Raw genomic sequence first — 101,307 nt, 5'->3', positions numbered from 1 at the left:
CTGCCCAAATGTCCCCAAGCTCACTTCCAAGGTCTACACAGGCCTCTTCCCAGGTTGATCCTCCCAACACGAGCCATGCCACGAGCCTGGGGGTGGTAACCGAAGAACAGCAGTTGGGGGGTGCAGGCAGAGGTCAGATGTGGGCTGGGGTTTCCACCTGCATACACACTGTGTGGGGGCGGAGCTGGAGCGCGAGGAGACAAGGATGGGCCAAGAGCCTGCGGTTCCATCTGTGCTTTTGCTTCAGGCCCTACAAATATGTGGGGTGAGCCTGTCCGGGGTTAAAGGTCACGGTCAGCATCCTCTTTGCCCTCCAAAGCTGCTCTCAAACTCTATCACCCCTCCGCCTTCATGTAAAATTCCCCATATTTTTGTGGCTCACTTCACCCATCTCTGCCACCGGGGCCAGCTACATAATTTTCAGGGCCCAATGCGAAATGAAAATGCAAAACCTCTTGTTCAAAAAGCAAGAAAAATGCGCCACTGAAAGTACTAAAACATAAAACTTTTTCCTTTCTTCCACAGTCCCTCTCTCTTTCCAGGGCTGTGATGGTGTTTTTATTTGCTATTTAGTGTCACAATCCTTCAGGCACAGGGACTCTCACTAAGTGAGTGCAGACCCTCAAGCACACATGCACAACCCACCAACTGCCAGGATCCCCATCCTGCCAGCTGCTGGGCCCGCGCACCATGCACCATGCCTGGGGATGTGGGGGTCGATCTCCCCTTCCCACAGGCCTGCTGCCTGAACCCACATGCAGGCAACATACGGGAAATACAAAGCACTCAAAAACCGTTAGCAGATATTATTATGGTTGTTGTCATTTGCTGTTTACTATAGCTCAGTGGTTTCCAACCAGCGGCGATACAGTCCCTGGAGGAGCATTTGGCAAAGTCTGGAGACATTTTTCATTGTCACACTTGCAGAGAGCAGTGCTACCTGGTGGGTCTGTGGAAGCCATGGGTGCTGCTAAGCATCGTACCTTGCAAAAGATAACCGCTCCCCACGCCCACAACCAAAATTATCCGGCCCAAAATGTCAGTAGTGCAAAGGCTGAGAAAAGCTGCAGGAGTGAATTCGTTCTATTTAAGATCATCCATTTATTCATTGATCATGGTGGGGGTGGGGGGTGCGGGCGGGGGAAGCGTCCTGTTCCTGCAACTCAGGTTTCTACCACAAGGTGGCACTAGCGAGTCTCTTGCATATGCCGGTGGCTACTTCAGAGCCCGGATTAACAAATTACTCTCTTCCATTATGCTTTTCGCTCAAAAGCCACGCCCTGCAAAAGAGCAAACCAGGCTCAAAGAGCTAGATAGTGCTCCCTCTAATTACAGTATATTACAGATCACCGCCACCCACATCTCTCCTTAGTGACTGAAAACATTTCTGGTATCATTCCCACTTTACAGAGAAGGAAACTGAGGCTGACAGAAGCGGTTCTCCTCTCACACCAGGTGCCTCCCTAATGGCGGTACCACCTCGTTGCTGGCCGGGGCCTTCCTGGCCTTGAAGGTCTGGTTCCGCTTGATTTGAAGCCCTGATTTCACAAACTCTGAGAGTCCAGACCCCTCCCTGTGTTTGGGGAACCCCCCTAGAGCTGACTCCCTCTGGCCTCTCTCTGTCTTTGTACCCTGTGTGCATCTATCTGGGCGCTGGAGGCTCATCACCTGAACCAGGTGGTTCCCACGTTGGGATCCCCTGGGGAACTCCAGAAAGTTCTGCTGCCTGTGTTTCACCCCAAGGTTGTAAGTTAATCGGGAATGTTTTAAAGATTCTCAGTGTGCAAATAAGCCTGGCAGCCACTGCCTTCACTGGCATCCTTTAAAATAAATTTCATTCTTTTCAAGCATTTCACTACTTTATAAATTTTTCTGAACACGTGAGGGAAAAAGTGAGGGATAATCTTCCATCTCTGGGAACCACACCTGCTCACGCCTGCTTCCATACCCCCTCTTCTCCCTCAGGCAGGCAGAGTCCCATCTCTACCTTATCCTGGCAAAGCATTCACCCCACTTTCAGGCCCTGTCATGGCTTAGGATCTGTCGCAGACAGGCTTGTCAAGGAAGTTTTTTTTTCCCCCCATAAAAGTGCAGTGCTCTTTCTGAAAAGAATTCAGACAAAACAAATTTTGTCACAATTATTTATAAAGTAAAATGCCATCCAGAACGGAGGTTCTCAAACGTGGCGGCATGTGAGCAATACCTGGTTTTCTGAAACCCCGATGCCCAAGCCATGCCCCAGACCAATTTATCAGACGGACTCGATTTCATAGTGTAGCGGTTAGCACGTCTGCTTTACACGCAGAAGGTCCTGGGTTCGTGCCCCAGTGGAGCCACAGTCCCTGGTCTATGGCCATGCCGCCCTGAACAAGCCCGATGTCTGATCTTGGAAGCTAAGCAGCGTGGGGCCTGGTTAGTACTTGGATGGGAGACCACCACCTAGGAAGAACAGGTGCTGTAGGCACAAAAAATAATAATAATTTAAACAAAAAAAAAAATCCTTAGGTACAATATTACTAAAGCCACCAGGTGCTTCAATGTGCGGCCAAGTTTGAGAACCGCTGGTCCAGACCCTGCTGCTTTATGTGTGGTTCCTGGGCCAACAGCGTCAGCATCACAGACTGCATCAGAATCCGCACTTTCACAAGATGATGCCTGTGCACATTCCATGTCCACAAACACACTCTAGAACCAAAAGCAAGTTGATGCACACACCTGGGTACAACCTGTCCCCTCTCTGCAGACCTTCAGCCACTACCTGTTCCCTCTCTGCAGATGTTCAGCCACTAACGATCTCGGCCAGCTCAAGTTCACTGCCTGCGGTCCTCGCTTCCAGACCCCCTCCTGGAAATGGTGCTGTCTGAAGATTGCTTGGTCATGGGAGCTGAGGAAGGGGAGATGGGCTTTTCATAAGCCACAGCATTTTCCAATCATCTTCCCTCATTCATTTATTCTTGGTCACTCAGTTCATCAGTGAATTTATATCGAGTGTCTCTTATGTTCCAAGCATGGTGCTCAGTGCTGGGTGTGCCACAATGAAAAGGACGGATACTCCTGTCCTCGTGGATCTTACTTTCTAATGGACATTCAGGCAAAACACATATAAACAGGCAAAGCAACTCTAAAAATCGCAGGTTGTGCTGAGTGCTGAGGAGGAAACCAACAAAAGATTGAGATAAAGAATAAAGAGGGCACTCACAGACCCTTAGACGGCGTCCAGGAAGCCGTCTGACAAGGGCAGGGTAATCTGGAACCTGCCATGAGAGGTCACTGGCCCTATGAAGCGCAGGGAGGATGAGCTTTGGAGGCAGAAGGCATGGCTCAGGCAGAGGTCCCTCCACGGGCAAGCGTCGGGTGCTCCAGAAACATGAAAGAGACCAAGGTGGCTGAACCAGAGTGATCCAGGGGCGGGCAAGACAGAAGGATTGGAGCGATGGGCAAGGAACAAGGCCTGGGACGAGTATGAATTTTATCATATGTGCAAATGTGGGGGAGTGATGGGATTTTAGTAATGTCTTAGAAAGCTCCTTCTGGCTGCTGGGTAGAGAAAGAGCTAGAAACAACCAGTGTCCTGGGAAGAAATGACAAACTTTGCAGCCAGGCTACCTGGGTTCACCTGTCAGGGCCTGCCCCCTTCCCACATGCTCGATGCCGTGATGTGGGCATCAGCAAAGGCAGGTGGGTAGTAGAGGAGAACTAGACATTCTCAAAGGGTTAACTGAATATCTGCTGTATTTTTTAAAATGCCAAATTAGACAAAGAAAAATGAAAAGGCTTACTCTCTGGAACCTGTGTTTCTTACCTGAGACAGACAGCCAGAAAAGCCTTTTAGAAGACATGCACCCATTTACCTGCAAACAGTGAGAAGAAATGCTGGTTAAAAACCAGCTTGAAGGGTCTTCATCTCAGGACCTCTTCTCTCTGTGGAGCCTCCCCTCCACCCTGCCTCCAGGCAAACAAGCCTGAAAACAATTACAAGGAGAGAACCGCAAGGTTCAGTGGATTCCTAGCAGGGCGGCTGTTATTACACAGCAGGGCACAATTCACATAGAAGTCCATGTGGATGGCGCCCCCTGGAGCTTTGCAGCCGTACACAGAGATGCTGATTAGGACATGAGGTCTAGCAGAAGAAGGTGGCAGAGAAGCCAGGTTGACGTGCTTAACAGTTGGATGGCAAAGGAAGGGAAAGCACATCTGGAGGATAGTCTAAAGAAATGACCGAGAGTGACAAGAGATGGTTTGAGAGGGCTGTGGGACTAGAGAGAGACTTTCTTCAAGTTGGGAGAGTCTTGAGAATGTCTAGATGCTGATGGGGAGGACTCGAGAGAACCTTCGATAAATCAAGAGACGTGAGAAAAACTGGCATATCGTTGGGAGTCCAGTTGGTATTTCTTTGATGACAAGTTTATCAGTCAAGATTCTCCAGAGAAACAGAACAGTGCAATTGAGACCAGGAGAAACCGTAATGGGTGCAGTTCAATCTGAAAGCCAACAGGCTCCATGACCCAAGAGGGGTAAATATTTCAGTTCAGTCAAAGATGAAGAAAAAGAGAGAGAGAGAGAGAGAGAGAGAAGAAGAAAAGAAAGAAAAAAAGAAAAGAAAGAAGAAAAGAAAGAAGAAGAAAGAAAAGAAAAGAAAAGAAAGAAGAAAGAAGAAAAGAAAGAAAGAAAGAAAGAAAGAAAGAAAAGAAAAGAAAGAAAACATCAGTCTCAGTTCAAAGGCAGGTAAGCATGGAGAGTTCCCCTTGCTGGTTCCAGGATGCCTCTGGTGCCCTCAGTCCTGCCCACACTTCTGAGCACAGTCTCCTCGTCATGTCTTCTCAGAATCCCAGTGGAGTGTGCGGACAGCAGGCTTCCCGTGGGAGCCGACTCGGGGAAGCAGATGGGAAGCCCAGCCTGAGAGTCTGCAGCAGACTTTTCCCCCCCGACAAGTGTGTCTAAGGCTCTGTGTTCCGAGAAGGCTCGGATCAGCCCACAAAGGTCACCCTAAGCCAACCCCGGCCCCCTTCACTGAGATGTTGAATTTGGGTCCGGAGCTAAGCCTGGGTCACCTTCTTTCGATGACTCTTTTTTGATGTCACCAGTGGCCAGTCAAGTCGGGTGACATTTCTGAGCCTCAATTGCCTCATCTGTAAAGTGGGGTATAAGACCACTCTCCACAGCTTACTTCATCCTAAACAGTGCACTCCGTCTTTGAGAAGAGTTCGGTTTGGCCCCTCATTCATTCATTTGTTCATTCATTCATTCACTCCGCTCCACCAGACTGTGTGTTTGACCATTATCCATCAGGTTAAAAGCAACTTCCTTCCCTTTTCTCCTGCCCTTCAGTCTAAATATTTTTTAAATCAACTTTATTAAGGTATAATTTCCATAAAATTAAATTTATACATTTTAGATTTATATACCTGTATATAAAAATGTATATACCTGTGTAACCCCTGCCCTAGTTAAGGCAGAGAACATCTCCATGACTCTGGAAGGTTCCCTCTCCTCACAGTCAATCTCCTACCCACACCCTCACGATCGAACAATTATCGATCTGATTTCTATCTTTCCCTCAGCTTAAGTTTTCATTTACTTTTATTTTTGCTGGTATGTTTCTTTTTCCTTTTTTTTTTTTCTTTAGAACATGCGTCTCCTTGGTAAAAAAAAAATATATTCATTTTTCTAGCAATACTTTCTTCAATTATTAGCCCGATACAACACAAGTACACAAATACACACACACCTATACTACATACATATTTATACACACAACATACTCACACACACAGATTTACACTCACAAGCATACATGCAACACACAAACTCACACACATATTTTAGGTTAAGGAAACTTTTGCAAGACTCAAAAAGACACAGGTCAAGGTGAGGCAAAACAGTTTTGTTGTTATCAAAACCCTTGATGTTGGTACAAACACTCACACACGCACACGCGCGCGCACACACACACACACGCGCGCACACACACACACACACACGCAGAGTCCCCAAAGCAGAGAACCATTTGCAACCACCTTCTGCTCCCCTGTCGGAGTAAGAGAAAGAGGAGAAAAATCGGGATTCCTGCCCTGTCTCAAAAGGAAAAGGGACAAATTAGTTTCTTGTCAGCGCACTGCCATAAATACATTGTCATTTTTATCCCCCAGTGAATCATAGTCTCCATTTCTCCCGTAACTATTATACAGTCTGCTGGCACTATATCATTTTTTGGTAATTTTATTTTCACCAATTGTTTTATGAAATTTTTGAGTTTTATGGACACTAAAACAAATCTAGCCTGCGAGTGTTATAGCCCTTTAAATCATCGGCAGGAAATCTCAAGGTTCCTCCAGATCGTGGTAGAAGGAGGCTTTAGGGAAGAAAGATTGCCCCTAGCTTATAAACTGAGCAAAAACCCAGAGATAAGTTTGTAAAAGGGACATAGATCACAGCGGGTGAGAACTGGGGTGTAAAACATCGCCCTGCTCAGCTCCTATAAGAATAAAAATGGACTTTTATTTAGCAGAAACACTAAAGTGGTTGGGCAGGAACACACAGTCTACCCAAGCTTTCTTAACTATAACCTCCCGTGTTTTCTCCGAGTCTCTATGAGCTACATGCCAGCTGCTCACAACCAGGGAGAAGAGCCAAGTTAGGGACACCTCAGGGGAGCTGGGCATGTCCATGATGTCCTCACAAAACAGTTCCCCTGCAAATGTCAAAGTCACATCCCTGTGGTGACAGGTAAAAAGCGTAAAAACATTCTAAAGCACACGTGACAAAATAAAAACCCAATAAGATGAAAATAGCTAAATGGATTTGGAAAAAGCCTAGCCTTACCAAATATTAAAATGCATTATAAAGCTACAATAATAAAACCAGTCTGTTAGTGGCATCAGACTAGACAGGCAAATAGATGAAATGAAATAGATAGTCCTGAGTAAGAACTTGGTCTGTGAAAGATGAAGGATCACATATCAATAGACCAAGGATGGATTATTCAGTAAATGCTATCTGTAAATTGGGTTATTTGGAAAACAGTCCATTTAGATCTTTATCTCATTCTAGAGGCCAAAAAATAAAAACTAGATGGGTGAAACAGTTGAAAGTAAATAATAAAACCATAAAAGGCTAGAAGAAAGTATAAAAAGAAAATGATCCGATGCCTGGATGAGTAGGGTTTTATCCATGACCTTGGATAGAACTGCCAAGGAAAAAGACAGACAGATTTAGCTTCCAAAACATTCGCATGCCTGTATTTCAAGACATACCCCACCCCAAGTAAAGGTCAAGAGTCAAACTGACAAAACCTTTTCGGTATATATGACAGAAAAAGGTTAATGTTTGTAAATTGATAAAGAAAATCACTGGCACGTAAAAGAATGGGCAGAAGATAAAACCCTATAATTCATCAAAGAATAAATATAAATATCTCCTCAGCATAGGGAGACATTACTAACCACACTAGTCGTCGTGGTTAATTTTATGTGTCAACTTGACTGGGCCAACGGGTGCCCAGACATTTAGTCAAACATTATTCTGGTTGTGTCTGTGAGGTGTTTCTGGATGAGATTAACATTCGAATGGGTAGACTGAGTAAAGCAGACTGCCCTCCCAAGGGTGGGTGGGCCTCATCCAATCAGTTGAAGGCCTGAGAAGAACAAAGAGGTTGATCCCCACTCTAAGTAACAGAGAATTCTTCATGCCTGGTGGTCTCTGGACTGGAACATCGGGGTTTTTCCTCGCTTTAGATTTGAACTGAAATATTGTCTCTTCCTGGGTCTCGAACCTGCTGATCTTCATATTGGAACTACACCATTGGCTCTCTTGGGTCCTCAGCTTACAGACTCATCCTGCAGATCCTGGGACTTGTCATCCTCCTTAAAACAAACAAACCATATGAGCCAATTCCTTAAAACAAACAAACCGACAAGCATCCAATTGGTTCTGCTTCTCTGAAGAACTCATCCTTGGTGATCAGAATGGGAACAGGGTTTGATGAAATTAGGGCAAATTTTTTCACTCCAGGCAACCAGAGAAGGGTGTCAGGACCAAACCTGAGGACACTTAAGTGGGCGAGGTCCCAATACTGGAAGTCAAGGAGGCAGGGACAAGCTGGGGTCTGCGGTTGATACCTGTAGGTCCTGCTTGCCCAACTTCCATTCCTCCTTGTGCTGCTTCTGGCACTCTGATTTTATTCTGAGCACCAGCCTTCTCTCACTTTCAGGCCACGTGGTCTGAGCTGGACTGATCCAACTTCAGTGTGAGCACCAATACATGCCTGGCTGAGAAAAAATGCTACATTCTGCCAGGCCAGCGACTGGTTCGCACCAACGAGAGCCAATCCTGGGTGGTTGCTGAAACTATCATGAAAATAAGAAGGCTTCTTATCTCTGGGCTTGCTAAGCAGTGATGATGGAAGCCAAGGGCTACAGTAGCCGTTTGACTGAGAATTAAGAACACAGAACGGAAAGGAGCACTAAAAGTAAAAACAAAGCAGATTCCTAATGCTGCTCGTTGATCCCCTGGATCCTGCTCTTCCTGAAGGCAGACATAGCTCTGGTGTCTTGATTATACAAGCCAGTAGAGTCCTGACAAATAGAGCTCAGAGCTTGAGGAGAAAACAGGAACAGGACTGAAACAAAGGGTATAGGGGAGGGGCAAAGAAGAGGGGGCCAATCAGTCCTAGAGACATCTCGAATGGGTAGGGGCTTAGAGGAAAGGGGTGGAACCTGGGCTGTCATCCCAGAGTCTAAAGTACCCAACATCCACCTTCTTAGAGAAAGAGAGCGTGAAGGGGACACCCTCTGCCACCCTTCCTGAAAGTGCCTCTCTGTAGCTAAGGGTCTGCCTGCCCTTTTGGAAGTCCAGTGTGCAGATATCATTGGCGCCTCTGAGCCAGCCTCCCAATCCCAGACAGGGAATTAAAGCCACTACATTCATTAGTCAAATGCCAGCAGTGCTCGTTATCTTCAGTGAACTTTGCAGAAATAAACCTGTCTCGTTCTCCCTCATTCACATCCCTCCTCTTTCCTCCTGCACCAGCTTTTCCCCTAGCCCTAGCCCCCAGATCTACCTCCTCCAAGCTTAGTCAACTCAACTTCCTAAATGTCCCTCACCCACTTGGCTCCATCCCCACTGCCTCCTGTGAACCCAAGCCTCCCTCTTCTGTCCCTGAATCGTATCAAGAGCCTCCTCACCTGTCTCCCAACTTCCTCTCTTCCCCTGGCATCCTTCCTCAGCCCCAGAAGAGCAAGCTTTCCAAAATGAAAGTTTAAATATGGCATTGACCTGTGCAGGGCCTCTCCATGCCTCTCCACTGTTCATAGTCTCTTTAATACAGCTTGTCATTCTCAACGTGATCTAGTCCCCTCTGAAGCACCAGCTCTATCTGTCACCTTCCTCTTCTCTCCCTACAAGCCTCAGGGCCCCCTATGCTTTATTTTCTCTAGCATGAATTTTTGTTCAGTATACTTTTTGTTCTAGTATAGTGTACATACAGAAAAGGGCAAAAGTTTTGTGTGTAGTTTCACAAAGCGGGCACATCCATGAAACCAGTACCCAGATTTTAAAAACAGAGCATCACCCGACAGCAAACCCCTCAGATCCTCTCCTACAAAAGTAAACACTTTTCTACTTTCTGGCCATAGATCACCTTGCCCATTTTTGGAGCTGACATAAACAAACTCACAAGGTCGCATCTTTTGTTTCTGGCATGTTTGACACAGTATGATGTCCATAAGATTCATCGTGTAGAAAGACTTCATTTTCGTTGCTGCGTAGTATTCCAGTGAATGAATATACCACAGTTTATTTATCCATCCTACTGTTGATAGACATTTGGATTTTTTTCCAGTTTGGGTTATTATGAATAAAACTGCTATAGACATCTACATGTATTTGTATGTTTTTTGATAGACATGAGCATTCGTTTCCTCTTGAGTCCTGGTCCTGGCTTTGGAGCTGAGGCCATTTTGCCTAGAAAGGAAGCTGTCCCTATGGCCTTCCGACTAGGGTTCCAGACAGCGTACCCTGAAGCTGGAGGAGGGACAGTACAAAGGGTGCATGCACGCACAGATGCACACAGGTGTGCACACATAACCACACGACCCACAGGTTTCATGGCTCTGAGAGGTCTGCTAGCCCGGCACGCACTGCGCTCACACTCCCACCCCAGGAGTCCACACGCACACCCATTCCAAGTGCATAACTCCCGCCTCGTGTGCGCACACACCAACACACAAACCGATCACACGGGAACTGTTGAATTTGTCTCCGCTGAGCTGTTTTCTGCTTCCAGAAAGATAAATGTCCTCCTCTCAAAGATGAGCTGCCGACCCCACAAATCACTGCTCCTCGGCTCCTCTGCCCTCCCACCCCCGACCCTCCCCCATTACTCATCCAAAGGGGACATGCAAAGAGTAATAATAATTAGACAAGGACAAATCACTGGGCTGTGTGGGGAATGGCTTCACTCAATAAAGGACCGTTTCCTTGGCAACAAGGGCAGGTGCTGGGAGGAGGGGGTGCCCAGGAGATCCACGACGAGTGGGCACGGGGAGCCTGCAGGCCAGGGCTCAGCCCTTGGGCCATGTCCAGCAGACATTTAGGGAACCCAGGATCTGGGGAAGCTGGCAATCCAACCTCAACTTAGGCACACTCATAAATTTTGCTTTCCAGGCACACACGCAGTGAAAGGGAGATTGATGACAATCTGTCATGTCTTGTATTCTACATTAAGTGGTGCAAATCTTAGCATTTTTTTTTTCAGAAGCTCATCTTTTGCTTCAAAAGAGTTGAAATTTCTACAAAAACTATTGAGGTTTTAAATATTATTACATGTGCTAGATACTTGTTTTTAAAAATCTAAATAATACAAAAGTATATAAAGTAAAAAGTGGAAGTTCCTCTTTTTTGAGCCCAGCTCTACTCCCCTGAGATAGGATCTTTCCCCATTTCTAGAACTTTCTACAGGCACATACAAATAAAGCTAACCCCGGCAGGATAATAATAGGTCTAGTTCTTACATAGCACTTACTATGTGCCATACACTGTTCTAAGAACTCTATGTCCGTTTGCTCATTTAATACTCTTACTAACTCTATAAGGTAGATACTATCATATCCTACTTTTCAGATAAGAAAGATGAGGCATAGAGTCCAGTGAGTAGCAAAACCAGGATCCAAACCCAGGCAGTGTGGACCAGAATTTATCTGCTACCCTCTGCTGCCTCCTGTAATCCTCAACGTGCTCATTTCTATCCTGTTTTCTGCTTTTCTGTGTAGAATCCTTGAGATGGTAGAACAGAGGGTCTGGAGGTTGGAGCAGAGGGAGGCAAGGGAAGAGGGACAGGGAGCTACAATCTGGGGGTGTCGGCTACCCTCCTCTGCAGCTCCCAGAGGGGAGGGCTGGGGGTGCCCAGGGATGCCGGTGTTGACTGCCACAAGTTCCGAGCCTCATGAAGAGACCAACATCCTGGCTTGGCACAGAGGGGGCGAAGATGTGCATCTTCAGAGGATGATACAGTTCAGGAACACTGGAACAGACCAGCTAGATGGAAAACCAGCCTCTCTTCCCATTTCGCTGGCACACATCAGCATATATTCTCAGAGTTGGAGAAGACCTCACAAGCTGTCAAGTTCAACTACATAACAGAAGCTTCAACTCTCCTATGGCTACGCCAGTGATGCAGTGCTCCTTCCTTCCCAACACGACCCATTCCAACCTGAACCCCAAACTGTGGAAACTCTCGTCATTAGGAACTAGAAGCTGAGTGCCTCTGAGTCTCGCATTCCCCCAGGGACACAGAGAGAGTGGAACCCCTTTCACATGTCAACCCTCATTTCTTTGAGAACAGCATTTTACCCCCCATGCATTAGTTTCCTAGGGCTAACATAACTAGTTACCACAAACTTGATGGTTTAAAACCACAAGAAAGTATTCTCTCACAGTCCTGAAGGCCAGCCCCAAATCAAGGTGGTAGCGAGTCTGAGAGAGAGTTTATTCCACACTCACCCTCAGCTGGTGGCTGCCAGCAATTTTAAGCATTCCTTAGCTTGTGGATGCATCACTCCAAACCCTGCCCCTGTAATCACATCCACTTTTCCTCCATCCGTGTCTTCTCTTCTTCTTATAAGGACACGGGTCACTGGAATTAGGTCACCCAGATAATCCAGAATGGTCTCATCTTGAGATCCTTTCCTTAACTACATCTGTCAGACCTTTTTTCCTAATTAAACCTAATTTATTATATATTATATAATTACATAAGATATTAGTCTGTTTGGGCTGCTATAACAAAATATCACAGACTGAGGAGCTTATGAGCCACAGAAATTTCTTTCTCACAGTTCTAGAGGCTGGAAGTCTGAGCTCAGGGGGCCAGCAGAGTCATGTGTGGGTCCTCTTCCAGGTTCACGACCATCACCTTCTCACTATGTCCTCACATGGCGGAAGCGGTGAGGGAGCTCCATGGCATCTCTTAGTAAGAGCACGAACCCTATTCATAAGGGCTCTAGCCTCATTACCTAATCACCTCCACCATCACCTTTGGGGCTTAGGATTTCAACATATGAGTTTGGGGCAGGGTTGAGGAGTGGGGACACAAACATTCAGACCATAGCAGTTTACATTCACATATCCTTTGGGGTTCCATTATTCAACTCAATACACCCCTTAAGTTCTTTATTCTGCCAACAGAACAGCCTGTCTTCCTGCCAATCTTCAGCAGGTAAATGTCAAGGCCATTCTATTCCCATTGGTACTGATATAGTCTACCAAATTGCCACCCAAACTAGTAGAAATTTTTCCAACTTCTCCATCAAGATGTGGAAGACTTGGCACTTTGGTCAAGTTCAAAGTCTTAAAGTACTCTTTATCAAATTTCCTCAAGCTACAAGGAGCAGTGTTGATAAGGGAAAGCACTAGGCTTGGAGCTTGTCACATTTAGCTCTGGCATTGACTGGAGTGAGATTTTGAGCCACTCTGAGCCTCAAGTCCCTTGCCTGCAAAATGGGGATAATAACAGTCAACTTGTATGTCAATGCTGTGATCTCTCTAATAATCTTTTCTCTCATCTTGGGCTTCAGATTCTTCTTAGCAATGTCCTTCCCAACTCACAGACACCCTATTTCCTCCCTCCACTCCACTGTCTCTGCTCTTGTAAGGCCCTCAGCTCCTTCCTGGGCTACAATTACTATCATGTTCTGGTTAAGTTGCTACTGATTACAGGAAATAGAGTCCTGGGCAATCTTATATTCACAGACAGAGGCTGATCCAAGACCAGTGAACAAAGCACAGTGGCCATCATGGCCCAATATAGCTGCCTCTACCCCTGCCCCCACACCATTGCTTCCCAACCGTCTTCACATCATGACACACGCAGATGTGAAAATATTCCTAAGGCTTGCTGGGTGGACAAATGAGGCTGTTCTGGCCAAAAGCTCTGGCCTGGGGGCTCCACAATGCTAGGCCCACCTGGCCCCTCCAAGGGCAGAGGGGATCTGCAGCCCAGCGTCTTTGGAACCCATTTAGGATCCACCTTTGGAGGCAAACACCTTCTACCTGCTGTCCCTATGTCTGTGTCACCTTGTTGCATTGGACATTGGCCAGTCAATGGGTTGACCGACCTTGGACCAGATTGCCCAACAACCAGACAGGCTGCTTTCAAAACTGATTGACAGCAAGAGCTACAGAAGGAGTTTAAGGAGGCGTCCACTCAAGATGTGGGATTTGAACCCTTAAGAGGAGTTGGGGAGGATTCCTTGCTATTGGTCTACGGTTGAGATTCAGAGAAGTTGCTGATCCTCCAAATCTGAGTGTGGTGCCTGGCACCTGAAAAACAAAACTGCTTACCATTGCCTAGAGTTGCTGAGATTATAAATGCTGATATTTCCTAAGGAAGAAAGCAATCAGCATAAATGGGGAGACCCCGAAAATGGTCTGCTTGATATGAGATTAAAGCAATGAAGAGAAGGGAAACAAACATTTCTTCTCCATCACCCTTGTAACAGTTTCATTGGTTCTCAGGGTGGGGGGATGGGGAATTCCTACCAGAACCACAAGGCCTCTGGCTTTTTGTTTTTATATTACACACTTATGCTCAGGCTACTGTCATTGTGTCTAGGGATCCGGGCTTGACCGCCCACTAAGCACTGGGCACCTTGCTTGCATTATCCCTCCCCCATACTAACCTCTCCTGGCCCAGTGCTGGCCCAGTGTCGAACAAGGTGGGCAAGTCCTGCTTTCAGAGGGATCCTCTTCCAGGAGAGCAGCCCAAATGGAGCAAATAAGCACCTTGATGTACAATATGTAGTTTATAGTGTGCATCATGCATTACGTTTTATGTATTATATACTGTATTTTATAGACATATATAATTTCAGCTAGTGGTCTGTGCAGTGAAAACAAATAACAAAGCAGAGTAAGGGGGTTGAGAACGAAAGGGGAGTTGTTGTAGGCAAGGTGGGCAAGAAAGGCGTTTGAGAAGGTAACATTTGGACTGAGACCGAATTGAGTCCAAGTGTGAGCCAAGAAAGATGTGTGGGGAGAGCATGCCACACAGAGGGGCCAGCGCGTGAAAGAATCAGATCAGAAGATGCAGAGGAATTACTCAAGACATTTTCAAAAAGCAGGTCTCTTGGTCCCAGCCTCAGATTCCAATTTAGTAGGTCTGGGAGGGACTCATAGACTTCTATTTTCATGTTTCTCAAGAAAATCCAATACAGGTGGTTCAGGGACCACCTTTGGGGAAAATATAGTTTTACATTTCCCCCGTGGGTTAGGTCCTTGGTTATTCTCAATGAATCTGTTGTATACTTTTGTAAAACCCCGAAGGCTTTCAGGCTTAATACCTACACACACTGCTTAGAGTCAACCACTAGAGCATGGCAGATCCTCCCAACACGTTCCTACACGTCCGTGTAGCCTTCACCAATAAAGAGAAAAGATGGTGCCCCACTGGGGGGTCTGGGGTGAGGGGGCTGAGTGTTGGTCAGGCTTTAACTGCTTGTGGGTGGAGGCTTTGAATGGTATACAAGCCAGATACTCAGCCGCTCACACCAGGGCCCTGCCCTCCTAATTTAGGGCAAGGTATGATGATGAGAAATGTTCCCCTCCAGATGCAGGCTTGATCTACCTACCTCAATCCCTCAGCACCCACACTGCACCCCTCAAAGACTCTGAAATCATGACCAAGGCAGCAGAGGGCTCTGGAGTGAGAAGGCTGGGCTCAAATCCCAGGTCCACCCCTTACTGCCCACATGATTTAAACAAGCGATTAAACCTCTGAGCTCCAATGAACCCATCTAGAAAACGTCAATAAATGTAGTACCTATCACTTAGGGCTAGTAGGAGATGACACGAGGAAAGCTCTTGGAACAGCCTCTGGTCCACAAAGGCATGTCATGAAATGTTTCCCTTAACACGCATGATGTTATCATTTACCCCGGAAAAATCTGGGGTACCCACAAGCCCAGTGTCAATATGGTCGCACTTTTAACAAAAAGTCCAGCAATCAGAAAGTTTCTGGAATCCCTCAAAGAATGTCATAGGATGATGAATTCATCACCCATCACACCGCTTCTTAAGATCCCATGTACACCTTCTTTTATCCTTCAGTTTTCTCACTTGTAGCTACTCTGGTACTTCTCCCCAACCCCCAGTTCCTCCTGGCCAATACCCACTCTAGCTCCGACCCACACAGGCCCTCGCTTTTTCTCCCTCTCCTTTTCCACATCCATACTTCTCTCTATTGTACGTCCTAGCCTTTTAGACACAATTTCCCAATCTCTACTTCTCTGTCCGCGCCCCCCATGGTAATCAGGACTGTCACTACACATGTTACAACTTTGGAGCTTTAAGCAGAAAAAGTGGTGACATTTAACTTACAAGCACACGTGATCATCCCTCGGAGGCAAATGGTGTGTGCTGTAGCGGTGCACATAAATGCACACATGTGGCAGGCACATCTGCGCACACATATGTATTGTAACATGTGCGTGTGCGCACACGGGTCGTGTGAACATGGTACATGCCTAGCATTGCATATTCATGCATAAGCACACACATGTATACAAATATGCTATATTTGCATGAATAGCATGCAAAATGTCATGCTATGCCATGCATGTCTGTGCACACATATCATGTGGATATTATATTCTTCTGCATGTGCATATACATGTGCAAACATGCGAGGCACATTTGTACACATAGGTGCTATATATAGCATGTGCATGTGAGTGCACACACATGCCATATGTAAATGATGTGTACTATGGCGAGCACACATGCCCGCACACACATATGCCAGGTGCTCCAGGGTTCTGTGGCCCAGGCCTGTCCCAAGCCAAGAGATACAGACCATACAGAGGCGAAGCCAGCCTCCCCCCAGCCAGTCCTCCCTCCTACTGGCCTCAAGAAACAAAGACAGTTTAGCAAGAAGTCCCCAGCTAAGCGGTTTTTTTAAGACCTTCAGCCAGCAGCCGCCTGGCTGAGCTGAACGTCTCACTTTATTAGTGAGTTTGGCCTTGGGTGTCTGGCTGTTTGATCAATCCTGCCGGGGGTCAGTGATATTTCCTCCCAGCCCCCCGGCCCCCACCCCTGCTCTCCACGCACCTGATGAACAGTGGTGCCCCTGGACCGCTGATCACCTATTGATTTTCCCGCCAGAGGTTGCATCCTCCGCCAGCTGCCGTCTCCAGTCCTGTCACCAGGACCATTTGGTGACTAACCGATCCCCAAGCCCCTCCAACCCCCCTCACCTTCAGACCCAGCTCCCCTCCCCTGCAGCACAGTCTTAACATGCTGTCTATATCCAGCCCCTGCCCGGTCTTTCGAGGCTGAGTGCTGAAACCTGAACACCCAAGTCAAGGTCTTTTCAGTGACCTACTTGACTGCCCAGGTGGCCTAGCTTTAAATCCCAACTTCTGTGAGCCTTGGGTAGTCACTTCAACCCCCACCCCACACCCCGTGCCTCAGTTTCCTCATTTGTAAAACTGGGGTATATTAGAACCTACCCAGCCTGTATATACAGCAGCAGTTTCCAAAGTATGTTCTGAAGACCTCTGTGGCAGGGGAGTCACAGACCGGTACAGATCTGTGGCCTGTTAGGTACCTAGCTGCACACAGCCGGAGGTGAGCGGTGGGCAAGCGAATGAAGCTTCATCTGTGTTTGCAGCCGCTCCCCAGCACTAGCATCACCGCCTCAGCTCCACCTCAGATCATCAGGCATTAGATTCTCAGAGAAGTGCCAGTTGGAGACCAAAAAGGTTGGGGACCGCTGCTCTGGGGGACTCTGAGATCTTTCTGGAGTGTCCCTAATAGTTAAAACCATGTTCAAAAAATGCTAAGATGTTATTTGTCTTTTTCACTCCTAATTAAAGATTTTTTTTTATTCTCAGTGGAGTGTTCCAGAGACTACATAACATGTGATATCTCAAAAACTTGGATGCAGAAGCAGATATAAAAACCCAGCTGTTTTCTATTAAGCCTGACATTATAGAGATTTGCAAAAATGTAAAACAATGCCACGCTTCCTTCTCCCTAAATGTTTTGTGTTAGGAAATATAGTTATATCTCATAAAATAATTATGTCAGCATTACTGTGTTTATTACTGTGACTTTAAAATAAATTATAAACAAATATCATTACAATTTCTCAGTTCTAACTCCTCAAATGGTCATCAGTGACAGATGTGACCTGCCTGAACAAGAGTGAGAGCTTCAGCAAATTTTAAGAGCATAAAGAGTTCGTGAAACCCAAAAGTTTGAGAACTGTTGATACAAGATGCTAGCACAGCCCTTGATCACTGTAAGCACTCAGTAAATTATTGTTATTATTATTAGGAGCAATTATCGCTAGGAGTAATTATCAATTGGCAATTTCCTGACTTGAGCTGGGGGTTCTTAGAGGTGTGGGCTGGGGAGGAGGAGTCGCTGAAGACCCTGATTAGGGATTTAGGTCCCGCTGCCAAATGACAAAGGTGGAGTAGAGTAGAGGGCCTGTTCCTAGTTGTCTGGTCCCTGTGCTTGGCCCTGGGGTAATGTAGGGCAGGGGAGATATTGGCTTGGAGTGTGAGTTAGATAAGGAGGAGCCAGTTGGGGGAAGGGCTTTAGATTGGGCAGTTTACATATGAAAGGTATACTCCAGGCAAGTTGTTTACCTAGTTGTGGGAGGGACAGTCCCTCCCTAGGTGTGCAAAGCCACAGATGTCAAAGCGTCATAAAACACACACACACACACACACACACACAGAATGATTAAAATGAGATGTATACTATTAAAGATGAGGAAACTGAGGCAAAGGCTTAAGCGTCATGTTCAAGGTCTACAGCTGGTAGGTGGTGACCGAAGGACCTGAACTCAGGCACTGTGGCTCCCAAGGCCAATCCCTGAACCACACTATACCACACTGCCTCACGCCAGGGCTGTTTCTAGGGGGATGGGGCCAGGCCCCAGGAGCTCTTGTCTGTGCCCATGGCCTTAACCTCATGGCCCTGGCACAAATGGGCACAGCTCTGGGATGGGGCTGTAGCTCTGCACGTTATGACCTTGGGCAATGCTCCCTCGGCAGGTGTCGGTTCTGTTCCTGGACCACTACCCAGGCACTCCAGCCACTCAGGGCTGCAGAAGGGATGGCTGCGATGGAAGAAATGCAGATATGGGTGACCTGGGATGGTTTGGACATCTCACTGGCCCCTCAGATTTACTATGGCCCACATGGTCCTCCTACCAGATTCTCAGGTCTGCAAGGACCCTTCCCGGGGACCAGGGCGCTGTGAGGGTGGCCTTACACACCCTCCCCTGCTTCCCCGGACTCCACTCCGAAAGACCCTGACAACCCAAGCCAGGCCAACTCCATAAAAGTCAGCTAGTATTATCTGATTTCTGTGGTTGATTATCATTATCATGAACTGAATCTGTAAACTGAGGAGATTCATGTCTTCCTCTGGAAGGTGGTTGAGACATAAGGACCTGCTGGGTTAAGTCCAGCTCTGAGGAGCAGGGAACTCAGTCGTGGGCGGTAGCAGGGGCGGGGGAGCTCTTTCCCTTCCGAAGGCGCTTAGCTAGGAGTTTGCCTGGTGGGCAGGTGGCAAGAGTGCACCAGTAGCGACAAAGGTCTGGCCGGAGAGGGACAAGGTTTTTTCCTGGCGGCGCAAATGCGGGGCGCCAGCGCCCCCTCCCGGCCGTCGCGCGCATCACCGGCCAGAGCGTCCCGCCGCCTCCGCCTGCGCTCAAGGCGCTGGCGACGCCGGCTCCTGCAGCCCAGACCCGGATTGGGGTGGGGTCGGGGGGGTTGGTCCTTGTCCCGCACAGGGAGCACAGCTCCTCAGCCAGGTTCGCCACTGAGAGCACCGACAGGCCCGGGGGTGGGATCCACCCCGAGTTGCATCCCTCGTCGGCAAGGCTCGTAGCCATTTGAGCCTCGGTTCCTCCTTGCAGGGGACAAAGGGGTGTGGAGAGGGAGGGGGGCTCGTCTTTCCTCACCGCCAGTGTCCCTGAAACCTCGTCCTCACCGGTGTCCCTGCCTTTACTCTGGTCCAGTTCCAGCTCCACCACTCTTCCCACCCCACAGGCATGACACTCCGCTATTCCAAATCGCAGGCTGCCGCTTCTCCACTTAAAACCTTTCAGGCGAAATGACTGCTACATAAAATATTGTTTTCCTATTAAACATGGGTCAGAGGGGGAATGGGGCTGACCAGGTCACCAATCCCAGAGAGATCACAGGGGATGGAGACTCCCAGATCTTCGGACTAAGCACTCAGAAGGGGGGTAGGGGGCGAGGTTCTCCCAAGGAGACAGAATCACCAGATGGGTGCTATTTCCAGTCCGGGTTTCAGAGACCATTAGCCCGTTACGGCCTGCGTCTGGGGCAGTAAACTAGCATGTTGTGCCAAGGGCTGCATAGCAATCTACCCCCAAACCTGGTGGCACGGAAACTACCATTTTATTACGCCCACAGATTCTGTGGCTCAGGAATTTTGACGAGGCGCGGTGGGGATGGCTTTTCTCTGCTCGCTGGATGTCTGGGGTCTCGGCTGAGGGTAATTTTAAAAGGCTGGGGTCTGGAGGAGCCCCTTCTGAAATGGCATCTTCATGTGCATCCTGGCCCCACTAGGCTGGGCTCCACTGAGACACTGGCTGGAGTCTGTGCCTAGCACCCAGGTGTCAAGTAGTTGGCCTCCTTAGGTGTCAGGTGGGATTCCAGTGGGTCACTCCATTCCTGCCAGGTGGAAGATGGCTGAGAAGAGACCCTCTGAACCAGTGTCAGCAGCTGGGGATCACGAGGAGGGTGCCAAGGGAAGGGGGTGCTACAGGAGACAGCTCAAAAGAAAATATGATTTGGTTCAATTCTCACATTTCAAATCCAGGTACTTATAGGAAAGGGGAGTGGGGCATACAGAGAATAACATTAGGGCTTAAGGGAAGAGTTACTCACACTGCCTCTGCCCCTGCATGCTTTCTCTGCCAGGTTGCCCGAAGGAAGGAACTAGAAGCACTTAGCTCTTCCCTTCAGCCCACTGCCCGGGGGGCTTCCCCCACTCGGCCCCCCACCCCACCCCGCCCCGCCCCCAACCCCGCTCCCTCCCCATCCACCCGCAACAACGAGTCTGGGGAGGCACTGCCTCCATATGGCCAGCAGAGGGCAGCACAGCCCTACTCTGTGGCAGGAGACACTGAGCGGATTGGCAGGGCCAACTCTGTAGGATGGAATGCCTGCCTCATCCAGGACCCTCCATATACCTGGCTAAGGTTATAGGGTGCAGCCTGAATGTGAGATCGTCTTCTAGCATGTGAGCTTCAGGGGAGCAGAGACTTGGTCGTGTATCTCCCAGTGCCTGATATACAGAAGATGATCAATACATATTTGAATGTTGGGGAGAACATGATTGCGTGTGTGCCGTCCTCAGATCTGAAAATGCTTCTAGGTGTGTCAGATGTCAGTAGTCTGTGTCTGAGCATGCAGGGTCTAGGAGTGTCCATCAGGTTTGTTCCTAGGTGGGTCTGAGTGAGTGCATGTCCAAGTGTGGGTCTGTCCCTGATGCCACCTCTCACCTGGAGTGTCCAGCAGCCAGGCATGCTTTCTGCTCACCTTCGCTCCCCCTGGGAAGCCCGTGTCCTCAGTCCCAAGGCAGGGAGGCCTCAGTCCAGGCTTCCGTGGACGTCTCCCTCTTCTCTGCTCAGGCCCTGGTCACCTCTGCCCACATGGGGGCCCCTCATCACTGCATCCTGTCCTTTCCTAGGGTGTCCTCATATTTCTCATTTTAATAAGACAGGTCCTCCTTGGAGGGGGTCAGTCATGGCCCCCACGCGGCTAGGAGAGGTGTGGAGGGAGGAGCAGAAGGGGGCCTTCTGAGACACAGTGGGGTGAACTTCAGCACCAGCGCAGACTCGAAAGGATGAATGTCGTTATTATTATCCTCATTTTACAGGTAAGGAAATTGAGGTGAATACAAAAATTGTATCTTGCCAAAGGTTACAAATTTATCTAACGATGGGATGGGGGCTCGACCCCAGGTTTTCTCCAGACATGGAAAGAGGATATTCTGAATGATGATTCCATTTATGTGAAATTCTAGAAAAGGCAAAACCACTTTATAGGGACAGAAATCAGAATAGTGATGTCTGAGGCTGGGGGTGGAGGGTGCCTAGAGAAGATGATGAAAGAAGTTTTTGGATGGAAATGTTTCATACTTGATTTTGGTGGTCCTTTGCGGTGTATATACTTGTCAAAACTCATTGAACTATCCAGTTAAAATGTATGCATTTCTTACATGTAAATTATACTTCAATAAAAGCTTTTTGGTTTTTGTTTTTAAATCTGGGTCTTCTCAGATTTCGGTGCTCTTGTCCCCATCACTCAGGAGACACCCAGGCGTGTTGCCACTGATGTGCATCCGTGTGGCCTGCAAGAGTTATTCTTGGCACCCGATGGGCATCAAAATCCCATCTGGGCACAAACCAGAACAGTCAGGAGAGCTGTGGGAATGCAGGGAACTTTAATCCTAATTCTAGCTGGACCAATGGGTGAATCAATAGGCAAAATTCAAATGTAAAAATTTTCCTCCATCAGGCCCACTCATAACTGGGCCAGGCATCGTCACAGTCTGGGAGAGCTGACTTTGGTGTATAAACCTAAGAACAGGAAATCTGTCCTGTTTCCCCAGAAGCTGGGTGTTCATGACCCCATCCACTACTGGGACAGGAAACTGTTCCAGAATCTGCCCTCCTTCTAAGGCTGCAGCCCAAGCCAGGGTGATTTGTAATACTCTTTATCCAAGCAACAAAAAGTTTAGAGTAAGACTTAAATTTACTAAGTTCCCTGGTGGCCTCTTCCAATTTGCATGGTGCCTCACTAACCTGGCCCAGATTTCTCCCCGCTACGAGGCACTTCTCGGAAAACCAGACACCAGTGCCAATTAAACAGGTTCTCAATGACCAGCCAGCCAACAATAGGGAGAGCAGGATTCGTAGGGCGAGGCCGCAAACACAGTTGAGATTACAGGCTCCTTGGCTGATAAAAGATCAAAGATTTTCAAAGCCATGACATAACCTGTTCTTTTTAGCCTCATAATGATCCAGGCCAGTACTGATGGCAAGAAGGTTCTGGAAGCACAGTGCTATGAGCTCAAGTAAAAGAACAATGGTCCCTACGGGTTGAGAAAGAACATAAATTCCATGTTAAGGATGATCAGCAGGAAGGACTCACAATGACGTAATCTGTCCTATGAGTTCCTGTCTTGGAAATATGGATGAGCTATGCCCCGATAAATCCCCCAAACCACTGTCCATTCCGACAGTCTATCTCGTCATATATTTGGGGAAGACTTGTGACTTTTTTTGCCTCTGCTGAAAGGGACCACAGGGCTGCATGCCTATCACTCCATGTTGGTCACACAAGGCTGGCTGCTGTTGCACGCTTTCCGATTGCTGGTGAAAATAACTCCACCGTGGGGTTTGTAGATTAAATGTTAGTAAAAAGGGCATCACGACAAGAATACATATCTATGTGTGAACACGCTGTGATGGGGAAGGCAAGCATTAAGACATTTCACATCCAGGATAAAAGTGGTTCCTGCAAGGAGATGAGCTGGGAGGCCAGCAGCAGGCCCACGGAGATCAGGACACGTAAGTGTGGCCAATCTCACATACCCCCCTGGGGCCACAGGTAAACCTGTCTGAAATCTTGAATAAGAAAGAATAAATGTCCTAAAATCCAGGTGACTTACAGATGAACACCCAAGGCTCCTCCATCCATTCCATTTTGTTATTAATTTTCTCTTATCCTCAGTCCTCACTCCCATCCTCCCTCTACCCGCTCCAGGCAACCCTTATTTTGTGCATCTTTTGGTTTGTACATGTTTTTGCAAATGTATTGCTTCTTCTGTGCACATATTTTTAATGTTTATAAATGATACTGTTGCATCTCACTGCTTCTTACTTTTCTCACTCAGCTATTTTTAAGGTCCAGGTTGGATATTGTCTGTAGTTTGAAACTGCTGTCATACTCCATGGCGGCATCCAAAGAATTTTCCCTGTACATTTTCCCGGTGACAGATATTACTCCACCCCTCCCATCACAACCGCACTGGGTGAGCATCCTCATACACATCCCCTTATGGACTCAGGTGAGAATTTTGTTGGGAACATTTACCTAGACATGGAATTTCTGGGTAGTGAGGCATGCACATACTTCATCTGATGAGTTGTGCCAGGTTGCTCTCCAGGATGGCCACACCAGCAGAGCACTGAGGTCCCCAAATCCCTGCCAACATTTGGCATCACTCACCTTTGCAATTTTTGCTAATCTGATGGGTGCAGAGTGATATCTTATTGTGGCTTTAGTTCGCGTTTCTCTAAAACATCTCTTCACAGGCGTGGTAGACTTTGGGGTCTGCTTCTCTAAAGTGTTTGTTCCCTTTGCTCATTTTTTTTTTTCTATTGGGATTGTCTTTTTGTTGTTGATTTGTGGGAGCTCATTGTACATTCTCGACAATTAATCCTTTGTCGGTTTCGACCATTGCAAATACCTTCTCTCAGCTCCCACACCCACAGTTAGGCCTTTTGCCAACTCCAAAAACAAATCAAGCATATTAAAATACAGAAGAAGGGGAGTAATGGAAGTAAAATGAAATGGGAGGTAAATTGTTAAGGTGAGTTTAAAACGAACAGATGAAAATGAGAAATTGAAAATGATGAGACAAAATATTTATAGAACAAAAAAAACTGAGATTTTTTTTTGTATCTAAAAGTACAAAATAAAAGTAGAAACAGATAAGCAGAGTGTAAGAAAGACCAAGAAGTTAAAATAAATGTTAAGGTAAAAATACTTTTAAAAAGTGTATGAAAAGGAAGCAACTTCATGGTAAAAAGGGGAAATAATGCAGAAGTCAGAGAGGTAAAAATTAAAGGAATAAATTACACTCACAAGTTAGAAACAAAAAAGCAAAGAGGTAAAAGTAAACATGGTAACAGCAGATACTAAGTCAATCCAACTGTACTTCAAGACAGTAAACAAAGCAAGTGGGAATGGAGAGGAAAAGGCTAGAATAATCCAGGTGTAGGCAGACCTGTAAGTCCTCATCAGCCCAGTCCTGCCTTCACGGCCACCTGGAGTGCAGATGCAGCAGGCCAGAGGCAGGAAGGAGCCTTGGCTACCTCTAGATCATGTCAGGGTTTATCCCATCAGCCTGGGGCCACTGAAGAGCCTGACCAGCATCTTTGTATTCAGAGCCACTGCCCGGGCAGTGAGCAGTGGGCAAGTCTGTGCTTGACCTTCACCTGGCTATGGAAACTCTGGGTATCATCTCTGAGCCCCTCGTCCCCACACCCACTCCCTGATGAAACTCCTAGCCTCCTTGGCTTGCTCACTGCAAGGAGAAGCCATAAGTAGGGGTTGAAGGCCACAGGGTCAGGGAAAAATGATGCATTGGGAATCTCTTTGGCAGACAAGGAGACAGCTTGTTCGAGCAAGTTCAATACCACCCAAGAGTGCACCTGGTAACACATCCGTGATTCGCCAGAGATGGCAGAACATGATATTGCCAGAGGGAACAATAACTGTGAGGACTCAGGGACAAGCCCTCTCCAGGAGACCTGCCATACAGACTCAAGCTACTCACCCAGTGGCCACCTGTATCCGAAATGATTTGACTATTTCTGGTGTCAATTACAGGAAAAAAAAAAATTAAACTGACAGGAAATGCAGAGTTCCATCATCCTGTTACAGCACAAGTTAGAAGGCTGAGAAGAAATCCAGATGAGTCATTGGAGAGTGAGAAATATCTGATATCATCTAAAGGCGAAAGTAAGGGATATGAGGGCTGAGTCCTGCCAATTGGAACCCTTCCAATTATATAAAGACAGGTAGTCCCCCAGCTGCTCCCGAAGTTCACTTGAAATTCGGCTTCTTGGCAAGGCAGACCCCTTTTTCCAGAGCAATGGTGCTTCGTGCTGATGTGGCCAGCCAGCCTACACAGTCCGCTTAGCCCATGACCTAGTGGTCCCCAGACTTTGGAATTTCATCTACTAGTTTTTTTTGTTATTGTTTTCAGTTGGTTTTGGAGACTGATGTAAGATTATTGGTATTTTATTTTTCTAAGGAAAACCTTTTCCTAAAACGCCCATCATTTTTTAGAAGAACATTTTCGTACGCCCCAAAAAGAAAGGATGGTCTTTATATAGAATAACTTTGAGTTTCATGAAATGCTCATTATTACACGTTCCTCATTTTGACAGGGTAGTCGGGGAGACTCACTGTGGGCTGACATTAGTGCCCTCTGGGACCTGCCTCGAGTTGAAGTACAATCCCACTGATCACAGTGCTTTGGGAGAACAGGAGAGTGGGCTTGGGGTGGCATCTAGACATGTGCTAGGGTATGATCTGTGCAAAAACAAATTTATCAACTGTCACTCAAACCTGATGCTCCTCCTGAACTCCCAGCTGGTGGCTCACCTTCCTCTCTGGTCCTGATGTCCTGTCTCCTTTACCAGTGATTCCCAAGTCACCACATTAGCATCCTATGGTCCAGAGCTTTTCAAACTGTAGACCCCCAGGTCCTGCTACCACAGGTCTGGTGCAATAGCTCCAAGATGGGGTCTTGGGGTCGTCCAGATTTAGATGCCTCGGCCTTGTGCCCTCCACTGCTTGGCCCTATGAAATGACTGACAGAAGCCATCCGCACTGAATCGTGCAAAGCAGAGCTGAGAACAGGGACAGAACGCCAGGGAACCGAGAACGAACGGCAGCACCTAGGCCACTAAGTGAAAGCACTGCTGGCTGCAGGCTGTGCCTAAGCCAGGACAACAGTGGCCAGGAGTGTGGAGGTGGGTGACTGTGCAAGTCTCCCAAGTTCACAGCCAAAGTGAAATGCTGGGCTGGGAGGGGACACTCAGGGCAGGAGAACATGAGCACCATCTATACATTCATAACAGTCACGTCGTGAGAAAGCCCCTTTTGGATACTGCTCGGGCCTTTCACCACTGCTCTGGCCTCTGCAACCTCTCGCCACTCTGTCACGCTCGTCACCCTACCTCTGTGCGGGTCCACTTATCCAGGCGCCCATCGTCAAACTTCTCCACACCTATCCCTGTGCCACGCATACAGCCCAGGTGCTTGACTACCAATTGCTGAGTGGCCAACAAGACCACTGGCTGGCCCAGGAGACTCCTTGTGATGGCGCTGTCCAACCCTCAGGAAGACAAGCTGCAGGGAAGAACCAGCAGGGCATGAATCGCCAGCACAGAGAGCTGCCATCTCGGGGTCCATGGGACCCACCACCTCCACTAAATCCTCCAGCACAAACCCCACCTCTCACCAGACATCTGGCTTCAGAAAGAAGACTCTGCAATGTTGGAAGATCTCACTAATAATATTTGAAAAACTGTGTGGAGACTTAGGGGACTAATTCTGGTGGAACTACTTGAGGTTGAGGTCCTGCGAACTGCTAGGCAGTCAGGCCCTGCTGGCCATGGGCCCTCTCAGCCAGGCAGAGATGTCAGTCCTGACGAGGTGGTGTGGTTCTTCAGACACACGTAAAGGCGGTGACTTCGCAGCGGCAGGCCTGACAGTAAAGGGCCCTCTCCGCTCACTATGGGATGCAAACTAACCTAGTACAAAGCCAAAGCTCAACCTGAGTGGGGCAGGGGGCCTGCGAGAGGTGAGTGCAGGGGCAGATGTGCTCAGGATCAGGCACGCACAGGTAGAGGTGGCCAGCGACACCGTGTTCCCTGCAGTCTGCACGCCAGACCATTAGTTTGGTCTCTCATTTTGGATCTGCAGTCTCACGCAGAGGGATGGATCCTACACCCTGTCCTCCTTCCACCCCAAGAGAAGCTTATGAAGACCAGCCCTGGCCCTCAATTTGACTTCTTCTGACTTCGCTACAAGAAGATCCCACCAGAAGCTGGCAAGAATCAGCAAGTCTTTGGGACCGCATTTAAACAACGTCCTATGGTTGCTCTGGTAAGGTCTTGCGGGCATCTGGTCACATCACCTTGCTTGATGGGGCTTCCCTTGTCTGTGTGACCCCAGAAGGTGCTGTATGCCACAGCTGTCAGACTCTCACTCGGAAGAATTAAGTGGACCATCTTAAAATACAGACCACGAGAACCAGGATGGGAGGGAATACATTTACTTTTAGGTATAAAGGTTTACTATCAACAAGTTATCACTATTATTTACATGTTTACAAAATGGAAATAAAAATGACAAACGTTTGGTGCCAAAAGTGGTACATCCAAACTAAGATCAGTACAAAAATAAATTTTCAAGCTATGTGTTTTTAAAATAAATGACATTGAAACAGGAAGGGGAAAGAAACTGGGGACGGTCATGAGCTGAAACGCAAACACCACAGCAAAGAAGCCTGGGGCAGCAATGAAACCAGTGCCGGCTGGAAGCGCTGCCCCGCAGGTCGTCACAAGAACCCAGCAAACAAAAACAAACACACGAGCTATGTTCCTGAGCTACAGAAGTGGAGAACCTCTCAACTGTTGTGAATTCCCACTACAGAGGGTCCCCGATGGGGCTGAACTTCCACTAGTGCTCAGCTGGTGGCCTCAGGATACGGCATCGTCCGGGGAGAAAGCTAAGCCCACTTGTGAAATAAGAAACCCTTTGCGAATGAAGAACAGTGTGCATGAGTCCTCTCTGCTGATCATCAAGCAAGTCTTCTGGCCACAGATAAACAGGGACGTGGGCAGAGGGAAAACAGAAACTGCTTGGTTTGGGAGCCCCTGTGCCCACCACGCACACCCCTCAGTGATTTTGGCAGAAATCACAGTGTTGCCGGGGTCTCATCCCTTCATAGATAGATGCACGCTTACGCACACCTGGAAGCGGACTTCACTGATCGACTCAGCCGAGGCCCTGCCAGGGAAAGCAAAGCCAGCCCGCAATCGCTCTGCCCACCCCACATGGTGCTTCATCCTCAGTGGATGACTCTCCTCCTCGTTCCCCATAAAGCTGGGCCGGGCCTGTGTGCCTGCCGGAAGTGGCGTGCTAGGTCGGTGAGGGTGCCGAGTGAGCAAAGAGCAAGGACCAGCCAACTTCCGCTCTGCCCGGGGGCAGAGCAGCAGGATGCCTGCCCACGCACAAACGCCTCTGGGATCCCAGCAAGGAATGCAAACGCTGAGGGGAGTGGGAAGAAGGGGCTAAGGAACGGGCTGCGGCCCATGTCAGAGCAGCTGAAGGTTCCACACGAGCCAGTGCCAGCTCGCGCTCCCACCAGGGCTGGGGGGCAGCAGCATGGAGCACAGGGCACCAAGCAGCCCCTGCAGCTGCAGCCCAGCTCCGCTCACTGGTCTTGGACTTTGGCCCTTTTGGCTTTTAGGGACAGGTGCTGCAAGAGAAGAGAAAACATCATAACTGGAGTTGGTTAGACAAAGAAACCAGACTTGAACGCAATTCCCATATGAATGACCAAATCAAAGCTTCCATCCGGTCTACAGCGTCTCTGTAAATGCTGTGCCCCTCAGGTAATGGTCTACAGGGAAAAAGCCCAGGTGACCAACCAAGGAAATGGGCCCGCGGTAAGCCATAAGCCACAGTAGCCCGAGGCCCAGCCCGTCAAGACCCAACCCCGTCACATGGGGCTCTGTGAGAAGCTGTCAACAAGACACTGCTCTCCCTCTGCCCCAGCCCACGGACAGCACTGCAGCCAAACACCTGTGCTCAGGGGGCTGGGCTCAGCCGGGCTGGACATCACCTCAAGTTTCTATGCGTTTCTTGAGGATGGTCAAGCAAAAGTAGCCACCCCTTAGGAACGAGGAGATTCATCATTTCACCGAGCGTCTCAGCATGCAGGTGCCTTTGCTCATGGCCCCGGCCCTCACGGAATCCCTTGCGAGTGCCAGTTGGGGGAAAGAATACCTCCTAGTGACACATTTTTCTTTCAGAAATGTCACTCTCTGCCAGTATAAATAACATTATAATCACGGGCATCAGATAACAGGACTGTGGGAGACAACCATTCTTTAAAGTAAGGCCGAAGTGCTAGAAATACTAAAAGGTGCATGAATGGCAGAGTATGTGAATATAAGCTTTTCATACAGGACTTCTGTTCATCAACTGCGGTGCTCCCTTAATAATCATAGACAACCAAGAAACACCTAAGGCTCGCTGCCCTAACACGTGCTGGAACGCTTGCATGAGGAATTCCGGCCCTGACTGCCCGTGGAGCAGGCCTGCCGATCCCCACTTCTTAGCACGCCCACAGGCCTCGAGACAGCAACCTCCGTGGCTGACAGAGAACTGCAGGCCCTCAAAGAACACAGGGTGCAGAAGAAGACACAATATACCACCAAGCATGACATAAGAGATGACAGAGTGGACAGGACATGAGTCTAAACGAGCTGTAAGAGGTCACTTTCTAAGTGCTGACGCCTGAGAAAGGACAGTACAGGTTCTTGCAAAGGCCCTGGTTAGGAGGGGTTTCCCCACATTCCGAAGATATCTCTGAGAAACAGGAAGAAAAGTTTAAGAACTGAAAGGCAAATCTCTGAAAAGGTCACCTTGTTCTCCTCCACAGCTGTGAGTCTTGCTGAATTTCCCTAAATTCTTTCCTCGCTGTACTTCACCTGATGTGACCCCTACAACTGATGTTAGACACCCACAGCCTAAGCTTGGGAATGGGTGAGGAAGGCATCATAACCATTTTTGGTGTTCATTTCTGGGAAGAATGTTGAGTATAAACAAAGCCAACTATGGACCATTTCAGGCCTCTTTATAGGATGAGAGCGACACTGAAAAACAACAGTAATGGAAAGTCATCAAAGGCGCCAGAAATAGACCCGGGGATGATCTGTGGGCCCTGAACAGTCATGAGGTGCTACACTGTGTTCAACAAAAAACCAGCTAGTATACATGGGCAGTCACTGGAGATCTGCGGGGCTCTTGGCGAAATCAGTTCATTTTGGACCGGTTAATAGAAGTACCTTTGGACTGTTTAGCCAAGTAGGGGCTAAGGTTCTTGGGGAATTCCAGGGCCCCCGCCTGCATAATGAAGGTGTTCTACCAGGTGATTTCTAAAGTCCTCTAAAAAACATCCTGATCACAGGCAGTGATCAGACTGGAGCTGATGAGCTGAAAACTAGGTATTTGGAAAGAAGAAGCAAATGCAGAAATTTGGAGCTGTCATTTTCTTCAAACTTCTGGGGCTATTTGCTGTTTAACTTTGTGAGTTTGACCTAAAGAAACTGTCATTTTGAGCTGAGAAAGGTAAATGACTCAGATTCTAGGTTAATTCTATTCCCCGAGAGTCTAAATGAACCCAAGACAACTCTGGGCTTCTCCTTCTCTAACTGCTTGCATCTGATTACTTTAACAACCACTTTTACAATAGCACCGGTCTTCTCAACACCTAGTTTGCTTCTCTCGGACTTGGGAAGTCTGCAGATTTCCACCTGAGAGGTTTTGAAGGAAAAGATTTTCTTTCACTTTAGGTTTATTCTTATCGGCCCAACACAGCAGAGACAACACACTCTGCATTTTTATCGGTCCTTGCAGCTGATTTCATTTCCAGCTGAAATATCTGTATGAGGATATGTGAAGAACTATATAGGTGTGAAATGTTTTTTGTTTGATTAGATAAGATTTAAATATTATAAGATTTAAAAAGGGCAATTGCCCTTGACATTGCTGAGGCGGGGAGGGATGAGAAGATTGTCCTACTTATAAGGTCACAACTCAGATGTTTCCAGGAGCTGAATGAGTGAAAGAAAAAGGTGAAGTAGGTCCACAGCGCATGGAGAATGTCAATCCTCCCTCAGTCCCTACTGATTGCTGCCAAGCAGAAACTTAGGCCCAGTGTCAGCAGATTCAAGAGAAACCTGAAGCCTATATTTAATGTGAAATCTCTCAATTTTTAAATGCACCAATCAATCTTAATTTTGGTTTGAAAATATTTCAGTCTGGTTATGACCCTGATGATGTTACAGGTTTTGGACTTTCCCTTCTGTGGTAAGTAATGGTAAAACTAGATAAAATATCTGAAGCAACTGTTTTCAGGCATTGGGCAATATATAGCAGAGGGCTGCAATCCTTGAGAGAAAGGAAATACTCAAGGTGAGCTCTATATTCATCCCAGATCTCTGCCTGGCTCTCCAAAGAGAGCTTGGAAGTAAATCCTAAACAGAGAACAACAGTATTGCTAGGCAGAGGAAACAGATCAGCATTCCGGGTGCCTGAGACAGCTGGAATTCTCAGGAAAGGTCATAAGAAAGAAGCAGTTCCAGAAATCCACAGAGGGCTACCCTTAAGTCTCTGGCTGAATACTAAGCTGCACACGTGTAGGCCAAGACTCCATAAGGCCGGCAGAGAAAAGTGACTGGCGGTTGTGAGCCGATATGTAGATTCTGAAGGTCTGCACAGTACTGGAGACACCAGAACTCTAGCCAGCTAGAGAGCAAAGACCTCATTGAACACCCTACGCATTCATATGAGAGATCAAAAAGGTCATGATGTCTTAGGCGTATGGCTACTCTAGCTCTGCCCTATTAAAAACTAAAATCAAACTTCAGTGAAATTAAACTAATCCGCCATTATTAACTGTCTAGGAGAAAAAATCTCAACGTTCTCTAAAGAAAAAGACAATAAAATCCATACTCTCCACAACACAGCATTTATACTATCCAACATAAACAACAAATTACTAGACAAGAGAAGCAGAAACATGAGACCCATAAAGAGGAAAAAACAAAAGATAAAGTAGACTAAAAAATGCCTGAGATGTGCAATTAGTAGACAAGCCCTTTAAAACAGCTAATATAAAACAAGTTCAAAGATTTAAAGAAAAAGATGGACACGACGAGTAAATACAAGGAGACTAAACAGAGAAATAATAAATTAAAGAAGAACCGAAGGAAAGTACAACAATGGAAAACACAAATAAAATATTCTCTGGATGGGCTTAATATCAAATTGGACACTGCGGAAGAATTAACCAGTGAACTCAAAGACAGGTATGAGAAACTATCTAAATTGAAGCACAGGAAAAAAAGACCAGAGCCTCAGTGACATGTAGGACAATATCAAATGCTTGAACATGTAAGTAACTAGAGTTCCAGAAAGAGAACAGAAATACTTAAGCAGAAAATTTTTTTTTTTCAAATAATGATCCTAAATTCACCAAATGTGATAAAAAGAAACATCAGCCCACAGATCCAATAAGCTCAAAGAACCCCAAACAGGAAAAACACAAAGAAAAGCACATAATACAGGTTAATCTGCTGAAAAAAAAAAATAAAGACAAAAATCTTAAAAGCAGCCACAAAAGAAAAAAGACACATTACATACAGAGGAGCAACAATAAAAATTACCGCTGGCTTCTCACAGACACAATTCCAACCAGATGGCGATGGAATAAACTCTTTAAAGTGCTAAAATGCAAAAACCAACCAAACAAAGACCTTTCAACCTAGAATTTCGTGTACAGAAAATATACTTTTCAAAAACGAAGATGAAATAAAGATTTTCAGATAAATGAATGCTGAGAGGATAGAGACTGGGATCTACACAGAGGGATGAAGATGACAGAAATGACAGACAGTGGGAAATAGAAATTATTTTTTTGTTGCTTCTCAGTTTCTTTAAAAGACGACTGTTTAAAACAAAAACAATTATTGTGGAAATAAAATATATGTAGAAATAAAATGTAGAAGTAAAATATGATATATGTAGAAATAAAATATGTAGAAAGAGTAATACATACAACATACATAGAAATAAGCCATATGTAGAAATAACATATTAACAAACATATACATAATAACATATGTAGAAATAAAATAAATGACAGCAAAAAAACAAAGAATGGGATGGGGGAAATGAAATATACTGTTGTACGTTTCTTACATTATAAGCTAAGTAGTGTGACACCAATTCAAGGTTGATTGTCATGAGTTAAGGATGCATATATCATCCCTAGAGCAGCCACAAAAAATAAACCAAGACGTATAAAAAGCCACCAGAAGAGACACTATGGAGTACTAAACAATACGTGATTAATTCAAAAGCAGACAGTAAAAAGGGGGAAAAAAGGAGCAAAGACTAAATTGGACAAACAGGTAGCAAAGAGCAAGATGATAGACTTAAATCTAACCATATCAATAATTCATGAAATGTAACTGGACTAAACACTCCAATGAAAAACACACTGCAGACCAAACAGAATGAGGCTTTGGGCTCTATTTAGCCAAGAAGTTTGTGAACTCTGATTTACTTGCCAGCCTTCCAAATATTATAACCACCGTTCAGTTAAAAACCTTGCTAGAAGAATGTATGTCCTTTTCTTTTTTTGAAACAAATGGACCACTCTTTTGTAAAAATGAAGAACATAAAACTATGGCTGTCCTACCAGGGTCACCGCCCTTACGGCCCTTCAGCTGGGCCTGCTGTGGAAGGTGAGAGTGTACACAGGGCGATGCTGGTGCTCAGCATCACCTGCCACTGGGTTTAAAGCACCCTGGGTTCAAGCTTGCACACCTGTTCATGGCCTTCCAAGGCCAGCCCATCAGAGAATATGTGTGCCACTCCTTGTGACCATGGTCCAAAATGTGACATAATTTCTTTGGAAGTGGTTTAAAAGAGCAGAGAAAGAAAGAGCTGAAGATAGTCTCTTTTTTGTCTTATGGGTTGGAGGGATTTATTTTTCAATGTACTCCACTGTGAGCAAATGGTATAGTGCTTTTACCCAGAACGGTCTGGGGGTATGGTAATGGCGATGCACTGCTGAGAGGCACAAATTTCAGCACTGAACTGGAGAATAAATGCACATTTTAGATTACAAAGAAGCAGGCTAACAGGCAGTTTTGGGAAATGGGCTCTGTTCATTCCTACCGTTCCTTGTTGATAAAAGTGTGGAGCCAGCTCCAGTAGCCAAGCAGATTCAATAGCTGTCACATCTCTCATATAATACTTGGAGGTTTGTATAACTTCATTGTAGATAACCCTGAAACAAGAAACATGAGCTAGTTTCCTGTATCTTATGAGTCAAGAACCGCAACAAGTAGAGATGATGTTTTTTCCCTTTCCCTTTAATAGGTGTCTATTCTGTGTGCCAGGTACTATAATAAATACACTGATGTTGCCCACTTAAGCCTCATGACCTGAGTGGTGGATGAGTGTGTCCGCTTCACAGGGGCGACACTAAGTCCTATGTGACTTCCAGAACACCTCACTTCTCAGCACAGGACCTTTCTGGATCCTTAGTCTGCATTTACAGAACTCTAAACAGAGCCCGATGACTTTATTATAAAATGCAGAAACAGAAGCAAAGGTTTGCCTGATTCTAAAAGCAGCTGGGAATTAACTGTAAAGAGACACAAGGAAACTTTCTAGAGTGATGAAAATATTCTGTATCTTATTTGGAGTTTGGGTTACATGGGTGTGTACACAATTGTCACAATATTCTTTCACCACATATAAATTATACCTCCATTTATGAGGGAAAGAAAAAGGTTTGACTAAGGCTGAGGTAACAGACATGAAAAAGCCAAGAAGATAATTTCAAATCCCCAGATATTAGATATGCAGCGATACTATAGATATTAGTTCCTGAGATATCTGAAGTGCTGATTCACAGCTTCCCCCACAACTATACGCACACAAGCTACACCATCGCTCTCCTCCCCTCAAAAACCAGTAAATGAGTCAGTTGATGAAGGTCAGACCCAGTGAAAGTGGGGCCTTCTGCAGAGAGGCAGGCTGTGTGTGTGTGCGCACGTGTGTGAGCACTTGTGTGTGTGTGCATGTGGTGGAGGTTCTTCACCGCCTTAGTATAAACCTGCTTCAGGACTGGCTCTATTTCCACCATCTTTTCTTTGCCTGTCAGGGCTTCCTGGGAATGAAATAGGAAAAAAAAAAAAGCCTTTTCTTTTAAGCAACTCTCACATTTAATCACCCAAAAGTCAGCAAACCCTTTAAAAAGGATCCAGAACCAATGCATGGCTTCCCTTTTCAACTTGCCCTGAACACTAATGGCCATCAGGTAACATTTCTAAACGCAGAAATGTCCAAGTCTCCTTCCAGCTAAGAAGCTTCTAGATCTGGATTGGTTACAGGATAAAGTCTAATTCCTTGGATAGGGGAAGAAATCTCAAACTCTATTATACCTGAAAGGCTTGTTAAAAAAACAGCTGGCTAGGTCCCAACCCCAGGTTCTGATTCAGTAGGGCAGGGCCCAAGGATCTGCATTTCTAACAAGCTTCCAGGGAATGCAGATGCTAGTCTGGGACCACGCTTTGAAAACCATTCATCTCAAGTACCAGGTATGTTACAGTGGACCTTTCTGCCTCTAATTCTATCTATCATTATCTCCCCACCCCCTCTCCACATATGCCCCACTCTCTTTCCAAGGGCTTCTCCATCTATCTGTGCTTAAGAACAAGTTGTTTTTAAAACTTCTGGTCCTCCATAGGTCAATATTTTTGTAAAATACAATATAAATGAATTACCAAAAGAATGAAATTTTTTAAAAAGGCACACAAAATATGAGCCCAAATATTTTATTATCGAATTGGGCGGACATAAACTTAACCTATGAAAAGGTATAACTGCCCACTCTCCACTTCTGTGCTTATGCCTTCCTTCCCAGGCAGTTACGACTGGCGCCGTTTCGCACCTCGCCCTCTGGGTAGCCCCGGGCTCACCACACCATGAGTCCCCGTTTCCCAAAGACATGAGGTTCTTTTACCTTCCCGCGGCTTTGCCCCTGCCACTTTCTCAGTCTCTATACCTTTTATGTACTTTTCTGCCTGAAAACTCCTGTTTCCACGTCTAGATGTCATCTTCTCCAAGAAGCCAGCCCTGACTCACTTTGGCACACAAGGTGCCAACTTCAGCCCGTTAGACACCCATCGATCAAAAAGCCCCTCTTCCCAGGTACCGGAATCTGTTTGCGTCTGCTGTCCATCAGGACTATGGGCTGGGATCTCCATTCATCACAAAGCCATGCCCAGCACAAGCTTTAGTATCTATATCATGGGTAAAACTGAATGTTTGCTGAATGGATGAGTGGACAGAGGAACGTCACCATTTGCTTAAGGAGAGCTTAGATAGAGCAGAAATTCTATAAACGACTCACTACAACAAAGTCAACGAAAGTGTACCGGACGCCTGTATTCCAGCTCTTGTGCCAGGCAAATAGGGACCCAGAGATGAACAAGAACTAAGGCTTTTCCTTCGACACAGGTACTAAGCTAAGGAGCCGAAGGGTGGCTTACCAGCGAGGCGGCTTCTCTGCATAGAGGACTGACGCAGGGTGGATGTGGAGTTCATGATCATCACGGATGGTCCTTGTAAAACAGAAGAATTTTATCTGAAGTTCATTTTAAATACTTCATTTTAAATAGTTCATTTTAAAGACTTTCCCACAGACGTGTTTAATATTATTAAAAATACATGCAGATTGTACTTTGCACGAACAAAACTATTTTCTCCATCTTCTCTTGTGCCTTTTATGAACCCCTCCCCCGCTATCACCTCAGAAGTCAAGAATAAATCATGCAAACAAGGAAAGAAAAGAAACAGGTGGACATTGAGAAAAAAAAATTTAGAAATATGTTGCTCTGCCAGTGTTTATGTTTATCTTCTGTTAGGTTTTCTTTCAAAATAACTTCCTTGGGAACAGAAATAATACAAACGATTATTTCTATACTTTCCCATTAAACGAAGTTAAATACTAAAGAAAAAGACTATGGAAGAGATAATAGAGGAAAAAAAGAAAGCTCAGTACTGGACTATTCATTTCTCTGAGATAATATTTCAAATTCCAACTCAGATTTGATTCAATTTAATTCAAAAAATATTTACTGAGCACGCAACTATCAGTAAGATCAAATCACAAAAGAACATTCATAGATTAGGATGTCACTGCCTAAATCATGATTACGGTATCTTTGCAGGTGCCTGGGATCTGTATGTCAGGGATGTGCTTCGAGCGCTGTGACCAACCTCATCTCTGGCACTGTGATAAAGCCAGCGCCCTGGGGTCTGGGATGTCCTACCAGGTGGTCTGAGCTGATGGACGATGAACTTTGTCTGAAAGAGACTCACTGACTCTGAAGCCTGTTATGTAGCCCATATTTTTCTTGAAGACACTGGAGAAAGAATTTTTTAAACGCTAGTAGAAATTGCTAATTAACACTGTTGAGGAGAGTAGGGCAATCAAAGTGACAACAAAATAACAGTCCTCACTGGAGAAGATCACAGGCCTCTCCAGAGCGGCCTCAAAAATGGACAACGCAGTGTTGGGAAGGGGGAGCGCATGTAACAGGCAACAGAATCATGATAGTGATAGGACAGAATATACTTAGCCTGGAGTAACAAATAGAACGTACTAGAGATAAATGTAAAGTACTATACTTAGGTTCAAATAGTCACCTACTAGGATACCAGATGGAGGATGCCAAGAAAACAAACAAAAAAGCTCAGTGCTTTTTAGCAAAGCCCAGTGTCTGGGGCAGGGGACATCACTTGTTAGCAAAGCCCAGTGTCTGGGGCAGGGGACATCACTTGTTAGCAAAGCCCAGTGTCTGGGGCAGGGGACATCACAGTTGATCTCAAGGTAATAGGGCTATCCCGTTTTCTGAGAGGAAAAAGCTAATGACAAAATAATATGTGAAGGAAATCCAAAGAAAAGCTGGGGAGAAAGCCTTCTGATTGCTCCCTTATTAAAGAACAGATCATATGATCACTGCACTACAGTGAAGTTATGAGACTAAAATGAGTTGAGAGAAAAGACAGACTAAAAGTAACAATTCAAAGAATGATTTAGTTTGGAGAAAAGAAACCTGCATTAGCTTTTACTGTATTTTAAAATACTAAAGGCTGTTAGGAGGGCACCAGTCAGCAGTGATTTTTCTATGCCTAGGAAATGGAACAGGAAGAAAACAGCTGTGGTCTGCAGTGGGAGGCAGATCCAGCAAGTTAAGAAACACTTGTCAACATCTGAACATACCAAATGGTGGCCACGATGTATCAGGGTAGGTGGTGGCTTCAACCCTGCAGATCTCTATAAGCATAATGAACTATCCAACAGCAAAATTAACTTCTCTAGGAAAGATCATCTTTAATGGTTCCTTCCAGTCCTATTAGTCTATTATTAGAATGGAAATATTACCAGCTTCCAGACTCGTAATTGCCATCCTTCTACAACATGTGGATGGGCTGAATATTTGAGAATCATTTCCATAAAGCTAAGATACTCTGCTTAAAGCTATACAGTTCAACTCAACTCATCTTTGAATGGAGGCACAATATAAATAAGGGAAAATTATTTAATTTTTCTCCTTTCCCTGCACATCAGCTTTCTATGGGGTTTGTATCATTTTTAAGATTTCTCCTTTAATAAGTGACTTCACAAAGTATTCTGTTTACCTATAAGCTCCAGTAGAATGAAACCTCGCTGCATTTGCAAAGAATCCCGAAATGATGCACCTCAGAACCGGATCTGGATCACCTACACGAGACAGAACAGAGTGACAAATGAGATCCTCGCCTGCCGTATGCTCTGTGTGCTCAGGCCTGTGCTGAGAGGCCCTAGCCCAGGCTTTTTCGAGCTGTTTGGGCCCCAGCCCCATGCTTCCCAGTGCTGGGTGCCTGCCCTGGTACCATCTGTGGATGTCTCCACCCTCCCACAATGGCTGCTGAGAGTAACAAGCTGGACTGTTTCTTTAACTTAGGAGCCCCAACATCCCTCCAGCCACAGATGCCTAGACCAGGGCCAGGCACCAGAATCTGAGAGCACTCCACTGGCTGGCTGGTGACCTCAGGAACTCCTTTTTAGGTGAGCATATTGTGGGAATGATGTTCCTTCCATAGACACAAACTGGACACCACGAAGTTATTCCTGTGTTTATAAGCTGCTGTATAATTCTTCAACATTTTCAAATATTCCATTTTAATTGGTGTCTGTATTGCTACAGCAAACATCTTCCAAGGATAAAGACTCCCCACGTATTACATGATTTCCACAAAATAGATTCCAAATTACTGCGCAAAGGATAGGGTCATTTATATGGTTTATGACATCCCACGTTCCATTTCTATGATTTACTCTTTTTTACACTTTAACTCACTGAAATCAGGATAGCATTTTATAATCATAATTGGCAGCATTTTCTTCTTTCTTAGTGGTACACAGAATAATGGTGCGTCTTACACGTGATGGCATTTTAGACTTAATGAAATATAATTTGTTGGTAATTAAGTTCCCAAAAAGTGGTATAATTTACAAAGCCATCAAAAATGTATGAGAATGTCAGTTGTACTGCATTCTCATCAGCAATGTTTTGGCAAAAAGATACCTTTCTTTCATTGAACATTTATTAATTCCTCTTGTATTTCTTCTTTTGTGAATTCTCTGTTCTATTCTTTTCCCATTTATCAATTTGGAAACTCGTCATTTTTCTTAATATGTTAAATGAACTCATTCTATAATAAAGTTTTTAATTCTTTATCTTGTCGGACAAAAATATTTTTCACTATTTGCTTTTTTTTAATCATTTGCTTGACGTTTTGTGCTAGATATTTTAAGTTTACAAGTAATTTACTGAGTCTCCATGATTTTCTCTATTGTTCTTACCACAGAATTGACAAATCTCAAATCTACACTTCTAACCACGATCTGACCCAAGATTCAGTCCCTTCTTTCTAACTGATGAGAAATTTCCATGTAGAACAAAAGGGATGAAAATTAATTCTTGGAGAGCAGGGTTGGAGGAAATCTTATATATTACAGTGGTTGTGGCTCTCCAAAGTTCATCCTTACCTTACAAAATCTTATGTCTTAGTATTTAACGTCTCTCGTTAGGAAGAATTTAAATTTAATGTAACTCTTCTCCTGGGCGAGGGGATGATAATGAAAAACAGGTTAAGTAACACAGATGTTTTAAGGTTGTCATCTATCTGCTAGATGACAGGCACTAAGTCAGCTTCCCCCAAATAGCTTCCCTGTAAGTTTCCTGTTTCTATCAATGACACCAACTTCACCTAATCACCCAGGTTTCAACTCTTCCCTCTCTTGTGAGCTTATTCATTCGCCAGTATCCTCCGAGCATCTAACAGGCTCCCACTCCAAGTACTTGTCTCCACAGTCGTCCCTGCCTAGGATGCTCTTTGCCACTGTTTTCTAATTCAACAGATTCGCTCCACTGGACTTTCGCCACCACTCAAGACCGACTGTGAGACCTCCCAGGCCAGCCCCGACTGGACTCCTTCCCTGCATTCCTACATCTGCCATTGTTGTTTGCCATGATCACTGAGGTGTCTACTCTCGTAACTTCTAAGAGAACTGATAATCTTACTGCAGTGGTTTGTCTATCTGTGTGAATCTCCCCGTTCACTGCACTGTTTCCTGAGAGTAAGAACCATGTCTTTGTCATTTTGTAATCACTTGCTCTTACTATAAAGGCAAAACAAGGCTCTAGAATAAAACTGACTAGGTTCAAGTTCTACCATACACTCACTGTGTGACCTCCAGCAAGTTACTCTTTATCTCTTAGTCTCATCTATAAAATGGGAATAACAACAGTACATATTTCACTGGCTTGTGTGTACATTAAATTAATTAATAAATGAAAACACTCAGAACACTGCCTGGCCGATTATCAGCACTTAAAAAATGTTAGCAAGTACTAGTGGTGCTGAGAGTGCCAGAGTGCCTGGTACCCAGCAGGTATCCAAAAGACAAATGAATGAATGACCAGCTGTGTCACCGCCTCACAAGTGTAGGCTCTGAGCTACACAGATCTGGCTTTGCTGATAGCCAGCTGTGCTGTCCTGAACTCTCTCTAGGACTTGACAACTCATCTGTAAAATAAGGATAATATCACCTACACCGCATAGAATGGGAGATTAGGTGAGAGAAGATTTGTGGACCCCCTGTCATGGTATAACCTAGTGTGTCCTCAATAGTGGTCACTGCTATAAGCCAGAGACCAGGCCTTATACAGCACTTCTGTCTTATACAGATAACAGCCTAAGCTAAATATACAGCACTTGCTTCAATAATACCTGTATTTGAAAGTAAAATGTAATTTATATGCAATAGCTATAAATATTGTCCACTTAAATGTCATTTTTCTTGCAAAGCCTACATGGAAAATTAACTATATAATGCCCAATGATCTGAATGGTAATCATTCTTATGTGTTGATAGGAAAATTTTTTTAGTAAGAACAGCCCTGAGAAATAAAAATGGACCTCCATGGAAAAAATAGGCTACTTTTATACGTAGCTTTTTGTAGACAGACAGGTACAGAGCATACTGATACCAGCCCAGCATGGGAACTCTAAGAATGCAATTAAACAAAGCAAACAACAGGACGTCACCAGTTGTAGCAGTTTATTCTTACCTTCGCTAGATTTCTTGGGCACTTGAAACTTGACAAGAAGCTTTTTCAATTGTTCTCTTACTGTTGCAGCTCTGACGAGACCCTTGTAATTCAGGAAATGTTCCTGACACCATCGAGAGTTCTTATTATGCTACAGAACAATCCAGACACAGGAAGAGTGAGAGAAACACAGAAATGATCTTGCCTGTGGTGACACTGTGAAGATCATTACTTTCTGTCCCTCCATTTGCTTACTCAATGGGACCAAGATCTTCAAATCATAACTGGTCCTTTTTTGTCCCATCTCTCTCAACAGATGTTGAGAAAGAGATGCTGGCATGCTCTCCATCTGACTGCTCTTTGATGTCACTCTCTGCCTAAAGAGCAAATGAGAACTTAATGACAAGCGGAGCTGTTTTCAACCTTAAATAGCTACAGGAGTGGCAAACCACCAGCCAGCGCTACTTCCCTGCGGTTCTTTGTAAATTGACCCTCCTTCCAGGGCGGGCTTGAGTTTACCACTCTATTCGACTATAGGCAAGCAATATGACACTTGCCGATTTAGAAATAATTTGCAAATTACTATTATTTATCCCCAAAGTATGATTTTTCTGTCCACAGTGCTTAATTTTGTTCTATATCCTTAAGTATGATCATTATGCCTTAGATTAATTATTGCTAAGGGAATAATTGTACTTCTGAATTGATATTCTAAGCCAGGGTGGAAAGTGTTTTGAAGAGAAAATGTAAATCACAGGGGACTTTCCCAGAAGGCAACCACAGAATAATGCAGCGTGGACCTGTACCTGCATTCACTAGTAGAGGAAGCTCAGTCTGGAGATGTTATACTGTGCTTATATAAACGAATTTCAACTGATTTAATCCATAATTAGTAATCTCAATAAGAGATGAGGTTTTTCTGAAAACTGTTCATTAACTGTATAATCGCCCTTCAAATCTCTGGAAAAACAAAAATTTAGTATTTCTCCTCTTCTAAGAAAATACTTAAGAAATGAATAATGAAAATCTGAAATATCTCCTTTCCCCTTATATCCTTTCCTTTACATGAGGAGTTTGTTTTCATTGTCTGTAAATTCTTCAGATCTTTCCTTTTAGCAATTTTTAGTGGTAACTTTAAGCTGTATTATTTGCTCTTGTTTTACAGAATATTAAAAAAAGTAAAAATTAATGTTACCTATGGCTAAATATGGCTAGCGTATGTGAATATATATATGGATCCTTACCTAAATGTCTTCTCACAGCTTGTCTGGCAGCTAGTCTGGTGGCTATGTGCAGTCTCAAACTCATATAGACAGCTTTGAAGAGTCTACCAAACACTACAAGTTACTCTCGGCCTCATTTATTTGCAGGAAATAGAACAGAACTTCCTATTTGAATGTCAGACAGTGTCGTCCGGCAACACTTCATGGATGTGAGACGCAGTGATGAGAGAAGGGGCTGAGGAAGGCCGAGCCACTGGCTGCTGCTAGTGGACCACATCGCTAAGCAAAGAAAAGCGACAAACGAATCCTATGTTCTTCTAGGCAAAACTGCACCACAAACTCAGGCAGGAGGCCAAATGCATGGATTAGAAGTACTGAGAATAATCTAATAGAAAAATAAATAAGTCTCTTGGCCATTCCTTTATAAATTGAATTTCTGGAATCCTCGCACCTAGAGTGAATGGGTGTGTGGGTGGGGACCTTTTGAGTAGCAGCTGTGCTTACTTTGATAAATGCTTCATACACATTGAGCATAGTGAGATGATCACCCTCTTCCACAGCAAATTTTCGGTGCGCTCGAATCTGGAAAGAATAAGCAATGTTTACAAGCTGACTCCTGTGAGCCTCTTGTAATGAGAAGTAACATTACACAATGAATAGCTCATGGCTGGCAGAGCCAGAAAGACCTGGTTTGCACCATTCTAGCTCTGCCATTTCCTGAAAGACCTCGAATTGGTTACTTAACCTTTCTTAGCCTCAATTTCCTTAATATTCCTTGTCAGGATATTAAGCCTACTTATTGAGATTGCTGTGGGATTAAGATAATTCACTATAAAGTACCTGGCACAGTCCTTGGATAAATGTTAGTGTTCTTGTCTCTCTCCTCCTCTATCCCGTAAGCTCTAGGAGGGCAGGGGAACAACTGCCTGGCACATGGCAGACACTCCATGTTCCTGGGCTACCGCTCGGACCCCATCCCTAAAGATCTTGGCCAATGCCATCTGCTCCTATGGAGTCAAGGAGCAGCATGTACAACATAAATACAAGCATACAAATATACTTATTAACTTCAGAATTTTCTTCTTGCATCTAATACCACAATTAATCTCCTGTCCTTCCTTCCATTCACTGAATAACAGATATTTACTGATCATCTACCACTGTTCTATGCACTTAGGATATAAGAGTGAATAAAACAGTGGTGGGAGAAACACAACAAACAAGATAAATAAGCAAAATATTTAGTATATTAGGTGGTAAGATGTGCTAGAGAAGAATGATAAAGCAGGGGATGGGGACAGAAAGGGGAGAAGGGTATGTTGCAATTTTAGACAGAGTGCTCAGAACTTCAGTTTCTTCATCTTAAAAACAAGTTTGCCCATCCTGAGGTAGGACTGTTAAAAAGGCTAATAGAAAAGCAAACCAACTAACAAAAAAATGAAGGAAAGAGACATAACCACCTGGGCACAGAGGCAAGAAAACATCATAATCTGTACTTGTACAACTGTCAGGGAAGATAACAACCCATTAAAAGTCTCCCTCCCCCCGTTACTCATGCAAACTCAGTGCTCCCGTCACCCCCAGGCAAAGCTGCCTCTTCTATGACTTTGACTTTGAACTCATCTATGACCTTCCTCCATCAGAATGCCTCACCTCCGCGGTGCTCTTCAACATCGTAACTTTTCCTTCACAGTCCTTCCAACATTCACTCGTCAGTCATCACTGATGCCTAGGCCTCAGGCGGGCCTTGTCGTCATCTTGGCTCGATTATGACGCTACCAGAACCAGCCTGCTGTGCCCAGGCACTGACTGCTTACATCACTAATGTACCCACCCAGCTGCTGCCAGAGCAGCTTAGAGGACAATTTCTAGAGGAAAGTCAGCAAGACAATGATTAAGATTTGGGGCTCTGGACTGTGAAAGGCAGCTCCACCATGGCTGTGCAACTATAAATGAGTTATCTAACCTTCCTGTGCCACCATCTCTAAAAATGATTATAATGGTATCAACCTCCCTGATTAATGGTGAAGATAAAATGAAACGATGAAAACGAAACGATGGACATAAAATGTTTGGTGCACGGTCAGGCACACATCAAACATTCAAATGCGAGCTGGTATCATCTGCACAGCTCCGCTGTCAGCAGTTCCTAGTAGTTTGAAAAAGGCAGGCCCAAAGTGAAAGAGAACGGTATGAACAGCTTGGAGAGAAAGTCGGACTTACTGCCTGAGACTTCTGGTTTGAGGGAAACACAAAGATATTCTGGATCTGCATCATAGCTGCGATGCTTAGAATTTCCTGAGAACAGCCGAAATTTCCTATAAAACAAAAAGCATGTTTGATTTCAATCATACAATGTGTCAATGAGAAGTGAAAGGCATTTTCCTTGTACCATACTGTAAACTCGGATCATATATTTACATATAGTTTGATTTTTTAAGGTAATATATAAACGCTTCAGTCTGCCAAACAGAATGTCCTATACATGGCCCAGATGAATGGAAGCCTGGAAGGACTCTGAGAAAGGAGCTATGAGTCCACTCTGCTGCTGTAACACTGAGCGGCCCTCACTGGGAGCCACGGTGGGGTCCAGACTGTCCCCATCACTATGGGCAGTTTAGTGCCACAGAGGCTTCCTACTCCCTTATGTGGACACCTAGAATCCTGGCAGAAAGCCTGAGAAGGAAAGGGGGTGAGGAATATGTGGGCTGTGTCACTTCTGCTGTTTCTCTGCCTCTGGGCCCTTCTCTGAGGTGGCCTCCTTCTCAGTAGGGCTTATCTCACCTGGCATGTCCAAGACAAAGCTAGGCCAGGGAAGCACTTCGTGGGCTGCTGCTGCTGCTGCTAGCACCTGGCCAGGGTCTGCAGCAATCAGCCCTCCAGGGCATCAGACAGTGAGAGCAAACTGCACTTCCAGACCCAATTTCCCACAGCTTCCTGCCTCATGAGTGATACACTTCCTAACCCCAAACTTAGAACCTGTTTCTCAATATAAGCCTAAGGTTATTCGGTTGTTCCAAAACATAATTATACCTAACTTTCTTTCACCGTGCTTAGTTTGACGTACAGCTTTGTAGATTGCCAGTTAATATAACGGTTGGATAAAAGCAAGAAAAACATCATTATTTACTTTCCCGGGGTAGAAGGTTGGAAGTGGGGGGCACGAACAACATTCTCTAGATATTTTGTCTTCTGAATATGAGAAGATCTCCAGGTTATATACTTTTATCCCTTAACTAATTTCTTCACAAAAATCTGATGGTGTCAGTGAAATTGGGGCCCTTGTGCATTGGTGATAGGAATATAAAATCTTTCAGCCACTGTGGACAACAGTATGATGATTCATCAAAAAATTACAGCATTATCAGAAGACCCAGTAATTCCACTCTAAGTATATATCCAAAAGAAGTGAAATCTGGGACTTGAACAGATATTTGTATACCCATATTCACAGCAACATTATTCAGAGATGGAACCTCCCTAAGTGTCCATCAACAGATGAATAAAAAAATAAAATGTGGTTTATACATACAATGGAATATTATCCTCCCTTAAAAAGGAGGGACACTGACAAATATTACAATGTGGATGAACTGTGAAGACATTACACTAAGTGAACCAAGTCAGCCACAAAAGGACTAATACATGATTTCACTTATATGAAGTTCCTAGAATAATCAAATTCATAGATACAGAAAGTAGAATGGTGATTGCGGGGGTGGGCGGGAGGAGAGAATGGGGAGTTAGTGTTTAATGGGTACAGAGTTTCAGTCTGGAAAGATAAAAAGGTTTTGGAGATGATGGTGGTGAGGGTTTAACAACAATGTGAATGTACTTAATGCCCCACAGAACTGTATGTTTAAAAGTAGTTAAAATGGTAGATTTTGTTACTTATTTTTCATGATAACAAAAAAACTTCCCTGTTTAAAAAAAAAAAATCTAGGCCCATAAGAAACAAACAAAAGTGTTTACTGAGTTAATGATGACTGACATTAAATCACAAGTTAACGATATGCCCCAAACCAGGCAGCTTTAGGCGATAGCTCCTTTAGTACTCTAAACAGACTGAACCCTCTTCCCCAAGGTGCACAGAATTCAGGGAATAACTCCTCTGACAGTCAAAATAAAATCAATGAGAACTGTCGGTCTCCACCCACCTGATTCAAGCAGCATTTTTGCAAACATGGGATTCAAAGGAAACTCTGCTATTCTCATGCCAAGTGGTTCCGTTAGGCGACAGTCTTTGTCCAGACCTGCCACAGGAACAACAACAATCAGAAGGTATGCACCCTTATGCGGGAAGATGTACAGTTGCTGCGAGAATAAAAATGATGTATGTTTGTTGAAAAAAGGTATCCAAAAGATGAATCATGCACCATCAAACTCAATCGGACGTCAGAGTGCCATTATATTGAAAGAAGAAAAGATCTCCACCGAGCTCTTGAACACTCAATTTTAAAAATTGGTATTTCCAGTGGCTTCTATTTAAAGACTTAATTATAAAGAAATGGCCCTGCAGTCCCCTCTTGTTCCCACACTCTAACTCACAGCAGCCCCACTCTGTCCCACTACTTTCCACAAACTGCTCTTCCCAGAGGCCCAACATCTAGATAGTGTGAAATAAAAAGGCATTTTCCCGAGTTTCCAGCAGCCTTTGACGCTGCTGGCCACGGCTGGCCACAGCTCCCTGGAAACACTCTTCCCCAGCTTCCAGGACCCCCAATCCCCCGATTCCCTGCCACCTCTCCTGCTGTTTCCTTCTTGTCACCTCTGGATCTTCTTCCATGTCCAATCTCTTGCATGCCATAGAGGTTCCAGGATGGCATCCCGTGCCCTCTTCTTCTCTTACCATGTTAGCAATTACGAGGCCATGACTATGAATCTAAATACATGCTCAGATCTCTCTTTGGTGCCAACCACAGTTGTTTATCCAGCTGCCTCCTGGGAAGTTTACTAAACTGGGCAGACTCCTTCCATTGCCCACATCCCTCCTTGCTTCTTTGCCACTGGCCAATATCCAGGAATTGAATTCCCATGATGCAGACTATTGTTTTACTATTATTTAGACTATTTCCAAAAGGTAGTATTAAAACAAATTCTTCTGCAGAGCTCAGTGTAAGACAGAAAAGGTTATTTCTTTTCTGTTCCTATATAACCATCTCTTTAAAGATAATAGATAATTCAGCTTGAAACTAAATTAAGTTGGGTGTTTCACTCTACCTTTTCCAGCTAATTTAGGGCAGTGAAGAAATGAAAATATTTTAAATGACATTCTGACTGAAGAAAAACCAATGCAACTGAAAATTTTCTACGTGGTCAACGTTCTCCCAAACTCATTACAGATTATCCCAGGAAACCTTGCCTTCAAGTTCCTATCACGTTCTTGAGAACAGGAGATGGATCTCTATTCCAGCACACACTCACTCTGGGCTGACGATACAGACCCACTCACAGGCCTTTTAAATCACTAAAGATCTTTTAAATGAGTAACCAGCTATTCCTGCACAGGGAAGTCTCATAAATATAATGAATGAAGATGGACTCTTACCTCACCCCATGCAAAAAATTAATTCCAAATGGATCACAGACCTACTAAATGTAAGAGCTAAACTATAAAAACTCTTCGAAGAAAACCTGTGAGAAAAATCTTCGTGCCTGTGGGTTAGGAAATGGTTTCTTAGATATGACACCATAAGTGACAAAAGAAAAAATAAATTGAATTACTCGGAACTTAAAACTTTTGTACTACAAATAATGCCATCAAAAAAATGAAAAGCCAAAAAAAAGAAAAGTGAAAAGCCAACCCACAGAATGAGAATATTTACGAATCACAGATCTAAGAAGAAAATTTATACCCACAATATTGAAAGAACTCTAACCCAATAATAAAAAGACAATACCCCGAAAGTAAAAATGGGCAAAAGAGTGAAACAGACATTTCTCCAAAGATATATCAACAGCCAATAAGAATATGAATAGGTGCTCAACATCATTAGTCATTAGGAAAACACAAATCAAAACCACGAGAAACCACATCACATCCACTAGGATGACTATAATACAAAAGACAGATGATAACAAGTATTGGCAACTTATTATGTAGAAAATTGGAGCCTTCATACACTGCTGGTAGGAATGTCCACCAAAAACTGTACATCAAGGTTTATTTCAGCATTACGTATATTAGCCAAAATGAGGAAACAACCCAAATGTCCATCAACCGATGAATGGATAAAAATGTGATATAGCCATACAATAAAATATTATTCAGTAATAAAAGGAAATGAAATATTACTATGTCCTACAACACAGATGAATCTTGAAAACATCGTGCTGAATGAAAGAAGCCAATCGTAAAGACCACATATTGTATGATTCCATTTATACAAAATGTCCATAAGAGGCAAATATATAGAGACATGCCCGGGGCTGGGGGAGGAGGGGAGGGGGAATGAGGAGTGAGTGCTAATGCATATAGGTTTCTTTCGGGGGTGAAGAAAATGTTCTAAATATTCTAAATTTGTGGTGATGGTTGCACAAATCTGTGAATATACTAAAAACCACTGAATTGTACTTTTTAAATGGATGAATCATATCTCAATAAAAGTTTTAAAAGCAAAAAGAGAATCTCAAAGGACAAAAGTTCCACTAAAACTTCATACCAAAATGAGTATTAATTCATTTGGGGCAACATTCACAGAAAAGATACATACTTTCTGAAGAGGTGAATTCAGTCAACAATTTTCTCTATTTTTAGGTAAATACTACATTTTCAAACAACGAGAGAATACAGGTTCCACCATCACATGGTGTTTCCTTTCCCGAACAAGACCACAGGCTAGCATTCTACCCAGTTCTCCACAGGAAACTCCAGGAATAGAATGAAGGGGAGTCAAGGAGAGAATGCCGATTTCAGGATGGCGCGTGGAAGGACAAAGAAAAAGGTCTGGAGAGGTAACATCTGAAATATTGGATACTGGGAGGGAATCTTCTGGATGTCTTTAGGAGGGTGGCTCTGGTGATGGTTATTAAAAGCTTTTGATGTACTGACATGCTTTATTAATTCATGGTCATGACTGGACTTCATGTACTATTATCTCATTATGGTCCCACCTTCTTTTTTCCATAAAGCTTGTGTCAATAAGAGGATTATATATGGAGAGAACCAATCCTGTTCCCAAAGATACTAAGAGCTCTAAAGTGAATACAACCTTACTAATAGTGCCTATTAAAACAGATCAGAGAAACATAATAATGATAGGCGTACCTCCCAGAGCATAGAGTAACTCCAATGCTTGAACCATCGACTGTGCTGGAGGGGGCTGTAAAAAAAAAAACATTAAAATACTTCTAAGTTAATTTCTTCAGGTAACAGACATAAAAATGTCACCATTTCTTGCTCAAATCCATGCTTCTCTCTACGTGCTCCACACTTCCCAACCTCCATGCATCTATTCACGATGTTAGTGCCCCTCAAAATGTCCCTCTTCTCCTTCTCGGCATACTTAGTAATGCTTGGTCATCAATCTCAGCTTGAGTAAACATTTTCCTCTGAAGCTCTCCCTCGTGTTTCCCTCCATCAGAAATGATGGGTCCCTACCTTGAACTACCTCCTTGTTTTTCCTAAACTCTCATCAGACAGTTCTAATTTTTACTGCATAATCTCAGGCTTCAACGGACTAGAAGCCCCATACTGATTGGTTTACTGATTGCAATACTGACTGGTAATTGATCTTTGTATCACCCAGAGCCCAGCTCCAGGTTTTGCCTATAGGGCGTAGCTGACATATGGTTGGTTGAATCTGAATTTCTGGAAAATAACAGAAAATGCTAGATAATCTGAAGTTAAGCAAAGCTGATATTATGACCTTCAGTCTGATTCTCCAGATCTTACCTCCTTTCCTTCCACAAATTTTTACTGAGCATCTACTAAGTGCCAGGCATCATGACTATTTTCTGCTAAATTACCTTGTTTATAATAAACCAAAATTATTTTATTATAATTAAATAATAGTACTTTTTCAAATTGTGTAGCATTTTTTTTCCTAAATGCATTCCCATAACAAATGTATTTTAAGTATCACACTGTTGTAGTTCCGTTTCACAGATGAGCAAAGTGCATAACAAGTAGAAGACATGTGAACAAGGTCATACAGGTAGTCAGTGGCAAAGCCAGAAACTGAACTCAGGTCTCACTGTTTTCACTCTGCTCCACCCACTGACGGCCAAGGAACAAAAATTGCTTTTAAAAGTTGTGACAGCATGCACACACTCACGAGGGTAGGAACTAGACCTGATTCGTGACGCAGAGGGTATTCAATGAATCACTACTGGCTAAACCATGATATCCCACTTTACAAAGAGGCAAAATATACAGCGCCTAAATGGAGGGGCTTATCCCTCTGGGGATCTTTTACACTGGGATTACATGAGCTATGATCATAGGAAGAGCAAAGCACGGAACTGGCTTTTGAATATTTAATAAAGAAAACTAACGAGGTCCTCTCTGATTCCTTTCTGTCCCTGGCCCTATTTCTAGTCAATCACTAAGTCCCCTATGATTTCCATTCTTTGAATTTATCATCAATCAAAAAACGAAACAAAATGAAACGAAATCTTCCCCCACTCCAAGTTATATCCATAGTATCTTCACCTAATCACATATTTACTACATTTACTAGCATTTCTCTATGGCCTCATCTGATTTGGAATTATACGCAAACACTATTTTAATATAGTTGGAAGGATGGTATATATACTTTTAGCTTGTTCTTCTCACTGTGTAGCTTTCTGTTTTCAATGTTTCTTGTACCTACAGAAACTACACAGTGATTACTTGGGCCAGCTGCATAATATTCTAACAAGGTTATACTCTGTCAAATTAGCCATTTTCTTACTACTAGGCAATTGAGTTGTTTTCAGTTTTTTGCTACTGTAATTAACACTGCTAAATACATAAAATTATATGTACCCAGTGATTGTGATTATAAAAAAAAACACCATTTCAGGGAGAAATAACCAGAAGGGTCTACATGAAGATGAATTTGTATGTATTTTCCTCATCTTTCAGTTGTCCAAAGTTTATGGTTTTTATTATTTGTATTTTTTAATTTAATATAAAATGATGCTATAAACATCATACATATACATTCTTTGTCTTCTTTTGAATTATTTTTTCAGGAGAAATTTCCCTGAGAAGAAATACTAGACATTTCTATAGCTCATAAAATACCAGGAAGTCCTCCATGAGAGTTGAAACAGAGTATGAAACCACTTTCCCAAATTGGGTCAGCTTTAGATTTTATCATTTCTCTTTATGTTCGATAACTTAATTAGTATAAAACAGTACTCTACAGCTATTTCAAGTTGCATTTCTCTCTCTTCTAGAAAAGTCAAACATGTTCTAACACTAGCTTATTATTTCCTCTAGCTTTATCTTCAGTGGATATTTAGTTTATTATAAATGATGTTTGAAAACTCTCTGTAGTTTTTAAAATGTTGATCCATCATTTTTGCCATTATATGTTTTCCTTTAACCTTTGATGTGAGGCTTTTCATAAGCTTTTAATTCACATTAACTGTTTATCTTTTCTTTATAATTTCTTGTACTATACGCCAATAAAAAAGGAAATATTTCCTCCATACTTACGATAAACACACAAATGTTTTCTTTGGGAGAAAGACTGGTATTTTTCTATTCCTTCATTTGCCTAGTTTATCATGACATATGTGCCATCAGGGACTTTATTATCTAAGAATCCAGACCTGCCACATCATTTACCAATACAGCTGGGATAAAACACAGTTAAAATGCAAGTCTTCAAAGTCATAAAAATTCAAGAAAATATCAATGAATATTTATTAACTAACTGACCTAGTTATAGGGAAGTGTTTCGTAAGCACAAGAATAACAGAAGTCACAGAGGCAAAGATAGAAAGATTTTACTATGGATATGTTTAGAATACCTGCGCTTTAAAAAAAATTAAAAAGTATAATACAAACAAGTAGAAAAACTATTTGCAAGAAATACTAAAGACAACCGTTAATGTCTTTAATAGTTAAAAGACTTGAAAATCACTAATAAACATTAATTCTAACAGAAAAATGGCTTAACAATGCAGAAGTAGAAAGTAGACAATAAATGTTTTTCTACATTTAAAAAAAAAAAACTATCTTATGAGAAATCAAAACAAGATACAGATAATATTTTTCCTCCCTTTCTCCCTCTCCGCCATCAATCAAATTAGCAACACTCTAAAAGAAATAACGTGGCATGATAGGGGCCCAATGAGTCAGGCATTCATGCCCAGCTGGAGTTTATACCTATAAAGCAATGTGAGCATGTGTCAAGGGTCTACCAAACAACTAAGGCCCTCTAACCCAACAATCCCACACCTGGAAACCTGCCTTAGAAAATAAAGAGAAACGCAATCAGCCTCTGGACAGCTCTGCCAAAGCCCTCTTGGCTTCCCCAATTGCGATACTCTTTTATGCAGGCCTATATCCATGCTCACTGTCTTGGCTCTCTCCACCTCTACTGACCTAGTGAAATCCCACCTGGGTTTCAGGTCTCACCTCAGACATGACTAACTGGGCTGGAGGCCCTTCCTTTGTCTCTCTTGGCACTGGGAACATGCATTGTCATAACCCATTACTTGTCTTTTTTCTCCAGCAGATAAGAACAGAGATTGTGTCTGCCTGGTCTGGCTGTATTCCCCCATACCCTGCACAGGGCCTGGTGCAAAGTAGGCACACGACATATAAGCTAAGTGGAAAAAAAAGAAAAGAAAAGAAAGGTGACATGGTCTAAAACAGTGTCCTGACATTCCCTTGCGAGCACTCCAGCCTCCCCACAGCCCCAGACGGCAGGCAGGACTTACCGACATGAAGTGGAACCTGAGGACATTGTCAATTCCTAGCGCTTTCAGCTGCAGGATGACAGGTGCCAAATTGCTCCGCTGCATCTCAGGAATGGTGGACTGAGGCAGCTTGTCAAAGGCTTCTTCTGGGGACAGGAAATCAGAACTGTTTGAGGTCAAATGTCACAATCAAATGCAATCATTATGCCAAAGAGATACTTTTCCTTCTCTAACAAGAGGCTCTAGGATTCCAAGATCAGATGCATATGATATCATGATATAAAGTTATTTCATATTTAGGAAAGACCATTCTATTTAAAAAATTTTTTAGTAATTTATATCTTTATAAATGATATATCTTCACAAAAGTTTGTCCTTTTACTTTAGGGTGCTTTTTTAATGTGCTTTTTCTCAGCAAAATATTAAATCAAAGAAACAAGTATTTGCTGAATCACTATGGCACCCAGTTACATTACCTCTGCTTACGATGGAGTAAGTCAAAAAGGAAAGAATGGTACATATAAGCGAAGAACAATTTCAAAATAAATCTCTAAAGTAGTAAACAAAATATAACAAATGGTCAAATCTTATAAAGAGCAAAAATTGGCCAAATCTAACTTTTAAAATCAATATGCCAGGCACATATGTCACACCCAGAATCTGATGCTGCCCTGAATAAATTAATGAATGCTTATATGCCCCATCAGAAAGAAAAGGTGATTTCCAACAAGAAAAAGCATGACAAGGCACAGAGGTGCCAAGATGGGAGGAGCAAGAGAGAAGGTAGGGAGGGAAAGAGACTTTGGGAACTCTTTTTATAAAAGCTACACAAAAAGGGTGGGGAAAAGAGGGAGGAAGAGATTAAATCACTTTTGTACATATTCAGAAAGCTTATGGATTAGAGAATGCTCCACCCACAAAATCCTCCCACATAAGTCAACATTTTAACTGTGCACACCCTCCGTAACACAAGGGTGGCCCAACTGCCATTTAGATCATTAAGCTTTAGCTAACGAGAGAGAAAGCAATCCAAAACTAGAGGTATCATGAAGAAATAGCACTATCACTAAAAAACTTCAAAAGCCAAATGCATTAGTCTAACTGGAAGGTTCTGGAAAACAGGCAACAGCAGAAGTTCCCAAAGGGATATACCCTTTGAGCTTCAAGAGCCTTTTGGGGATAGCTTATTGATAGGATAACCACATTTTCCAAGCACAACGCAGACCTAGGGAGAAGCAAAACTTATCAGATAACAGGACAACTCTGCTGAGAAGATGCTCACAGGACGTAAGTGCTTCCTAAGAGTTGAATGACACTCAGTTAAACTCTACTCAGGACTCAAGTACATGAGGCATTAGGCCAGGTACCACAGAAGCCACATGCCAATGGCTGTGAGAAGCTTCAGCGATGTAAAGGGGCGTGGGACCAAGACCAAAAACAGGTCCCAATAAGTGGTCCTTCCAAGGGGAAAGGGAGGCTCAGGGAAGGAGGAAGCACAGACGGCATCTGAGGTGGCTTCGTGAAGAAGTTGCCATTTGAGAGAGGATTTGAAGAATAAGAACAAGCAGAGGAAATGGCCCAAGGAAAGATATCAAAGGAATGAGAGGTGGATGTGGGAAAACAGAAGGTATATCCAGGAAGTGCAGTTCAGTTGGGATGCAGTGTGGGCAAGGTGTAGGTGGACAACGAAAAAGACAAGCTGAGAAAAAGTCATGGAAGGTTCTTGAAGTTTTGAGCAGATAGCACCATGCTCGGAGCTGCACTCTCGAAAAGTTCATTCAGAAAAAGGTTAGGCGAGAAAGCCTAGAGGCTAGATCTAATGCACTCTATTACTGTAGATGCACCTTCCCCAACCCCACCTCCACTAAAACTGCTCATGCTAAAGACCTTTTAACGAAATATATCTGCTTATCTTCAGTCTGCATTCCACTGTTTGATTTCTTTGGAGGATGAGATGATGCTAGCCATTTCTTTAAAAATAATGTAAGTTTCTCAAAAAGTTAAAACACATAATTACCATAGGACATCACAATTCCACTCCCAGTGTATACCCAAAAGAACCAAAAGAGGTACTCAAACAAGTACATATACACACATATTCTTAAAAGCAACTATTTTTAAAAGCCAGAAGGTGGAAACAGCCATCAACTGGTGAATGGATAAACAAAAGCTGGTGTATTCACACAGTGCATATTAATCAGCCATAAAAAAAAAGGTTGAAGTTCTGATATAGTGTAGAACCTGGAAAACATTTAACATTCATTATGCTAAATGAAAAAAAGCAAAACACAAAAGGTCACATATTGTATGATCCCATTTATATGAAATGTCCAAAGCAGATAAATCCAGAGACAAAACAAAGACTGGTGGCTGCCAGGGGCCAGGGGCAGGGAGGGATGGAGAGGAACTACTTAATGGGGAAGGGGATTTACTTTAGACGGGCAGAAATGTTTTGAAACTAGACAGAGTGGGTGGTTGCACACTGTGAACATAATAGATGCTACTGCACTATTCAATTTAAAATGGTTAATTTTATGTTAATTTCACTTCAATAAATTTTTTAAAAATATTTTGAAACTTTCTCCTCCCAGTTTTCAGGATGCGTTCCCTTCTTTCCGCTCCATTCATTCTTTCTTAGCGCCTTCAGTGGTGGAAGACCCTTACCTCTCTGGCCCCAGGTTCTGCCTTTTCCCTCCTTCCCATAAATACTCCTTACCCTCTTCTTCCCCTCCAAGCACTTGTACAATCCACTCCCTCTGCCTGGTGTGCTAAAATCTAACCTCCACTGCTTTCTCTTTACCTGGATAACTACTGAGCTGCCAATAAGACCGGGCCCAATACTCACTTGTGAAGCCCTCCCCAACAGGATAACTCCCTGCTCTCTTCTTCTGAGGTTTATTCCATTATGGTGACCCTACTGCACCATAATACTATGATCCGTTTGTAAGTCTCCCTTCACCACCATGCTGTCAGTGACCACGTGTGGCCACAAACCATATCTCACCTAGTCCTAGACCTCCCCAAACCCTAGTACCATGCCTAGCATGTAGCAGGTGCTCTGTAAACACTTGCTAACAGAAGGAACAATGTCCAGGACTGAACGAGGGTGATGGGAACTAGAAAGGGAAAAAGGGGTAAATGATAAAACCCCCGGATCTGGTAAGCAATGGCAGATAGATACGGGACAGAGAAGGGAATTAAAAATGATGTGAAAATTAGGTCTGGGCAATTGAGAAAAATCTTGGTACCATCCCCCACAAAAGAGAAGTGCAGAGAAAGAACAGCTCTGGGACATCGCTGTCTCTAGGTAAGGCTGCCTTCGAGATGGAGAGGAGGCTCCTTAAGGGCTGGCATAATCTTTACGTAATTCATTTTGCTCCTTCAGAGCCTAGCATGGTACATGGCACAGAGCAGGAGTCGACCAGCTATTTGCTTTCTATCAGTGAGACTCAGGATCGATCTTGCCATTTTAGCGCTGCAAAGATGCTCTGAACCAGAGGTTAAGATAGACACAGGACCCAGGAATCTCAGAACAAGAAAACAGCACATTAAGCTAAGGAAAATGTAAGAAAGACAGGACCTGAGACACATGGCCCAAGCTACCGGGTCACATGGCTGCAGACAGGCCTATACCCAGACATTTGGTTAGAATGGGGATGGCAAATAATTGGTGACTCAGGGGCCAGCTTTGGCCAACAGGGAGCAGTAGCCAAGGGGTGTGATGTTTAGAGGGAGAAGGTGGCAGGGGGCCCCGTTACAGAGGGCCTTGTGAGGGAGGTCTGGATTTTATGTGGGGAAATAATTGGAACACTCTCCAACGCCCAGGCTGACTGAGAAAGTCGAAAACCCTTAAGGAAAGCCACACAAACCTGTATAAAGGCGATAACATTTTCCTGAGCGGCTGCGGCCACCACGTCCTGCTCGCTGGTTGGCTGAGGCCTGGGACACTGGGACCACCACCAAGCACTCAATGGCCGTCCTGGGATTGTATGCTCGGAGTTTCACAAAGCCACAGTCGATCACATACACAATCCCGCTGATTGTAATGGAGGTTTCTGCCACATTGGTGGCCACTATCACCTATGTCCCCCATAGAAAGAAGAGTAAAAATAAAAGTTATTTGGTTCTTTTCATTTTTAATAAACTATTCAAAATCCTACAAGATTTAAATGCATTTCCGACATTGCAGAATCTACAAGAGGCAGTTTGAAATACTAGAAAGAGCGTGAGTTTTAGAGTCAGGGTGCCCTGGGTTTGAATTCTCCCTCAGCATGTGGCTCTGGACAAGTTAATTAACCTCCTGAACATGGGTACTCATCTATGTAAAAATGTCCACCCGCTTCCAGGGCTGCGGAGGGGTTTACATAGGAAAGACACATAAACTGATTAGAGCCTGGTACTTGGCCTACAGTAAATATTCAACAAATACTAGTTTTTGCCTTTTGCACAACTAACATAAATCACCACCTTGTACATGTAAACTCATTCATTCACTCACATGCTAGCTATTTTCTGAGGGTCTGTGCTTTGCCAGGCACTATTCGAAGTGCTGGGGATGTACGATGAACAAGAAAGACAAGATCCCATCTCCCACAGGGTCTGCATTCTAGACTGAGCATCTGGATGGAGAAATGGTGAACATAAACGAGTAGGTCACTTTAGAGAGTGACAAATACTATGAAGAAAATAAAACAAAGTAATAATGTAATATTATGTAGTATTTAAGGTGTTTATTACATATCATCATAATGGGATGTGCTACTTTCCATCAGGTGGCTAGGGAAAGCCTCTCTGAAAGATGATATTGAGCTGAGACCCAAGTAACAAGAAGAAGCCAATCCTACAGAGATCCAGGCAGAAGAAACAGATGAAAGAAAAGAGAAACAGCCAGTGCAGCCAGAGTAAGTACAAGATGAGGGCAGAGGGAGGGAGAGCCCAGGCCACGCATGGTCTCTGGGCTGCCATGAGGTGTTTCTGTTTTAGTCCAAGTGCACTGGGCGCTGCCCCTGGAGGATGTGAAGCAGCAAGGGACATGTGGAGATAGCACTTAGAATTTTTTAAAGGTACTTTTACATCTATTTTCATTTTATAAAAATCTTCCTACCATTTTTACATAGACATTTAAGATTTTAGGCTATAAAACCAACTATCCAGAAGTTATTATTTGTTTTACAGATGAGAAAACTGGGCCTTGAGGTTGAGTAACTTACCCCAGGACACAGAGTAACCCAGGCCTCCTGACCGGTTGGCCGTAGTTCATGTTTAACTGGGCAAACTGGAGTGGCTCCATCCCAATGGCACCCTTTTCCAAGTGGTCTGTACTGGGAGTGTATCCTCAGACCATCCCTCACCTACCATATTCTCTGCCACCTGCTGATAAATAGCTACTATAAGCCAACTTCAGGCCAGTTCTATGCCTTCCTCATCTAATGGAAGGGAAAGCAGAGTAAGGCCCAAGGGGACAATGAGCATTAAGCAGACTGGCTGCCTGCTGGCTCCTTTCAACCAATGCTTCCCACCACACCCTTCTCCACCCCAATTTCAAGGCTAAATATGTTTAAGCCACACCTTGAATTAATTGGCTCCACAAAGTGATGCTTCAAACAAATGGAACCATTTGCAGTCACTGATCTATTGTTCCTGACTGATCACAATCCAAGATGGCCCTTCAAGCCAAGGTAGTATTGTGTCACGGGAAAATAGGCAGGCAGGAAAGAGGCAAAGAGAAGTCACCTGCTCTGATGATTAATATCAGAGCGACCCTTCCGTGGGGCAGGTTTAGAAATCTTTGCAACACATTATTTATTGTCTGCTTTCAGAACTACTGCACAGAAACATAGATCTAAAATCCTTGAAGAAACCTCCTGTTTAGCAAGTTTCACTTCAATTAGGAAAAAAAAAAACCTTCAGTGCATAACAAAGGGACACCCACATGATTACAGATGGCTGCAAATACCCCTGGTCACCAGATTAATCTCACCTTTCGGACACTGCGTGACACCCTTTCAAACACTTTCATTTGCTCAAAGGAAGGTAGTCCTGCATACATGGGGAGGACCCGGAGGTGTCTCTTCATCCCAGTCCGACCTAGTGCTCGAGCCTGCTCGATCAGCATAGACACAACAGTTTCTACCTCTTCCTAAAAACATTGAACCAGGAATCAAGGAAACCGAGGTCAATTTGAAGCATGTCATTTTGTCACATTAAAAAAAAAAAAAAATGAAAGTTGGGATGAAGATTTTAACTCTAATCAGATTCATGAGTTTCAGTGCAATCACACGTCACTCTGGGGTGGTATTTAATCAAATGCTACCAAACAATGGTGCCCGTGGAGTGAAAATTTGTGATTGTTGGATTAATTACTGAAATGTATACCACCTGCAGTACATAGAAGCGTTCTGGATAAACAAAAACAGTAACTATTTTACTCAGCTTTTAGGTACTGTAGCAAACAAAGCACGGAATATACATGAACAAGCTGTGGCATACAAAATTGCTATAAGCTTTTCCAGGAAGCAGCTGTGGAAAATGTCCAACAATGGAAGAGATTATAGTTAGAGGGTAGTTTTAAACAGTGTTACAACCCTGAGTGAGCACTTGGGCTTGTTCAGTTGTCTTTCCAGTGAAGTACCGTACCCACTTACTACCCCAGGATGAGCTGCGAAGGTGCCACGGGGAAAGAGGCATGCAGCAGCAACATGCATGCACACAATGCACCGAATGCATTAGAATTCAGTAAACTAAACAGTCTGTGGACTAAAGTGTATAATGCACTTTGGAATCAGCTAATACATTTAAAATATATTTATTTTAAAAATCAACTTAAGATTCTGCAGACAGAACAGGCAAGAGCTAATGACTCTGACAATGTAGTCAGTAGATGAATGACCTCAAACCAAACAATTTTTTAATGTAATTAAGTAACCACAAAATACAATAAAACAAGAAATAAATGGCTAAGCAAAGTAATAGGCCACTGTATCAATTTTGGTGCTGCCTCAACATGTCTGTTCATCACAGAGAAAAGGTCCAACGGAATTACCTGGCCAGTAAGAAATGCTAATATGTCTCCATCTCCCTCCGTCTGGTGAATTTTCATCACTGTTTCTACAGTTGATTTGATATAATCTGGAACAGGACTGAAAAGATGTATGAGATAAAGCCATCACTAGAATATACACATTAGTTATAGATTAATTACCCTGATAGCTGAGAGCAAAATCTCACAAAAGTTAGTTTGGGGTTGCCTAGCAGGTAATCAGTATATGAATAAATCAAATAACTATTCACTTCTTTCTTTTTTAAAATGCATTAAAAAAAATAATTCATAATTATATATCAACTATGATTTTTTGCTTATTTGCAAAGAAATAAAAACCCATGAGAACAGATGTGCTATCTTGAGCATGCAAAGATGGCTAGCCAGTGAAAGTTGGGGGCTGTTCCCAATGCTGAATCCTACATTTCTTCCTTTTTCCCTGCTGACCACTGGCAGCATGTCTGAGAGAGACAGATAATGTTGGACGGGTGTGCTGTCCAACTAGAACAACTCGGAAATCAGGCCCACAACTCTTTGGATTTGTCAGCCCCTATACCAGGCTCCTGGTCTTTGTCCAATGACTAGGTATAGGAATTAAGATGGCCCCTTCCTGTCCAAGGGGGATCCTCCCAAAAATGTCAACCAGGCCCTCTCCCTAAGACGAAGAGGCCTGCGAATCAAATGATTCAAGTCACCAATACTTCCCCCACTGACGGCAGTCTTGTAAACCCCAGTTCTGAAAAATATCAAGCCATCCTCCCCCAACCTCATTACCACTTTGCTCTTTCCAGCTGAGCTACTGACCACAGATTCATAGAAACTGCAGTGTCAAGAGTTTAAACTGAATTTGGCAGTGATACTGCCAAATTGATTGATCTTATCAATAACTGGAGACACAAAATAATGACAGGAGACACAAAACGTGTCCCTCCTCACAGCCTGGCTGATCGTCCTTGGAACAGATGCTTCTCATTCCAAAATGCAGGCCTAGTTTTCTAATCATCATCATTAAAAGTGCAAGTATCATCAAACCTTTGTAGATAAAAGATATCCACCGGAAATGTTCGTCCTTCCACTGTGAGGATGACACACGTATCCATGGTTGGGTCACTGGTTTCATTTTGATTAAAGAAATCTCGAAATTTCTAAAAAAAAAAAAAATCATTTCTTCATCCTTCTAAAAAAAATTGGTTCATAGTAACTCATGGAAAGAAAGAAAATAATATAAAACTGACAAAGCATGGAGTATGTAGTAGGAATTGGATATATATAATATAGACTTTGGATTACAAAATAGTTATTAAAAATCATATTTTTTATTGTTGCGATTTTGAGGAATCACATTTCAATAACAGACTCTTTACTAAGGTTTGATAAAAAAATAATAAAGGTTAGTGCTCGCTTCAGTAGCACATATACTAAAACTGGAACACAGAAAAATAATAAAGGTTAGATTTCAAAATTGGATTCACTGATGCATCTGAGTTAACATGTAGCTATGGTATTATTTATCTCTAATCCCTATATTTTATTTAACCAAAAGTTAAGTCAAAGGTATGATTCAAGTTAAATACAGGCAAAAGCAGGTTGATGTGTAGTTTTGATCTGGAAAGCACACTTCTGATCACACAGGGTGATCAATTCATCAAGGAAATCTGTATTTCTATGAACAGCTGGTACGTTCCCAGTACCATAGTTACAGATATTTACTATAACCTTTCCAGTAGCTTTTGGGCCACTTTACCACAGGAACAGCATCTTCTCCATATTTATATGCTCTCCAGGAGTTAGCACAAAGCTTTGTATGGGGTAGGTCATCAGTTAGATACTCATCTGACACTCCCACAGAGCCCTGTTGAGAGAAGTGGCTCTTGGCAGTTTCCTCCAAATAGGTGGCCACGTCCTTTTCAATGGCACTTGACCAGCAGACTGGCAGTCCCGTCCATGGGAGGCCAGGCATGAGAACGCTGGCCAACAGTGGGGCTGGAGACACCACTAAAGATCCTCTCTCAAGGAATGTGACCCACGACACACAGAAGCTAAGCCCGAGAAGAGCCAAGGGACCAAACTAGTGGAGAGTGAGTGCTAGATGGAAAGCTGCTGTGCCAGCGGCTGAGGGGACACAGACGTCCCATTAGGTGGCATGTCGTTCTCTGATTCTCGATGGCCTTCCTGCTCCCCAACCATATTCCAGTTCCCTTAAGGCCTGGCTGGGCATTAGTTGCTATTCTCCTAGGAGGCCTATGTGATCATGAGTCCTATCTTCTATTTTCCCCAGGTATCTTTACTAAACATGCACGTGCTTGCTCCTGGAATCTGGGAGCCTGGGGTGCACTGAGAACTGTGACAATACAAAATGAATGGACTTGAAGGAGTACTTCTAAAAATTAGTCAATTGGCTTTAACTACAAAATACTGGAACACTATGCGTTAACCTCAAAATTGTGTTTGAGAAGAGTAAGCACAGACATAAAAGTGCCTCATGCCAACAAAAAGAACTACACTGAGCTATGAAGAACCACATGACACCATTCTTCACTTTCCCTTTGGGTAAATTCCCTTTGAGTGACTTCAGCCTTCCTATGTCCTATGATGTGCAGAGAACAGGCACACTAGAAGTGATACACAAACGAATGAGAAGAAACACCCCTCTGTGCCCCCAAAGTGGATAATCCAAGGGGGCACAAGCATGCGATGAACCAATCATAACATACACTGAGGCAGAATGACTAAACAACCAGAAACAGGGCTGCAAGTTAGTCAGAGAAAATGAAAGATCAATGACAATTGGCTATTAGGGAAGGCAGAATGGAGGTGGCAGTCTCCCTTGGCTAAGCCTTAACAGACGACTGGAAAGAAGAGACATCCCCGCTTTCCAGGATGAAAGCAGAGTGTAAACTGAGATGTAAAAGGGCCCCTGACAGGAGAGTCCAAAGTCTAGGGCAGGCCAGCCTCGTCTCTGAGTTAGCCCTCTCGTCTACAAAATGAACAAACTGCTATGTCCTCTGCAAGGCTGTTGTGCAGTTCAAATAAAGTGTGATCGCAGCTAGCACAGGTCTGGCCTAGAATGAGTACACAGTAAGTGACTGTGTTATCACTCTAAAGGGGCCCAAATGTCATGCTGCATAGGCACTTTATTAGATAGGCAAGACAAAGACAGAGAGGATAGACGTGATATTATCAGATTTGTGCTCTGGATGCCTAAATGGTGGCCATTTAGGAGAAGGGCAGGGGTGATAAAAGATTGGAGACCAGCGGACTAATTAAGGAAGGTATTGTAATAGCTCAGAGGAGAGAGAATGAAAGCGTGAACTCAGGCAGGGGCGATGTGAAAGCAACGCATTCCAGAGGTTATGACTGACAGGACATGGAAATCAGGGAGTGTAGGCCCACGCCCCTGCAGGCTGGGGAGGATGGAACTGCTTCTTACTCAATCAGAGATTAAAAACTTCCCCACACAATCTAAGTCCTGAGTCTGAATGACCATGACAATGAGAAAGGAAGTGCCATAGAGGAGCCAAGAGTCACAGGTCTGCAGGAGTCACAGGAGTTTCGGTGGTCTGTGACCAGCCAGCAGATGGCAGCTTAGGCGGAGCGCAGGAGCACAGTCGAGATGGCCTCAAGCACAAAGTGTCTGGTGAACCAGGGGCTATGGAGATGGGCAGCCTGGAGGAGGAAGAGACAACCAGCAAAGTAGCCTGAGGGGAAGCCATCGGGGAGGCAGGAAAGTGGGGTGACAGCAGGGCTCCAGAAGTTGCAGGTGGAGGAAGAATCTGCAGATGGAGGAAGAGGATTTTAGAAAGGGCTCGACAGACAGGCTGTCTGGACCAAAAAGGCAAGCAGAACAGGGAAGAAGATGATGCCTTAACAATGTCACTGGAGTGGATGGCTACCCCTAAGCTGCTCAGGAACGTGTATTACTAAAGAGTAAAGATGGGGAATTCCTCTTTCAAAAAATAAAATTCAGCATTAATTGAGAAGGCACAAGATCTTAATCCTTAGGATCTTTCTCTTTTATCTTTATTTGGAAATACAAAATACACACAGACAGGCTAGACAGAAAATAAATATCGTATCAACATGTATGTATTTTGAGGCAGAATGAAAAAACAAGAAGAGTGAAAGAGGTTCAACATACCTGGAAAAGGAAGGTTTGAGTCAAGTTCGAAAGAGGAGGTATCATACTGACACAGACACATGGTAAGAAATATAAAAGGACATAAAGGAAGAGACCAGCCTACGAAATGGAATGTAGATGATGGGCACATCTGCTGGGTTGTCTTCCCAGCTCACTGCAGCTTCCTTCCCTGATTGCTCTGACCTGACCCACAGGAGTGGGCTTCCAGCAGCTGAGTCCACATAACACGCCCACCTGGGCCGATACACTGTGGCCCATCCAGACTGGTCCCAAGTGGGCACCTGACCCCAGTTGACCCCAAGTTCCTTCTCTAGGAATCTGAAAAGAGAAATTAGTCTCTCCCCAAGTAGCTGGACCTATGACAAAAGGCCGTGGGAGTTGTCCCAATCCTATTTTCTGCCATGTGGACAGAAGCAAATAAAAGAAAACAATAAGATGTTACAATGGTCAATAAATACTTTGTAATTATACCTGATCATGTTCTGTAATTGCTTGCTTAATTAGGCTCACATTAACAAAGCAGCCAAACCACTTAAGGCAACTATGTGACCAGCCCCCATCATACTCCACTTGCCTCTGCCTCCCAGCCACAGTCACTGGTGCCATCACCTGCTTGCTGGGTGAGCTGGGGTCCTGAGCAAAACCAGAGCAGGTAGCATTATCTATCCCTCCAGACAGTGGGGCTTAGAATTAATCTACTACCCAAAGATCCAGCAGCGAGGGGCCCAGGGATGAGTTCTGGCACCCCTGCACCTCTCAGTCGAATGCCACGTAAGCCGCACCCTTCCCTGTTCCCAGGCTCACTCCTACTCTTCTTCCCTTGCCCTCAGCCCACTCCATTCTCCTCCTCACTCTCTTACTCTCACATGGGGACTCATATGCCACACCCCACATGCACCCGCCCCCACCACCCCACACCCTCATTCACACAGGACTGACTCTACCCCACAGGTCCTCCCCTCATACGCAAACAGACCTCACCTTCCTCCTCACAGAGGAGGCACTGGACGAGGAAAGGATGAAAGAGTGACTGGCCCTAGCCCACCAAAGGCCCAGTTGAACGCTGCTGAGGTCTTGACATGCCCTGCGTCATGGCATCCATGGCATGACAAATTTCTTACACTCCACTTTCCCACTTAAAATATTATTTCCAGAAAGTCCATCTACATCAACTACTGTAGGCAGGCCTGAAAGAAGCTATTCTTTAAAATCTCTGTGCCAAACCAAAAGACAATGAAAGGCAGTCATAAGCAATAAATAAGTATTATTTAACAATAACTTGAAGAAAAGACTGGGACACTATAGTTTTCAAACACAATAAAAACTATTGGGAATGATTTTTAAAAGAGGTGGGTAATGAAGATAAGAGGCAAAATAGAGATGCTCTGTGCAACTTGGCCACAGAGGGGCTAACAGGAGGAGGGTCAGGTATAGTCCTCAAAAGAGCATTCCAGTTGGTATCGCGGGTGAAGGGCATGAGAATTAATTAAAGAGGGCAACCAAGGAGCCTTGACCCAAAAGTTATCATGGGCAGACCTAAGACAGCAGACTCCTACAGCCTGTGAGAAGGTCTGGAAGCAGTCTGAGCACACATGCAGACATCTCTCTTAGCCACACTACGTTTCTTCTCTAAGTTGTTCTAGATCCTGAAGCCATGGGGAGGCCAGAAGCCAGGAACCAGGCCCTTTTCATATCTCGGCTGGATTATAAAACTGGCCTCCTGACTGGTATTTCCACAGCTCTCGTCTTTTTTACACAGTACCCAAAGTGATTTATCTAGAACCCAAATATAATCTAGTCATAGCCATAGCTCACACCCTCCCAGGGCTCCCGACAAGGTGCCAAACAGAGTTCTTCCTCTTTTGGTTGGCCTGTAAGGCCTTCCATCACCTGACCCTTACCAATCTTTCCATTTTTTTTTTTTTAAATGTTTTTAGGCAAGGCAATCCTTGGTTGACCTCACAGACTGCAAAGACCTTGTCAGCTTACAATCCCTTACTTCTTATTTTTCACGCCTACAGCACCTGGTCTTCCTACCAACCTTTCCATTTCAATCTCTTGTTATTCCCTAGTCAACCAAAATTCATTCAACCCAAAGCACCTACTCTGTGCCAGACACTGTTTTAGGTGAAAGGGATAAAATAGTGAGAAAGACAGTCAAAGTCCCACTCTTCGTGGTATTTACTTTTAGTGATGGGAGACACACAATAAACAAACACTTAGATACACATAAAATGTTAGGTAGCAGTAAGTGATAAAGAGAGAAGTAAGCAGAGTAAAAGGATGGACAGCACCCGGGGCACTGCACTATTTTAGACAGAGTGCTCAATAAAGGCCTTTGAGAAGACAGTATCTGATCAAAACTGGAATGAAATGAGGGTAGAGCCATGAGAACCTCTAAGGAAAGAATGGCCTGGAAAGAGGGTCCCCCTAGGGCGGAAGCATGCTTAGGTTTTTCCGACGAATGGCAAGTGGACCAGTGAGGCTGGCATGTGGGGAGTACTGGAGAAAGTAGAAGTCAGAGGCAGACAGATCACCCGCTGTAGGGCCCTACAGGTAGTACTCCTATCTTACGCTTAACTCGCAGCCCTGGGCACCCCTGTGTCCTGAGAATGCTTAGGATGCCCTTCTCCACTCCTGCCTATCTGGCAAACTTCTGCGCATCTTTCAAACCCAAGTGGGATGTCCCTCCTCTATGAAAGCTTCTGGACACCCTCTAGCCGGCTAGAGTTAAGAACTTGCTCCTTGGCTGTCTCAGCACCTTGAACACACTGAATTATAAACACCTATTTATCTATACATACATATTGTGCGTGCGTGCGTGTGTGTGTGTGTGTATCAAGTGGTAGAAATTATTGGTTGAGTTGAACTGCTATTTGAACCAAAATATTAGTTGAGAGAAAAATAATACAAACTTAGCAATAAAAAATAACATGGAAATTATTGTATGTACAGCAAAAACCTCAATTGTACAAAAAAATTTTAATATAAATGCTACAGTCATAAATAAATACCAGAAATATAGCCTCATACTTAAAAAAAATAAAAATAAAAAGAAGCTGCCTGTGAGAAGAGAAAAACAGTATGTAGAGAAACAAGACAAGTAAGTAATCATGAACTCAATTAATTACAGGTTAATTTCCACCTACAGGCTGAAAAGGAGTATCCTCTGAGCATATGGAATCTAGGTCATCAGATGGCCCCATAAGGAAGGTAGGCCACTCTACCAAAGATAAGCTCTTGCTAGAGGTAACTTGCCACGGATATGTCCAACTATTCCAGGGTTTATGGGGTGGGAGGGGCAGGGGAAGAGGGGGAAATATTCTTACCTTTGCATCCAGAGTGGCTGAAGCCACAATCAATCGAAGATCCCCTCGCTTTTTCTGAATCTGAAAAAGAAGGCGTCAGAAAACAATAGTAACAGTGCAAGATTTAAGGATGAAATCTGATGTGTGAAATTTACTTCATAACAATTCAGTGTGTTTTTTAGATGAGTGGGGAGCTTACAGATGAAACAAGATTGACCATGAATTGATAATTATTAAAATCATAAGTAAAAAGGGGGTTCATCATGTTATTCTTTCTTATTGCATAAATGTATAAAACTTTCTAAAATAAAAAAAAGCTAAAAAAATTTTATAGACATTACAAAGGAGCTTTAAGACTTGAATTTGAATTTACCGAAAATAAAACCATTTTTCCTGACCCCTAGGTCTCTGGATAGTCTGAATTTATGTATATATAGTTAAAGTATAAAAAAGTACTTTAAAAGCAAATAAACAATAAACGGTAATGCCAAGACAGAAATATGGGTAAAAGATATTAAGTTACTTATTCGAAGAAACAGATGATTGACAGGTATAGGAGAAATGAAATGATCAAACTATAGCAAAAAATATATATAATAACAATGAGATTATTTTTTCATCTATCACATTGGCAATATTTTAAAGCTAATATTCAGTGTTGGCAAAGATTTGGTGAAATAAGCCCTCTGCTATTGTTCCTAAGAAGGTAATATGGGATAAGCCTTCATAAATATCAAAAAGTCTAAATCTTTGGCCAAGGAATAAAATAACAAGAGCAGCTGACATATACTATTCTACACTATTCCAGGGCCACTGAGTACAGCTGTGTAGTGTACACACAGCACAAAGATGCCCAGCTGAGGAGGCTGTGGCATCTGAAATCCAGCCCACCCTCCCCTCATGTAGCTATGGACATCTTCCCAGCAGAAGCATCTTTTTCCAATTTGCCCAAAGGCCCCTCATCATCTGTTTGTGACCCTCTGTCAAGCACCATCCTAAGAATTTCACATTGTCTTATTTAAGTCTCACAATGAATTATGATATAGAGCAGCTCTGTACAAGAGAATTCTCTTCAATAGAGAGCAGTTCTGTCTAACACAGCAGCCACTAAGCACGTGTGGCCACAAAGCCTTTGAAATACAGCTGGCATGACTGAGGAACAGAATTTTTTTATTTTATTCTATTTTAACTAATTTAAATTTAAGGTGGTTAGTGGCTATCAGATAAGAAAGCATACCAGAGTACATATAAACACTTCTATTGTGCCCATTTTAGAGATTAGTAAAACTCGACAGTCAGAATTAGAACCCAGGCAGTCTGACTCGGAGTCCAGGCTCTTAATCACTTTTCTCCACCACCTGTGGTTGGGAATTTGTCCAAAGAAAACAATCAGAAAATACGGGAAGGGAGGAGAAGATGGACGTAAGGTTGAAATAAGAGTGGTAATGAGTTGTAAATGCTGAAGGCAGATGATGGGCACATGGAAATCATTAAACTTTATTTCTATTATGGGGTATGTTTGAAACATTCTATAATAAAAAAAAGTTTAAAAAAAAAGAAACAGAAATGCAACAGATTTCATTACAAGGGTGCCCACTGCGACATTATTCGAAATACTTCGAATCTAGAAACCATATAAATGCCTAACAGCAAGAGAAGAGTCAAAAACTTTATGGTAGACACATATGGCTACATTGCCACTAAAAATTACATCTTCAAAGAATATTTAATGACACAGAAAAAAATGACCTTGATGTAATAATATTAAGAGAAATATGCAATACACAAATGAGTACATACAATCCAATGCCTCTTATGCCAAAAGAGATGCGTGTATACATGCGAACAAAAACACAAAAAAATGAAGAGATGAAAATAATACATCAAATCCTACCAGTGATTTTCTTTGAATGGGTAGGATTATGGATGACTTTAAATTTTTTTCCTTCGTATTTTGTTGGATTTTCCAAATTATTTTCCTAATCAGACAACAAAACTAAAGCAAAAGTCTGGCAGTGAAGTCATACCTTTTTCAGCAAGCCAATGGCAATGTCTGTGTACAAGGTCCTCTCATGGGCTTCATCCAGCATGATGGCACTGAGAATCAGGAGGTAGATCTCGATGAACATCTAAAAAAACCATCTGCACAATCCTATCCAGATCATCAAAGGGATCTCTGGGTACTAAGCCCACATGCAATCACCTTATATCAAAATAAAGCCAAGTAACTCCTCTTAAACTGATAAAAATGGCATCATCAACATATCCTGGTGAAGACAATGGTGTATTTATTGCTATCTTTAAAGATTTCTACCACCAACATTGGATTCCAATAGGATCTAATACCTGATTATTACCATATAACATATAACCCTACAGAGCACACAATTGGAAAGAACAAGGCCTAATCACTTAAAAGTTGTTAAGCTGCAGAAAACAACACAGAGGCACATGATCACAGCTCTGTCGCATGTGTATCAGGAAGTCAAATGTGACATCCCTTCCAGAAGACCACAGAGCCTGGGTGGGTCAATTTTAATGCCTCAAGTGATGGAAAAAGACACAAAAGGAAGGAGAAAGTATAAATAATGATTTGGACTCTGCATATTACATTCAACAAAACGTTGCCCAGTTCTGTGCTGTGACTCTGCAGTCATCATCAATCTTGGGATGTAACAGAGGCAAAATAAAAAGGATAAATCAATAGACTATTCAAATAACAATGGGGATTTTAATTTGCCCTTTTTTGACTGTAAATTTTAAGGAAAACATCGAGGGTTGAAACAGCCAAGGTAAGAAGAGCTTTGGGGCGGCTAAATACAGACTGAACCCATTATTAATACAACTGCTTCTCGATCTACTTCTGTACTATTGAAACTTTAGGAAAGTTATCATACAAGAAACACATTTACCTATATTTTGTTAACAAAGGATCAACCATCATTTCTCTGACCAACATTCCATCTGTCAGAAACTAAAAAACAAAAAAACAGAAGTTTTAGAAATAATTCATTCATACTGTATATTAATGATTTTTTTTAATGTTCAAGTGACTAAACAACCTCTTCGCCAGCATGTGTACGAGACAATTCCCACAAAGGACTGTGAGGAAATGCCCCAACATTTTAGTTATCAAGCAATGAACTGCTCCCAAAAAAAAGACTTCAAATATGGGAAGCTCAGCTGGGGTGTACAATTCTTTTGACAGAATTTCACCTGCACTTACTATCTGAACATCAGCTAAGCTCCATTTCCTCTGGGCCTGCACCTCTGATACTGCTGGTGAACAGGCAGTGAAGCCAAACAAACCTGTGTCTACCCAAGGGAATATCATGAGTCTCAGATAACTGGACTTGCAGCTCTTGAGGTGATTAACTTCAACGTCAACTGATATTATTTTAGGGAGGCTTGAAGGAGCTGTGGTTAAGGACGCGGGCTATGGGGACTAAGTGCTGGGAGTTCAGATCCTGGCTCTACTCCTTACTAGCTGCGTGAACTTTGGGCAAGTTACTTACGCTCTCTGAGCCTGATTCCTCATTTGTAAAATGGAAATAATAAAAGTATCTACCTCAGAGGGTTATTGTGAGAATTAAGTGAGATAGTACATGTAAAGTGTTTAGCACAGGACAAAGCACACAGGTAGTGTTCAAGAATGTCAGCTATCATCATTTAGGATGTTTGTTAATGAATGTTTATAACATGCTTTAGAAATATGCAGTAACAATTAAATGTTGTTACTCTCACCTCAAAACAATTCAGTACTTTAACAAGCCTAAACATCTCCCTGGCAAGCTATATCTTAGTGTTTTCACTTTTTGTTTATTAATAAAAGCAGGATGAATTCTCATCACACTATTCTTGGACCTCGTACCAGCTGCCACATAGTCACACTGGAGTGAAAGTGAGAACCTGCCTGCCACCAATGACAGACCACCAATTAAGAACTGAGCACCTTAAAATTATGACCAAATGGAAAGCAAAAGCTTTTTTTAATAGCAGATCAAAAAATAATAATAATAATTTGGTTATATAATCCACTGAAATTTATCTAAAAATTAACTTGTTTCAACATATTTGATGATACAAAAGAATATTACTCTTACCTAGTAAAATGAATGTCAAAGTTAACAAATTACTGAAATTGGGAAAATGAGGTCCATATTTTTACAAATCACTACATTGTTCATTTAGCTCATGTGGTTAATTTCGCTTTTCCTCTATTCAAACTGAGATTAACTGAGATCCTAATAACCAATTTTCATTTCATCACAGCATGTTCACTGTTATAGAGTACTATTTGATGAGTCCTTTATTCCAGCATAGTGGTACCCAGCAGATGCTCTGCTGAGTTGACTGTACAGCGAATTATTTGAATGTTAGTGACTAGGTCAAAGAACACACATGTAAAGTCTATTGTCATGTAAAAATAAGAAAGTTCTAATTGAAAAATTACATTTGTGAATTCTACACTTTATAATTTATACTACCTTGTCCGTGTTCTTAGGCCTTTTATAGGCATGTTTCTATATTTAGACAGCTATGTGGATCAGTGGAAAAACAATAAAACACACATAAGAAAGGACAGCTTTGAGTCCTGCTTTTAACACTGACAGGCACATAATGTCAGGCAACATTCAACCTCCCAGGTCCTCAACCTCTCCATCCATAGAACCAAGGTCCTTAAAAGACTCAATTCCCTGATGGCCAGGATGATTTCATGCACTTTCTACCATGGTATCGATGTCCTGTCAGCAGTGATGCTGCATGTTTTTAATTCCCCCAAAATAACCTTCTTCCTTATTTACAACAGGAAAAGCAGCTTGAGCATTTCACCTTAATTCTTGTAGCCAGCGAGTCAGTGCAGTCATCAAAGCGGATGCAGTAGCCCACCTCATGGCCCAGCACCGCACCCCTTTCATCAGCTACTCTCCCTGCAACCTTTGGGAAGAAAGATCATGCTGAAAATAGAGACAGAAATTACTGCACAGAGCACATACTATGGAAAATCTAAAGGTCACTTATTTTTTAAATAGTATATGAACATGGTAGAAAATGAAAGGAATAGGGAAAGGTGATTAGAGAACAGGTGTGATAACCTTTGCAATTTATTAACTTTACATCTCTCACCTCATACTATAATCAACTTGAGGCAACTTATAAGAACATATGTAATAAAAAACAGAATCATATAAAGATGTTACAGATCAGGATCAAAGAAATGACAGATAAAATTCAAAAGATCAAGGCCAATGAGAAAAATTTAAAAACACAGATATGCTAAAGTTTTTAAGTTGAACTACAAATTCAGTTCTAAATTTCCTGGTGGCCAAAGCAAAAAGGAAAGCAGAAGAAATGACAAGATTCACTCTGTTCCTAAAGCCTTCTTTACTCTTTAGCACACCAACTAGGGACAAATTTTCATGTCTTTATACCTTGAAATAAAGACCTTCCTCTGAACCATGAAGCCAGGAGAACAGAAATGATCAAATTTAATTCTGGGCTAAATTCATTTTCTCTTTGGAAGCAAAAGAATGTTTCCAAAGTGAGATCATCTAAAACAATTTGCAACAGTGTACCAAAACCATTAAAAGAGAAAATAAAGACAAGATTGCAGATTAAAAAGTAAAAAAAGGACAGGTGAGTGGATGAGAAGATTAACAAAGGAAACAATTCAACATAATAAAGTAAAAGTAGTAAACAAAATACATAATATATTACGAAGATCATAAACTATAGATAGATTTTTCACCCACCAATATATGACAAGAAAAAGTGAGTGTAAAAAAGAAAAAAAATAATTCAACAGCAAAATCTCATACCTCTCCAAGAATGATATCAAAGACTATTATCTTATTAACAGAAAATATCTGAAATAATGAATAATTATGAACGAGGAAGAACAGTAATGCTTTTAATTTAGTTTAAAAGAAAATAAAGAGCATGACATTCATCACATAAACCACCTAAATGAAAAGAACCAAAAAGAAGCAACATTATAGAGGTTTCCTGGGAATCTAGCACACCTCCCCCATGTAAGGCAACTTCCCCCCAAGCGCCTGAGTCCTGGGATTGGAATGTGGGCTGGCACAGATGTCCTAAAGCAGAGTTTACAGCTACAGTCATTGGGCCACAGCAGCCTCAGGCTTAGGAACCCAAAGGCTCTCTGCACGCAGCTCTCTGGCCAACTGTGTTTAAGAAACTGAAGGCAGATGAGGATCAGATGTGGTGGCTCTGCCTAATGACTTGAAATTACAGATCTGGTAGGCCAAAACAGAATCAATCATCCAGCAGCTGGTATACACCACGTAGTCTTTCAAAACATCTTATGAAACCAGAAATTCATCCTATATTGCTCTACCTCTGCAGGTTATATTTCCCGATAAACAGTATTTCATCACGACAGTTTTGTTATTGTTATTGTTTCAATTTCAACCCTACAGATTATTATACTATAAATCTCAGAAAATGGTACAAATGGAGAATGTGTACACAGAAATACTAAGAGTTGATGAGGATAGGCTTATAAGAATGAGCATAAATAAACCAACCCTCTCCATAAAAATAAAATCATTTTATGGGTCTATAAGGCAAAAGCCAAACAAATTTAGTTCTATTATTTCACTATTTATATACATTTTCTATTAAAAGTATTTTATTTTCAAACTTTTTTAAAAATTTAATTTACGGTCACATACCTTGATATCTGAAAGGTCATAGTCTATTGGTTTTTTAATAGATTTCCACCTCTAATGGTTAAGTTGTACTCCCAATAACCTCATCAATTGGACTGGATAAATATTATCTTTTTGACAGAAACAAATAAATATAGGAAAAGGGAGGTAAAAAGAAAAAAATATCAATCACTGAGCACCTACTACCTACAAGTACTATGCTTCAAGCTTTCACAAGTTGTATGTCATTAAGTATGCACACAGCCCATGAGGTAGATAAGACAGAAACTAAAATGACAAATTTAGAGCTTGTCCAGGATCACAGCTCAAGACACAGACTGGCCTTGAAGCCAAACCCAGAGCATATGAGCCCAATGAACATACTCATTAGTAACTACCTCTCACAGTGATCAAGCAACTGCTTACGCAATCTGTTCTTAGGCTAAGAGATTGTTTTCAGATTTCAGTCGGCACACAAAGTACTTTTTGAGATGCAGCATTTCAATCTTGACAGCTCTATTAATGCTACATGGTTAATTTATACACTTTTTGTTCTTTCCAGACAAAGTATGTGGCTTCATGGAAATTATCCATGGCTATAAATTTGGAACTAAAATGCACACTGATTAAGAGCTGGGATTCCAAACCACAAATAGGAAAAACTGCTCTAATTTTAAGTAATTGAGTCATGTCTTGTGACATAAAAGATCACGTACTTTCAAACTGTTAACTCCATTTTTACACACACACATAAGACTTGGAAATGTTTATCAATAATTTCAAACTTGGGGGTGGCTCCATAGTGTAATAGCACGTTTGCTTTATACGCAGAAGGTCCTGGGTTCACGCCCCAGGTGGAGCCACGGACCAGGCCCTGGGTATGCTGCCCCCTCCACCCAGCCGCAGTGCACCAGGTGAGCCAGGCCTTGGGTGCAGGCCGAGAGAGTGTGGGAGGAGACACTCTGCCTTCAGAGATCCAGTTCTTAAGGGGAAACAGCAACATCCATAGGTCAGAGGTGGAAGCTGAGGGGGGGAATTAAAGAGGGGAATAATAGTAATTTCAAACTTGAAGACAATTTGGGAAAAAGGATTACACAATAATTAGTACAGTGCAAAAATAACTCTGGGAAATAGAATTAATGTCTTGTCCAGGTAAAGATGACAAAATAAAAGCATTTTTATCCCCACTTGCCACTCTCAGAGCTGATTTAAAACAACAAAAGAAATAAAACATATTATCAACCAAAACCTCCATCTTCAAGGAAAGGAGGAGATAGACAGGAGCCCAAACAACAAACTAGGAAGGACGGCTGCCAAATACTGTGAGGTCTGAACACAGGAGAGAGGCTCCAACCTCCTTATCAGCAGAGCGGGCTGCTGGTTCCCTTTGTGTTACCACCCTAAAAGGCAGGACTAGCAATCCTCGGATTAGCAAAACAGAAAGCAGCCTTATATTCAGGCCCAGGAGGCATGGGAAATGTCTCAATGGGGGACCCACTTTGAAAGCAAAGAATCACAAGGGAGGAGAAGCTGAGGAAGGCAGACAGTCAGGAACAAGCAGCAAATCCCAAATCAGAAAGCCCAGAGAATTTTACCATGAGCAATTACAGCCCTCTCAAATCACCAAGGAATGTACTGCCAGATCCTCATCCTCATGCCCCAGAAAAGGAAAATAAGAGATTTGGTGAGAGGTTGTACATTATCCAGACCAGCACAACCTCACAATTCTGCAGCTATTAAAAGTACTAACATAAGCCCACCACATTAAAGCCGACCAAGAAAGAAGGAAAGAAACACGAGCAAAAAAAAAAAAAAGTTTAAAAAACTTTAAAACTATTACCCAAAGAAAGAGAAGTAGAATTCAGCCAAAGAAATCCAGTTTCAAAGAAATTATAAGCTTAAACTAAAAACAGCTTAAGGAAGAGACGCAAAGTCAGAGGATTCGAAGAGAAACAAGGTCTCAAATGTACAGATCAGAAACCAGTCTGCCAACAGTCTCCAAATCTCACGGCCTGGACATGAAAGATGCTAGAGAGGCTTTTCTCAAATTTAAGAACAATCTCTAAAATTATATAATGCTATAAATAGCCAGTTACAATATTAAAGAAACTTTTCCACAGTGTGAATAATAAAAAGCAAATCAGAATCCACCATGCAGGAGTAACACTAAAATATTGCTCTACTCTCTCTGTACGAAAATAATAGAAAATCACTGTCATGTAAAGAGGTGACCAATGAAAAAGCAGCCAAATTGCAGGAAAAAAGATTTACATAAAGATGTCAGGCAGTTAATTAACAAAAACACTTATTTTTCTGGATTTTAAAAAATGTAGTAGTATCTGCTTTTAAAATTTGTAATGTATTATATAATATCTCTTCCCATTTAAAATATTCACTTCTCTATTTATTGAAGAGAAAGAAAACATTCAAAGAAGTGATTATGAGACCCAGGTAGAGATATTAAGGAACCAAAATAGAATAAATCTGACTAAAAATGATCACGAACATTGTGGACAGGCTTGAAGAAATCTCACAAAACAAACTAGAAAAGAACAGATAATAGTGATAACTACTAAAAATAAACAAAGAAAATCTAATATGCACTTAATTGATGCTCTTAGAAGAAGAGAACAGAAATGGAACAGAAAAGTATGCCAAGATATGATAGAAAAAATCTGCATAATATAAAGAGATTTGAACCTGCATATTAAAAGTTCTTCCATACCTAAGAAAAAATGAGACAGAACAACTAGCATTAAGATATCCTGGTGCAAAAAGAATCTTACAAGCATTCAAGCTGAAAAAGTAAGCCAGAAAGCTAGCGGGGGAAAAGGCCCACTGGACCTCAGACTTCTCTGTACAGTGATCCTCCATGCCAAAGGCAGTGGAACAATGTCTGCACAGTTCCTAGGGAAAGAGAGTGGAATCAAGAATTTCATATTAACAAAAACCACAATCAAATATCCTCGGGCTTATCAAATTCAGCCAATCAAGAAATAAAGAGAAATGAGCAATTCAAGGTTGGCAAACCATGGAAATAATTGTGATAAACATTAGAACTATTTAAACTAGAATTAAAATAAATGCCTGTAGGAGTTATGATTACAGAAAAGAACATATATTTTTAAATCTAGAAATAAAAATTACAGTACTACATCTAAAACAAATGGATGGGGGAAAGGTAGAAAGAATAAGTGTGCTAATTTAGTCTTTAATAGGAAACTAATTATATAACGTAATTTGAAAAAGAACTAATGTCCTAAAGCTCTTTGTAATCTTTTTTTCTTAGTTTTCAAGCTTTAATAAATTCTCTTATGGTGAATAGTTATCTACCCAAGGTTCAGTAATACTCCCAATTTCACTTCAGTTTCCTCTTTTGTTAAATTCAACAAAAGCAAATATATGACTGTGATCTCATTTTTATAAAATTATTTCTATCCATCCAGCCAACCATTCATTTTTATATGAACATAAAAGAGAAGCTTAAAATGATGTTTATAAATGTTTGCAATGTTTTCGCTGGACAATGAGATTTGGAAATTGTTTTCGTTTTCTGTTTTGACTTCTCTGTGCTTTATTACTACTTAAAAATTCATAATGCATGAATATCAATTTTACAAAAATAATCAGACCATAGTTCTTTTTAAACTGAAGAATTAAATTCTTAAGAAGTATCATCATATTCACTTGGGGCTTTTAGGAAACAAGAAAAAAAATCACTGAAATAGAAGACACAGATGAAGTCTTTGAATTCAAAACAAAAGAAAACAAACAAACAAAAAAACAAACTCACTGTAACAGCAGCCACTCTTCGAGGCTGGGTCACTCCCACAACTCTTCCTTCAGCAGTCCAGCCAGCTTCTGCAAGGTACTACAAACAAAATCACATCTAAGTATACATCTGACATCATTTCCTAGAAACAATCTCCCCTAAGGTGACCCTGTATTGTGATAAAAATAACAGATCGTTCTTCTTCTATCAGACATTTTAGAAGTTATTTTGCAAATGAGGGATTTGAGGCTTAGAAATGTTAGATGACTTATTTAAACTCCCATCAGACCTGATAATCAGAAGAACCAAGGCACAAATTTAACATTCTGACTCCCAAATCTTATAAAATTTCCATTTACTACAGCTGACTCAATAAAAAAACTATCCATGAGTCACTCAGAACAATGCTGAATCTGTAGACCAAGAATTTCAAAGTACACACAAAGACATTTCAATATGAATATCAACCATACAAAATATTTTAGCCAGATTAAATAAAACCAATTAAATTTTATATAATGTATATATTCCATTACTTAATTTATATTAGCATAAATAAAAATTTTACATGCATTTAGCTGATTTATATATGTATTTATTTGCTATATAGATTTGTTATGTATGTATTTGAGTATATGCATTTTTTAAATCTAGAATGGATAACAGTGGTTATCAGTTACATATTTTTATAAAGTCTAAATTGTTTTACCATGAATTTATATCACTTCTATAATAGAAAATAAAAATTTTAAATGCTGGTACATGTATTTGCTCATTTGTTTAAAGGAAATAAGGAAAGACAAACCAGAAACTAAATAGTTATCAATGAAAAATCAGTAGGAGAGGGATGGAAAGATGAAAAATAGAAACAGAACAGCAGGGATAAAGAGGGAGTGACAATGCTCTGAGCAGATCTTTTTGTGTGGTTCTGAGAACCCCAGTCATGTTTCCCATACTCTTCAAATATCCCCCAAATGAACAAAACCAACCAGGATGAGGATGGAAATCAAAAGGAAATACAAACACTAACAAATGGCCCTGTCTGTATTACAAATGAGTAACATGATCACACTAACGGGGGTGGGGAAGAAAAGGACTAACCTAAGTAACTAGAAAGCAATATCTTGAATGGATGCCGTAAGGCTAAAGACAAAAAGAACTGTGCTAGGATCTGGCTAATGAATGTTAGTACAAACTGTAATCTGGTTTGTAAATGTTAGTAAATACCCCAACAGAGGGATGGGTTTGTAATTCTGAAACTATTTTACATGTATACTAGAATTTAACAGGTAAGTAAATATATGGTAGCTGAAATCTGAGTATCTCACTGTTGGAGAAAAGTTACAGATAAGGAAAGGCTAAAATAAGCCCTATGGTATTGAATTGGAATAAAAACTATTAGCTAAATCAATGGGTTTTTATACACATATACAGACTGATACAGATATTTAGGGGTTTTTATATATGAAGGTTAGTATTCATATACATTTTCCCAAGTCTGAGGAATGTATTTATGAATATTCATTTATATATATTTTCCACTGAGATTTACAGCAAAGACATCTCAGTAGCAATGGGCACCCTAGCACCCAAATCTTGATTTCTAAACACCATTTTCCAGTAAAAGGAACCAGGGCTTCTTGGAGAAGTGGTTGATCCCTGCACTAGAGCGGGGGAAATATAAGACAAGACTGAAATGTCTTGTGGTACTAGAAAGTAAGAAAGTGTTCAAAAAAAGGTTGGAGGCTTTTAGAAAGCACACAGGAGCCAAACTGAAGGAGCTCCTAATGATCAAAGCCAGACCATTTTTAACAATAAAATAAATTATGATGGTATTGGACTTTAACTCATAAATATCCATGAATCCATACTGAAATACATAAATAATTCAATAAATAAATATATGAGGGAGAAAGGACAGTTCTTCCTTATAGAAGATTCCATTTGCTAAAGGTAGAAGGAAAAAGAGAAAATCATCATTGCCTAAGTAATTGCTGCAGACAAGATCCAAGAAGGGATGCTAAAATTAGTGGGCAAAAGTTTAAAGAAAAGCGGAGTATCTGCAGCCTGAAAATACCTCCCCCAAGATATTAATCGACTATGAAAGACAAGACAGTAAATTTATAAGCAAAACCTTAACCAAGTTTGGCACCTTAACCAAGTGATCAAGATTAACCTCATCAGTGGTAAGACATCAACATCATTGAAAACCCTCATACGATGCACTAAGGACCTACCATTTCTGTGGTGTTCTTTCCAAAATGCATAAGCTCATTCTAATGCTCAAAAACACCACACAAACCCAAATTGAGGGACATTTTTTTTAAAGTAAATGCTAGTACTTTTCAAAAAATGTCAAGTGCATGAAAGATGAAGAAAGACTGAAAAACTCTCATAGACTTGATGGACTAGGGTGAAATAACAAGTAAGTGCAACGTACTAGATCACTGAACTAAGAACACTGGTTGGATAACTGATGAGATTTAAGTAAGATCTGCAGCCTAGCTACTATGTAGTACTGTACCGATGTCAATGTCCTGCTTTTGATTACTGTACTAAGGGAAGTGGTGTGAGGGGTATATCATTTTTACAACTTTTGTTAGTCTAAAATTAGCTAAAATAATAGTTTAGAAAATGACTATAAGGAACAAAATGTTTTACATAATGTAGGTAGGTTTTTTTGCTATAAAACCTGTAAAGTTCCTCTCTCTTGTACTCTTGTATTAAATACATACACAAAATACTACCAACCGCCCCAATCAACACAAATGCAAGATCAATACTACAAGAATAATATCTAAGATTCATCGAGTACATTACTAAATGCCAGGAACTGTGTTGAGAGCCTTTCAGACATAACCCTATTTAATCTTCCCAACAAATCCTATAATAGCATCGTCAACAATTTAGACATGAAAAAAGAGGTCACATAATCTGTCCAAGGACACAGATAGAAATCTAAGAGTTGGGATTCAAGCTCAGCATATCGAAGCCCTGCCACATAACCAGGGCACAATTCTACCATCCAAAATAAAACATACAGACTCGTAGTCGATCTCCTAGTAGCTGTGTTAAGCAAAAGACAAAACGATTTCCATAATAAATGACCTATCCATGAAGCCAATCTTCTCAACACACCTAAGATTCAGACTTCTGCTGCACACTTCTGGTTGCTGACAAGTGGAAATTTAAAGATACTGCAAAAGCAGGTACAGTATGTACATCAAGATGTAGTGGTATGTCACAAAGGGAGATCACTGAATTCCATCAGAGTTCTCTCCACTTTTTTAGAGTTCACCCAATCTGCTCTTCTAGTTAAAGAGTGGGATTAAGAAGAACCCCACCAAAAACGGCTTATGAAAATTGTAATAAAGAGCTTGTTTTTGGAGTCCACTGTTTTAACAGTGCTCTAGGAAAAAATATCATCTAGGTTCCACATACAGTTTGTGAAATTTCAGAACTGGTGTTTGGCACTGTGGCATGCTGTATGTGTCCAAGGAAAGACAGTATATAAATCTAGCAAAACAGTTTGGTTAAGGAAGACCTGTTCCATATCCTTGCTGTGACCTCAGCCTTTCTAATCTTCCTAAGCCATAACTCAAATTTAGTTTCATAAGAAGTTGAGAACTATGACTGTTTCAGAGAAGAGGAACTGAGGGGTGAAGAAAAAGAATAATCCTTCCACAGGAGGGGTAGTAGATACCTGAACCAATAACATAATCCATCACAATGATCTCAGTCATTTTCACCAGCAAAGCTTAGGAGATTCACTTTTTACCAATAATTCCTTTGTGCTTTTTAAATTTGATATCATATGACTATATTTCCTATGCAAAAAACATAGTGCTTATAAAAAATAGTTCCTTAAAAATAATTAAATTCAAATGCATATGTCCTTTGACTCAGCAAATCCATAACTAGTATATTTATTCTATAACCATACCCGCATATGTGCAAAATGATCTATCAGCAGATTGACTCATCACGTCTTTGTGATAATACAAAACTAGAAATCCACAACCTAAATGTCTATCAATTGGGAATTGGCAAAATAAATTATGTAGAAACTACATAACTACTAGACTCTAAACGACTGAAAATAGATCTATACATTAAGTGAAAAAAAAAAGACAAGGTACTTTAAAAGCAGTACAGGTGCTACCATTTGTATTTAAAAAGAGGGAGGAATATATACATATTTATATATCTATATATATATAAAAATACACACACACAACATATTGTTCTGTAAATGCGATTTTAAAAATCCTCTATCCAAGAAAGTGATAACATCAGTTACATCTGCATAAAGGAAGTATCACAAGATAGGGCAGAGGGAAATCTTTCTCTTTTATGTCCTTTTGTGTCTTAAATTTTAAACCACGTGAACCTATTAAATATTCAAAAAATGTTTAATATTTTTAAAAGTCTTAAAATTAAAACAAACAAACGACAGCAACAAAACCCCTACCTTTGTTTGCTGCCACACCACCCAAGCTGGATCCTCAGACCCTACTCCTTTCTCCTTCAGGCCTTTCTTTCCTGGGACTCAGCCCCTCAGCAGGACCCCTCTGTTCCCTAGTAGCTAAGCCTCGTTGGGGAATATGACCGCATGATTGTGCTACATTGTATTACTGATCCAAATATGGGCCACCCATCCCTGTGGGAGGGTTATGTACACTGCCATGCTATTGCTATCAGACCTGCCCATGTAACTTGCTTCAACCAGTGAAATGTGAGCAGAAGTGCCACTTCAGTAAGGAGTTTTAAGAGCCATCTCATAATTCCGCCATCTACTACAAAATCCACAAATCCCAGGTAAGAGCTATGCCATCATCCTAAGACCCAGTGATCACTTGGAGCAGCCCACATCTTGGGTCATCAACCCGAGAAGGCCACATAACATGAGGAAGAAAAAAACCTTTGTGTTAAGCCACTGAGATTTTCAGGTTCTTTGTTACCATAACAGTTAAAGTAAGCTGACTAGTTAATTATACAGACTAATTCCAAAACAAACTAAAATCATTTCATCTTTCATGGCCTTTTACCTCTGTTTTATATTTCCCTACCTCACTCCTCTCTATAGGGTGCTCATTTGTAAAATGAGCACCTACCTTACAGGGTCACTGAGGATTAAACAGGTTAATGTGTTTAAACTGATCACTTTATGTAATACATATAATAATTATCACTTGTTTTATTCTTACTACTCCTACCTTATAATCTCCCGGCAATTTAACATGGCCCTTCTCCTGTGTCCCTCTTGTAAGCAAGTAATTTGCCCAGGTTTTGATGCCATCTACACATAAATTTTCCCTCCAGGTCAGCATTTCCTCTGCTGTCCTTTCCCCAGGTCATTCCTTTGTGCCTACCTTTCCCTAGCTACACTTTAGATCACCTGGAGAACTTTAAAGAGATCCCTCCATCTGGGCCCTATCCTAAATCCATTATTGGGGTGGGCAAAAGAAGCTATATTATTTCCTCACCGAAGTTCAAAAATAGGCAGAACCGATCTGTGGTGTGAGAAGCCAGAGTAAGTTACCCTTGTGTGTATGTTTGTGGGGGCAGGAAAAGAGGGCAGGGGACCAGGTGAGGACACAACTGGGGTTCTAGTAACGTTCTGCTCTTTTTCTTGATTTGAGTGCTGGTAACTCAGGTGTATTCACTTGTGAAAGTTTATCAAGCTGGACAATTATTTTAAGTACTTTCTGGTATGTATTTTATACTTCAATTAAAAAAATCTATGTTAAAAAAGAAAAGAAAAACCTGCAAGGACTGTCGTCCCTGACCCCTTACATATCATTCCTCACCCTCCAAGTCGAGGCTCTTAGACAGACTTTGATCTCACCCTCTCTTTCCACTCTTGATCCTACGTTTCCACTCTTGTTGAGCCCCAAACACTTCTCCACTCCAGTATGTCTAACCACAATATTCACTGGATTAGAACATCTTGTTCAAGGTCGACTTCAAGTACCCTTTTTTCTACAAGGTCTCCTCTGATCCTTCTTTCAAATTCTATTCACACCAGATATGATTGAAGAGAGCTTTCTTCCAAAGCACTGCATCGTTCTGTAACAGTCAACTTTTATTTACAACTAAAAAGTATTCATCGTACACTTCCTCTTCAACTATAATGATTTGAGGACAGAAAATATGCATTATACTTCTTTGAATGAGTCTCTATTGTTCTTTTCTGAGTGTGGCTGTCCAGTTATTATAATAAATTGGAATTATAATAAATTGAAGATGACTATTACTTCAGTATTAATCAAAGAAATTATACACCCCAAAAGCTTAATAAAGAATACTAGCTGGGTTGAATATTTCCTCCGAGAAGAGATCTTAATAATGCAAATGACAGTAAAGAGAGTTCTCAAGTTACAAAACCCTTCCAATCAAACCTAAGAGCAAAGACATTTAAATATATACTCACTTGTGGAATCTGTGTACTTTTCCCACATCCTGTTTCTCCAACAATCACCACTGTCTGATAGTTTTCTATCAAGTATAATATATGATTCCTAAGCTGAAAAAAAAACCCATATATTATAAATAGCCATATCTTTTTTCAAAAGACCTAAACAAAGATATTTAAACATCATGAAATGAGCTGTTTGCAAAGGAAATTTTAAAAAGAACTATCAAAATGTATTTCCAACTCTCAAGTACTGTTGGTATCAGTTTACGCTGATACAATTGCAATTGAGTACAATAACTTATCAAAACATATAATGCACATACCCTTTGATTCAAGATTTTCACTTATAAGAAATTATACTACAGGTAGACTAATACACGTAAACAAAGACGTATGTACAAGCATACTCACTGCAGTATTGTTTATAATGGCCCAAAATTCAAACTGCCTAAATGTTCAACAGGTGATTGGTTAAATTAGTTACTAAACACTCCAATAATGGAATAATATGCAGTTGTTAAAAAGAACCAATGTCTATTTGTATTGATATGAAATGGTCAACAAGATATGCTAAGGGAAGAAAGCAAGTTGCAGGACAGTGTGAATAATGCACCAGTATTTGTGTTTTTAAAGGGTAAATACAATATGCTTGTTTATGTAAAAGCTATTTTGGGGAAAAACAAAACAAGAAACTGGTAACTACACTGTCTCCAACGGACGGGGACAGGGTTGATGGGGAGCAGGAATGTGAAGGAGAGTTTTGAATTTTGCAGAGCATGCATGTATTACCTATTTAAATTTTTTCATTGATTCTTTCAAAAAAAAAAAAAACCACACAGAAAGAATATGCTTTCACCTCTAACTCTAAATCTAAGTTCACAAAAGAGCACCCACATGTTACCTCTAATATTTCCACTAAGCCTTCCTTTACACAGTCTGTGTAAGCAGAAACACTGGTTTGGCCACTGAAAAGTCACAGGTAATTCAAAAAGACTATTTACTTAGCTTCAGAATGTATTTTTTTTACCCACATTTGATTACAGACACACCTGTTGGTCTATAAAGTCATGAAGGTATTCCATTAAAACCTCGTTTGGAGTGAAGTAAAAAAACAGCCTAATTCTCCCACTCTGGTCACTGCTCAGCTCATCTGATTCCATACCAGCAATGTGTTTGGTAAAGAATGGAAGAGCTAGGCTAGTATGCTGCCTAACTGGCTAAATGAGGTATTGGCTGTTTTAGGATTTGAATTTGGCATTATTTAGGGACTAAATATGTAGTTCTCAAATCTTAGTGTGAAAATCTCTTAGGATATTTGTTAAAAATGAAGATTCTTAGCCCTACTCTCGGGGTTTCTGATTCAGTAGGGCTAGGGTGGGGCCCAGGAATCTGCATTTTTACAAGCACCCAAAGGAGATTTGGTTGCAGGTGGCCTACTGACTAGTCTGAATGCTTCCTTGTTGGTTGCTTGCATTTTTGTGCTTTCTTTTTCTTGGATAGGGGAAGAGGAGAGGTTTGGATTCTTTGCAGGTATTTTGCAAATGGCAGCTCCATCCACTGGATGGATAGCTGGATGGATTGATGGATGGATGGGTACTTGGTTAAGGAAAATCTGAAAAAACAATTTGAATACAGTCAGAGAGAAAGATAAGGCATTCCAGGGAAAGGGAAATAATATAAGCAAAAGAAAGATAGAAGTAAGCAAACTATATAAACTCTATTCAAGGGGTGCTATAAAAAGCCCATGAAAAACTCTAGGTTTGGTTTGAAAATGAGTTATGAGAGATATAGTTAGGGCTGCATTGTGAAAGGCCTTGAATGCAGAGCTAAAGACTGGACTTTACCTGAGGAACAGTATATACTGTGAGTGTTTGAGAAAACTGGGCAGCAGCATACAGGATTGATTTGAGCAAGAAGAAACTGAAGGCAATAATTCATATTTCAAGTGCTAAATACGAAGCACTACAAATGGAGAGTCCAATGTGTGACATCATGAGGTGACAAAAAGATTTCCAGTTTGGAAACCAGAAGGAGAGTACCATCAAGAGGCACAGGTAGGGAAATCAAGGAGAGCTAGTGAGGAAGACTAGAATGAGCTCCACAGAGGTTGAGTTTGACAGAATAAGAGAACAACATTGCACAGCAGTGTCCAGGGCCCAAAGAGAATGCCAGCCTACAAAAGGTGTCAAAGGGAAGACCGCCTTGTAATGCACTGGGAAGAAGGAGGTGAGCTTCAGATTTACTGATGCTTTAGATTCAACTTCTGTTTTTAAAGCTACTTTTAGTTTTAAAAGGGAAGGGAGTGGTGAATGGATAACATTTTATTCTTTTCATCTTCTAGGTTTATCTTTGCCATCTTATGAGATCTTAACTCTGCTTAAAGTCTGCTTTGCTTTCTATCAGTAACTTATACCGCTCCTTCTTACCATTTAAGTTCATCAGTATATGTTAACAACTTGCTTAATTTTTTTCATTTGTTGTTTCACTTGTTATATTTTATAAGTACAGTTAAAAGATAAGGATCAGTCAAGAAAAGGCCAAAATTAAATACTTGGTAAACAATTATCCTCGTTCTTGAACATTTATGGCGTGTCAGCTATCTTGCTAAATGCTCCGTATGGATTATCTCATCTAGTTCTCATAACAATATCCCATGAGAGAAGTACTACTATTAGTCCCATGTTATAGATAAAACAGAAGCTCAGATGGTGAAGCAAGGTCACACAGCACACAAATGATGAAGCTTGGGTTTGAATCTGCAGTCCAGACACTGCATCACAGCTCAAACCGTGTCCCTCAATGGTGAGGAAGCAACAATGAACCTATAATTTTATCTCCTGAGGGTCAAACTAGTTTGCATTCACACATAATGGATGAGGTTAATCACCTGAGGAAGAAACCCAAAGACTGTCAACACATGAGTGACTAAGATGTTTGGGTCCACATAAAACTGATCAAGGCAATTGGCTAAATTAAGAAGGCTGTCATTTTATATCCATTTGGAGAAAGAACATATTAATAGAAGAGGAATTATTAGCACAATTTAGACAAAGGGACTCCCTAAGTATAAGAACTCGGCAGTTTTCACCCAGCACTGTCTCAGAGAAAGAGACAGGGGCATGGGTGCTGGTGGGCACACCTATCAGGTCATTCCAGAGGCATCACCCTTCATCAGGGGCTATATGAAATAAATATTCTTCAGCTATATCTAAATCACGTGTGGCTCTGAGCCCACTTCCTGATTATAATTTGGTTTCCCACATGGACTTGGTAACAGTGAGAAAACGTGTCCAAGGACTGGGTCCATCTGTACTAGAGAACTAAGGCTCACTGTAAACAAACATGTTCTGATTCTAGTTTACACTTTGGTCTCTTATGAATGACAAGAGAAGTATCCATTTCACAAGACTAATGAAATCAAATGCCTGGATGTATACATGGTAAGAAATAAACATATCAAAATCCTGTCACTATCTTAGTGGGAGTTAACCTCTTCAACAGAAACCACCACTATTCCCAATTAATCTTGTTTAAAGAAATACAATTTTAAAAAGAAAGCTAAAATTGGCCTATGTTGGTAATTTGTTGAAGATGGATGCATAGAAGTACACTGTGCTATCTTTACTGTTCTGTACATCTGAAACTTGTCCGTAATTGAAAGCAAAGAGGTGGAGGAGGATGTCATTCCATTTCTTTCAATTTTCAATATATAAGCTCTAACTGAAAAAATCTTAAGGACTTTGAAGATTTCTAAGGTTAACTAATATACACATACTTTGCTTTGAAAAGTTAATCCCTTCAGATAAGGTTATCTCTGAGCTCTTTGTGTTCTAAAGAATCATTATGGGAAAGAGGACATACTATTTGCTTCTGCGCCAAGTATAAAGCTACTGCAGACTGCTTTAGGCCGACGAACTATACATGCTTATTCAATGTACCTTGAACACTGGCAGCTTCTGCCTCTGCTGCTCTATAGAAAGGGCAGCATAAGGGTTGTAAACAACGGTTGTTGCAGAGTTTTCAGCTAGACTTTGTCTCTCTTCGGAGATGCTGACGCCTGGTCCCTCTGTACCTGTAACAGAAAAAAATTTTTTCAGATTCTCTGATACAATGAACAGAAAAATGTACAAAAGTTATAAATTTAAAGATGAAGATATATAACAGAAGCAATGCATTTGATCTCAAACTACTAAGAGATATTAAACTTTAACTTCAGGAAATCATCTAAAATGTAAGTAGGAAAAAAGTGAGTAGGAAAAGTACCTATGACAATACAAAAATCTTCTCTAAAACCCTCACTACAGTGTCAAGAACAAAGGAGATGGCAGTCCCATTGGGCTCCAAATTGGCCAGACACAACTGTACATTACAGAGGACAATGTTTTTAGTGCTGGCCTCCATGTCAGTATTATTACTGAACAATTAATAAGAGTGACAACCCCAATGCAAATTAGCTGAGTTAAAGGATAAGTCCTATTACTGTAGGATGGCAGCAAGGTTCAGGGACAACAGGAGCCAGGGACTCAAACGCTGCCTGGGCTTCGTCCTTCTCCCATTTCTATGTCCCTTGACAAGTTCCTCTCCATCCCTTAGGCTGCCTTCTCTACAGGAGCTTGAGTCAAGGCTGACTGCCAGTGCCAGAGCTCAGGCTCACAATTCCTCCACCAATCATTCATTCATAGAGATGAAAAAGTGCAAGAGATACAGCATGAACACTGCAGATGCAGACCCTACCCTAGTGCAGCTGACTTGCTTCTTTTAGTCTTCCTCCCCATAGCACATGAAGCTGCAGTAAGTGCTACGGAGAAAATTAAAGACCTAGTAAGGGGACCAGGGGGTCCCAGATATGTGCTGTCTGTTCAGGGAGTGGGGAGACTCTTTTTCTCCCAGCTTAGGTCCAATGCCCAGCCTAATCCAATCAACCATGGCCAGTGCAGTGGGATACAATAAATGGCAGCCCCCATGTGAATCACAGAATTGGAGAGGTTGGATGGGAAGTGCTGCTCCAAGAAACCATTATGCTGAGCAGATTAAACAACAGATATCCACAATACCTTCTTGGTAAGAACAATGACAACTTGGTGCTCAGGATGGAAGAATAGGGAAGCCATATTTCATCATGAATAACTGTTCAAGGTACCATGGATTTTTAGCCTGGAAAGGAAAATGCCTTAGAAGGAGCATGGGTTCAATTTTTATGATCAGCTTCCATTACTTTTCATGGCAACTTGTTTATGTAGTCAGAAGAGTAATAACTGAATGACACAGGGTTCAGAATTCAACTCAACATAAGGAAGATAATCCTAAAAGTTAGAGCTGTTCAGCATTGGGGTATGGTGCCTTTGTGAATCAAAACCCTCTGCAGAAGTTAAAACACAATGGTGCACAGCATTTCTGTTGGAGATGCCACAAAGATAATTACCCAAAATTCACAGGTCTTCTGAACTAGAATCTGTAACGCTATGTGAAAGTACAGGGGCTCTGTGACAAGAATATTTACCCCTGTGATTTAGGTTTACATTTTGGGGGAGAGGGGTTCCCAGATCCCTTCAATAACCTAAAAAAGGCTGTGAACACTATCTCCTGAAAAATGTATCAGAATGTAATGTATCAGAATACAAATTGCTAGAGGTCCATAACCTCCTTAGAGCTATGTTTAGAATCATTGACATAGATCTCTGATCCCTTTTCCATTTATTGTTAGGAATACTTGTGTTCCAGAGGTCCAAGAATGCCAAAAATCAGGTAAATGGGGCACTGCTTGTTGGGGAAGGTCATCAAAAAGACAAGACTCAGTTTGACCCATGGGCTGGACCCAGGCAATCAAAGGCTCCTCACCTATTTCCTTTTGTTTTGGAATATGTGCTCTGCTTGCCTTCCCAGGGCTTGAAGCGGCCCAAGGACACAGCCTTGAGACAGTCTGGACCGGGTACAAGACTAAACCCAGTTCACATCCCCTGTGTATGTGACTAAACCCAGTTAAGACCTCTACATAAAGTTTTATGATCTGGCAGGCAGCTGTAGCGATCTACTCCTGTTGCTGCTGTCCAAGACAGGCCTCCTATATAAATTCTCTTGCTTATTAATCTGCCACCTACCAATCTGAAGTGTTGCCTTTTTCTGTTGGTCTTGCCCTGCACTCTGCTATGGGGGCCAGTTTTAGATTTTACCCGGGAAGCTCCCAAAGAGCCCGCAACCCAACACTGCTGTATTGTTTTTGCCAAAATGTTGACCTTTCTTTCATCAAGTCAAAAGATAGAACAGGACCTGGGCAAAGCGAGTTTCCTTTCCTTTCTTCCCTTGTTATGCACGATAATACTATCATTGCTACTTCTTAATAATGTCTTGTAACCTTTTCTAAGAAAATTATTGCAAAGAATACCTTATCCTCATCAGCTGTTTTTGTCCGGAATTCTCTCCTTTTCAAAACACAATTTAAAACCTTTACAGTATGTCTCAAATATTTTTATATTGCTCCTACAAGGTCTCTTAAGTCCTCCCTCACCAGCCTTTAATTCACCATGGTGTCTCCTTCACTACCCCACCCCTCCTGGTCTCTAACCTACAGCCTAGTGCACCTCCGTATACTATTCTGTTATGAGATCTTTAATAAGAACAGCTGCTATCAACCAATAAGGAACATGTCTTCTCCTCACAAAAGACCATTCAGCCAAATGCGGACTGCTTCCCCCCTACATACATCCCACGGCCCATTCTGGTTATCTATGGTTGTTTTTCCCTTGGCAATATTCTCTGTGCTAAAGGGAATAAGTTTGTAATTCTTGCAAACTACAAATACCTTCATTTTGCCATCTAGAAAACAAGGCTGAGAACAGCACCCCTCCAATCCAGTATTCCCTCTCACCCAGTTTTTCAATTTGAGCAGTGACCCATTGGTGGGTTATGAAATTAATGTAGTGCTTCATGACGAGCACTTTTTAATAATGAACTAGAAATAGAATAGAAAGTATCAGAGCGCATCCCAGAAAGCAATATTGTTTTTGTACAACTTTTTTCAGACTGTGTTCACGCTGGATCATAGCACAGTATATTTTTTACTGTAGATAGATAAGGTCAAAAATCCCCAAAGTTGTTGCTATAAAGTTTTTGCCAGGCACATGGTCAGCAATCATTAAATATTTGTTAAATGAATGAAGGAAAATGGCATACAAAGCTCTTAAAGCAGAGATCACAAACTAGTTACTCAATGTCCCCAAACTGGTTAAAATGTTTGAAATAGTTCATTTAAAACATGTAAAAACTTCCCATTCAAATCTAGATTTAGGCTTTAAAAAAAAAAATCTGGCAACTGTGAGCCCATGACAATTAAGTAGAACTGAATACAGCTTCCTGCTTTACATAGCATATGCAAGCTCCAGCGTATATCTATCAGTGTATGCACATTCTAGTTTGCAATGATCCCCACCACTCCCTATTACTCCCACCCAGCAGCTTCACTTACTTAGACCGTCTGAAAGGCCCCTGTAGTTCTTGAGCCTGTGACTCCCGGCCTACAGGATATGATCGTGATTCCAACATCTAGCCTTATATCCGGCCTCAACCACTTCCCTGACCTTCACCATGTATTTCCCACATCTTTGAACTTCAGTTCCTCATGTGTAAAATGAGAGGGATACCATCACAGAGATGTTGTGACTGTTTAGTAAGATGATGGAACTAAAACTGACTAGCACAAAGTAAGGGCCCAGTAGTGTGTACTAAATCCATTCCCAACTCAGTTACTGACATCAGTTTACCTAGGCCGGAAGTTCCCCAACTTTGATGCATGCTGGAATCAACTGGGTAATCTTTACAAAATACTGATGCCTGGTTCCTAGTCCTCCAGACTTCTAATTTCTTGCCATGGGGTATGAAAGAACAGAAGAATTTTTAAAAGCATCCTAAATGATTCAATTACACAGAAAATTTGAGAACCACTTATCCTAGTCACCCAACCCTGAAATCTGAGTCATAACAGACTCTACCATCTCCTACATCTGCCTCTAAAATGTTTCTCTAAAAGTTTTCTCATCTCTGCTCCCAAGCCAAAATTAAGACTTTCACATTCCTCCTCAATTTTAGTAGTACCTTCTCTTAATGGTATACCTGACTCTAATTTCCTCCCCAAACCATTTCGCACACCACTCCCAGAGTTATCTTTCTAAAATAAACCTCATCAGGTCATGCCCTGCTGAAATCCAAATTCTTTAACTTGCCATGAGACCCTCAGAAAGAGGCCCCTACTTTTCAAACTTCATCTCCTGCCACACCCCAAAATATACCCTACCACACCCCAAAATATACCCTACCACTTAACACCATCACATTACTCAATTATTTGGTTTCTTTGGACAAACATGAGGCACACATCCCACTTTACCTTTGTGCATGCTGCTGCACCCTTTGCCTAGAGCTCCATGCTCCTGCCTCTTCGTGGAACAAAACAAAACCTTATTTGTGCTTCAGTATCCGCCTCAAAAATATCACTGTCTTTATGAAGTATTTCTTATCCCCACATTCAATCTTCCCTTCTCCTATATATTTCCACATAATTATAATAGCTAATATGTATCTAGTGCTAACAGCTTTACATGTATTCTTAAACCTCAAAACGATCCTTTGGGTAGGTGTTATGCTCAATTTACAGATGGGGTAACTGAGACTTTGAGTACGTAAGTGACTGCCAAGTCATCAAGTTATTAAATGGTAGTCAAGGATGGGCTCTACTACCTGACTCTACAGCCCATCTTCCTTCCCACCACCTTTTTCTGCCTCATTTTAAAATCTTTTCTAAAGGGTATCCAATTTCATTGTATAATTAAGAGAGAGACAGAGACAGAGGTTAAACCTTGAAAGCAAAGCAGAGCCTTAGTCATCTATGTGTCTCCTGATCACAAGGTTAGGTGTTCAAAAGTATACCCTCAATGAATGAACTAAATGATGGAATAAAACTCTTAGAATAATGCCATGCTCTTTAACTGAAATAATATCCTGGTGTGATTTTCAACAATTCATTCAGGCCTTTATTATACTTAACACTTCGACCTGTTATTGAAGGCTTGAATAAATAAAATAGAGGGTATCTCATTGCCTAATGGGATCCTAGTCTTGGCTGCAAATAAAACTCAGGATGGATCACTGGCTGATGACTTGAAATGCTGAATCATAAAATTTTAAGTGACACACAGCAGATTTTAAAAAATAACTCATATATCCCTTGCTTGGGTTTATTCCCATCATCATTTATATGCACGGTCAGAATTTCAGGAACCCACTCTAAAATACTCTTTAAAAGCTTTCCTTGTATTACCTTCTCTGTCTCACTTCATTTTTGCTGCAATATATTTTGCATATCCAGACAGCACAGCAAGTGGAGGAAAAAACAAGCAAGTGGTGGAAAAAAGAAACTTTTGTTTTAACAAGGAACTAATGGAAGAGGAGGAAGTAATGTATCTAGCAGGGGCTCACATGTATACATTCAATAAAATCCTGATTGAGAAAATTAAAACAAAGTATTTTGTGACTGAGATTCGTGTTAGCCTGCAAGAGAGGAAGTGCGTGGCAGCCAATACGAAGGTGTTTACTTTCTGGTGGTCCCTCGTCGTGGACAAGTATGACCCTAAAACAAAATAAAACACTCTCTTTTTATTAGCATTTACTCTATGTGTGACAATGCGTCGCGCTCGTTATTCAAGCCCACAGGATAGATACTACTCTGCCCGTTTCACAGGCGAGGAGACTAAGGATCAGAAAGGTTAAGTGACTTGCCCAAAGGCACTCTGCTACTATGTGGCAGAGCGGAAAGTTCGAGCCCAGTCTAACTCCTTAGCTTGAGCTCCTAAAACCTGAGCAGCAGCGCCAGACCGGTTCCATTGAAGCCCCAGGGCGGTAACAGGACACGCGTGGGCTCGTTAGCGTTTCCCCATCTCGCGGGTTAGGCAAGACAGGCATCGGGAGTGAGGAAAACGGGGCCCGAGGAGGCTGAGGGACTCGAACAAGGTCACACAGAGAATTTCTGTCCAGGTTGAGAGCGGACCCCCGAATCCCTGGGGATCACTGTGGGCGCCTGAGCAGCAGAGTCGACCAGCACCGAGTCGGCGGTGGCCAGTCCGCTGAGGTCAGGCCTGCGAGCAGGTCTGCAGGCCCCAGGGCGCCGGCCGCGGAGCTAAGACCAAAGTCAGGCCGCCACATCTGCCCAGCCTTCCGCCAAGGGCCTTACCGGGTCGCCAGAATTTCACCGGTCCCACGGGCGCAGCCATGCTGGGGTGAAAGGTCACGGAGAAAGCTCCACCCCTCTGTCGCACGCGGGCCCCCAAAGGGGCTAGGGGGCGCGGCCGGCGACCAGTCTAGGCCCGGTGTTTCGCGCGGCGTTACGGCCACGCCCCCGTGGCCACCGCCCCCTCTGCTTCACGTGACCTACTGCTCTTCTTTAGCGAGCATTCCGGCCCCGCCGTCAGGTCCACGTGACCTCCCAGCCACACCGGAGGCAGGGGCGCATTTTTCATCTCTCTTTTGGAAGGGGCTAGATCCCGGTTCCAAGTTCTTTCGTAGGAATGTAGTGTGGCTTCCGTGGTGGCCGCACACTCCAGGATGGGCGAGCCTTGGGAAAGGACTGCTGGCACGCGGTGGGCACGGAGGCAGTGCATTTCAAGTTAATTGCTGAATGCTGATTATGTTACAAGCTATCTTAGCTTTACTCTATTCTCTATACTTTCATATTGGAGTATAATAATAGTAACTATCTTGTGAGTTTGCCGATTCAGTAAACTGGCAGTGAATAGTAAGTAAATGTTCGATTCGATATACGGTAGTATTTATTACGATCAGTAAATAAAACAATAGTAAATGGTATGGAAGTCTTCAGGAGCCTTGAGAGTAAAGCTGAAAAACTGAAAAGTGAGTTGAAATAAGAGACTTAGAAATGGGTAGATCAGTTAGGCTAGGACACTAACCCAGTGTTTCCTCCATTGTGGCTGCTCATATGATTAAATACTTGTTAAAAATACAGATACTAGGCCCCAGTCCAATCTTGCATCAGAATCTCTGGGGGCATGGCTTGGGAACCTGCATTTTAAGAAAATTTACAGATGATTCTTTTGATTAACAAGCTTGAGAAAGTTTCCACTAATCCAGAGGAGAGCTAATAATCTCAAGTAGGGGAACTATTTTATGGATATGCAACTAATTGGAATGGAAGGAAGTGAGAGCCTTCAGAATCTATGCATTTTTAGAGCTGTGAAGAAAATTTGCATTCTTTGAGAGAAATGACAGTCATGGAAAGATAAGGGTTTTTAGAAACAAACATGATTTGGAATCCTAACTGCTATTTCCTAGCTGTCATCTAATATTTTAAAAGGCTGTATAAAAAAACATGTAAAATGCCTAACAGTGTAAGTAAGGCATAACAGGTATTCAATGAACGTTAGCTCTCCTTAACTCAAATAGAGCAAATCCACTAGGGGGAAAAAATCTAAATTTACATGCATGTATTCATTTTACAAATATTCTTTATTTCCATAATAATGAAAATAAAGTTCAATACATTATAATCCCTCCACCTAGAATTCTCCATCCATCCTTTAAATTATCTTCATAAGGGTCAGCTCTAAGAATTCTCTAAACTCACTATCTGGCTTAATAATAATGAAAATAGAGTTCAATACATTATAATCCCTCCACCTAGAATTCTCCATCCATCCTTTAAATTATCTTCTTAAGGGTCAGCTCTAAGAATTCTCTAAACTCACTATCTGGCTTAAGCATCCCCACCTCTGGAGACTCAGAATCTGTGTGCTCACTTTTGTGATAACATTTACTTAGTTGAACTGTAGTTAATCTCCCTCCACTATTATACTGGAAGCTTCTTGAGGACAAGGACCACGTCACATTCATGTTCCCAGCGCAATAACAAAGTGCCTGTTGAGTAATGTATATGTGAACTCTCCATGTTTTATACTTATTTTTAGTTTTCATAGCATTGATCCTTCCTTGTTTTATTTTTGTCTTATTTTCTCTAAAGACCCAAGTATGGAAAACAGGGTTTATACATGAATACAAGGGAAAATTAAATAAGTACCACTTTTTATTATTTCTGTATTTTATACATTGCTCATGATTTATATTAAGAAGTCTTCCTATTTACAAAGAGACAGGAGATTAAAGCTGAAGAGACGTTAGTCAGTGTCTAGTCTAAATACTGTTAAAAAAAACAAAAAAACAAAAACCCAGGCCTATAGAGGTTAAAAGGACTTACTTGGTCAGAATCAATGAGCTAATTTTGCATCAGAACTGAAACTAGAAGTCAGGCTTTCTAATTCCCAGGCCAATATTTTTTCAACCACATGGACCATTTAAAGCCAATAGAGCTTAGCTCCCCTAGATCAGAATTAGTTTATCTGTCCTAAAAGTTCTCAAAGCCCAACTGTCCCTAACGGGTTGTTTTGCTTACAACATCTCTTGGAGAAAAGACCTAAGTAATAACCTAGATGTTGACGGTGTGGTTTTACTGTCGAAAATTAGAAATGGTCTTAGTAGACTATCTTATCCTTCCTAATTAACTATTTCCAGAAAGAATGGCCTAAAATAACAACTCTAAAATTAAAACCGTTATTCCTTGAGAGGGCATCCAGAATTTATTTAGCTCATTGCCAATGATTCATTTTGATCATTTTGTTACATAGGATTACATTTTGCAACTTCTGAATAACATTTTCCAGAAAGATACTCCTCAAAATCATGTTTCAATGGTACATGGTAGTTTTTCTGTACCTATGGTAGTTAACAGGTACTTTCTGCTCTGAAATATTTCCAGTCCAACCATCTTGGCCATGTTTGGGAGACACTAGGATTTAGGAGTTATCATCTTTGTACTAGTTAAGGCTTTTGTGTAACAAGTAATAGAAAATCCATCTCGCTTAAGCAAAAGGCTCATAAAGTCCAGGAGTAGTTCTGACTTGAGACACAGCTGCATCAGGACACATATGACATATTCAGGGCTCATTTCTGATCATATCATTTGGCCTTAGTCTACTGACCCAGGTGTCATGTGGCAACTAGATGACCATGTCAGCTCAGCCACCACAACCTCTCAGTTTCAAGCCTCTTTCCAGAAATCCATGGCAAAAGCATCTGGCTATGTATCCATCTCTGAATCAGTCACGAGGGCCAGCGAATATAACGTACTGACCGGCTTACATTGAGATCACGCTGCACCCCAAGTCAGGTGTGGTCGGCTTTACCAGAATCACAGGGATTGAGTTGGTAACAAAATGATTCCTCAGAGGGAAATCTGAGGGTAAGAGTATCAGAGAGCAATGAATGAAGTAAAATTAACATGTCAGTTACACCATCCATGTAGACAGGTTCTAAAACTCTTAGCTTCCTAAGAAAAATCCTAGCTGCCTTTAGGTCTATTCTTTCAAGCTAGATCAGAGAGAGCTGTCTCCTAGCCCAAAAAGAGGTTGTCCTTTGCAGAATTGCTTTTACTGTATTGTACTATATTGGTATTTTTCCATCAAGTCTAAGGTGCAGCAGCCCTCTGCAACTTTTAACATATGTAAACCTGTCTGGTTTATTGGCTTGCACACAAAGGATCAAGTTCACACATGCATTAGCATAAGCAAAAGTATTTAGCTCCAAGGATTGGAGTGCAGAGGTGTGGAGAGATCCACTAGGAAGGAGACTCAGCTACCAGGGGCATCTCTCACATTGGCCTGAAGAACATGTACTTCTATGAAACTGGATGAGTTGGGGAGGGGCTCCTGAGGTCTGCCAGGTGCTCTCTAGATAGGATGACTGTATACTTTAACTGGGACCCTTTTGAGAATGAAATGGAGTGTTCGCAGGCATAAATAGACCTAAGGGCATATTTCTAAGTGGCACCAAGGAACCTAACATAATAATGCTCATCCAAACATATTCAACCTAAGGTACAATATTCCATGCTCACACAATACATCTGAATACATCAAACTCATTGATAGGTTTGGACAACCACTTTTATGGAATTCAGTGTTTGGGCATACCCAGATTATGTCATTGTGTTTTTTATCAGAACACTTAACAGTATCATTTTAATAAGCAGATCCTTGTGCGAAATTCTTACCTGATCTTAGTACCAAGGATTGTTCTTCCTATACCTGGATTTACTTGAATCTCAGGAATGTTGTAAATGGTGGGTCTGGCCAGGTTCTCTTTCTGCCTCAGCTACTTGGGAAGTTTAAAGTGTGGCCTACCCAAAGTAAATGTGTCGTCATTGTGGCATGCACTTGCAGGCTCATTGCTAACTCCATTTTATGTTCCCACCCTTGAGTTTCTTTCCCATAACTTTTCATTTACATGATCTTATACTTTAGGTTTTCTTATCACTTTAAGTCTCATGTAAATCCCAGATACTCCCCCAAACGAACTGCCTGCAGAGGTGCAGGGGCCATCTCTTCAGTTGACTCCTTAAGTTTTTCAAGAGAATGTTGACCCTGCAGTCTGATTTGGTTAACCTTGAAATTATATGGATCTCTAACTCAAACAGATCAGCAGGGAGGAAAAAAAATGAGACAACTGAATTTGAATATTGATTTTATTTGATGATAGACATTTTTATCAAAGTTGTTTAGTTATGATCATTGCAATGTGGTTGTTTTTTTAAAGTGAGCTGTTATCTTTTAGATATATACTGAAATATTTATAGTCTCTTCTGTAATGGCCAAGGCTGACATTAGACAGATAAGGAAATTCTCTCCTAGGAAATAGCAACAAATATTTTTGAACTAAATGATCACCACACCCACTCTCCCCCTCCCCTGGGAATGGGCCAATAATCTACATTTTACACAAGGACCTAGCTGACTCTGATGCAGGTGGTTCTCAGATCTCACCTTGAGAAACTCTGCCCTATAGTGATACTCTCTAGATGAGTGCCAGAAAAGCTTTGCTTACTCTGAGAGACCAGGCCATTTTCTTAGGATTTTATACACCTCTTATTCTTATTTCTAATCGCCGACAATACTCTCAGAGAATAGATTTGAGTTCTGCTCCACAAAAAGAGGACTCTATGGTCAGGTAAGCTTGTGATAGGCCATACACCCGCCCTGCTCTGAGAGTCAGTATGATCATTACTTCATTCAAAAGTCTGAGTAGTCCTGCAACAAAGAATCCTGTTTAAATTTATCTGATCCATTATTTCCCAAACTGAACACAGAACCTTTTTTATGAATGTCTATTAATAGTTCCATAGAACACGTTTGAGTTGAAATTTCAAGCATACCGACGTTTGTTCATGAGGTTAAATTTATGCATTCAATTCACCATTGCATTAACTGCCATTTCTCAAGGTACACCCTCTAATGCCTCCATGCTCTCTATAAAGAAACAGTAATATAACGGAGTGCTGAACTTAGAATCTGGAAACCTGTGTTTAAATATTTTTGTCACCATTTACCGGCCATGTGACCTTGACTATGCTACTTAACCTGAGGTTCAGTTTCTTCACCTTAAAATTGAGAATAACAGCTCTCCAACCACTATATTGTTGTGAGGGTCATAGATAACATGGGAAATTATTTACATCTGTTAGTGGTTTTAAATAACATGTTTCTCCAAGGCATAGGCCAGAGTTGTTCACGAGTGGACATGAACCAGTTGTCTGGTCTGCTTCACAGCCCAGATTATAGCACTAACCCAACAAATAACCTGGTGACCATAAGGGAGTCCCGGTGCACACATTAAAACCAGCAGGTGTGCTCAGGGGTCTGTGTGGCCAACAACACTCTCCCCTATTACAGATCTCTTTTGCTCTAGCCAGATCAGAAGAAGGAGGAAGCCATCATTTAACTCTCCTTTTGTCTGTCCATGCAAATGAGACTAGACAAAAACAGGATTCCACAGCCATAGCAACCCTGATTAGCAGGATGTAGAAACCAGTTGCATTGCCTGCCAATGGACTAGGCATCTGGGATAATTGTCAGTGTCCTCTTTGCCCCTATTCCAGGATATTAGATTGCGGAATCATTGTCAATACACCCATCTGATGAAATTAAGCCCATGGGGCCTCTAGAGTTAA

General features: G+C 42.1%; 1 protein-coding gene across 4 annotated transcripts; it reads right to left on the bottom strand.

Moving 5' to 3' along the window:
• Positions 1-27,600: 27,600 nt before the first annotated feature.
• On the bottom strand, positions 27,601-95,625 carry DHX35 (DEAH-box helicase 35). Of its 4 annotated transcripts, none has more exons than XM_039864333.1 (22): positions 95,470-95,625; positions 89,189-89,322; positions 85,266-85,358; positions 78,854-78,931; positions 73,223-73,327; positions 71,302-71,363; positions 70,417-70,486; positions 68,411-68,470; positions 61,976-62,088; positions 60,947-61,043; positions 59,885-60,043; positions 57,774-57,984; positions 53,926-54,050; positions 50,312-50,366; positions 47,202-47,297; positions 45,268-45,362; positions 43,549-43,626; positions 41,843-41,972; positions 38,865-38,946; positions 36,710-36,781; positions 34,326-34,437; positions 27,601-28,830 (listed from the first exon to the last, which is right to left on the bottom strand). In XM_039864333.1, exons 1-22 carry the CDS (start codon positions 95,507-95,509, stop codon positions 28,786-28,788), a joined length of 2,112 nt encoding a protein of 703 aa, XP_039720267.1. In that variant the 5' UTR covers positions 95,510-95,625; the 3' UTR covers positions 27,601-28,785. The 4 variants fall into 4 exon arrangements, with proteins under 4 accessions (XP_039720267.1, XP_039720268.1, XP_039720270.1 ...); XM_039864334.1 differs by having other exon boundaries at positions 53,926-54,047; XM_039864336.1 differs by having other exon boundaries at positions 73,223-73,347; positions 95,470-95,528.
• Between the last annotated feature and the right edge of the window lie 5,682 nt (positions 95,626-101,307).

Source organism: Pteropus medius, unplaced genomic scaffold, assembly GCF_902729225.1.
Source record: "Pteropus medius unplaced genomic scaffold, Ma_sr-lr_union100, whole genome shotgun sequence".
Taxonomy (NCBI): Eukaryota; Metazoa; Chordata; class Mammalia; order Chiroptera; family Pteropodidae; genus Pteropus; species Pteropus medius.
Note: the sequence above shows the minus strand (reverse complement) of the source record. Positions and strands in the feature narration are given on the sequence as shown.

Bases quoted from the DNA above. Each gene is read 5' to 3' on its own strand.
- DHX35 (XM_039864333.1), bottom strand. From the start codon at position 95,509: ATGGCTGCGCCCGTGGGACCGGTGAAATTCTGGCGACCCG. The intron at 57,985-59,884 runs GTGAGATTAATC...TGGGGGACATAG, and splicing joins TGTCACGCAGTGTCCGAAAG to GTGATAGTGGCCACCAATGT. The intron at 34,438-36,709 runs GTAAGCCACCCT...TTCTTGTTTCAG, and splicing joins GCAGAGAAGCCGCCTCGCTG to GGTTATCTACAATGAAGTTA.